A 144,179-nucleotide genomic window follows, 5' to 3' on the forward strand; every position below is an offset into this window, starting at 1 on the left:
TGATTAAATTGTTGAAATTAGTGGAGCTGCTTAAATTTTCTTGGAATTGAGCTGGATGAAATTAAAGTAATGTTGATTTCGGTCTTAAATTAATTTAATTTTTTTTACAATTACTTATATATTAACAGAATGGATCGTAGTTGGATGAGTGCTTTGAGAACATCTAAGGAGTATGAGGATGGGGTAGAAGAATTTATTGAATTTACTAAAAAGAATGCTTATGACAAAAGTGGAAAGTATTTTTGCCCCTGTGTTAATTGTTTAAATGGGAGACGTTTGACTATTGATGGTTTAAGGGATCACTTATTTTGTGAGGGGATAAATCTTCGATATACAAGATGGATATGGCATGGCGAAAGAGGAACAATACCATTGGTTGACGAAGAGGAAGTGGTGGGTGGATTCAATGATAGAATGCATGATATGATTCATGATGTTGGGCTGGGATTCTCCGCACAATCGCATATAAATGATAGCTTGCAAAGTGATGCAGAAATAGCTTTATACCCTGGGTGTTCTACGTATACACGGTTGACAGCTGTATTGAAGTTATTCAATTTGAAGGCAACTAATGGATGGACAGATAAAAGTTTTACGAATTACTTCAATTGTTGGGTGATATGCTTCCGGCTGATAATGTTCTTCCAAATAGTGTTTATGAGGCAAAGAAAATCTTGTCTCAGATGGGAATGGGCTATGAAAAGATACACGCTTGTCCTAATGATTGCATATTATACAGGGAAGAGTATGCTGATCTTAATGAGTGTCCAAAATGCGGATCTTCACGATATAAAGTGAAAAAGCATAAAGATAGTAGTGATGATGGCGATGCTAATGAGACAACTAAAGGGCAACCTTTGAAGGTACTATGGTATCTTCGATAATACCACGATTCAAAGGGTTGTTTGCTAATGCAACAGAGCAAAAAGATGACATGGCACGTTGATGAGAAAATATCAGATGGAAAATATCTTCGGCACCTGCTGATTCTCCCCAATGGAAGAAAATAGATGAAATGTATCCAGAATTTGGTAGTGAGCCAAGAAATCTTCGTCTTGGGCTTTGTACGGATGGAATTAATCCTTACGGTACTCTCAACAGCACACATAGTGCATGGCCAGTTTTGCTTGTGATTTACAACTTACCTCCCTGGTTATGCATGAAGCGCAAGTATATGATGTTGTCTATGATGATATCGGGACCAAAACAGCCGGGGAACAATATCGACGTCTACTTGGCACCTTTGATTAAAGACTTGAAGAAATTGTGGGAGGAAGGCGTAGATGTGTTCGATGCACATAAACAAGAGTCCTTTAAGCTGCATGCAATTATCTTCACGACGATAAATGATTTTCTTGCCTATGGAAACTTGTCAGGATACAGTGTAAAGGGACATAAAGCATGTCCTATATGTGAAGCGGACACACACTACCACCAACTTAAGCATGGAAGGAAAACAGTTTATCTGGGTCATAGGAGGTTTCTTGATCGATTCCACCCATACCGTAGATTGAAAAAGTTTTTAATGGTACACCAGAACATGGATTGGCTCCGAAGCCATTAACTGGAGAGGAAGTTTATCGTAAAGTGGAAAGAATTGATGTCGTGTTTGGTAAGAATAAAAAGATTGTAGGTGAGAAAACATTTGGAAAAAAAATCCATATTCTTTGATCTCCCATATTGGTGTAATCTTGATGTTAGACATAGCTTGATATGATGCATGTGGAGAAAAACGTTTGTGATAGCCTTATTGGTACTCTTTTGCACATACCAGGAAAAACTAAGGATGGAATCAATGTGAGACTAGACTTGGCTGAAATGGGAATAAGAGAACGGTTACATCCGCAACTAAAAGAGGGTGGCAAGAGGGTTTATTTGGAGCCAGCGGCACACACATTGTCAAAAGCAGAGAAAACTAGCTTGTGCCGATGTTTGCATAACGTTAAGGTGCCACAGGGTTATTCTTCTAATATGAAAAAGCTTGTCTCGATGGACGATTTAAAGTTAGTCGAGATGAAATCTCATGATTATCATGTATTGATGTAGCAACTATTACCAGTGGCTATTCGAGGTATTATGAAAGATGATATGAGAAACATGATAACTAAACTGTGTCTTTTTTTCAATGCTATCTGCAGCAAAGTTATTGACACTGAAAAGTTAGATGAATTGGAAAAAGAGGAGTATGTTATTCTGTGTCAACTAGAAATGTATTTTCCTCCAGTATTTTTTGATATCATGGTACATTTGATAGTGCATTTAGTAAGAGAGGTAAGGCTCTGTGGCCCTGTATATCTAAGATAGATGTATCCATTTGAGAGATTCATGAAAGTCTTAAAGGGTTATTCTAAGAATTCTTATCGACCTAAGGCATCAATTGTTGAAAGATATGTAGCTGAAGAGGCCATAGATTTTTGCAAAGGATATCTATCTAGAGTGGAAGCACAAGCTCGACATGACGATGGGACAGGTAAGGGAACTCGAGGGCTTAAAGTGAAGAGTATTGTCCGTGAAGAACTGTTCCAAGTTCACTTATACATTTTAAATAATATGAAAGAAGTTCAACCATACTTAGAAAACCATAAGCAGATTTTAAAGGACAAGTATCCAAAGAAAAGCGATAAACAGATAGCTAATAAGCATAACAAGACATTTATTGCATGGTTCAAGGAACAGGTTTGGAGGGAGACAAATGTTTCTGACACAATAAAATGGCTAGCTTGGGGGCCTCAATTTGATGTCACCACTTGGAGTGGATATGATATAAATGGGTATTCCTTCTATACAAAAGCTCAAGATGAGAAAAGTACTGTGCAGAATAGTGGGGTAATGGTAGTTGCTGAAGCAATGCATTTCTCTAGCACCAGAGATAAAAACCCTAAATTGGCATCCATGGCCTATTATGGTATTATTAAGGAGATATGAGACGTAAGTTATACAAATTTCAAAGTTCCTATCTTCAAGTGTAAGTGGGTGAACAATAATGGTGTTCAAGTAGATCAAAAATTTGGATTTACGTTAATTGATCTTCATAGGATTGGTTATACAGATGAACCATTCATTTTAGCAAGTCAAGCAAAATAGGTATTTTATGTCACCGATCCTGCAAATACCAAATTGTCATTTATGCTTCAAGGTAAAAAACAAAAGGACAGTGATCCAACCTTTAGTATTGATGAGACATCACCTTTCACTACAAATCCACCTCTATCGAATGAAGTAGAATTGGTAGATGACGATGATGAATATGCTGTTAGGAATTATCACTGTGAAGGAATATGGGAAAATGCATAATGTAAGACTCTAACGGAAAAGTTATGCACTATATTAGAATTTTGTGTTTCTTATTTGTTAATTTTTTATTGATTTCATTACAATTGACTCACTTGGTTCACTCTGGTTTACTAACAGGACATGGAGGATGATGATAGAAATATGGACAATTTTGATGAAGATCAAGGGCACGATGAACCTGATAGAAAAAGGGGTAGAGGCACCACGAGAATGCCAAAGCTAGCAGTACGTCACGGGAAAATTCAAAGAAAGCATGTGGATTTTGATGATAATATGAATCCAGTTGGTCCAGAAGTAGATAGGTTCATAAGCTACGTAGGCCTTCTAGGTTGAAGCAAAGTGAGCATTCTGTATTCTAGCTGGAAAGAAGTACCCCCTAAAACGAAAAATGCATTTGGCAAGATATGTTGGTATGTAACTTCATAAACTTCTTATACTTTTTAATAATATTTCTTACTGTTAAATATTTAATTTCATTCATTACCAATGAACTTCACAGCAAACCTATGATATCCCTCCCACAGAGGAGATGAGAAGACGGTGGCTAGACCAAGTACGCGAGCGATGGAAAGATTTTAAGACAATTCTCACTCGTACTTACATTCGGGGCTTAAACAGGATGAAAATCCATGTGATATTTACTCATTTCTTGACGAAGACACTTGGAGAAAATTTGTGGCTTCACGTCTAGCTCTTGAATTTCAAGTAAACTTATTCTACTTAGTGAATATGACCATATAAACTAGTTTATTTCATTGAACTAACTTCATTTTTGTTTCTTTTCTGTAGAAATTAAGTGCTCAAAATAAAGAAAAACAAGCTAAAAATCTGTACCAGCATTACATGTCTCGTGGCAGTTACAGAAAGGCACAACAGGAGATTATGGAAACTGATTTGCAAAAAATGCAAGAAGCTGCAAAGTTAGACCCCAACATTGTTGTTCAAGCCCCGTCTCCACCTTCTCAACATAGAATGTGGAAGTATGCAAGGATGAAGAAAGGTGAATATATCAATCAGACTGTTGCTGACATTGCTCAAAAAATTGTAAGTACTTGAATTAAAACAATCTAAATTAAATTAGTGTTCACATTCTGTTGACTTATCATTTATTGCTTGTACGTTATAGGATGCACTTGAGGAGTAGAGCAGTCAAGGTTCTTTTACTCCAAGTGGAAAGATGGATATCTGGCAGCTGCAACTGGGAAGTTAGACCATCCTGGTCGAGTGAGAGGATTATCAAAGACAGTTGGTTTAACCCAATATTTTGGTTCCGGTTCACAAAGCTCTACAGGCATAAGTGTCCCAAGTGCTGACCTGATGGACAAAATTCGAGCACAAGTTCGTGAAGAGATTATGACAAGTGATGAGGTTCGTCAATTCTTCAAAAATGAGTTTATGTTCGACATTCGGGAGGAGATGAGGTCTTTAGTTTCAAGCATGCAAATTGGGCAATTTCAACCACAAGAACGTACACCTCAGGTATATAATTAATCACAACATAATTAATTTGTTTTGAATTTTGTCAACATTGTTTCCATTTAATTCCATTCTTTCATTTGTATCATGGTCTTAGAATTCTCCAGCCTATGGCAGCACAAAAGGGAGTTTCAATCCACAAGTGCCGTCAGTTCCGTTTGACCCTAGTCCCCCACTAAATAATGGAGAACCATGTGTTCTCTATTTAGATGACCCAAATATGTGTGTTGTTGCCAATGCCATTAGATACACAAACGGGTCTAAAATTCATAATCAAAAAATCCCAGCAGACTCGGTCAAAGTGACGGTTACGGCTGTTCGAGAGGAGGAAGTTGATGTAGATTTGCCGTTTCCCAATGACGAGGTTGGCAAGCTAGGCGAAGCAAAAGGCCATTTTATTTTATGGCCTAAAAGACTCATTGATGTCATATCTCCAATGGTACAAAATGCAAGCATTTTCTATTTTCTCTTTCATATACTATTTATGTTACTTATTTTTATTCTATTTTTCTATTAGGACGTTGAAGATGCTACTAAATTTTCCTGTTTGGCACAACTGTATGGCATTTATGAATCAGTTAACAAAGTCAATATACAAATGCCTAGTGGGATTGTGGGAGAGCAAATCACATATCATTTTGGTTTGGACCAGAGGGATCTCAAGGACTTTCTATCCCTGGATCAGCTAGACATTGCATGGATTCAACTGGCAATAATGTGATTTTATTTTATGATTTATATTTTCTAATTGCTCATTTTTACTTATATATATGAATTAATTTTTGTTTTGTATCAAATATATGATAGCTACTTTCACAACTTGTGCTCTTCTACGGGAAAGGGACATTTGTATGGATTCATGTGTCCAGCCGCTTTGCAACCTTTGAAGAATAACATTGATAGCCGGATGAGATACGTGGATAATACCATTGCAGACACTCGCTTACCTTGTTATTTTGCTCAAATTATCGAAAAGTAAGTAGCTTATATCTTTATTTGCATATTTATATTTATTTAATTTTCAAAGAACCTTCACTGATTTTCCTTCTTTTTATGTTTCAGTGGACATTGGTCGTTGTGCATTCCTTGTCCCCGAGATAATGTCATTTACTGGTTTGATTCATTGGGTTGTCCCCTAAGCAAGGAAATGAAACATATTTTCGACACGTAAGTTTTGTGGTCAAATATATTGTTTTCTTGCTTCATTAAGTTGTTCTAATCCCTAGTCATTTCTATTTCGTCATAGGGCTTTTAAAACATATTATATACGGGGAGGGAAACGTGAGGGAAAAAATAGTAAGACTGTTTGGCACAAACCAAAAGTAAGAATAATTTCAATTCTTTAATATCATCAACTACATATATACATATTCATATTCACTTTGATTTCACAGTGTCATCGACAACCAGGAAGTGCAGAGTGCAAATATTATATTATCCGTTTCATATATGAAATTATCGAGTCTGAATGTATTCAAAATTTTGAGATGGTAATAATTCATTTAATTATGATTATTTGCTTTTTCTATTGAATTGTTTTTCTTTAATTCTCTTATTTTGATGAATTCAATCTTCTTATTTATATAACTTGCAGATCTTTGATGATGACAACTGTTATGATAATGAAGAGATTGATGCTATCTAAGATTGTTTGGTAGGACAATTTCTTCAAGAGTTTTACACTCAAAATGATACATGAGGTTACCGGCTTGGATGGTATTAAGTTTCTAGGTCCATTTTAAAACATGTTAGAATGTTACTAGGATTGTGCATGTGTTCTTAGAATGGATCTGAATCTATTGAAATATTATGTAATGAAGTGGATTATGGAATTGCATCTGAATTGTTGGATTGTGGATTGTGGAATAGATCTGCATATGAATTATTGAATTATTATGTAATGATGATGACAACTGTTAGAATGTCACAAGGGCTTGTAAGTGAATTATTGGATTGTGGATTATGGAATAGGTCTGAATTTGTTGAATTTGGCTGTATGTTATTTTTTGAAAAATTTTCAGGATTTTCTGTAAAAAAAAGTCGGGAAATTTCACTTTTATGCGAATTTTTTTTTTATATAAACATTTTTTTCTGTTCAACTAGAACACACGAAAATAGAGTATTATATTGTCTGTTCCAGAGAAATAGACGAATATGATGTTATATTTTTGTCTATTTCCCAACAGACGAAAATCACAAGTCATATTCGTCTGTTGTAATAACAGACGAATATGATATAATATATTCGTCTGTTTAACTGAATAGACGAATATATTATATTATATTCGTTTGTTTGGCAGCAAACTAATATTCACTTCCTATCTACATCTCTTCCATCTACGTCCCCCTCAAAACAGACGAAAAAGGACCATCAGAATAGACGTAAATGAACTTTTTTGTGGTAGTGCAAAGCAACAACGAATATCTCACTAAGACAAACACCAAATAGTCTCACCAAGGACCAAACCAACAACAAATGGTTTCACAAGGGACTAAAGCAACAACAAACGTCTTACTAAGGACAAACACCAAATTGTCCAATTCTCCAAACGTCTCACCAAGGACGAACACTAAAGAAGTCATCGAACTAAGGCAGAAGAGACACAAAATTCATTACATTGGAACGAAAGGAAACATACCAAAACCTGCAAAATAACTAAACCAAGATTTGAGACACACCAAAACGGCACAAAGCACCATAAACAAAAAGAGACCAATCACCAAATGTAGGTCCCAGAGCATGAGACTACCAAAGACACACCAGACCCAACTTGAACTGCCAGTAAAGGGCACATACTAATTCTAAAGAAAGGACCTTAGGCAAAACCCTAGGCTCTGATACCAAGTTGAGATTGAAGGAAAAATAATATGAAGTCCTTGTTTTATTCATTCACAGAAATGGCATATATACATGAGGAATGAGCCCTAATAGTTATGGCTCTCAACAATAATATCTAATCTAATTATAGCAGAAATATCTAATCTAACATAATCCCTAATATTTAGTGATATACATATTTAAATAATTAAATATATATTTCTAAACTTGACATTCTCAACATAACTTACCATTTAATTTAATTTAAATTATTTCTAACTATTCAATCAAATTTGTTAAATTTAATCGTTGGATATAATGTGCTATATAGAGAGAGAGAGATCAAACATGTCAAATTTCAAGCAAATAGAATAGCTACAAGTATTAAATTTATTAAGCTAAGTATTTATTACATTGAAACTTTAATGAATTATTGAAATAGTTAAAAGTATTGAATTAACTTGAAATCTGACATACATGACCTAATGTCTAAAACTTCAAATCTCGTGGTTCTCATGGTTTTTGAGTGGGCTTCGTACATCAAATTATTATATACTAACTATGGTCCTAAATATAAGTTACAGTTGGTTTTTTTGGAGAGATTTAAGAAAGTTAAATAAGTTACTTAATCATATAATATATTGTATATTCTTAGATTATATATCAGTTTATAAGTTATGAAAAATAATTTAAAGAAAAAATGACAAATATAACTACTTTAAAATAATTTAGTTAGCTTTCTTAATTTCTCTAAAAAATAATTTTATCTTATATTTAGGACCGAAGGGAGTATGATGAAAAAGAGTTGGTGTGGGCCCTCTTATGTGCTCTTTCAAAGTTCATATTGTCCACGTTGGTTTGGGGTATGATATATGCAATCATGTGTATGTACCAACAAAAAATATGCAATCACGTGTGGTCCCTCTTTCCTTGGTACTAGGAGAAAGAGCTTACTCACTTGGGTCACAAGATTATATTTTCAAGTTAATGGCTAGCTAATCAAATTGAACATTTAAAGGGCAGTGGATCGAGAAGAAACAGTGAAATGCATGAGATAGCATCATAGCATATTTATATTGATGATAAGCAGTAAATAGACCAAATCAGTATTCTGCTAAAAACAGAGTCGACATCTATAACATGCAGAGATTTGTCGGGTCAATAATATCAATTATATAATTGTAAGCTAGTATAATTCAGCAAGCAATGATATGCAGCGGGAACAAAATTAAAGATCAAATTAGCAGCACAGGAAGATAAAATTAATGCTTGTGTTTTTAGACGAAAGAAAAAGATTATTCTTTGTCCCTATTTATGTCATGCACAAATCTTGGGAAAGAAGAGCCATGAGAGTGGAATAATGGATCATTTCCCTTATATGAACCGAACATTGACTTCCACTGAAAAAAGAATGGCACTATGAGCAGGCCTTTGATATATTCCCATTCTTATTCAAATTCAATTCGTGCATATATATATATATATATATATATAAGAGGATACAAAGATTTAGTGAAATTATATCTAGCAAGCTCATCTAAGCACTAGCGTACGTGAGTTGCCTAGGAAAATTTACTTTGGCATAATGTATTCTGTTAAGTTAGTGAGTATGAATTACAAATGCAGAACAAGAGGCAAACGCATCAGGTAAATAGAAAATCAAGAGCAAGAAGAAAGAAAATGCGTAAATTTATCCATTCAGAAAGAAGAGCACTTGCAGAAAAAGAACAATCTTTTTTCCTTATATAATGAATCACCAGACACAGACAAAGCCATGAAAATCTTTGCTTCAGTTGTTACATACAATCAAAGAAGATGTTTCCACAGAGGGATTGACGAAGAGAAAGTGGCGGAGTGAAAACATAGACCAAGAAGAAGATGACAACCAACTCAAGGATGACGAAGTAATGAAGCGCTAATAGAACCTGTGATTCAAATAGGAAAGAATAGAGAAAAGGAGGGAAAGAATGGAGAGAACAGAGGAATTGGAGAAGAAGGAAAGGAAGCAAGAGGCCTAGGGATCAACCTGCTCTTCTTACAGTGATATCAACGAACAAAACGGTGGGTCGTTACATTGAATTTACTAAACCTCTGAGTGAAATAAAACGACTAATCAATGTGACGACGTCGTACCAGGGCCAGTCCGGCTCTGCCTTCTCTTTCTCCTCCCATGTCAACCAACTATATATATACACTCTTCCGATCCTAAATATAAGACCCTTATATAGTATATATAAGGGTTCTATATTTAGGACCGGAGGAGTATATATATATAAGGTCTTGACCCAAGCCTATTCACCACCTCTTTGCATCCTTTAGTGAGTTTCGCTCTCCTTTTGCTTAGATGTGTATTCCTTTTCTAAGTTAAAGTCTTAAACCTGCTCTATCTCGAGACTGTATTAAGGTAGTCCTAAATATATTAGATGTATTAGGATGAGAAATTACATAGAATTAGTGCCTGTTTAGGAGCGCTTATTTTGGGTCACAAGGAGTTTATTTTCTAGAGAAGCCCGATTGAAAATTGTGGTCTTATTTGGCATAGTTTGTGGGCTATTGAGTTTGAGGGCCAAAAGTTGGGTAAAAATGAGATTGAAAATAAGCCGAAAGAGGTAGCTTTTACTTGCTTATGGCTTTTATTCTCTCTCCTCTCTCTCATTTCTATCTCACGCTTGTCCCCTCGTCTCATACTCCTCCCTCTGTCTCCCGCTTGTCTGACAAGATGTTCTTTCTTTCTCTCGGCCAACATGAGCATATTGTTCTTTAATAAGAATACGTAGATTAATATTTCCTAGTGATATTAATATCAATCCAATAAAATCCGGCCATTTAAATATATTTTGATGATATTTTTTATTATGATATTTTAAATTAATAAATTGATTGTTTCTTATTATTTAATAAAATTGATACTTATTTTTAGGAATTTTACAAACTAAACTTACTAATTTAAATTTATTGTATTATATAAATTTATTTTTCTATTATTTTTTATTATTTAATAAAATTCATATTCATTTTAGTACTTTTCCAAACTAAATTTACTTTTATTCAATTATAATCTAACCAATTTTTTACTCAATCTAACTTTTACAAATTAATTTTTATAAAATTCAATCTAAATACAATTCATACAAACCAATTTAATTTTTACTGAATTTAATTTTTTCAAAAATCAAATTACCCATAAACTACTTTTTTTAATCATCAATTCAAAAGGATCCTTTATCTTTGGCTGTACAGACGGTGAGCTAAGGCCCATAATCGCTGAAGACAAACGAACTTTCCAATATGCAAGAAAAGTGGTTGGGTTTCCTTTTTTGTCCACGGATGAACTGTGATTTTAAAAACAAGTTGAACCAGACGATTCGTGCACGGCATAAATGCATGCTGAATTGCTGATAGAATCCTATATGCATGAAATTATTGTTTGAGAAACAGATCTTCTTCTAACATCTGCCTTACCGTCTTTGAAGGTGGGTTTTTCGCAAACAGCTGGTGGGGATTTTACGCCTCACATGGTACTGTTCATACCGGAGAGGTAATGCAGAAACCCGAGTAAACACCTAGTCATCTACATCAGATTCACATAATAGTATGATTTAATACAGTAGACATGATAGATACTTTGCATTTCGCAAACAGTTGGTGGGGATTTAATCCAGGTATCATATTAATGATCTATTCAACTTCTGACTCAAGAATGATGAATCCACCTAGCATCTCAGCTTATCTTTTTTGATTGGGTTTTAGATTTTGATGGGGAGCTTCATGTCGAATGGTTATTACCATAAGAAGCATAAAAGAATTCATGTGGTCCAGATACAGGGATGGCAGCATGGCCTGTCTCACAAGAGAATCCTAATGGTGAAGCCTGTTTGAAACCAACGTCCCAGATACCAGAACAAGGCCCGACGGAATCTGAGGATGTCGCTAACCATAAACAGAACTCAGGTGCTACGCCCAATGAGCATTTGAACGGTTCTCAACACTTGTCCGATCAAATGATATACCTGGCCATCAATATATCCCTGCCTGCCCAGTAGATACTTTAGGTATAGTTCTTCAAAATCAACTCAGCGTCGTGTCACTGGGGTATTTTCTAACATTATCATCATCAGCACCATGTTTTTTTCCTTTGTTCCAGGTGATTTGGAGGCTAACATGATAACAGAATGAAACTAACTGGTACCTTTTGGCATAACAACTGGTACATTATGCAGCGAAGCGCGGCAATTTCTCTTGAGTCATATAACGCAGAGGATGAACATGATGACTCAGAAGGTTCTAAGAAACTCTCACGACTTTGATTTTTACAAGAATTTCTTCTTGGATCTAGAAACAGGTATCATTCATGCATCTGAGATATCATTAGCCTCAGAACGCTGCTAATAGAAAATTCATGAATGAGCGGGCGTAAATGAACCGGACAAGTAATCTTTTGCAGAAACAACCAATCTTAATTAGCAAACTTCCACGAGTAATAGCCGACAGTCTTTTTTGATACAGTAAAGAACTAGAGATCAAACAAAAAGATGAGTCCTCATTGCTCTCTAATTTCTATCAGATATCCTAATACAATGGATACAACAAAATCAAACACATTAATTAACGGGTCCAATAGAAAGACTGAGGTTGCATTTAAATAGTGTTCACTTTAGAATCTGGACCTTCTTTTCTTATTTAAATTTAAAATCCAAATTTGTGCTTTGAGTTTGGTAGTGGGTGACTATGTTAGAGTGAAAACCGCTGACGCGGCACTTGAACAACACAAGAAGTATAATAATCAAAAAAACAAGTCACATAAAATAAAATATGAGCTTGGCTTTCAGCTAATATACATGAATCTCGCAGTTCAAAATTAGAATTGTGGTGAGCCATATATACAATGGCCGAGGGGAGCAATTCATTAGGCAATTTCCCAGATGCCATTCTTCACCATATTTTGTCTTTCCTGCGAGTTAAAGACATTGCACGACTCAGAGCATTTTCTAGAAGGTTCCAAACCTTGTACATATCCGCCCCTCCTTCTGCTTCTCTGATGCTAAAGACTCTCCCCCCAGCTGCTCATGCCAACGTGTCTTCAATTTTATGAATACCCTTCCTCGACAGCGTCTTCATCATCTGAAAATTGACCGATTTTCTTTCTTATCTTCCTGCACGAAACCCAAGAGCCGTAAGCTTCACAAGCGGTGGTTAGATAAATTATCCCAAGCTTTTCGAGTAGACGAACTCTCTCTTGATTATGATCTACGCTCTATCTTCACAAGCCTCTCCAGATTTGAGTCCTTGAAAGTTCTAAAACTGATCATGACCGCACTCGTCTCACCGGCGAAGCTTCCTAAGATGAAGCTTGCTTCCATGATGCCGGCAGTCACAGCAAGATCCCAAATAAAATGTCTGTTTATATGAGACACAAAAACAGGTTGTCCTTCACTGTGAACTCATTGCTCTCTTAGATGGAAAGGATGATGGAAATCCAAGATTTAGTTGGCGAGTGGCTTTCTGGAGTTTCCCATCCTCGAAGAGTTTATGATAAGAAACAGAGACTTAGCAAACATATCTGAATACTACATGAATTTTATTTCAGAGAGGAAAAAATATTACCACTATTCTGTTTCGCTTGTGATACACTTATAGACCTAACTTAATGGGCCCTGACTAAACAATATTGGCCCAACAAATCAAAGCTAATACATTCAACACCCCCCCTCAAGTTTGGGGCTGGAATACATCAGAAGCTCCTAACTTGCTGAGTAACTTCAACTGAACCTCCTTACTAACAGCTTTAGTTAATATATCCGCTTCTTGCTCTGCTGACCGGACATGCTGTAGTTTGATAAGTCCTTCTGTCACTTTCTCACGCACAAAGTGACAATCAATCTCAATATGCTTTGTCCTTTCATGAAAGACTGGATTTGTAGCGATGTGAATTGCAGATTTGCTATCACAATACACCTCTACTGGCTGCTGGACAGAAATTCCCAGATCACACAAAAGCCCTTTCACCCAGACCACCTTAGACACGGCTGAACCTAGTGCCCTATACTCTGCTTCAGCTGAAGACCTTGAAACCGTAGCTTGCTTCTTTGTTTTCCAGACTATCAGCGTATCTCCTAGCTTGAGAAGATAACCAGTCACGGACCTGCGCGTGGTCTCACATGACCCCCAATCTGAATCACAGAAGCAGCTAAGCTTCAGATCCCCTTTAGAGCTCAATCGAATCCCAAGTCCAGGTGACTGCTTTAGGTATCGCAGAACTCCCATAGCAGCTGACCAATGAGACTTCAACGGCTGTTGCATGAATTGACTTAGGACCTGTACAGGAAAAGAGATATCAGGCCTTGTTAGAGTTAAATAAATCAATTTTCCTATTAGCCTCCTATACTTCCCTGGTTCCTTGTATAGATCCTCCCTTTTGTGCCTTCCTTCTTCATAAGCAATTAACTTCAAGTGTTGTGGCATTGGCAAAGTGAGAGGCTTACAACCACTCATCCCTGTTTCAGCAAGAAGATCTAAAGTATACTTTCTTTGTGTTAACATAATACCCTTCTTAGACCTTGCTACTTCAATTCCTAAGAAGTATTTCATAATACCTAAGTCTTTAATCTTGAATTGGCCATGCAGAAAATCTTTAACCTGATTAATTCTTTGTTCTGAACTACCAGTGATTAACAAATCATCTACATAAACTAAAATAATCACCAAGGCATCATCATAATGTTTAGTGTACAAAGAATAATCATACTTCCTCTGTAGAAATCCCCCACTGACCAAGGACAGTGACAATTTTTGATTCCACTGCCTTGAGGCTTGTTTAAGCCCATATAGGGATTTCTTCAGCTTACATACCATATTATCCCCATGTTTTTTAAAGCCTTGAGGTATGGTCATGTAAACTTCTTCATCAAGATCTCCCTGCAAAAATGCATTATTCACATCCATTTGGTACAAAGGCCAATTACTTACAGCAGCTAACTTTAAAACAGTCCTAACAGTAACCATCTTCACTACAGGAGAAAAGGTTTCATTATAATCTACTCCTTCAGTTTGACTGTAACCTTTAGCCACCAATCTTGCTTTATATTTATCAATGGTCCCATCTGGTTTATACTTCACTTTATAAACCCATTTACAACCTATTGGTTGCTTTCCTTTGGGTAAGGGAACTAATTCCCAAGTACTATTTTGTTCTAATGCATCTATTTCATTTTTCATAGCAACAACCCAATTCTGATCAAGAACAGCATCATTATAATGTATAGGCTCAGTAATAGCATCAATAGAGCAAAGATAACACATATAAGAAGGAGAAATATTGTCATATGAAATATAATTCTCTATAGGATATTTACAAGCAGACCTGCGCATTGAAGTTTTATTAGAATCTGAATGAGCCAAATTACAAATATAATCTCTAGACCATATAGGTGGTCTTCTTTCCCGGATAGGACGCCCATTAACAGGAATAGGGACTGCATTTTCACTAATAGAGACCTGATTACTAGTATTTGTTATGGCGCCATTCTGAATTTGAGCCTCTTCCTGATGAGGTTCGGTTAAAATCTGTATCTGTGGGCTATCATCATGACCATCAAAATAAAAAATCTGTTTAATCTCATTGGACACTCCCCCTCGATTAAAACCATCTTTAATTTGAAAAGGGAAAACATCCTCCAAAAATTTTACATGTCTGTTAACAAACACCCTGTGATCTTTTAGATCCAACAATATATAACCCTTTTGATTGTTAGGATACCCTAAGAAGACACATGGTAGGGACCTAGGCTGGAATTTATCCGAATTTACTAAATCTGTTGCATAAGCCAAGCAACCAAAAACTCTCAAATGATCATAATTAGGAGGCTGACCATGAATGAGCTCATAGGAGGTTTTAAAGCCTAAAACTCGACTGGGAATCCTATTGGCTAAATAAGTTGCCATTTTGACACACTCACCCCAAAACTTAATAGGTATACCAGACTGAATTATTAAGCCTCTTGCAATCTGCATTAAGGTCCTGTGTTTCCTTTCCACAATCCCATTTTGTTCTAGGGTATAGGGACAAGTGGTTTGGTGAATCACTCCCTTTTCTTGAAAATAGGATGCTAATTGATGGTTAACAAATTCAGTTCCATTATCACTCCTTACCATCTTAACAGACACCCCGAATTGATTCATTACATAGGCAAAAAAATTCTTAATATGGTAAGCAGTCTCAGATTTATGTTTCATGAGATAAGTCCAAGTTGCCCTAGAAAAGTCATCTACAATTGTTAGAAAGAACTGAAAACCAGAATGTGTGGGCACTTTATAAGGTCCCCAAACATCCATGTGGAGCAAATCAAAAGGATTCTTACTTTTAATGCAACTGGAAGAAAAAGGGAGCTTAGTTTGCTTAGACTGAAAGCAAATATCACAATTTTTATTCATAGTCATTGTTTTGTTTCGTACAATATCCAAATGTCTCATTACATTCATAGGAGTATGTCCAAGTCTCTTATGCCAAAGCCACAAATCAGTATGAGTAACAGAACAACAAGTATCATTGTTATTTTCTATACTAGCCGAATTCTTTTCTAAATCCAACAGGTATAATCCATGAACTACTCTACCAATCCCCTTCATTCTGCCATCCTGTAGGCCCTGCAATGTACATCTATCAGGATAAAAGGAGACAACACATAATAGTTCTTTAGTGATTCTAGAAATAGAAATTAGATTAAATTGAAGTTCTGCAGCATAGAGAAGGCCTTTTAGTTCAATTCCATTAGGGAATTTAATATCTCCTATATGAGTTACAGAAAATCTGTCTCCATTTGGAATTTTTATGGTTTTGATCGGTCCATTATAAGGTTTGTAGTTGTCCAGTAACCTTAAATCACTAACCATGTGTGTAGTGGCTCCTGAGTCTAAAACCCACTTACTACGATTTAATCTAGATGAGATTAGAATTGGCAAACCTGTACCACTGAGTGCGTGTGCGTTGACATCTGAATCCTTCTTCAACAATTCCAGCAGGCACTCATATTGCTCCAGTGTGAAACTCGGTGAGACGCTTGAGACATTGGTAAGTGCCTCTCCTTCCCGGTTTCCAGTATTCTGCCTGGCTTTGACTTCTTGGCTCTGCTTGGATTTATTTCCCTTATACTCAGCTGGGAATCCGATTATTTCCCAACAATTTTCTTTCACGTGACCCCGTTTATGACAGTGGTCACATTCTGGGGGAGGGGTTCCTCTTCCCCTCCCTCTTCCTCTTCCTCTGCCCCTGGCGATCATTGCCGCTCCCTCTGTGGGGTTCATCTTGTCCATATTTGTGATACCTCTTTGTGCTTCTACTTCCAAAATCATAGCATAAGATTGGTTGACTGTCGGCAGAGGATGCATTAGGAGTATTTGACTCCTTGCATTGTCGTACAGATCACTTAGGCCCATCAGAAATTGGAGTAATCTCTGGCGTTGCATTGCTTCATTATATTCTTTGGATGCAGCGCACTTACACAGCGGAGCCGCTATCAGATTGGCCTGTTCCTCCCAAAGCTCCTTAAGACGCGAGTAGTAGGCAGAGACCGAGAGCTCTCCTTGACGTAGAGAGTGTATCTCTCGGTGTAAAGAAAAAATTCTGGATCCAGATACCTTGTCAAAGCGTTCCTTGAGGTCTTCCCAAATGACGCACGCCTCTTGCAGATAAACCAAGCTGTTTGCCAAATCCTTAGAGACGGAATTCAGTAGCCAGGACATTACCACAGCGTTGCAGCGTTCCCAATGACTCTGAAGTTCAGGTTCTTGGTCGGATTTCTTGCAAGATCCATCTATGAATCCGATTTTATTCTTCCCTCTTAACGCAATGAGCATCGCCTTGCTCCATATAGTATAGTTGTCGCTCCCGGTTAAGATTTGATTGGTGATTGAGACTCCCTGCGTGTCGGAGGGATGAAGGTAGAGCGGATGAGCAAAGTTGATCAGTGCGTCGGCGGATACTCTCTCGTCACCCATCGTTCTTGCCGTCGTGGAGTTAGGGTTCAAGAATTTGGGGATGACGGTGTGTTTCTTGATTTCGCGGTGTGACCTCTGATCTGTTCGGAATTCTCAGGGAGGCGAAAGAACTTTAGTTTCTGTGGGCCTCTGAAGCGTGTTGGACCTCCAACCTGGGCTCGGATGCCAAGATAAGAAACAGAGACTTAGCAAACATATCTGAATACTACATGAATTTTATTTCAGAGAGGAAAAAATATTACCACTATTCTGTTTCGCTTGTGATACACTTATAGACCTAACTTAATGGGCCCTGACTAAACAATATTGGCCCAACAAATCAAAGCTAATACATTCAACAGTTTATCCCACAAGCAAGCCAATATGTCGCCCTTCTCAACAAAACAGTTAGACCTCACAATACAAAGCCCATGCTTGGAGGATTTAACCATTTATGATTGCTGCAGCTTCAAATCAGTGAGGATCATCACCCACAACCTTTTAGCCTTGAGTTACACCAACTACTATTTGAGAACAGCGTTCACCATCAGTTGAATGAGGATGAGATTGTGATTGAGGTCTGTGCGCCCAATCTAAAAAGCCTGATGTGGGAAGTCGCTCCTAGAAGGCTTTGTTATGATAAAGAGACATTCCAGAATTTGCATGCCGCCACCATCACCGACTTTTATGATGACTTGGATTTGATCCGACAGCGGTTACGCTTAAGGTTCGTTCCCTAGTTTATTTGGGCTCCCTATCATATAGTTTACCCGTACTCAAATTTAGATTCTGATAATTAAGTAATAGTCCAAATATAGCGCAATCAAGAGTTATTTAATTTGTCTAAATTAAATAAGTTAGATGAGCTGATTATAATAAACATGGCTTAATCTCTTTTAATTATATTTCCATAATATTAAATTATGTATCAGATTATGAGTTAAGTGAAAAATGATAAACAAAGTAGATTTATATTTTTCATTTAGGATTAAAGTCAATTCCTTAACTAGCAGTGAAAGTAGTGTATGACTATCATTTATTTACAATTTTTTTTCATGAACACAGTTTTAAAGCCAAGTCGTAATTGACATCTCAAAAACTAAATTGACATCTCCTCCTATCCTCACCTGTCCTAATTGGAATTTTCCTTTTGAAATTTGTTGTGATGCTTCTAATCACGCGGTAGGTGCTGTCTTGGGACAAAAAGATGGTAGAACATCAAAAGTAATAGCCTCTGCATCTAAAACATTAGACAAAGCTCAGTCAAATTATACCACAACTGAGAAAGAACTCTTCTCCATTGTCATTGCCTTGGATAAGTTTAGACCATACCTTTTAAACTCTGCTTGCATCATTTACACTAATCATTTTGCTGTTAAATACCTATTCAGCAAGCCACAAACTAAACCATGCTTGTTGAGATAGATGCTATTAATTCAAGAGTTTGATGTGGAAATTAAAGACAAGGCTGGAGCTGAGAATATGGTTGCTGATCATTTGAATAGACTACCTGAAAACACTGGGGGAGGTGACTGAACCTGATTTGATTTGTGGTGACTTTAGAGATTGTAGCATTTCTGCTATAACCATAACTGAACCTTAGTACTGTCACTTGGTTAATCACATTACTATTGGTCTAATTACACTTCCTTATCTCGGTTTCAGGCTTAGAAAATCAAAAGTGAAGCCAAACACTACTTATGGGATGAACCACTGTTGTGCAGACTTTGTAGTGACCAAATTGTGAGGAGGTGTATTTGGATGAAGAAATTGAAAGCATACTCATGGATTGCCACTCTGCAACATGCGGAGATCATTTTAGTGGAAAGAAAACAGCTAGGAAAATTCTAGATGCTGGATTTTATTGGCCAAGCATTTTCAAAGATGCTTGTGAATATTGCAAGAATTGTGATAGGTGTCAACGGTTTGGTGGCTTGAGTAAGAAACACGAAATGCCATAGCAACCCATTTTATTCTGTGAAGTTTTCAAAGTATGGGGAATTGACTTCATGGGCTCGTTTCCTCTATCTGTTGGACATAATTATATCCTTTTGGCTATAGATTATCTTTCAAGATGGGTGGAAGCCATAGCCACAACAAAAGATGATGCAGCAATGGTATTAAAATTCCTCAAAAATAACATTCTTTCGAGATTTGGAGTGCCATGAGCTTTGGTTAGTGATAAGGGATCACATTTTTGTAATAAACTGATTGATAGCCTGCTTTCAAAATATGGTGTCATTCACAAGACATCCACACCATATCATCCTCAAACTAATGGCCAAGCCGAGGTGTCAAACAAGGAAATTAAAAGAATTCTAGAAAGGATTGTCAAACATTCAAGAAAGAACTGGAGTACTAGACTTGAGGATGCTCTTTAGGCTTACAAAACAGCAGTTAAAACTCCAATAGGCATGTCCCCATACAAAATGATTTATGAAAAATCCTGCCATTTACCTGTAGAGATTGAACATAAATTCTTTTGAGCAATTAAAATTTGTAACTTGGATTTCAAAGCTACTAGATTAGAAAGGTTATTGCAGTTGCAGGAACTTGAAGAAATCAGACTAAAGGCCTACGAGAACTCTAGGATTTACAAGGAAAGAACTAAACAACTTCATGACAAACACATCCTGAGAAAAAGTTTCCAAGTGGGAGACAAAGTTCTCCTGTTCAAGGCAAGATTTTCGTTCAAACCTGGGAAATTGAATACTAAATGGGAAGGACCATATCTGGTTACCAAAGTCCATAACTTTGGGATGATTGAAGTTCTGGAAGAAGATAGTGGCAGAACACTCAAGGTTAATGGACACCTTTTGAAGAAATATAATGGGACCTTCCAACCCCCATAAACTAAGGTTGTCACTTGAAACAACCTTCCTAAATAAACAGATAAACCTATTTTTTTATAGTAACTTTAAAAAATAACTTTTTATAACCAAATCATGCTAAATACAAACTCAAATTATATCACAATCATCTACACTAACTAATTATATAATATTGTTATCCGTGATAGAAAAGAGCAGTACCCAATCATACATCCTATCACGGATAAAAGAACTTTTCTTAACTCATTTAAATACAAACTATATAAGAAATAATCAATCTTATCTAATATGGCTATAAAACAACATATAATATAGCTCATAAATCAAAATATTAAAAATTAAATCTTAATTCATACTTTATAATAAATTCATAAATAAATCACATGCGAATATGCGATCCTAGGCCTCTGGCCACCTATCAGCACACATACCACAATAGTACACTCAAAGGACATAAGAAATAATAATGCACGAATCAATTAAAACCAATTTATCCTAAGGTGGCAATATATAGAATACAACATAGCTCATAAACCGAGGAGACGCTACAAGTTGCTAATGTAGCTTTACTCCTCCTAAGTCTTCCCTGACGTCCCTCCTTTAAAGCTTTCACCTGAAAAATGTTAAACAATAGGGATGAGACAATGTCTTAGTAACTAAATCCCTACTTATCACACACACTAGCATGGGCTAGCGAGGTGTCAGGTGGGATACACAGAGTTAATAATAGTCAATAGACACTTATCTAACAGTTGAACTCACAATCTGCCAATCTCAAGCAACTGATGATTTCAAAAGAGATAACATACCTTTCATTTATTCAAAAGATATAAACACCAATGAAGATACCATGTCATATGAAACCCATGAATCCAAATTCATCCTTATATCCTTCTTATTTCTGCTGACTGGACCCATGGGCTAAGTTCTTTCCATTTGACTGGCAACTCTGACAAGCTCACCACACGAATGATGTGGACCGGCCAAAGACCACAGAGCACTCGGTGGACCATGGGTCCCTCCTCAAAGAACTAGTGGGGTGTCGCAGTCCCTCGAAGAACTAGTGGGACAATAATAGCAGCCAACCATAGAGCTCCATATGGAGGCTAATACCACGTGGCAAATATATGAATCTCAATAACTTCAATTACCTCCTTTCCCCACCCAAAATAGATGCACAGGGTTCAAAATGACACATTTATATGCATAGTCAACAGAATTTCATAATAACACATCATAATCATGATCACCAATTTCTTGCAATACAAACTATGTCAATCCTTTTTAAAATAGCATCCCACAAGACAGTTCATACAAAACGTAATATACTTTTATAGAATTAGTTATAAAGCCGCTCACCAACTTCATACTAGAGCATGCAACAGATAAAAATTTAGTTACCTGGTCTCCTAGCTAACAATCAAGTACAAACGAGGCTCGTACTCGAAAATGCCACAATAGGGTTTATATCTACAATTGAAATTAAAATATTATTTCTACAGTATTAGAGTAAACTACTCATAAATTTCTAACCTTTAACGCTCCCTCTAATACATTCAGCTGTTACTCGAAATTCTAGCTCGAAAGGCTTTTTCTAAGGTTTGGGGTAAGAACATATATATGATGATTTAAACTCAATTCCAAAATTCTCATTACTTAAATATCCTTTAATTATTAGACTATATTATTAGAATCATCAAATTCATAATGTAAATAGACAAACTATAAATTTATAACTTATATTCCATCTTCGAAGGACTTAGACAAATAGACTTAGTATGAACCAGGTTATTCTCACTACAGAAGTTAAACCCTTAATCTAACCGTTGAATTTAATTTCCTATCTATCATAATACTATCCTCCAAATTATAGCCCAATCTAACGATGAATGAACTTTAAAATGCTAATTTACTATTCAGGACTCTATTTGCTAAATCCAAAAGATATAAGTTAAAAACGTACCTAATAACTTGTAACTTGGAGATCAAAATGATGATCCAACCGTTGAAATTAACTATTTGAATGTCCCAAATGGGCTGACCAAATTTTAGTCCGATCCAACGGTTAATATACTCAAAACTAGCACTTTTCTGAGACTACCTCAGATATGTGTGAATATTATTTACTCACTTCAAGCTCCACTCACTATCTCCTATATATAGGCTCCTCAAACTCCTTCACTTTAAAGATTAGTCGATGTGGGACTTCTATACCATGGTATAATTTTCTAGAATACCACCCACACACACACACACAATCACACACAAAAACATTATTAAAATAATAATAATAATAATTTGCCTATATCTAACCTTTTTTTATTTATTAACTTAATACTAAAATATACTACCTCCGGTCCTTAATATAAGACCCTGTTTGACTTTTATTTTGGTCCTAAATATAAGACCCCAATCCACTTTGTCTCTCATATTTATACATTTTTTTCCAAAGTAGCCCTTCTAATAATAAGAGTTCTAGTCAATACATTTGATTAGTAAGGATATTTTAGAAAAGACAACACATATTTAGGATAAATAACTAACTCAACTTACTTCCTTAATCTCCTCAAATTAGTCAACTGGCTCTTATAATTAGGACCGGAGGTAGTATTTATTTATAAATTTAATTAAATACTAGATAAAAATAAGGATGTTACATCACTTTCCCTCTTGCACACCTTGTTTTAGCAGTTGGTATTATTTTTTCCCCTTTTCCTTTCGCTTCTTCTTTATTGCCAATTTTAATTTTCATTCAAGTGTGGGGGGATAAGACTGACCAGTAGGATAGTTATTGTTGTAGTCATTCTTGCTCTGTCACAAATCCTCATTCCATAGTAGTCATCTCAGTTTCTTTTAGATTTTTTATCACATTAAGGGCAATGCTTCTCTTAAGTGTGGGGGAAGTGACTCTAAATTTAAATAGGATCTTTCTAAACTAATGGACTGTATGCAATGATTTGGAATGGATTCTGTTGGTTTGTGGGTTATTTGAATTTCTATTAATTTTCCTGAAAGATGCATCAAATGAAATCTATGAAGGCTTTAAGTTTAGATTTTATGTAGTTTAATCCTAATAAATGGAGTAGGAAGAGTAAGCCAGTTGGAAGGAAACTTGAGCCGTAATTCCATATTAAGTGTGGGCACCTTGTTTAAGCTCTCTTCGGAACTTGTCTAGATCCTTAATTGAGACTACATTGGTAACTGGAGTTGTGAAAATGATAAGGGCATTTCTGTTGAAAAAACCTTCATCCCAAACAAAACCCTGACATCAATCTATCCCTTGTGAACCCTTTGAGACCTTCACTTTTCTTTTAGCTCCATCCATGATTATTGTGATACTGCATTAACTAATTGTAATACTATGCTACATAGCCGAACCTGGCTGAAGTGAAGTACCAGTTGGAACTTGAAACAACAATTGTTAGATAGAAATCAGAGAGTTAGAAGTCTTGCTATTCAGCATCAGAAAAGGGCCAGCATGAAAAAAAGAAAATAAAATAAAAAGAGAAGAAAATAAAAGGAAAAAAAATGAAAAATGAGAAGAAAGAAGAGAATTTGGTAAAGACTGCATAGGAAAAAAAAGGGGTAAGAAGCTGATGGCAAGGCTTAAAGATTGCAAAAGGTTAGAATGCATCACAACACTGTTATGGCACGGTTCTGATTAAATAAAGCCCATCAAGATATTTTGTATAGAAGCATGTGCAGTATCTCAATAGTCATTAGCAGTTCATTCCATTTCACTTAGCCTTTTTCCAATATTACAACCTTGTGAAGTCCCTCTAATTTACAACTCTACTTGTTGACAAGTGAAGGAGATATAGGGTCCTTATAAGCTTATGGTAGGGACCTTTTTAGGTAGCCAAGGAGGAAAAGAACCCCTTGAGTGAAGAGTGAAACACCCTAACTATGAGGAAACCTTACCCAAACTCCATTTCCCTTGTTTAAATTGCATTTGAATATGTGCTTTTAGTTTTCATTCTTTCAGTTTGATGCTCTCTAAGAGATAAGGTTAGAAATTAAGTGATTTACAACTAATTTTATTGCATTACTGATTGTTGTAAACAGTCCTCTAATTTAGATATTTCTATTGTTTTGCACAGAGTGCAAAATTCTAGTGTGGGGAATTTGATAAACTGTTATTTTAACATGATTCAATCTGTGTTAAAGGGTCCTTTTTAGAGTCTTAATTGAGTAATTTGATTTTCATTTGTAATCATTCAGAGTCTAATTCTTTTGAATTAGAATCATCAGACTTTATTGAGTTTTTAGAGATTTTTCCCACTCTAGACATTGGTCTTTTATGTGCTAGTTTCATTTCTGGGGATTTATGCAATTCTAGAAGGAATTCCATATTCAAGCTGAAAATGAATTCCAGGGAAAAGGATTCCTTCGCCAATGGAAAACCAATTCCATTAGCAAAGGAGAGAAGTTTCTGTCAAAGCTTCAATGAAAATTTAAAATAAAGGAGGAGCAGGAGAGCAGAACAGAGTCCTGAATTTGTTCTCTCTTCAACAAGATGCAACCGCCAAAAGCCAAAAAGCTCCACGTCAGCTTGGAGGGGGAAGAACTGATTCTGATTTCTATATAAGACTTATGGGAAATATCGATGAGGACACAATCTCCAAATCTACATTTTCTCTCCTGAACAGGCTTTCTGATATCCAATCTTCAATGGCGCATTCATTCCATTCATCCTTGCCGATGCATATCTTTAGCATGAGTAGCTAAATCTCTTTGTTCATCTAGCAATTTCCGCTGAAGTCAGAGTTCCAAAGCGTTTATGGAGTGATTCTATAGAGTTGAAGATCTACATTTTCCTTCATCCAATTGTAACGATGTGATGATTGATTGAATAGTTTAAATATTGGATTATAGTGCTAATACGATAAGAACTTCAATTTTGTTTGAGTGTAATTGTTTAGTGAATTGTTAGCATTTGATCTCAGTTGAACAAGTGCATTTCCTACATTCAAGTAGAGTTAATCTAAGTAATTTTATTGCAGTAGCTTAATCTTTTCAAATTGATTCGATTAATTCTAAGGTGATTAGCAATTGTGATCACTGAAAGGAAATTCAATTCTCCTCTCTGACACTCTTTCTACCAATTGATTTCCCTTACCTTGACCTTTGGTTGATTGCAATATATTAGTGGAATTGTTGTTTTGAACATTTGTTGAGGAGGATTTAACAGTAGTTAATTCCTATCTCAAAATTGATATGAGAAACTCAAATTTTTACAAGCGAACAATGAAGACAGAGGTGGATTGCTAGGTGAACTTCTTACATTCATTGACTCCCTTTCCTTACAACTCTATCCTTAACCGAACTGTCTTGCTATTCAAATCTTCTTCTATAAGCATTTTAATTCTGAACTCTTGATCTTCATACAGAAAACTAAATTGGTAATTTAGTCAATTAACCAGGATTTTGACAAATTTTAGGCTCCCTATGAGAAGACCTAGGTTAGATTGTCATTCTACATAATCTAATACTAGTTTTTATTCTTATTATTTTGGAATTGTAGGAATTACTCATATGCTAATAAAATTATTAAATAAATTACATATTTGGCCTTTGTGCTCATTAAGGAGAGCATTACTAATATATTTTCTCCCACTCATTTCCTCTCTCGACTTTTACTATAATTAATAGGGGCAAAATTAGAAATGAAACAATAAAAAAGATACAAGTAACGAATAAGAAGAAAACAAAAAAAAGAACAAAAATTCTTTCTAAAAGTTTATTCTATCTACTCTAAAGATTCAAGTATGTTCTATACTTGTCTCTTATGAGGATCCTGTGTATCAGAAAGAATCTGACTATGATCTTGTAAGATGATCTCTTTTAGTTGAAGAGTCTTTTGTTTGGAGTTTTATAAGTTGAGATCCCGATGTGGTCTATGTGAGGCCAGGAGTGCCATTTGTTAAGACATTGACATGGTAAGAACTGTAGCTCTTTACATTGAGTCTCGGAGATTAAGAAAACTCATCCATATGGTATCAGAGCCAGTAAGACAAAAATTTGAGATAATATGATCATTTAATTTGTAAGTGCATAAGATTTATATTGTGAGCTACAAAAAAAATATAAAAATTAGTATGACAAAACAAATTAATAGAATGCACACCTATGCTAAAAGCCCTAAATTATAGCAACCCACTTGAGATCAACATTCATTGGAATTCAAAGCCGTTGGTTCATGAAGACCACGTGGACCAAATGAGACTCTTTGAGATATATACTAGTTTCAAAAAGGAGGGCCCATATGAGAAGTGGAGGCCCAAAACGTCACGTGATACTTTTATGTAACATCCTAATTTTTTTAACCTAGAATTAGTTGCACTGCAGGGTATATAAAAAAATAAATTATGATTTATGATAAACATTATGTGCTTTAAAATTTATTTGTGTACATCAGGAAAAAAAATTAACGAGTATCAAATTAAAAAAAATATCCCTTAAAATAATTGTTTTGAATGTATATGTGTATGTCAATACAAATATATTATTATTAGGATTATTATTTAGGGCAAATTAAGTAGTATCATGTGAAGTAAATAATAACTAAAAAACTTTAAGATTTTAAAAGATTGAACCATAAAAATTATCTATATTAAATCAAGTTCTAAAATCCAAATAATTCTTAAATAAATATATCTAAAGTTTATTTTAAAACAAAATGATAAAATTAGAAATTTTTAATCAAATTTTAAGGATACTTCAAATTATTTTAAAGACTATCTTGAAATCAATTTCACATTTAATATGATATTTAAATAACAACAACAACAATAATAAGTCAAAGTGAGATATGGGAATTTAATTTAGCTTTATAAATTTTAAAGATATAGTAACCAAAATCTAAATGTTAAAGTATACTTTTAGTTCCTTAACTTTACACAAGGTTTTATTTTGATCTTGTAACTTTAAAAAGTAAACTTTTAATTTTCTAACCCTAAAAGTGTTAAAAAAAAAGATATTAAGCTTTGAATGCAGATAAAACATCACTAAATATTAATATATTAAGTTTAATATTCAAAACAATCATGATTGTTACAAAAAATCATAATTTAAGAATAAAAGTTTTAAGATTAAAGGACTAAAAGTATACTTTTTAAAGTTAAAAGATCAAACTAAAATCTTATATAAAATTAAAAAAACAAATATATATTTTGGCCAAACCTAAATGTCATCTCCATTTTCAACTTTTTTATGAGCCGTCACTTTAAGTCACCATCTCTCTTATCTTAGCTTCTTCTTCTTCTTTCTCTTCTTTTTGTTTTCTCTCATACGCATCCGTGACCTCCTCCATCCAACTTCCTTTTTGTTTTTTTCTTCCCCAATTTGACTTCTCTTTCCTTCTCTTGATGTTTTGTCTTTTTCCCCATTGTTGAATAATGGTCACGGGGCTTCTCTTCCCACGTACAACTGCTTTTGGCTTTCAATTTAACCATATATTTGTATAGTATTTTATATGAGTATATAGTACTCTATATGAGTTGTTCCTCAATTAAAACTCATAGCATGTGTATATATTTTCAACTCCATAAACATTGAGCCTGATCTTTGGAGTTAAAAAAAAACTATGATCTTGATGCCTTTCTCACCTGCATAATTAATAATTCTGTACATATAGATACACCTATATATATATATATCGATTCATATTTGTTAAATGAAAGAGGATATAACCACAGCCACATAGCTCACATCTAGAAACTCAATATATATATATATATATATATATAGACACTAACAAGTAATTGTGTGTTAACTAAGGCATCTATAACATAACTATATTATTGTTTATTTTCTATTAATTGATCATGGGTGTTAGATATTCAAATATATTATTATTCATTTAACATATATTATTCGAGTTCAACTTATAACTTAAAAATAATAATAGATGAATAAAATATAACATTCTTGTTAACTAAAGTTACACAAACCATAAAGGGATATGAATTTAAAAGAGGAGTCAGGGTAACTTTGGCGTAGGATAATTTTATAAAATAGTGCTGAGCTTGGTTTAGGAGAATTCTTTTGCAAATTTGAGTTATATATTGATATATTTGTATCTATGTAATTCTCGTAGACTCCTACTAAGAGCTTTAATTGGTTGGATATGTCATTGACTACTTGTAAACTAAAGGAGAATAGGTAACTTGAGGGTTTTTCATGTGTTTTTTTCATGTGTATGCAAGCCTGTTTGTCATGATTATATATGTAGATTTCTTTTTAATATATAAAAGTTTATCTGCCTAAGTGATGATGTAAGTAAAGGGTTGACACTATCAAAGGTGACTTGATATAATGTATTGCTTTATTTTCTAATATAAGATCTATTTAACTAATTTGATTAGATTTAGAAAGTTAGATAAGTTAGTTAATTATAAAAAATATGAAATATTTTTTCCTAAAACACCATAATTATATTTCTTAATATCCCCTCTCCCTCTTCTACTTGATTATGGTTGAATGAGCATTCATAGAGTAATCTAAGAAAAATTGATAAATATGAGAAATAATTCTTATATTTAGAACTAAAATCAACTTAACAATTAGGTCATATATTAAGAACCCGAGGAGTACTATTTTCTATTTTTAAGTATGTCTATGTCATGATTATTGCTCTGGAAACTCTGTGGTGATTTATTTCTTTCAAGCATGATTATATGTACTAAAGTTGTCGCATATGCATGACATGCACTGGTGGTTAAGATGGGAAGTTTATGATATTGATATATGAGATATACTATGACCACATGGTTTGCCCCCACTTAGCTCAAAGTGGTTGACCTTTTTAGGGCCTCATTCCTTAGTACTTACTTGGCCAAATTTGTAGAAAGGGAACGTGGGATAGTGACACCTCCTGATTTTATTGTTTAAGGAAGAGAGTCATTATTTAGGCTTGGGCTTTGTATCTTTGGCCGGGTACATCCTAAGTACTGGAGTAGCTTTGGTCGGTTCAGTATGCGGGTCAGACCATGAATAAGCCTATGGTTCTAGTCAACAGAATAAGGTTGGACAAATCAATAAGGAAGGAAGCATCCATTACATATGAACAGGATATACTTATGGTTTTTATAAAATTAGTTATATTATTTGCAAATGATTATTTAAGCTGTTTCGTTAGTTGCTTATATAACCGATATTAATCACTTGTGTATAAAAGTTTGTGTGTGCATGGCTAAACTCTGAGTTACTAAGATGTTAGTGCTCACCTTTTTAATTAAACATTTCTAGGAAAAGATACAAAGCAAGGGAAGGTACTAGATGAGTAAGTTTAAAGGCTCTGTTGTACTCCTCGTGTGTGGTACATGCTTCTCCACTTATATTTAATTTTGCCATGGCTTTAGGATATTTCTTTTGTGTTTATTTTTTGTTAAAAAAAATACCACACTCAGTTTACATGATGACTCTTCCAATTTATAATTTAAAATTCTTTTATTTACGTCTTGGCCTCAGTCTTAAAGAAGTTTATTTTTGCCTATTAAGTATATATTTTTTTTCTTTTAATTATGGTAGACTTTTATGATTTTAGTTTTATCTTTTATATCATAGTTAATTTTATCAATCAGGTTTTCAAACTTCTCTACCATAGTAGGTGTCTTTTGAAGTTGTCTGTCTTGAAATTACACATCTTTATGTCATTATGATCGTTACGGAGGAAAGGTGTTACATTTATGCTGTACTTTGCTTCTAATGGAACTAACGAAGATTTTTAAGAAAGTATGTGTCACTTGGGGGAAAGAAGAACAAGGAGAAGAATTACCCCGTCTCATCAACAGCAACTCAAGTGAAATAACCAATAACTAACATTGGACCCATGGTGGAACAATTCACATTCTTGTTTTTCAGAATTTCCCTCACGGCTTCACCCCTGCTTCTTGGCATTCTCGTATTTTCCCTCTGGTTCTTTTTGCTCACTTTTATTTCTCTTTCAATTTTCCCAACCTCCATTCTTTTCTCTGGCATGGCTCCCCGCTGATCAATAGCTAACTTCTCTCAAGATTCCCGCGCTAATGAGAACTCGAAAATGCTGGCTCGCTTTGTAATGAGATGAAGATAAGGGGACCATGCCATGTTCTAGTCAACCCTAAGTTTCTCTACAAATGCCATCGTGGCCATTTTCACATCAAGAGCCTTTGCCGCGCAGAGGCTTCGAGAATATTCGTCTCTTGAGTTCGAGTAAGCCTGTTCATTTTTAGATAGTTATTTCAATTCAAGAATATATTGTTTTTTAGCTGGTTATGGCCTGTAGACTTACATTGCGGTCACTTACCATGGATATTCTTGGGTGTTTGGATAAGAACAAAACTATAGTTTCATAAGTGTTTTTTTACAGTATACGAAGCAAATATGCAGAAGAATTTGTCTCGATTTGTAGAAAAATACTTCTGTCTATTTGATTGATTTTCAGTAAAGAGCTTTCTGACTGGTTCCTACCTGTTAAAGCACTTGCTGCAGCCTTAATCTAAGATGTTTTGAATGTAATTGTTCCATATTTAGTTAAATGTGGTGTGCTCAAGCCACTCTTGAACTCTTGCGCCGTTGCATGAATTATGTAGTTGCGATGGATGTTCTTGAATGCTTTAATCTTGTAATCGACCCTCATCATTTAGTCATTCCCTGCTCTTTTCATGCCTTCGGTGTTCCGGTGATGGAAATTTTAATCCCTGTCCATCTATGTTTTCCTCTTGTTATCCAAATTATGGCATCAATTAGGGATGTGTGGGTTTGCATTTTGGGTTTTCCTTTAATTTAAACCCTTAACATGGGGTACTATCTCCATTGATTGATTTTTAGTGGATAGCCTGCTTATTGGTTCCTACTTAACAAAAGAAATATATACATACATAATAAAAAAGAAGAAAAAAACAGACATAGGAAACAAATCAGAAATATCCTTGACTTTTCATATAAACTTGCTGCTGAAATCTCAGGCCTGTACAAATTTGCGGCATAAGTTCGAAATTTGTTTGCTAGCTGGTGCATGTTAACCCTGTGAGGTCTTGCATACTGGTTGCTGGTGCTATTAGGTCGTCCATAATCTGACCATTAATTCAAGGGTTATTACGGACACATTTCTTTTTAATTTTTGTACTCGATTGAGGACCTGTTTGGAACAGCTTATAAGTAGTTTTTCAATAGTAATTTATAAAATACGAGGAAAGTATATGAGAAAAGTTTTGTCTCGGTTTAAGTGAAATGCATTTATAAGGGATTTCTTAAGTCCTCCCAAACAGCCCTGAGTGGTGAATGCTCGTTGAGCCTTGCGCTCTTTTGCTGTCAAGATCCATGTGGAAAATTTTAATTTGTCTAAGCACTCACTGTGCTTATGGCTAAAACCATAAACCTTAACAAATGAGTTTAGTTTAGTACGATAACTCTGTTGGTGCATCTCTCACTGACTTTGACCTGTCCTTTCCATCTTAAAACTGAAAAGTTATTTCTCCAATTGTCCATAAATTATAGGTGTGGGGGTTTTCCTCTAATTGTCCCAATTATGTCATTTCCATTTCGGAACTGCAAAGTTATCAGCTCTGTGGGTTTCCTTCAGGTGTGCTCTCAGGAATTTTAAGCGAATGTGTTATGACTCACCTGAGGAAGCTTTGAATACGCTAAAGACCATCACATATACTCCTCCTCCCATGAATGTGGGAAAACCTCCTTTGGGTGTTTCAAGGCCATTGTTGTTGAGGAGCAAGCATTTGTTGTGCCGCACTGTCGAGAATCAACAAATGGAAAAACTTTAAGAAGGTAATTCCAGGGCTTTGGTTTTAATCCTTTCCCTTGTCATTTAACTTTTTCTTGTGTTTTTGTAGGAACGAAGCTTTTAGGTCCCCGCCATCGTGTGGGATGGTGATGAAATATTTTGAAAGCACCAAATGAGGGAAGAGAGAAAAGTACCAAAACTGAAGCTACTTCAAAGAAAGTGAAAACCAACCAGCACAATATTGAAGAAAATCCGAAGAAAAAAGTTCGTCTACCCGTTTAATTCCAACTCTAAGATCATCCAGTATCTTGAGCTGTGAACCTCCTTCGTCCAAGTCATTTGAGATGTGAGACAAGGGGGGCGCAAAGTGAAGGTGAATGTTTCTCACTATGTCTTTAAAAGGGGTAGCGCATGCTCGTTTTAAAAGGGTAACTTCGATGCTTTGGCATTCTCACTGTGTCCCGCTTTTTACCTGTATATGGTTTCCAATGAAAGCACGTTTAGGCCTCTCGCCAGAGTATTTTGTTTCTGTAATTGATACATGGGCAAATTTTAGACTCTGTCGGATTTGCTAGCTAGTGCACGTTGCTTTATGTTCTAGATTACATCAGCATATTAAAGAATTTATCCACTGTCTAGTTTGGTGACGTGTTCTGCAACTTCTCAATAAACAAGGATTTTTAGAAAAGACAAGTTCCAATCTTATGAGCCCTTCTTGCAGTGATCATTATGTGCTTCAATTAACCTCATATTCAAATAATCCAACCAATAAACTACTGTAAAGGTTACTTGAAACAAAATAGATAAATATTAGAGATAAAATGAAATTAGGATATTGTATTTAGGACTAAATTCAATATCAAACTAGTTTTTATATTGAGAACTGGAGCTAACATGTCATCATTATACTACCTTTGATTCTAATTATAAAATCTCATTTGTCCTAATTATAAGACGTTATCTATAATCTACAGACAAAATTTTATAATTAGGATTGGAGTTAATATTAATTATCACACATGAGCCCAAGTTTCATCTTCTCTCTCTCAACTCTTTCTCCTATTTGTCTCTATTACCGTATTACTTATTATCTCCCTGTAGTATTCTAAACAAAGTGTATTTTTTGACATATTCACTACTTTTAATTCATTTTAATCAAACTTTTATCTACACCATTCAATTTTTTAGATCTTATATTTAATATGAGAATTAATTGACTAATTTGATTATATTAAAAAAATTTGTTTAGTTAGTTATTTGTAATAAATAGGTGTTTTTTTTAGAATATCCTTACAAATTATGCGTGTTAACTATAAAACTATTCAATTAAATTTTTATCATATATAACTATTAAAAGGATTACTTGAAAAAAATAGTTAAATATGAGATATAAAATGAATTGTGATCTTATATTTAAGATCAAATTAAAAATCAAATTAGATTTTATATTAAGATATAATCAAAATTAAATGATCCATCATACATATACGGGGAAAAAATCTCCTTGGTTCAAGTTGGCAAACGACCAGGCAACCATGTGTCGTTTGCGAAGCCTAAACGTTACAGTTTCCGACTTGAAGCGACAACACATTGGCACCGTTCCCCACACTTGGCTCGCCCACCAAAACAAAACCGTCATTCCCACGCCCACGCACACACAAAGAGGCTCCCATTCACGTTCTCGTGTTTTCCATTTCACTCTCTGTATCGCTCAGAATCTGAGAGAACAGTTAGTCTCAGAAATTTTCTTACCAAAAGCGCAATAATAATGACTAAGCGTTGCTCAATCTTGCAATCCAAACTCCAGGAACTTGAATCCAAACTCCACGAAGCCTTGCTTCTTCATGATCACGACGATCAACATCAATACCTCGCTGAAGACATCAAGCAGAAATTCGTGTTCATTAAGAGTCTCTTATCGGCTGAGATTTCTTCTTCTCCTCCAGCATCGACGACGCCTCATCATCTGCAGCACGTGGCTCGGAGGATCCATCAATTGGAGGACGCCTTCCTGAAATGGCACAGTTCCAGAGGCTTCTCCGGCGGCGAAGAATTCGAAGTGGCTTCGTCTTGTTCTTGCACCGAATCGTGCTTCAACGACGATGGAGGAGAGGCCGGCGGTGAATTGAACGTTGCTGAATTTGCAGAACCAGAGGAGTTTCCTGAGGGCTGTAAGGCTATGGTGGAGTGGAAAGGTGAAGCGACTGGAATTAGACTTGCTTTATTCCTATCCTCAGATTCTACATGCATGAGTAACAATTTTCTATTTTCACTTGTGTTGATAGCATTCAATTTGTCGTGGAAATGTGCTTTTGGTTTTAAAAATTATTCCTGAGCGTTATTTCACTTTAGTTCCAGTCTATGTTACAAAGAGATAAGAAAATTAATTACAGAGATAAGAGATCTTATGTATGCCACTATATTCTAACTCATTTATGCTGTGGAAAGATCTTTCATTGAAGCAAAAAAGAAGCAACAGATTTGAACCGTTTGGATTTAAACATTCCTCTGTTTATGCGTAATACGCACACATTGTAACATGGCACCACACAAAATGGCAAGTTCTTTATCTTTGAAAGACTAAGTTGTTAAACCTTCTGTCTCTTCTAAATTTTGTTCGGCCATGAGGTTTTTTTTGGGGATCATTTGATCAGTGAAAAATGTTTAAAATTTGATGTCATTTTCTTTTTCACTTCTTAATATATATTTCATGATTCTGAATAAGTTTAAATTTGAAGTTTTATTTATTTCCAAACAAATTTGATAACTTAATTACCTCTTCTTAATTGGTTGGACGTGCCTTATAATAGAGACTGGTGTGTTATATGGATGAATAAATTCAAGGATGGCATGCATGCATGCTTTTTTTGGGGGGCAAAATTATCATTTGAAGCAGGTTATGTACTATCTGGTAAAATTTTATTCAATATGCAGAAACAGAGGAATGTCCAGAAGGTTTTGATGATGAGAAGGAGAAGGCAATGGCGAAATGGGAAGGTGACGAGGAGAAAGAGACACAGAAATTGGGATCTCTGGTTGACTATGAAGATGCAAGAGATCACTTTCTTGAAGTTGAAGGCCTTGATCATGGAGGATTGGTGATTAAAAAAGAATTAGGGAATAATGATGTAATATTAGAAAGTATTGAAATGACAAGAGAGAATAGCAAGACAGGTAGCGAATTAGGGCATGTTTGTGGTGCAATGGCCTGTGGGGTTGTGCTTGGGATGGTCTTTTCTGGGTTCATGATGCTCAGAATTTTAGGCTGCTTTCAGATTGTAGATCAATCATATTTTCCAATTCCAACTTAGGAATGTAGCTCAGTGGTTAATATTAAAATGTATATAATTATATTTCTATTTTTATAGCTTCATGTAATCTCATTTTGGTGTTTAAAATTTGAAATCAAGGCTTGTAAATTTATATATGCATTTGTTATTTTATATTATTAGTTGTTAAAACGTGTATTTGCACTTGTAAATTTACCGATATATACTTATAAAGTTTTCTTTGAGACACTTTTATGTCACATAGGACAAGTAAATTTTCACATGAATACTGTTATTTTATTATTAGTAGTAGTTAAAATGCATGTGCACCTGTAAATTTTCTATCTATATGATTAAATGAGTTTAATGGCACGTGATCATCAACTTTTTTATGAACCTTTTGTGAAAAACATGGGAAGGATTTTTAGTCATCTAACATAAAGCATAATTTCACTTTTGTTCTTAAATATTTTATTAAAATTTCTGAACTTTTTAAAAACCTTTAAAATCGATAAAGAATTTTATTTGAATTTAACTGTTCAAATTTGTATCACCTTAATGACTGACCTTGGTGAACGGGTCCAATTCAATTCTAGACAGAGAATTATGTTAGATTCTATTGGAATTCTCTCTTTCTTTTGTCAAATAATAGTAGGGAGAATTTCAGTTAAGCTGATTGTTGAGGCTTGATTTCTAATAAGTTCTAAAATTACACTTCATACGAAAGGACAAAAGTAAACGGAGTATTTAGGTTAATGTTTGAGGGTATAATATAAGTTCATCTTACCTAATATTGAAATAACTTAGGAACAGTAGTTTGCACTAGGGCTGCACATGGATAGGGCTAGTCGAGGCAAGACCCTTGCCCAATGCCCAGCCCGAAAAATAAACAGGTTGGAAAATGTAGCCCATTGCCCGACTCTGCTTATGAAAAGCCCTAATAAGTTTGGACTAGGCAGGGCGGGCTTCCATGCCCAGCAAATTAATATACTATATTAATTAACTAGTTATTTACATTTCTCTAAATAATATAAGGTAACTTTATATTAAAATGGCAAGTTGGCCTTAATTTAGTTATTACTAATTAATATACTATGAAACTACATTTTATAATAGCTAAGAGGAGTGAACTATGACAAACAAAAATGTTATTAGCATATTTTATTAAACTTAATTGCTTTTTTAGTTTCTAAAATTTCTTAACCAAATGTAAATATTTTTTTTTCCATAACTCCCAAATACTTATAAGAGGATGGTTTATGCCCGATGGGATGCCAATTAGCAAAAGATCAAATGCACCTTATTCGGGATTGCTCAAACGCCAGTGATTGATGGAAATCTGTCGTGTCCTCTATGTATTGGGATACTTTTTTCTCCATTTTGGATGCAAAGTGGGTTAAATGGAAGCTCAACCATGAGACTGGTCACTCCTACATTAGGAAAGTACTGTGGAAGATTCTCTTTGGGTATATATTTTGAGACATTTGGACATCATGCTGTAACAGAGTGTTCAACGAATAGGAGACAACAGTGAGAAGGGATGCAAGGGACAGCTTCTTCGAGGCAGCCTTAGATCAAGAGCTTTCCAACACCTCCTACGTTTATAGGGGTACTACTGAACGGAGGGAAGAGGCATGTCGTGTTGGGGAGATGTACACTAGATTAGAAGTTGATGGTTTCATGCAAAGGGAAGGTAACATCGAATGCGGAGGAGTTATTTGAGATCATCAGGACCGGTGGATCAACAGTTTTAGTGCAAAATTGACGAATGTTCCCCCACCTATTGTATAGCTTATGGGCTTCCTACGTGGATTAAACTTATGCTGGGCTAAAGATTTCAGAAGTATTTGTGTTGTTTTCAGACTGTATTGAGGCAATTAATCTAGCGACTAGGGGATGCGATGATAATTACCCTTTCAAGGACTTGGTAACTGATGTAAGAGTAGCTATACACAGGGATTGACATGTTATTTTTTTGTCATATAGATAGGGAGAGGATTCCCTTAGTTGATTTTTCAGCAAAGACATCTCATGGGATGAGTAGTAATTTTGTGTCTTTGATTACCCTCCCCCTTTATGTTTGGAGGTGGAAAGTGATGATAGACAGTAGGCTTAGCTAGCTGGACTAGTTTTCTTGTGTTTTTATTTGTATCTCAATTATCATTCAAAAAAAAAAAACAGAGAGAATGGTTATACAAATCGCAGTAAATGATAACATGCATAACTCTCAAAATCATTTGAAAATAAATAAATATAATGAATACTGAATATTAATGCAACAGTGTGTTTGATTTAGGAGATAAATATGAGGCAAATAAAATATATATAAATAGGATTATATATATTTTTGTGGGCAGGGTCAAATGGGCAAGGTAGCATACCGTGCCCGATGCCCAGCCTTGTCCGACAATTTGCCTTGCCTGAACATACCCCATATTTTGCTCGAGCCATTTTTTTTTAGGGCGGGATGGATTTTTTTTTTATGAGCTTGGACGAGTATAGAGAGCAACTAGCTCCATGAACACCCCTAATTTACACGCACTACCCTTGATTTAGGTTAACATTTGAGCGTATAACATAAGCTCACCTTACCTAACATGACATAAATTAGGAGAAACAATTCACACGCCCAAGCCTTGGTTTGGGTTAATATTTGAGATTATAATATATGTTCATCTTATCTAACATTGACATAACTTAGGAGGAATAGTTCACACGCCTTACCTTTGGTTTGAGTTGAGCTTGAACTCATGCCTAAAATTTTTTATGAGAAAAAAAGACCCAAGTAAAATTATGTTTTGATAATAAATAATTAAAATGCCCTTTTTTGATATAAATATTTTTCATTTCGCTACTATTAGTTATTAAAATACATATATATTTGTAAATTCATTAATGAACATTTATAAGTTTTTGGATAAGTTGTTATAATGTAAATTATGACTTATAAATCTTTATATGAGTACTTGTTATTTTGTTATTACTAATTGTTAGCACGGCTGAAGAAAAGAAGAAAGAGCATTTTGGTTATTTTCCATTAACACATAATTGTATTTTGTTATTTTAATACTATACTTTTTTTTTAAACACATAGATATCTTTTTATTGGAGGTAATCCCATTTAAGACACTGTGAGGCGTTAAATATAAGCATCTTTTCAGCAGAAATTTGAATTTTAGTTGTTCATCTTGTGAGGGACTAGTTCTTCTACTAGACCAAACATCTCTTGGTAATATTGGACTTTAATTTCAAAATCTTTTGGATTTTTTCTGGTAAAAACTGTCTTTTGGAGGTTATTTAAAACTTGAAAGCAGGCTTTACAATTCTCGCATAATAATGCCGTTTCACTTAAAAGTTACTGGATCGGAAGCAGCCCAAGTATCGGCCCAGTCTTTCGGTGCCCGATTCATTTCAACCTAGGTTTTAATAAGACGTCCCCTCGATTAGGGTTGAGACTCCCATCTTACTAATTCATACACCGAGGCGGGAGGCGAGCCGCACCCAGGCTCTTTCAGCTTTGGCATCTGAGAGAAGCACGCCACAACAATGGTTAGTACCCATACTTCTCAAACTTGTTTGCTTCAGCACAGCACAACATGTTTCTGGAATTATGTTTTTTTTTGCACTCTGCACTGGGTTCGTTTTTCCATTCCTTGTAATTTTTTTTTACTGACTACATTTTGAGTGTTTCTCGTGCCGAAGTATTTTTAATTGGGTTTGAAATCCTATTTGTTAGTGTATATTGGTGTTTATTTGATTGGAATTGGCTGTGGATTGGATAATGACGAAGCCTGGGTTTTAGTGTTCCGCTAATTATTGTGTTTTTTTGGCTCCCAGCAATAAGAGGGGTTTGTACGCCGTTTATGTTATCTGCACGCGATTTCTCTCATGGAATTTTATTATGATTAGAATATTTGTGCCTATTTTTTTAGGCTGATCATTTTGCTTCTGGAGCATATGTTTGTGTTTACGCTTTCTTCTCCTTACTTTATTGGCTGAATACAAACTATGAACATTCAATACAAAATTTTGATAAGATATTCGTTCGATATGTGACAATGAGGGTTGTGGATGATTGTTAATCTCAAACCGAGGTTACTAGCGTTTAGACCTGCAAACAAGGATATTTTTCTTTGTTTTATGCGTAGAATTTATTTTTTGCCCCTCAAATTTAATTTTGAAACATGGGTTCAAGCTCTGTCATGGAAAGCCGCCTTGAGTCCGTGCCCTTGATGTTGGTGATGTTTTCATTGATACTCCTTTTTTGGGGCTATGCTCAATTTGTAAATTTAAATTTATGAATTCAAAGATTCATTGATATGTTTGCCTGTTCTATTCGTTATGATCAATTGCGTTGAGTCCATATAGTTGCTGACAGATGCGAAGAATGTCTTTCCCTGTGTTTCTCATGTTTTAATTTGTATTTGTATTGTCTATTTCAGGCCAGAGGTTTGAAGAAGCACTTGAAGAGGCTCAATGCCCCGAAGCACTGGATGCTTGACAAACTAGGCGGTGCCTTTGTATGTACATGATTAGCAGTTCTTTGTTTGATCAATCTTATTTGACTTGTTTTCATTTTTGACATGCTGTCAAATTCATTTATGTGCAGGCACCAAAGCCATCTTCTGGGCCCCACAAGTCAAGGGAGTGCTTGCCACTTATCCTTATCCTGCGTAACAGGTTGAAGTATGCTCTCACCTATAGAGAAGTTATTGCCATCTTGATGCAGCGCCATGTTGAGGTTGATGGCAAGGTTAGGACAGACAAGACATATCCAGCTGGTTTCATGGGTATGTGCCTTCAAACTTGATGGCTGCACAACATTTCTTTATTTTGATGTTGAAATTATTTTTGCTTTGAGTGGGTGACAATATTGTCCTTTTTAACAATTCCTTCAGGTTGTTGTAGACATTTTTCTAGAAGCAAATTATGCTTTTACATTCCATATGGAGCAAATTGTATTTGTCTCTGTAGCCTCTGTACTATTGTTACAACATGTTCTTATCACTGCTTCTGTGTGCTGCACTTATTTTAATGAATTGGCGGCTTTGAAAATGTAGCATTTTAACACCGTTTCATTTGTATCTTTAACTGTTACCAGATGTTGTCTCCATTCCGAAGACCAATGAAAACTTCCGTCTTCTTTATGATACAAAAGGACGTTTCCGACTGCAATCTATCAGGGATGAAGAAGCAAAGGTTTGTTTAGATTATTCCTACCTGGGTTTATGGAATTGTTTTGGATATTTATTTACAAGTCTAAATCAATGGGTATTGCTGGCAGGAAGTGTTTGCTTTTACCCTTAAATCTACTGTGGCGTCTCCTTACCCTTTAATTGTGAAACTTAAATTTTTTTCCCTCACTCATCTTTCCACTTCAGTTCCATAGATTTTTTCCCTTGGAAGCACTATGATAACGAGATTTTGCTGAATGCAGTTCAAGCTTTGCAAGGTTAGATCTGTGCAATTTGGACAGAAGGGCATCCCTTGTCTCAACACCTATGATGGGCGCACCATCCGTTATCCTGATCCATTAATCAGGGCAAATGACACCATCAAACTAGACTTGGAAACTAACAAGATCACTGACTTCATCAAGTTTGATGTGGGTAACGTGGTCATGGTGACTGGAGGAAGGAACAGAGGCCGTGTTGGCGTTATCAAGAACAGGGAGAAGCATAAGGGAAGTTTTGAGACCATCCACGTTCAGGATGCAACTGGTCATGAATTTGCCACTCGTATGGGAAATGTGTTCACGATTGGCAAAGGTACAAAACCATGGGTTTCTCTTCCCAAAGGCCGTGGTATCAAGTTATCTATTATTGAGGAGGCTAGAAAGAGGCTGGCTGCTCAACATGAGGCAACTGCATAAACTTGATTACATCATGTTGTTGGACAACGTAGCTATAGATTGTCTTAAGGACAGCTCTGATGCTGTGTTTAAGAATACTTTAATTTACAAGGCACCAAAACAATTTTGATTTTTGAATTAGCGTTTATGTGATCTTCTGAGTGACATGTTCTTTGTTTAAGCGCTCTCTCATATTGCGTTACAAGGCTTTGGCTGTTTGGATGGTTTTTGTGAACTTTTTATGTCATGACAGAACTAGGGGTTTTTATCAGAATGGTTTGTTTATGGCTTTGCTGATTGTAGATTAACATGCGCCATTGTAGATTAACTTTCGTTGTGTATTAGATTAGAAGCGGGAGTGCTCTTGGAAGATATGTTAACATGGTAAATTACAGTGAGAGTGATATTTATTATTTTGAGCATAACCCCGAGATCCTTTGATTTTCATGATTACTTGCATTTTGTGTAGTAGCCTGAGAACAGCCGTTTAAACTTCTGGCTTTTGGATGTCAAAATCCTTTGACTGTTTAAAATGAAACCATATAATCTGTTAAGAAATGTTTATTGCAATTAGTACATTATTAACTCTGATTATGTGTATGATGATTTTTTTTTTTTTGGAGGCCAACTCTTGTGTGTATGTTTATACCTTCGCGAACTTAACAAGAGGCGACTCGATTTCAGCCGTATTGGATCAATGGATTTGTAGAATTGCTTTGACCCAAGCCATTTTGCCATTACGGAGCATGATTGGAAATCCCACTTTCCTTTTTTTGTTTTTTGTTTAAGACCAGAAATCCTACTCTCTGTCATAAATTTTTCATCAATTATCTGATCACGGAGGTTTATTATAAAATTTTAACCTAATAATAATACCACCTGTTTGGGTATAAGAATAAACTGTTTTGACCAACAAGCTCTTGGTTAAAATAATAAGCGGTTTCATTATTAAAAAACGTACTTATTGGAAGATTTTAATTTTAATATTCTTAACAATATAGAGTTTAGTCGTTTGTTTGAAGTGACTTAGAGATTCTGAATTTATACAAAGAAAAAGAATAAACTTTTTGCAAAAAAGGCTTTTGATTTAAAAGATTTTAATTTAAAAGTTTCAAACTTTCTTTAGTTTGATATAATTTTTTATTGTAGGGAAAATCATTTAAAAAAATTATAAAGAAACGAAGAGAAAGATAGAAGCGAGACGGCAGGGATTTCGTAAGATTTATGCGTGTAAACAAGTATTTTTAGTTTATAATGTTTTAATTTAATTAAAAGTATGTTTTCATTTTTTTAAATATTTTAAATTTCAATTTCAATTTAAATAAAGATAACGATCATTATTTTTCTTATTTTATTTTCGGATATTCTCGTAATGCAAATCTACGTGTTGGATTCTTATCAGATTCAGGCACCAAAAAAAAATTCCTTATTGGATTGAAATTTTTGAGTTAGAAAATTTTCAAGATAGATAATTCATGCATATACATATGGGTTGAATTGTGACTTTTGAGTAAAAGTGAGAAGACTATTTTGAGTTTTCATATTCAAATTAGAATTGAGGTTTACGTTTTGCGGAGGAGGCTTCTATCTAAAAAAAGATTCGATTCTAAAAGACTAGTTTATTAAGAGAGAGAGCCCTTAAACTTATAAGTCCTATGATGCTAGTGAGATTTTCTAATAGAAGACTCATAAGAGTGCAATTTTGAAGATTCAAACAATTTCATGTTTTTATTTGAAGTTCAAGATGAGTGGACTCCTCGGTATCATGACTTGAAATTCTATTCTACAAAAGAGGGAATATGGAAAGGGATTGAAATGGGTTTCTTCTTCACTGGGTACAGACCACTGAGATTTGACATGCACGTTTTCATAAAAAAGAGCCTCGCTTCAGATTGTTTTCCCTTTTATCAGCAAGAAGAGCCCTTATTTCAGCATATATAATGGCTTACAACATTGAAGATGGAAGCTCAAGAATGCTTAAGAGTCCCAAAAGAAGCTACATGGGTATAGACAAATGTGGGAAATTAACAAGTTCAAATGAGTCAATTTGCTTGGTGAGATTAAGAAAAAAAAATGTTTTTAATTTCTGGGTTTTAACTGATTATGAAGCTTACACATGAAGAAACACTTTAAAAGTAAGGGTGAAAGCAATGGGTATGAAGGGAGAAGATTTTATCTTCATTCTTTCTCTCTCCACGTTAGAAACGGCAAAAGCTAATGGAGAAGTTCTTTCAGCCAGCGTTCAGAAATAAGCAACTTTTACTTATAAGTCAGTTGCAAAAGCAGTACATCCAAACATGTATTTTCACTCAAATAAGCTGGTAACCTCAGTTACACCCTTCCCAAGGCACTTTTGACTTCTGTAATGACCATCCAAACGTAGCCATTGTCGTGACAGGATTCACATTTATGAATGGAGAAAAATTGATTTTTGCCACAGAGAACAAGGTTTATGGATATGGATTGAGAACAGGAAAATTACATGTAACTTGAAGAAATCTTGAACATGGGTTTGGGTATGATGCAGCTTGTTTCACCACCTATTCTGATACTCTTCATCCCCGCGGTGACCTTTCTGCAACATTACCATTATTGCTGCAACAACGTTGTTGATCTTTTTTGTTTTATCGTCACATTCTCTTTTCGTTTATATGAGTGTAGTTGAAACTCATTCTTTGTTGGACTGAGTTAATTAATTTGACTAAGTAATATCATCTTAAGTATAAAGTCCTCTAAAAAAAAGATGAAAGCCAAAGAAAACACTTAATAATCCACTTAGTGGGATAAGACTTTGTTATTGTAAGTAATACTACCTCCGGTTCTAATTATAAGAGCCAGTTGACTAATTTGAGGAGATTAAGGAAATAAGTTGAGTTAATTATTTGTCCTAAATAAGTATTGTCTTTTCTAAAATATCCTTGCTAATCAAGTGTATGGATTGAAACTATCATTGTTAGAAGGGCTACTTTGACAAAATGTATAAATATGAGAGACAAAGTGAATTGGGATCTTATATTTAGGACCAAAATAAAAGTCAACAGGTTTTATATTAAAGACCAGAGGTAGTATCATCTTATTTCTTTGGCTCTGGTTTTTTTTTTTTTTTTAATTTTCTTCCTCTTAGAGAAGACACTTTTATAGGAAGGAGGAGCCACAAACCCCAAATCAAATTGATTGGATGATAATATTAAAAAAAAAAGTTTTTTGAATTTTTTTTCCTTTTTTTAAATGCTTGAAGATATCTCCGTCATACATGTTAGTGCCCGTGCCCCTCCCTGAAAAACGTTAAACAGAGTCATAACACCGTTAAGAGGAAGCGGTTTACGGATACAGCTTCTCTCTTTCCCTCCATCTGTTCACCGCTTCAGTTGTGGATTTTCAGTTTGAAAATATTTAAAATTATATTCAGATGAGGAAACATGGATTCTTAGTGGTAAACAGGTATTCTCAGTTTATAGTATTTTATCTTAATTAAAACTTTATTTTCACTTTTTAAAATTTTAAATTAAAATTTAAGTAAAGATAACGATCACTGTGTTTCTTATTTATTAGTTTAAAATTGGTAATGCAAATCTAAGTGTTTAATCCTCATCAGATTCTGCCGGCCAAAAAAAAAAAAATCCTTCTCAGATTGTAGTTTTTGATTTGGAAAATAATCAAAATAAACAATTCAGGCTTATGAATATATGATGATGAATTGAAATAAAGAAACTAAAATCAAGAGGAGGTCCCAATTATTTTTATAATTGAAATCATCAAAACTGAGAAATCATGCCCGTGCCTACCTCACTATTTTCAATTTTTCTTTTTAACTATAAAAAGATATTTTGATTCTTTTAATGATATTCATAAATTCCTACCTTTTGCCACAAATTTGCATAGGACTAGGCAATTCACATGTGAAAGGTCAAGATTTAAAGACAAACCTCATGTTTTTTTTTTGGTTGTGAAGAAATGCAAACTTTTAAATGGGTAAACCTTCAATCCTTGTATTTAGGGAGTATTTGGGTGAAAAACAAACTATTATTTTAAAAGTAATTTTACGGTATACAAAATAAATATATGAAAAAGTTTGTCTTAATTTACAAAAAAATATTTTTTAAAGTATTTTTATTATTTCCCAAACATCCTCTTAGTCTGTATTACTTTCCCCTGCTTAAGATTGATGCTGCATTGGATTACTTGAGTTTGAGTGGCTTGGGACTTGCATTCTTTCCTCATTTGTTTTTCTTATATTATTCTCCTCGTCCAATCTCCACTATTAAATCAATAAATGAACGGCTTTTCTAGTTAAAGGAAATTTTATTTTATTTTATTTTACTTTTTGGGCCCCAAAGAAAAACCAACGGGTAAGATTCAATATTTTGTGAAGTCGTTATATTTTCACACTTCCAAGTAGTTTGTGTTTGTGAATTATCTAGATCAAATTTTAATGTTTTAAACTTATTTTTTTTAGTTTTCTTTAGTATGATAATTAATATTGTATAAGATACTTAAAAATCAGTTAATAATTACATACTAATATAAATAAATATAAAAATAATTTATGAAGCCGTAATTTAGTAATTTAAAATAAAATGTCCTTTGAGTTGTCACTTTTTATGAAACTTGTTTATGGATATATAAAATAAATAAAAATAATAGATCTTGTCCAGCCTTGACTTAAATAGTATTATTTTTAATAAGAGGATACTTGGGAGCAATTAAAAAAAAAAAAACTTTTCATCAAATAATATCAGTGTTTGTGTGTAGTGAATTAAATATTTTGGACTAAAATTTGCTGGGATTTTAAGTTAAAAGGTTTTTGTTTAAACCGTGAAAATTAAAAGGTTTAAACTTAATAACTTTGCAGTTGATATTTAACAATTAAAAACTATAACTCACCAAATAGAAGCAGATGAAAAATTTAAATTATTTGCATTAACATCATTGTAAGTTATCAAGTTGTTGTGAATCTAAAATTAAAGCAACAGAACCCCCAGCATTCAACGTAATTCAAAGTGGATACAAGTTTTGAAAATCGGGACAAGCCTTTACATATAATTTGCGCCGTAAGCATTGAGGAAGAAAAAATTGATCTAATTGTTAAATGTAAAATAATCAATCTTCTTTATTTAAAATAATGTATCAAAATAGCACCCCAAAAAAAAATTATTTTTCTGGTCTTTAATATAGGACCCAATTGTTGAGTTGATTTTAATTCTAAATATAAGACTCATTTCTCATATTTATTTTTTTTTTCATAAATTACTTCTATGGATACTCCCTCAATTATAATTAAGTAAAAGAAAAAAAAGTATTAAAAAATATGATTATGGTATTTTAGGAACAACATATCATATTTATTATAATTAACTAATTTACCTAACTTCTATAATCTAATTAAATTAGTTAAATGGATCTTATATTAAGAACCGGAGGAGTATCAAATAAAAAGGACTTAGATGCGAGACCACTATTTGGTAAACTAGCTCTTAATTACTTTTCTTTAACTTGAATGTCCACATTTGTCAAGAAAGCATAGTACTCCTCTAGTCCTAAATGCTTATATTACAAAATGAATCTTATATTAAAAAAAAAGAAACAAATAGAATTAAGTTCACTGACCACATCCTAATGTTTAAATATTCGTTTTGCTACAGCTTTCCTTGTCGAACGGTAAAATTGTGCGCGCGTGTTCTAATATAACGATGTTACGGATAACGTAATACCACTCATTTTTTCCCCCACCAAAGCACCATTTAGAGATAATATCACTTTATTTGAACCAACTAGTCCCTCGTAATATAATATGATGAACACACAACTAAGATCCAAATTCCCACTAAGAGATACCTACATTAGTACATTTAATACCTCAACCCACTATTTGAATTGCCCCCAATAGAAAATATATATATATATATATATATATATATATATAAACACTACCCTTTAGGTCAAAAAAACAAAAACCCCATTCGTTAATAGTCTGCTTGACCCGACTAAAACTGGTTTTGGGCCAAACCATGCCATAAATTAAAACAAATACGTGCAAGTGATTTCGGGTGGGGCAAAGCAAGTGATTTCTCTCAGGCTGTCCCGATTCAAAACTGATTTTGGGCCAAATCATGCCATAAGTGTTAAAAAAACAAAAAGGTGATTTAAATTAGCTTATTTTAAGCAATGTGCCGTGCAAATATTGTGAAAGTTTTGTTTACGATTGCCTGAAAGCACTTGTCTTAAGTGATATGGGGGTTTGGTGTTTCCCAAACAAAACCCAAACTCACTTCGCTGACTTCGCATCCAATGCCCACTATGATTTCCAATGTTCCTTTCCCCTCTTTGGTTAGAGATGCCCAAATGCAGCTCATTTTAAAGACAAATGGCACGAATATGATAACTGAGGTAGAAATCAATCCACGCCATACAAATAAATTATGGCAATTTCCAACATTATCATACTAAGGGTCTATGAATGCAATTAACATAACAAATCGTGTCACGATCTTGTATACTCGAAATTTGCAAACATTAAATGCTAATCAAACATCATCAAAAATCAATACTTAACGGGAGCTAGGATCTCCAGTTGGGAACCAAGCTTGTCCTCAGCAATTTTCTCAGCCTTCAACCTTAATTTATTAATCTGCTTCTTCTTCTCATAAACCAATTGTGCTCTCTCTTTTCTCTTCTTCTCCAATTCCTGAATGAAGAAAAAACAGAAGAACATAGAATTAAGGTCTTAAACATGTAATTAGCACTTTTACGCATAGATGCTTCTATCACAGCCATGTGTATTTGTACAGCAGTAGCCTAGCCTGGTTTCTTCCTCTCCTTGTCAGTAATATTTAAGTAAATGAACCATGGCCAGGCTATTCAACGAGCCTTGGATTTATCCCCCTCATTATCCTCTCCGTTTTCAATCTAATACCATCCAAGAACAAGGTTAGAAAGTGGAAGCTTACCCTGATGGTATCATAATAGTTCCATCCAACTTCGGAAGACAATTTACCCACCAGGCAGTACTTGTGTCCTTTCTGAAGCCTCAACACCCTGATTTAATCAAATTTGTTGAAATTTTATTAGACAAACTCACAAAGACATTTTAAGGGACAAAAAATAAAATTCGGCACAACTGAAACATTAAAAACAAAACTCAGGAACAAAGACCTTACTTTAGGGCATCAGGGACAACCATCCTCTTCATTTTGTCATATGGGGGAGGTATGCCTTCATAGACCTTCAATCTTGCAAGAGCATCTGCCCCACGCTTTGTTTTATGTGGTATCATTCTAAAATTGAGAAAACATAACATTTCATAACAATGAAACCAAAACATAAAGAAATATACAATATGCAACAAATAACAAGAATGACTATCTCCTTCTATGCAAGGACATGGGTTGTAAAAAAGCAAAGGCAATGGGGGAAAAAAATAGGATCATAATATTGTTTCTTTTAAAGGCCAGGAGTTCAGCCCTAATAGAAGATGCAAGGTGCAAATAGATTCTTTACGAGCATCAGTAACAGACATGCATGGGAAAAATATAACAATGTTATGTTATAAAATTATTGTTATGCGAACAGTTATGCACCAGTTTTCTCATTGTAAACAAAAAGTTGGGGGAATCGCATATTTCATTTCTGTCAATAACATGATGAGCTGCATTACTACTTACTGGCACGAAACTATCAAGCTTGGTAATAAACAATTAATTCAATCTACATGGAAATTGAAAATTCATTTAACAATCTTAGTTAAATAGCTGCAAATAATGTAGCGTTCTAATGACAAGAGAATGATCCACTATAAGGGAAAGCATGAGTCAAGAAACTGAAGGTAGTTTGATTGGACTGTAATTGTCATTTTATCAGAAGCATGAGTATATTAGCTAGTTATGATCTATTTAAGAGAACTGTGTACCAAAATGCTAAATGAAACTAACCCACGAACGGTGCGCCAGAAAATCTTGGAAGGGGCACGAAAGTGGATAGGACCATGAGACGGCTTAGTATTCATCCGCTTACGGAGGAATCGCATGTACTTCATCTTCTGACGGACCAAGCCACCGGAGATGCAGATCTCCTCGCACCGCACCACCACCACCTTCTGGCCGTTGAGCAGCTCCTTGGCGACGATAGAAGCGAGCCGACCTAGCATGTGGTGGCGCGCGTCTACAACCACGCGCTTCGCGCATACGCCGGAGCCTGACACCATTTTCTCTCTCCCACACACTACAGTCTCCTTTGGTTGTCACAAAAAAATGGGGACTGAAGGAGGAGGCGAAGGAGATGCTCAAAGTGACCAGCTAGGGTTTATGTGGCTCGGCCTTTTTTTATTTTTTTATCTCGGGCTAAATTTTGGGTTAAGTTGGGCCAAGCTGATATTGGACCAAACCGTCTTATGCTGGCCCAACAAAAGTATAAGCCCAATTATTGGATTAGGGTGATCTGGAATAATTTTCTTTTAGAATTCTAAGACATCATTTTTTTTTCGAGGTACAGATATCCCGGTGGTGAAGGTAATTTTGTTCGAGATATTATGGAGCACTAAATATGAGCATATCTCAATATATACATTATACCGCTTATGGTCCTTAATATAAGAGCTAATTGACTAATTTGAGTAGATTAAGAAAGTTTAAGTTGGTTATTTGTAATATTTAGATGTTATATTCCCTAGAGTGTTTTTGCTAATCATATGTACTACATCCCGTTCTTAATATAAGAGCTCATTTGACTTTTATTTTGGTCATAAATATAAGATCCCAATTCACTTTATCTCTTATATTTATCTTTTTTTTTTCCAAGATAGTCTTTATAATAATAATAATAGTTCTAGCCAATACGCTTGATTAGTAATAATTTTTTAGGAAAGATAACATTTATTTATTACAAATAAGTAATTCAATTAGTTTTCTCAATCTACTAAAATTAGTCAACTAGTTCTTATATTAAAGATCGGAGGTAATATTAGTTAGAACTACCATTTAATAGAACATTTAATATGTGCAACTACTATAAGAACTACTTTAAAAAAAGAGGATATATATGAGAGACAAAGTGAAGTGGAATCTTATATTTAAGATTAAATTAAGTATCAAATGAGTACTTATATTAAGGGGCAGAAGTAGTATGACCAACATTATTTATGTCCAATATTACCCTATTAAATATAAAAACATTTTAAAAAAACCTTTTTGAAATGAGAAAACAGGTAGATTATATTATCAGGTGAGGAGAAAATTGGTCCAAGTTGCTCATTTGCTTTATGGAATCAACTCTTTAGCGCTAAGGCAATAAGCAAGGATTTACTTTCTAACTCTAGGTCATAAGGTTATGCATGTAAATTAAACATTTATTAAATTGTTTAGATTATATTACCTCGACTTAATTATAAGATCCCGTTTATAGTCTATAAATGGACAGAAAGTAGTGTAATAGAATTGATGATATTTGATAAAATATATATTAATGAGTTATTTTTTTAGTTGATACTTCCAACTTCATCTATCATTAACCAATGTTCAGTTGGTCAAGCATGATGAGGCGTTTGGTTTCTTGAACAACGTCCAAAGTTCAAATCATGGGGTTAGGTTTCTTAAACAACATCCAAAGTTCAAATCATAGCATCATGAATGGATCTGCTGGTTTGGTAGGGTCACCTTCTATATGAGCCTCCGCAGTATTCAAACCAGATTAGTCAGCTGTCTGGGCGGGATACCAAGGAGCTCTCACAGAGAAGAAAAAAACTCCATCTACCATTATTTTTATAATGTACAAATAAAATGAAACACTAATTAATACTTCATTGGAAATTCAAAAGCTATAATTATTTTGAAAGAGATAATTTCATAGACAATCTCATTGTTTCAACAAGTTAATGAAAAGGCTGGCCAAGAAAAAAAAATAAAGAAAAAGGAAAATAAAATAAAAATGAAGCGATAAATAAACTAATCACATAAGTTTTACTTTTCACCTTTTCTCTTTCCAATAAACTATCTAACTACCCCTCCGGTCCTTAATATAAAACCCATTTAACTAATTTGATCAGATTAAGAAAGTTAGATAAGTTAGTTAATTATAAGAAATATGACATGTTTTTCCTAAAAGACCATAATTATCTTTCTTAATACCTCCTCTCCCTCTTCTACTTGATTATAGTTGAGGGAGTATTCAGAGGGTAGTTTAGAGAAAATTGATAAATATAAGAAGTGGGTGTTATATTTAAAACCAAAACAAACTCAATAATTGAGTCATATATTAAGAATCGGAGGAGTATTAAAAATGATCTCTATATGCTGTATGGCATGTGAGCTTGCTTAATATAGTAAAAATATTGCCTTCCTAGCCAAATCATCACAATATATAAAGCAAGTAATCCAAAAATCAATACATATATTACATATAAGAAAAATTTAACGAGCAGCATTATCTATTACCAAATAAATATAAAAATTAGTTAATGACAAATCATCTTAACGGCAGCGTTACCTACTACATTTAGTTGAGATTCTAGACTCGAGTTTAATATTGACATATTTATGTTCATGCATTATGTTTAATAAATTGTACTAAACCCAAAAAAAAAAAACTAATTATACGTTAATTGCTTGGCATCTTTTATGATGAGTGGCTCAATATATAAATGTGAAAGGCAACTTTATAGGGTACCTCAATCTACTACTTTAATTTTAAATTTAAGTGACGTAAAGTTCAACGCGACCTCGAGTGCCGTGGGTCCACAAACACAACGGTAGCATTTTGGTACTTTAACAGAACGTTCTCCCATGGCCAATTTCTACTTCAGAGAGCACTAGTAAAATGCATTCAGCTTACACATGATTACATCACTAGGTTTGGGCTGCTGCCTTTTTACTAAAGGAAGAAAACAAAGATCAGTCTTCTTCCATCTAAACATCTAAAATAACAGTAACTACATACATTACTGCAAATTGATGTCAGTGAGAATCCTTTGTTCCTAAGTCCAGGGCTACTAGCTGAGCAGTCTTTTGTGTGAGAAAGACCATACCTGGTGTATGAATCTCACCATCCACTCTATCTCTCTCCAGTTGAACTGTCTAACTGTTGAAGGGACTCGCAAACTGAGAATATCAAAGTAAATTCAGGGGCTTAATTTCTCTCCAAAATGACTTAAAGAGTACACGTGAAAAGAAAAGGAAAGAGGGGTATCGTCCAAAACCCCTTGTCTCTTCCTCTTTTCCCTGCGAATGGTCTTGAACCTGAAGAGAATCCTCTCCCTAAATTCAGTTCCTATCATGCCCTCTTGAAAAATCTACTCCCCCTCTTACCCATACCTGTCCCCACAAGATTTGAGGGAAGAAGAGACTTGGTATCTGGCCTCCATCTCAGCTCTACGAGGTTGGTAAATAGGGTTGCAAGCGCAGGAGAGATTTCACTTTCCTTCATATTCTTGCATGAGACTACTCTCAGGCTCTGAAGCTCCGACCAGGATTGAATTACAGACTCTAGACCTTCAGTTGTTAGCAATGAGCATCCTTCCAGGTGCAAGAACTTTACCCGCCTGCATAAGCGCAACAACAATTACAGCACCTGTACAGCTTTCCAGTTAACAACAAAATACTCTCACTTCGCAAGTCCATAATTTTGAAGTCTGTTACTTGACATACAATGAAGTTGTATAGCCAATACTTCACAAGCTCACGGAATCACCCCAGCACCTGGACCACATTGGTTCTAATTCCACTTCATATAATACAAGATTTCTTGGGCTAGGAGTATCAATGATGATATTATAATGCAAAAATACGCATGTGAATGCAAAAATTTCATATTCACAGGTTGTCAAACAGGGCACATAGAACAGTAAAATTCTAAGGATTTCTGAGGTCTAAATGCAAAACATGCAAGACAACAGAACATTACCTGCAAATGTTTGCAAAACTGAGCATGTTATTATCCAATCCCCAGCAGTCCTGGAGAATAATCTCCCTTGTAGCCCTGCATACGGAAAATATTGCTCTCATACTCTTTTTGTCTCGTAATTGGCACTTCTGCAAATGCAACCGTTCAAGAGCTAGACAAGAACCCAAATACTCTTCTAGTCCTGGATTAGAATCAATTTTCTTACACGACAGGAACCTCAAAGTCTTCAAATTCTCACAATATGAGAGTGCTGCCAACCACCCATCATCCATCCTATGGTCACAAAGAGTCAATTCCTCTAACATTTGGCAGCACTTGCCAATGGCTTTAATCCCATCAAAGCTGCCTTCACACCCACTAAGCTCAAGCTTCACCAGCCTCTTACAACCTTGAGCTAAGATTGTCAATCCAATATCTGAAACCACAGAGCCGTAGAATCCATCAACATTTCCAACCAATTTAAAGATTTGCAGGTTCTCAAACGCCGCAATCCCACGCAACACATTGTCGTTGCATCTTTGCAGCTCCAACTCTTGCAATGTGGGACACTCCTCAGCCACATACAATAAACCCATTTCACTGGCACCAATAATTCTTAGCCGCCTCAGATTGGGGCACCCAGAAGCAAGAGCTTTCATTCCAGCATCAATAACTTCAACAGGGAGCATATTTTCCTCACCGATACACCAATTAGCAGGAAACCCAGAATCAATATGCACAGAAACAATTCGGTGACTCAGAAAGATGCCCGAATTTCGAGGCGAAATCAGAGACCCATTAACCAAATCTACGTGGTTTAAATTGGGAAATCTATGTATCAGCCTACCAGACAAGACGAAGTTCCAGTCTAAAACTTTGAGTGACCGTACAAGCCTTCCCTGGAGATTCAACCAGCGCTTGCAAACAAGAGAGTTGGACTTCCTCTGTGAATCGGGAAGCTTGGAGAGGATTTTGAGAAGAAGCTCATCAGATAAGAGAAGGGTCCGGTCTATTTTAGCAAAACTAGGGATAAATTTTTGGATTTGGGGTCTTTGGGGGAAGAAAGGGAGTGAAGCTGCATGGCGAGAACCATATCCTTGAGAGGATTTGCCTTGCCGTTGAGCCAGAAATCGGACCAGGTGGGTACCTTGTCGGGCTCCGGCGAGTTAGGGTTCATATTCTCCGAAGGAAACGACATGGTTGGGAAGGAGTAATCGCCCTGCTCTGCTTAGCATTTCAAACGGGCAGCTTCTTCTACTTCTTACTTCAGCATGTATGAACGGAGGCTTCACTTTCAGGGCTAACGGGATTGTTTGGAAGAGGAGGGACACGCAGATGCAAAGTGGGCCTCAGAATTTGAAAACATTGCCATCATCTATTAACGAGTGGTGCTTTTTGTTTTTTCTGTTTATCTTAATAATCCATAACAGGAGGGAGGAAAAAAATTATAAGAAGAAAATTCCACATAAAATCTCTTTAGGAAGCAAAATTGACAATGAAAAATATTTTTATAATTCCACTTTGGCAAATTTATAATATTTTTATTGATAATTAGATTATTTAAAAAAATAGATTATTAGATTATTTTTTAAAAATTAGATTATTTTTTAAAAAAAACCATACAACATTTCTTCTCCCAAGTGCTCTAAATATGCTTTTAGTTGTTTAGTTTTGAAAGAATTCTAATGTAGCTTAATTTGCACTAGATATTCTTAGCTTCTTATTACCATTCAAGTTCCAACTTTATTCCTTGTCTTCAATTTATTCCAACGTTTTTTTTAATCAAAATTTATTCCAACGTTGTACATATAATTAGGGAAAATTGATTCGCATTTTATCTAATTTTCTAATTGGGTTCTCACAGATTTTTTTCTTTTTATTGGATTCTTTTAGTTTTCTTAATTATAGATATTGATTCGTATACTTATAATTTTTCAACAGAGGAGAAAAGGTATTAGTAGCTAATATTGTTACTTTCACTTAACATACACCTGCATTTTTTTATATAAAAGTTAACATACACTTAGATTAACTTTTCTAAGATCTAAATAAAATCAAAACCAACCAGATTATGTATTATATATAGATGCATGGAGGTAATTATAAGTATAATAATTGTTATTATGTTAATAAAAAATTAATTTTATTCAATTATTTTATTTAAAAAAATTCTTTTTTAGTTTATATTTTGTGTCAACTTGCCTGTTGCCTAACAACAACCACATCAATCATAATTACAAATTATGAGTAAATATTAAAATCTTCTTAAGACCTCAATATAGATTATGTTTATTCATAGTATATAAGAATATTGATTATTTTAAAAAATATTAATAATGACAAATAACAAATTTTAGAATGGGCAACTACAAGTATTGGCCACCAAGAAAATTCAAGACTTTAACTCTCAAGGAAAAAAAGCTGCGTTTTTAAAAAATAAATATAAAACTAGAGCTGAGCCCGTCCTTGTTATTAACATTATTTAACAATTAAAATTTCCAACAAGTAATTTTGTTAGGTTATTTTGTGCATCAAACTTAGTATGCACACTGTCAATTTGTTATAAATAGTCCTAAATGTACAAGTTCTTCTTCAGTTCTAATATAAGATGTCAGTCACTTTATTTTTAAAATTTATAATTTTCAACTATTCTTATTTGATCGCGCATACTAAAAGTGAATTCCACAGTAGCGCAGTTCCATGCAAATACTTAAAAGAGGACCTAAAAGAAAATAGGGCATACTTTTTTTTTAATATAAATAAGCACTTTAATTAACTATTTTTTTAATATTTATAAATTATTTATCAATTTCCTGCCTTTAGGATCAGATAGCCCGCGGGCGTACATGTTGGACAATGATAACGGTTACTATAGTTGAGAGGCGCATATTGAGTTATGTTTTTCTAAATCAATATATGTATCTATTTATGATATGCCATAATTTGATGTACCAGATTGATGTGTGTGTGTGTGTGTGTGTCCATATATTTATATAGAGTCACGTTTAGATGAACATACTTAAAATTAGGCAAGATTTTTTTTGTATTATATAAAAATTTTAAAAATACGTAGTATTTTATTTATGACTTTTATGAATATTTCGGCTTAATTAGCTATTGCTTGCTTGATACATGTACAAGTTTAATTTAATTATGTGGCACATGCACATTAAGTCATGTCTTTCCAGATTAGCATATACAATGAACCTTAGTAAATATGATATAATATATATATATAATTCATGTGCCTTAATTGGATTGATTATATATAACTCAATGTTTGAGTCATGTCTTTTCGAGATTTCTCAGGTTGACATGTACCTAAAAAAACTAGACAATTCATGCACCTCTCTTGAAGTGATTAGTGTATAAATTCGATGTATGTTATCATTGTTTTACCATTCCCCACACACACACACACATATCATACCCCTGGTCTTTAATATAGAAGTTACATAATTAAGTTTTTGAAATTAAGTAAATTAGTTGAGTTAGTTATTTTATAATAAATAGATGTTATCTTTTTTAAAATGTCCATATTAATCATGTGAATTATTTGAAAACAAAATAGATAAATATTAGAGATAGAGTGGATTGAGATATACTCCTCTGATCTTATTTTAGAGCAAGATAGAATGTTTTTTTTTGTCCTATTTATAAGTCACTTCATTAATTTTCATTTGAATGTACTATTTTATCTTTATTTATTATAATGTAGGTAGTTATCTTTGAAAGTTGTATATATTAAATATGAGTAAAGTTAAAAAATCATTATATTTTAATGAACAGTTAATGTATTTAAAGTTTTTTCTTTGTCTATATAAAATATGTTAAAAATGCCTTATAAATAGGACCAAATCATGAGTAATATATTAAGACTAAACTGAATCTCAAACAGCTTTTATATTAAAATAAAAAAGTACTCCTCCGGTTCTAATATAAGACCCATTTAACTAATTTGATTAGATTAAGAAAGTTAGGTAAGTTAGTTATTATAAGAAAGTGACACATTTTTCCTAAAATACCATATCATCTTTTCAATACTCCCTCTCCCTCTTCTATTTGATTATGGCTAGGGAGTTCTATAGGGATAATTTAGAGAAAATTGATAAATATGAGAAATGGGTCTTATATTTAGGACCAAAATCAACTCAAGAATTGGGTCTTATATTAAGGACCGGAAGTTCATATATATATGTATAATAATGTGTGTGTATATCCAGGTAATTAATTAACTTTTTTTTTGTTGGTTGAGCCTCAATCAATTGAATTTATACTCTTTTACCCAAATCAGGCATCTCATGATTCCTATTAGTAGGTCATAGCCTGTGACAAGATATATATTTATTTTTTGGGAATTATCTGGATTCATTGTACCTAGAATATTAATTATAATTCACATGCTGTTGACTCCTAAAAGAACAAAAACAAAAAAGACTTTTTAGAGTGATATTCATTCTTGACAAATATATATTGAGTCACGTCCTTCTAGCTTAATTTCTAGGTCTACATATTAAAGCAATTTTTAGGCCAAAATATATTAAATCAATTAACGTGTTCATTAATAACTGTGTGTACATATAGAGCTAGTCGCGTCTTTTAGAGTCTTTTTTTTTTTTTAAACCTTTATATCAATATCTACCTAAAATGTTATAATTCATTTCCTGTAAGAAATAAATGTTATAATCCATCATCCTTCCATAGAGCTTTTTCCCTTATAATTCCCTTTTCACAATTAAACTGAACTGCCAACACGTATTCTCTCTCAGCCTATAAATACCAATGATTATTTGAAGCAAAGCCAAGCAAGCGAAAACTACAGAAGTGAGTTTCGAGTCTCCGATCATCTCTTCTTCCATATACAAGTTCTTCTACCTTCTTCTTCTTCTTCTTCGCCGACATCATCAACATGGTCTTAACCGTTAGAAACCCTAGCGTTGCTTTGCTCTGTAGCCCAGGAATGGGCCACCTCATCCCGATGCTTGAGCTTGGAAAATGTCTGATTTCGAATCATGGCTTCGACGTCACCGTCTTCATTGTGACCACTGATTCTTCAACCACACATTCGCAGATAATCCAACAAACTTCATCAAACCCTAAAACCACAGCCGCCCTAAACGTCGTCGTACTCCCACCTGTAGATGTTTCCAGCAAACTCAAGCCACTGAACTCATCACAGTTCGGAGCTCGAATCAGGTTAACAATGGAGGAATCGCTCCCACTTCTTCACTCTGCTATTCTCTCAATGAAGCTTCGTCCAACGGCTCTCATCGTTGATTTGTTCAGCACCGACGCTTTTGCCATGGCACGCGACCTCAACATGCTTACCTACGTGTTTTTCACTTCCAGTGCATGGGTTCTTGCTCTTGCTGTGCATGTTCCGGTTATGGAGAAGGAACTGTTAGACAGGCATGTGAAACTCCATGAACCGCTTCCCATTCCGGGTTGTATACCGGTTCGGTTCGAAGACACCTTGGAACCGCTGTTGCTTAAAGATGAAGTGCCAATGGAGCACGAGATGTTCTTACAAATGGGATCAAACATAAGAAACGCTGATGGAATTTTGGTTAATACTTGGGAAGACCTTGAGACTAGCGTGGTTCAAACTTTAAGAAGCGGGATTATCAAGGGAAAGATGTATCCGGTTGGACCGCTAGTGAGAGGCGCGGATCCGAACCGGACTAAGATGGATCATGATCAAGTTTTGAGTTGGCTAGACCGGCAACCAACCGAGTCGGTTATTTTTGTGTCATTTGGAAGCGGCGGGACCATGTCAGCGGCACAAATGGAAGAAATAGCTTACGGTTTGGAGTTAAGCCAACAGAGATTCATTTGGGTGGTTCGACCGCCCCATGGAGAAAAAACCGCTACGAATCACGGTTCATTCTTCAAGCTGGAGAATGGTAAAAACACAGACAGCTTGCTAGAGAAATTCTTGAATAGGACCCATGAGCTTGGACTTGTGGTCCCCATTTGGGCCCCACAGTCGGAGATTCTAGAACATTCTTCGGTCGGGGCATTCATGACACATTGTGGCTGGAACTCCACGCTTGAAGCAATCACCAACGGTGTGCCGATGATAGCGTGGCCGTTGTACGCAGAGCAGAAGATGAACGCGACAATGCTGACGGAGGAGCTGGGGGTGGCAGTGAGGGTGAAGAACGGTGGGAACAAAGCAGAGGTGGTGGAGAGGAACGAAATACAAAGGCTGATAAGGAGAGTGATGGTGGAAGAAGAAGGTGTGAGCATGAAAGAAAGGGTTAAAGAACTTAAACATAGTGCAGAATGGCTTTGTCCGAGGGTGGATCATCTTTAACTCTTTTCATCAATTGGCCAAAATCTCCAGTGGATATGAATTTCAATCATATATGATGATGTGTCAATATAAATCCTTAATATATAATAAGTTTGCCGATCGAAGTCATTTTAATTTCAAAGTTAATCCTTATATATTATGTAATACATGAGAAATATTCATGTGTAGTTATTTTCGTTTTGCATTATATACTTCTTGTTAGAATAAAATAAATGGTAAATGTGCAAAATTTACCTTGACCATATTTCTTACCGAACACTTTGATGTTATTTTTTTAGTTACATTCAGTAGTTATTTTCGTTTTGCATTATATACTTCTTGTCAGTGAGGGTGAGAAATATTCATGTGTAGTTATTGTTTTTTCTCCAAATTAATTTTCTTGGCTTGTAAACTAATATATAATTTAATGATGCATATAAATATTTTAGAGAGATCATGTACTATATGCTATTGCATCAAATAAATAAATAATATAATATTTAAAGTAATTTATTTATTTATTTTAATCTCCTCAAATTAGTCCATTGGATCGTATATTAAGGACTGGAGATAGTACTCGAGTGCAACGAATGAACCTCATATCCTAGAAGGGAAAGATGTGTTTTGCTTAAATACATATAAAAGGCTTGGAGGCTCAGAAAACAATATGACAGAGAGAGTGTGCGTGTTGACTATGATGAGAGAAAGATGGATCGGCTTGGAAGTGAAAATTTACAGAGAGAAAATATAGCATTTGGTGAGATCAAAAAGAATAAAATTAATGGATGTTTATGGAGGTTGAAGAATTTTGTTATTTTTTTCCTTTTACAAAGTTCATGTATATTTTTACACCCAAATAAATTTCATGGTGCCTAATGCCCCTTGATGTAAACTTTGTTGTTAAAAATGCACTTTAAAACTGACTTTGTGGGCCCCTCTAATGGCAAACTGACGGACATTAACGGCATGGTGCCAGATGCTCCCTTTTGACAACTTCATGTATATTTTTGCAGCCAAATAAACTTTATAGTGCCCAGTGCTCTTTCGGGAAAACTTTGTTGTTAAAATTGCACCTTAACCCTACTTAAAAATTGATGTAGTGAATCTCTATGCTCTTAATTAAGGAGAGGTAGAGTTAGAAAAAAATTATTTTTAAACAAAGTTAATGAGTCAACTACATTTCATTGGTTATGGTGAGACGCTTAAATATGACTTATGCTCCCTTCAAATCAAATTCTCAATATAAGCTTTGAATAATTAATTTGTAAATAATAAAAAATCAGTTAAAACCAATAAACAAATAAGAAATATACTTTAGTACTCAAATATCTTCTTACAATAAATGAGAAAAGATGAAAAAGAATGTATGGAAAATGTCATAATAGGAAGTATGGCAAATGAGAGAAAATAATAATCAAGGATAATAATGAAAAAATATATTAAATTTTGAGAGAATAACAACCAAGGACAAGATTTAAAAAGATATATTAAATGTTGAGATTAACTTTTAAAACTTATAAATAAATTAAAATGGGAGGGAGGGAGTAGGAAAGATAGGAGAGGGTGAGAGCTAAAAAGGATAGGTGATTTTAGCTATCCAGTTTTGTAGAGTAGTGGACCTTGGAGTGATAAAGACGTCAGGTTTGGCTCACATTGAACAGAATTAAAATGAAAAAGGAATACAAGCAGCACATGATTCTAAACTTACCTTTAATTAGGTGATCCTTACCATGTCCATTTCAACCATGTGGAATATGCAATCCTATTTAAGCCATACTTACTACCATAAAACATAGAAATTAAACGAAACATTTTAACCTTAGCAACATAGAAATTCATAGTATATGCATCATCACGTAGAATGTGTAATACTACTATAAAATTGAAAGCATGGTTAAAATTAAATACTGCTCTAGTTCTATTTATAAAGTAAAGAGAGAAGGTTTTTCTTACTTATATTTATAAGTCACTCTATTAAATTTTTAGTATAAATATATTATTTTGTCTTCCATTTATCACAGTGTAGATGATTATTTTTTAAAATGTGTATATATTAAATAAGGACAAAGTTAAAATTAAAGTTGTTATATTTTAGTGGAAAGTTAATATAGTTTAAGGTTTTTTTTAGTTTGTGTGAAATATGCTGAAAGTGCTTTATAATTAGGACTAGAAGAGTAAGGCTTAATCAATATTCCTTTGATCTTGTTTATAAATTACTTCTAATATATTTGATCAAAACCAATAAAAACATTAAACCCTGTTCACTCTGCCTTAAAATTTAATGACTTTTCACTTTTGTACTTACTTAATATATACACTTGTAAAAAAAAAGAATCTACACAATAATAAATGAAAATAAAATAATACATTCATGTTAAAATTAAATTTAGTAAAGAAACTTATAAATAAGACAAAAAGAAAATTTTTTCAGGATTAGAGGAGTATTTTAGAAATCTTAGGTAGGTTCTAGTGACAACCGGGCTTTCAAAATTATCGCTGCTAAGATTTGTGGTTAGTCACGTGTTGTTATAACTAATATGGTTAGGCCACAACTTAACTGATTATAGACACCCATAAGCTGAGTATAAAAATGTCTGGACCACTTCATATAGCAACAAGTCTCATCTTTATTAAGCTTTAGGCTAGTTTAGGCAGTAAACGTGATTAATTGGCAATCCATAAAACTCTCTGAGTCTAGCCCCATTCCATATATAGTTTATTTGTCTTTTGGCTAAAGTATATTTTAGTCCTTTAACTTGACATAAGATTTCATTTTTGTTTCTTAACTTTAAAAAGTAAATTTTTAGTCCTCTAATCCTAAAACTGTTAACAAAAAATAATGATATTGAACTCTTAAATACTGATAAAATATTACTAAATGCTAACATGTTAAGTTTAATATTAAAAATAACCATGATTGTTACAAAAAAATCATCATTTAAGACTAACAATTTTGAAACTAAAGGACTAAAAATATATTTTTTAAAGTTAACTGAGCAAAGTGAAATCTTATATAAAGTTAAAGGACTAAATATACATTTTAACCTTATTTTTTTCAACTCAAGAATGTATTAAAAAAATACTACTATCTTTGATCCTAATTATAAGATTTCGTTTGCAGATACAAACGAGGTCTTATAATTAGGACTGTAAGTAATAATATATCAATATAAATACATATATGATAAAACTTATCGGGTGCTGCATTATTCAAGTGAGTTTCGAGTCTCTCGTCTCTTCTTCCATATAAAACTTCTACCTTCTTCTTCTTCTCCTCCAACATCATCAACATGGTCTTAACTGCTTGAAACCCTTAGCATTGCTTTGCTCGATCTGTAGCCCAGGAATGGGCCACCTCATTCCAATGCTTGAGCTTGGCAAATTTCTGATTTCTAATCATGGCTTCAATGTCACCTTTTTCAGTGTGACCACTGATTCTTCAACCACACATTCACAGATAATCGAACAAACTTCATCAAACCCTAAAACCACAGCCGCCCTAAACGTCGTCGTACTCCCACCTGTAGATGTTTCCAGCAAACTCAAGCCGCTGAACTCATCACAATTCAGAGCTCGAATTAGGTTAACAATGGAGGAATCGCTCCCACTTCTTCGCTCTGCTATTCTCTCAATGAAGCTTCGTCCCACAGCTCTCATCGTTGATTCGTTCGGCACCGACGCTTTCGCCATGGCACGTGACCTCGACATGCTTACCTACGTGTTTTTCACTTCCAGTGCATGGGTTCTTGCTCTTGCTGTGCATGTTCCATTTATGGAGAAGGAACTGTTAGACAGGCATGTGAAACTCCATGAACCGCTTCCCATTCCGGGTTGTAAACCTGTTCGGTTCGAAGACACCTTGGAGCCGCTGTTGCTTAAAGATGAAGTGCCAATGGAGCACGAGATGTTCTTACAAATGGGATCAAACATAAGAAACGCTGATGGAATTTTGGTTAATACTTGGGAAGACCTTGAGACTAGCGTGGTTCAAACTTTAAGAAGCGGGATTATCAAGGGAAAGATTTATCCGGTTGGACCGCTAGTGAGAGGCGCGGATCCGAACCGGACTAAGATGGATCATGATCAAGTTTTGAGTTGGCTAGATCGGCAACCAGCCGAGTCGGTTATTTTTGTGTCATTTGGAAGTGGCGGGACCATGTCGGAGGCACAAATGGAAGAAATAGCTTACGGTTTGGAGTTAAGTCAACAGAGATTCATTTGGGTGGTTCGACCGCCCCATGGAGAAAAAACCGCTACGAATCACGGTTCATTCTTCAAGCTGCAGAACGGTAAAGACACATACAGCTTGCTAGAGAAATTCTTGAATAGGATCGATGAGCTTGGACTTGTGGTCCCTATTTGGGCCCCACAGTCAGAGATTCTAGCACATTCTTCGGTCGGGGCATTCATTACACATTGTGGCTGGAACTCCACGCTTGAAGCGATCACCAACGGTGTGCCGATGATAGCGTGGCCATTGTACGCGGAGCAGAAGATGAACGCGGCGGCGCTGACGGAGGAGCTGGGGGTGGCAGTGAGGGTGAAGAATGGTGGGAACAAAGCAGAGGTGGTGGAGAGGAACGAAATACAGAGGCTGATGAGGAGAGTGATGGTGGAAGAAGAAGGTGTGTGCATGAAAGAAAGGATTAAAGACCTTAAAAATAGTGCAGAAATGGCTTTGTCCGAGGGTGGATCATCTTTTAACTCTTTTCATCAATTGGCCAAAAATCTCCAGTGGATATGAATTTCAATCATATGTGATGATGTGTCAATATAAATCCATTAATATATAATAAAGTTTACCGATCGAAGTCATTTTAATTTCAAAGTTAATCCTTATGTATTATGTAATACATGAGAAATATTCATGTGTAGTTATTTTCGTTTTGCATTATATACTTCTTGGTAGAATAAAATAAATGGTAAATGTGTAAAATTTACCTTGATCATATTTCTTACCGAACACTTTGATGTTATTTTTTTAGTTACATTCAGTACCTTAAAGATTAGGAATACTATGCTTGGTGCACAAAAAAGAAAAATAAGATCATAGATAAAATTATATCACTAAAAAAATCAGGGTGTTGGATGCACATGAAAAAAATAATATTGGAGATAAATTTGCACAGTTACGCTAGAATAAAGGGAAAATTAGGGATAAATCCCTCATTAAAAATTTAATTGGCAAATAGAACCTAGGATGATTGATTGCACAAGAGAAGATTAGTTGCATGCAAAAGATGATAAGTTGTACAAAGAGAAGATCGGTTGCACAAAATATATTTGGTTATATAGTTTGCATACAAAGAAGATGACTTGCACATAACAGAATTTCATTTGCACAAAGGAAAATCGAGTTGCACATCACACAAAGAAAGATTATTACACACAAAAGAAGATACATTATACACAAGGAAAGATAAGTTGCACACTAAAGAAGTTAAGTTGTACAAAATCCTTAGGTTCCATTTTCTAATTAAATTTTTAATGAGGGATTTATCCCCAATCTTCCTTAGAATAAACGCCAAAATTCAGGGGGGAAAACAAAATTTTTCGGTAGATAAAAAAAAATTTTTGGCAAAAAGATTTGATATGTCTAAATTTATACTCCTCCAGTCCTTAATATAAAGTCCATTTAACTAATTTGATTAAATTAAGAAAGTTAGGTAAGCTAGTTGATTATAAGAAATATGACATGTTTTTCTTAAAACACCATAATTATTTCCTTAATATCTTCCCTCCCTCTTCTACTTGATTATGGTTGAAGGAGTATCCATAGGGGTAATTTAGAAAAAATTAATAAATATAAGAAATAGGTCTTATATGTAGGATCAAAATCAATTCAACAATTAGGTCCTATATTAAGAACTAGGCGAATATATAAATTTAGACACTTCATGCTGAGGACCAAAAAAAATGGATATTAAATCTGATGAGCACCGAATCAAATGAGTCTAGCTTTTTATCAATTCTTATTGTGGTTTCATTTTATCAAATCATCAAACGGTCTGGCCAATATAATTGTGATCTCTTTATCATTTGCGGATGATAACTGCAGTGACAGAGCCAAAATCTGAGACTGGGGAGCGTAATTTAATTTTTTAAATTCATTATTCATAAAATAATAATTTCAATTGTTAAACATTAAAAAATTAATTACATACTTTGTAATTTCCATTTATATATTTGAATTCACAGATTTTGAAATCGTCGGAAAAACAAGCTCATTATCATTTGCAGGGACGGATCTGTTTTGATGTCCTTGAGTTCTTCCCCCACAGTTTCATCGTTTTCCCTAAAACGTGTCAATTTTTGTTTGCAAAAAGGGAAAGAAGTTACTAACTTCGGTCCTTAATATAAGATTTCATTTAACTTTTATTTTAGTCTTAAATATAAAATCTCAATCCATTTTATCTTTTATATTTATTCATTTTTTTCAAAACAGTTCTTCTAATAATAGTAGTTCTAGCCAATATACTTGATCAGAAAACCTAATTTCATTTGTTTGAAAAATGGAGCTAGATATCGCATGGCCACTGAAATTAATAGAACAACTATGATGATCTTAAGACAATGCAAACAAGTTCCGTATGACGAGGAGCTCTGCCCTCATTATCTCAAAATCGAACAAAAAATTAAAAGAAAATCACAAGTAATATTCTAGCTAGATTTATCTTTAGTTGACTTTAAAACAAGAAAAGAACTAGGTAATTAGCCTTACATTAAATATAATTACAATGAAAGAAGATTAAGTAAGCCTTACATTAAATATAATTAGAATGAAAGAAGATTAAGTAAACAATGAAAGATCTATTAACTTAATTAATACTTTAAGGTTTTGAGTCAATAATGTATAGTAACAAATGCGCTCATATATTTTCTCTAAACATTCAGTGGACTCTAAGTATATAGCATATATTTCTTTACATAATCATATATGAGCGATAAACGAACTCCCTTTGGTATTTTATATAAAACGCTTTCTAAAAGAAATTGATGGTTCTATATATTGGTCACTAAGTGTGTCATTAATTAACTTTTTTTAAAATGTTATCCTTATTACTCCTTCGGTTATTAATAGGAGACCTAACTGTACTACGAAATGGATCTTATATTTCAAATTAAAAGAGTACAATTTATTAGGATAGTACTTAAAAATTGATGTAGTGAATCTCTATGTTCTTAATTAAGGAGAGGTAGAGTTAGAAAAAAAATTATTTTTAAACAAAGTTAATGAGTGAACTACATTTCATTGGTTATGGTGAGACGCTTAAATATGACTTATGCTCCCTTCAAATCAAATTCTCATTATAAGCTTTGAATAATTAATTTGTAAATAATAAAAAATCAGTTAAAACCAATAAACAAATGAGAAATATACTTTTATATTCAAATATGTTCTTACAATAAATGAGAAAAAGAATGTATGGAAAAATGTCATAATAGGAAGTATAGCAAATGAGAGATATAATAATTAAGGATAACAATGAAAAATATATATTAAATTTTGAGAGAATAACAAACAAGGACAACATTTAAAAAAATACATTAAATGTGGAGATTAACTCAAATTGAAGTTTATAAAATGAACTATATACCTTTTTTCCAAATTTAAAGCTTATAAATAAATTAAAATGAGAGGGAGGGAGTAGGAAAGATAGGAGAGGGTAAGAACTAAAAAGGATAGGTGATTTTAGCTATCCCGTTTTGTAGAGTAGTGGACCTTGGAGTGATAAAGACGTGAGGTTTGGCTTACATTGAACAGAATTAAAATGAAAAAGGAATACAAGCAGCACATGATTCTAAACTTACATTTAATTAGGTGATCATCACCATGTGCATTTCAACCATGTGGAATATGCAATCCTATTTAAACCATACTTACTGCCATAAAACATAGAAATTAAACGAAACATTTTAACCTTAACAACATAGAAATTCATAGTATATGCATCGTCACGTGGAATATGTAATACTACTATAAAATTGAAAGCATGGTTAAAAGTAAATATTGCTCTAGTTTTATTTATAAGGTAGAGAAAGAAGGTTTGTCTTAGTTATATTTATAAGTGACTCCATTAAATTTTTAGTATAAATATATTATTTTGTCCTCCATTTATCATATTGTAGAAAATTATTTTTTAAAATGTGTATATATTAAATAAGGGTAAAGTTAAAAATTTGTTATATTTTAGTAAAAATTTAATACAGTTTGAGGTTTTCTTTAATCTGTATGAAATATGTTGAAAGTGCTTTATAAATAGGATTAGATGAGCAAGACTTAATCAATATTCCTTTGATCTTGTTTATAAATTACTTCTAATATATTTGATCAAAACCAATAAAAACATTAAACCCCGTTCACTCTGCCTTAAAATTTAATGACTTTTCAATTTTTTACTTACTTAATATATACACTTGTAAAAAAAAAAAGAATCTACACAATAATAAATGAAAATAAAATAATACATTCATGTTAAAATTAAATTTAGTAAAGTAACTTATAAATAGGACAAAAAGAACATTTTTTCTACATTTTATAAGTAGGATTAGAGAAGTATTTTAGAAATCTTTATAAATAGGACAAAAAGAACATTTTTTCTACATTTTATAAGTAGGATTAGAGAAGTATTTTAGAAATCTTAGGTATGTTCTAGTGACAACCAGGCTTTCAAAATTATCGCTGCTAAGATTTGTGGTTAGTCACGTGTTGTTATAACTAATATGGTTAGGCCACAACTTAACTGATTATAGACACCCATAAGCTGAGTACAAAAATGTCTGGACCAATTCATATAGGAATAAGGCTCATCTTTATCAAGCTTTAGGCTAGTTTAGGCAGTAAACGTGATTAATTGGCAATCCATAAAACTCTCTGAGTCTAGCACCATTCCATATATAGTTCATTTGTCTTCTGGCTGAAGTGTATTTTAGTCCTTTAGCTTGACATATGGTTTCACTTTGGTCCCTTAATTTTAAAAAGTAAATTTTTAGTTTCCTCCTGTTAACAAAAAATAATGACATTAAACTTTTAAATATTGATAAAACGTTATTAAATGCTAACATGTTAAGTTTAATATTAAAAATAACCATGATTGTTACAAAAAATCATCATTTAAGACTAACAATTTTGAGACTAAAGAACTAAAAATATATTTTTAAAGTTAAGGGACCAAAGTGAAATCTTACATAAAGTTAAAAGACTAAATGCATATTTTAGCCTTATTTTTTTCAACTCAAGAATATATTAAAAAACTAGTACTATCTTTGGTCCTAATGATAACATCTCATTTGTAGACTACAAATGAGGTCTTATAATTAGGACCGAAGGTGATGATATATCAATATAAATGCATATATAATACTCTTCTAATCCTAAATATAAGACCCTTATACACACTAGTATAAGAGTCTCAGTATAAGGGTCTTATATTTAGAACCGGAGGAGTAAAACTTATTGAGTGCCACATTATAGGGGTGTTCAATTTGTCCCGTCCCGGTACTAATAAGTTCGGGATGAGACAAGAACAAGGTGGGACAGGACGGGATGCGGGATGGGATCGTATGTCCCGGGTTTTTTTTCCTTCTAAAAATTATTTATTAATAATTATTATTAGATTATTCAATTTACTTATTAATAATAATTATTGCTTTTATAGTGATTTTTAGCTCTTAAGTTGTAATATTTTCTCAACAAAATTTTCTTTCTCAATAAAATAATTCACAAAGTCATCATATAGTGTTTCTTTTATGGTATTTTTTTTTACAGTATTATTTTTACACCTTTTTTTATATTATATAATTGAGCTTTCTACATAATATTTGCTTACAATGTTTTTATTTTTACAAGTCCAATAAAAAATAAGCATTATAACATAAAAAAAATCATATAAAAAATTATAGTATTTTTTTAAAAAAAATGGGAAGCAGGAAGTTCCAGTCCCGTTCCAATTCCGTAGAGACCAAGACAGAACCGGGACGAGACACGAGACAAAAATCCTATTCTATCTCTGTTCACTAAGACCGGACCAGGACGGGCCTGTTACAGGTCCTGTCCCGTGAACACCCGTACTGCATTATTCAAGTGAGTTTCAAGTCGCTCGTCTCTTCTTCCATATACAAGTTCTCCTACCTTCTTCTTCTTCTCCTCCTCCTCCGCCAACGTAACCGCTTCAAACCCTAGCGTTGCTTTGCTCTGTAGCCCAGGAATGGGCCATCTCATTCCAATGCTTGAGTTTGGCAAATTTCTGATTTCTAATCATGGCTTCGATGTCACCTTTTTCATTATGACCACTGATTCTTCAACCACAAATTCACAGATAATCCAACAAACTTCATCAAACCCTAAAACCGCTGCCGCCCTAAACGTCATCGTACTCCCACCTGTAGATGTTTCCAGCAAGCTCAAGCCATTGAACTCATCACAGTTCGGAGCTCGAATCAGGTTAACAATGGAGGAAGCGCTCCCACTTCTTCGCTCTGCTTTTCTCTCAATGAAGCTTCGTCCAATAGCTCTCATCGTTGATTTGTTCGGCACTGATGCTTTCGCCATGGCACGTGACCTCGAGATGCTTACCTACGTGTTTTTCACTTCTCGTGCGTGGGTTCTTGCTCTTATTGTGCATGTTTCAGTTATGGAGAAGTAACTGGTAGACAGGCACGTGAAACTCCATGAACCGCTTCCCATTCCGGGTTGTAAACCGCTTCGGTTTGAAGACACCTTGGAACCGTTATTGCTTAAAGATGAATTACCAATGGATCATGAGATGTTCTTACAAATGGGATCAAACATAAGAAACACTGATGGAGTTTTGGTTAATACATGGGAAGACCTTGAGACTAGCATGGTTCAAACTTTAAGAAGCGGGATTATTAAGGGAAAGATTTATCCGGTTGGACCGCTAGTGAAAGGCGCGGATCCGAACCGGACTAAGATGGACCATGATCAAGTTTTGAGTTGGCTAGACCGGCAACCAACCGAGTAGGTTATTTTTGTGCGTTGGAAGTGGTGGGACCATGCCAGAGGCACAAATGGAAGAAATAGCTTAAGGTTTGGAGTTTAGTCAACAGAGATTCATTTGGGTGGTTCGACCGCCCCATGGAGACAAAGCCGTCACGAATCACGGTTCATTCTTCAAGCTGGAGAATGGTAAAAACACAGACAGCTTGCCACAGACATTCTTGAATAGGACCCACGAGCTTGGACTTGTGGTCCCCATTTGGCCCCCACAGTCGGAGATTCTAGAACATTCTTCGGTCGGGGCATTCATTACACATTGTGGCTGGAACTCCACGCTTGAAGCGATCACCAATGGTGTGCTGATGATAGCGTAGCCGATATACGCGGAGCAGAAGATGAACGCGGCGGCGCTAACGGAGGAGCTGGGGGTGGCGGTGAGGGTGAAGAACGGTGGGAATAAAGCAGGGGTGGTGGAGAGGAATGAAATCCAGAGGGTGATAAGAAAAGTGATGGTTGAAGAAGAAGGTGTGTGCACAAAGGGAAGGGTTAAAAAGCTTCAACGGAGTGCAAAAATGGCTTGGTCAGAGGGTGGATCATCTTTTCACTCTTTTCATCAATTGGCCAAAAATCTCAAGTCGATATGAATTTCCAATTATATATGATGATGTGTCAATATGAATCCATTAATATATATAATAAAGTTTACTGAAGTCATTTTAATTTCAAACTTAATCCTCTATGTATTATGTAGTACATGAGAAATATTCATACCTAGTTATCTTCGTTTTGCATTATAGTTTTTGTTGGAATAAAATAAATGGTAAATGTGTAAAATTTACCCTGATCATATTTCACCTAACACTCTGATGCTATTTTTTTTAGTTGTATTCAACATCCTAAAGATTATGGATACTAGGCTGGGTACACAAAAAAGAAAAATAAGATCATAAGTAAAATTACATCACTAAAAATATCATGCTGTTAGATGCACTAAAGAAATAATATGAGAGATAAATTTGCACATTTATCCTAGAATAAATGCAAAAATTCAGCAAAATAAAACACAATTTTTTGGCAAAAAAAAAAAAAACAATCTGATGTGCCTAAACTTACATATAAATTTAGACAATTCATGCCGAGGACCGAAAAAAAAAATGGAAATTGAATCTGATGAGCACTGAATCAAATGGGTCTAGCCTTTTATCAATTCTTATTGTGGTTTCAATTTATCAAATCACCAAACGTTCTGGCCAATATAATTGTGATCTCTTGATCATTTGCACGTGATAATTGCGGTGAAAGAGCCAAAATCTTAGATTGGGGTAATTTATTTTGTTTAGAAAAATTCATTATTCATAAAATAATAATTTAAATGTTAAACATTAAATAATTATATACTTTATAATTGCCTTTTATACGTTTGAATTCACAGATTTTGAAATCGTCGTATAATAAGCTCATGATCGTTTGCAGGGAGCCAGGGACGGATCTGTTTTGGGGTCCTTGAATTCTTCCCCCACAGTTTCATCGTTTTCTCTAAAATGTGTCAATTTTTGTTCGGAAAAAGGGAAAGAAGTTATTTATTTTACAGGCTGGCCTAACATGTTTTTTGAGAGCATCCTGTGCACCAAAAATTGAGGTCCAAACTCCAAACCCAAAACTAATTCCATGAAATAAAATTTTTCTCACATACTTATCTTATATGGTACAAAATCACTTAAAATAGAGTGATGTAATGTCAAAAGGTAGGTCAAGGTCAATACCTTTATGTTCTTTCTTTCTTTTTTTAAAAGAAAATTTGGAGGGACACATATTAATAGCCTGAAATTGTAGGCAGGATTGAACCCAACGACCTCCTATTTACAGAGAAACTTCCATACCACCAAACTAAAAGGTGATTAGCCTCCACATTCTAGAAGCTTAAATACCTCCTCTTTAATCTATGTGCCCCCTCTCCCAAACAGACACATCACATCACATCACATTATGGAACTCTCCCTGGCGACATACATTTGGATGCTGGCTTCCTCCTCATATAAATGATCCAGTGTATTACTAATCAGTTACTATCTCCGATCCTAGATATAAAATTTAATTTATAGTGTAATTACTTTATAGAGTAGATTTTATATTTAGAACAGAGGATAGTTGTCAAACAAGATTTTGAGTTTCAATTTTGTAAATGAGACAAAAAAAACTTGTTAAGAAATATTTCTCTTAATTAGAACCTAATTTCATTCGAACTCAAATTAGTTGATAATAGCATATGCTAGATAACTTTTGTTTGAAAAATGGAGCTACGTACCGCATGGCTACTGAAATTAATAGAACAATTTAGATGAAAAATGGAGCTAGGCACTGCCACTACAAAAAAACAGACTTTAGGCGACGACTTTCGGCAGCGACAAAAAAAGTCGCCGCTGAAAGTTCGCTGCTGAAACTAAGACTTTTAGCTGTGATGCCGAAAGTGGACCTTCAGCGACGACTTTTTTTGTCGTCGTTGAAAGTGTAATATAATAATATATATTTTATTTTACAATATTAATAAACAAATTCAATCTGGCTCAGCGGCAAGAAGATTGGACACGAAAGGAGGCAGTCACGAGTTTGAACCTTGAAGAATACACATTTAAGGTGAAAATATTTGAATGATGATGTGGCGAGAATGAGTGATGTGGTAATGACGTGGTGGTTGGTGGTGATGACGTGGCCGTCGATGATGATGACGTGGCAACCGACAGTAATGATGTGGCGGCTGGTGACAATGACATGGCACCGGCGGTGATGAAGTGGCAGCCAGTGACGATGATGTGGTGGCCGGCGACGATGACGTGGCGTTGGTGAAGCCAATTCTTCTTAGGCATTACTTTCAGCGGCGACAAAAAAGTCACCGCGGAAAACACTTTCGGCGACGACATTTGTTGCCGCTGAAAAGTCTTTCAGCGACGACATTCCAAAAGTGTCTTTCAGCGGCGACATTATTGTCGCCGCCGAAAGACTTTTCCGCGGCGACATCCGAAACTTCTAAAAGTCGCCACTGCAAGTATCTTTCAGCGGCCACTTTTTTAGTCACCACTGAAAGTTTTCAGCCATAGCTGCTACAGCAACGACTTTTCAGCGACGACTTGTCGTCGTTGAAGACTTTCAGTGGCGACTTTTATCGCCGCTGAAAGTCAATTTTTGTGTAGTGTGCATGGCTATTGAAATTAATAGAACAATGTAGATGATCTTAAAACAATGCAAACAAGTTCGGTATAACGAGGAGCTCTACCCTCATTATCTCAAAATCCAACAAAAAATTAAAAGAAAATCACAAGTAATATTCTAGATTTATCTTTAGTTGACTTTAAAACAAGAAAAGTAGTAGCTAATTAGTCTTGCATTAAATATAATTAGAATGAAAGAAGATTAAATAAACAAAGAAAAGATCTATTAAATTAATTAATACTTTAAGGTTTTGAGTCAATAATGTATAGTAACAAATGCGCTCATACATTTTCTCTAAAAATTCAATAGACTCTAACTATATAGAATATTTCCTTAAATAATCATATATAAGCGATAAACGAACTCCCTTTGGTATTTTATATAAGACGCTTTTTAAAAGAAATTAATGGTTCTCTATATTGGTCACTAAGTGTGTCATTAATTAACTTTTTTAAAATGTTATTCTTATTACTCCTTCAGTTATTATATAAGACCTAACTGCACTACAAAATGGGTCTTATATTTTAAATTAGAGGAGTACAATTTATTATGATAATACTTAAAAATTGATATAGTGAATCTCTATGTTCTTAAGGAGAGGTAGAGTTAGAAAAAAAATTATTTTTAAACAAAGTTAATGAGTCAACTGCATCTCCTTGGCTATGGTGAGACGCTTAAATATGACTTATGCTCCCTTCAAATCAAATTCTTGTTGTAAGCTTTAAATAATTAATTTGTAAATAATAAAAAATCAGTTAAAAACAATAAATAAGTAAGAAATATATTTTTATATTTAAATATGTTCTTATAATAGATTAAAATGGGAGGGAGGGAGTAGTAAAGATAGGAGAGGTTAAGAGCTAAAAAGGATAGGTGATTTTAGCGATCTAGTTTTGTAGAGCAGTGGACCTTGGAGAGATAAAGACGTAAGGTTTGGCTCACATTGAACAGAATTAAAATGAAAGAGGAATATAAGCAGCACATGATTCTAAACTTACATTTAATTAGGTGATCATCACCATGTGCATTTCAACCATGTGGACTATGCAATCCTATTTAAGCCATACTTGCTACCATAAAACATAGAAATTAAATGAAACATTTTAACCTTAACAACATAGAAATTCAGAGTATATGCATCATCATGTAGAATATGTAATACTACTATAAAATTGAAAGCATGGTTAAAATTAAATACTCCTCTAATTCTATTTATAAGGTAGAGAGAAAAAGTTTTTCTTGGTCATATTTATAAGTTACTCCATTAAATTTTTAGTATAAACACACTATTTTGTCTTCCATTTATCATAATGTGGATAATTATTTTTTAAAATGTGTATATATTAAATAAGAATAAAGTTAAAAATTTATTATATTTTAGTTGAGAGTTAATGTAGTTTCAAATTTTTTTTATTCTATACGAAACATACTGAAAATGCTTTATAAATAGGACAGAAGAGTAAGACTTAATCAATATTCCTTCGATCCTATTTATAAATTACGTCCAATATATTTGATCGAAACCAATAAAAACATTAAACCTCATTCACTCTGCCTTAAAATTTAAAGACTTTTTAATTTTAGACTTACTTAATGCATACACTTGTCAAAAAAAAAAATCTACAAAATAATAAATAAAAATAAAATAATATATTAATGTTAAAATTAAATTTAGTAAAGCAACTTATAAATAAGACCAAAAAAAAACATTCTTTCTACATTTTATAAGTAGGATCACAGGAGTATTTAGAAATCTTAGGTAAGTTCTAGTGACAACCAGGCTTTCAAAATTATCGCAGTTAAGATTTGTGGTTAGTCACGGGTTGTTATAACTAACATGGTTAGGCCACAACTTAACTGATCATAGAAACCCATAGTTGAGATAAAGATGTCTGGACCACTTCATACAGCAACAAGTCTCATCTTTATTAACCTCTAGGCTAGTTTAGGCAGTAAACGTGGCTAATTTGCAATCCATAAAACCCATTGGTTACTTTTGGTACCAAACATTAAAAATAAGAAGTAAGGACTGAGATTAGGGTTGAAAACATATATTAAAATGATGTTTAGCATATCATATGAGATTAGACAATCCCACACAGATAGGATTAAAGAATACCACCTTCCCTCATGATATTCCCCAATCCCATATATATGGGTTTGTTTGACTTTAATATAAGATTTTGTTTAACTTTTATTTTGGTCCTAAATACAAGACTTTAACCCACTTTGTCTCTCATATTTATTTGTTTTTTTTTCAAAGATAATCCTTCTAATAATGGTAGTTCTAGCAAATAAACTCAATTAGTAAAAATATTTTAGAAAAAATAATACTTATTTATTACATATAACTAACTTAACTTATTTTTTTAATTTACTCAAATTAATCAACTAGTTCTTATATTTAGGACAAGAGGTACTATATATCACATAATCACTCATGCTAAACACCTTTCTAATATAGTTTTGCGCTCTCAATCTCAATTTTTATTCCTTATTTTTAATGCTTTGTGCTAAACGGACCTATGAGTCTAACACCATTCCATATATAGTTTATTTGTTTTTTTTTCAACCCAAGAATATATTAAAAAATAGTAATATATCAATATAAATACATATATAATAAAACTTATCGACTGCCGCATTATTCATTTGGATGAGTTGATTTGTAAAACAACTTTCTTTTAAAGTTGTTAATTGTAAGTGTATGTTGAGAGAAACATTAACAAAAGATTACTTCGAAGAAGTTCTCGGTAATTAAAATTACCTAAACCCTGTGATATATAGAAGTAAATGTCAAACTGAAATTGAATAATAAAATTTTGATAATTGATTTCACAACTTAGATAAAAGATGATATGAGCCATTAATTTTCTTTCTTTGTTTTTTTCTTTTTTCTTTTTTTTTTTTGGCTGCATGAGCATGAAATTTCTTGTCACTGCCTACGGGTATGTTTAGATTAGCATTAGGCAAAACTGATTTCTAGCTCAAGTGATTTTTGTAACTGAAATTAGAGTAAAAGTCAATTAGTGTATGTTTAGATAGGTGTTTTTAAAAAGTCAATTGAAAAAGTTGAAAGTTATTTGGATGATTAATAGAAAAGTTAGTTTAGTTGTAAAATGACTGAAAAGGACATGAACTTTATTGAATAGTAATATTTCAAATTTTATATTTTTAATGTGACAATAGTTTAAAAAATACGTAAAATTATTATGATAAAATATAAATAGTTTATTCGTGAAATTATAAAATAAAAATATTTATTAAGAAGAAAAATTTGAAAGCACATTGTAGATAATTAATTAAATATACATAATGGAAAAACATGAGTATAAATTAAAATTCATTTAGTCTAAATAAAAGCTCATTATGCTAATGAAGAAGATGAGACAGGGGGAAAATATGAGGGTAAATCTGTAATGCTCATTTTTAATAATTACTGTTTGAAACCGCAGTTTGAAAAGTCAAATTTTTTTCTATTGAGTCCAACTGAGATTGAAGACCAGAAGTTGGTCGAAAAAGTTAGCCCAGCCGAATAACAATCTTTGTCCAACTCAGTTTGCAACCTTAATTTTATCATTTCCAATGAGCTTTTGGCGCTTGTAATTGTGATTCAAACATGCTCTACATATGCTAAAACGAGGCTATAAATACTAGTGATTTGAAGCAAGCCAAGCAATCAGAATTACAAGCAAGTTTTAAGTCAAGTGTCTCCTTTCATATTCTTCTTCTTCTCTCTTCTTCCCAAGGTCATGATAACTAGACTTAATCCTAATTTTGCATTGTTTTGTGGCCCAGGAATATGGGCCACCTCATTCCAATGCTTGAGCTTGGTAAACGTCTGATTTCTCATCATGGCTTTGAAGTTACCATCTTTGTTGTGACTATGTATTCGTCAACCACACATTCACAGATAATCCAACAAGCTTCAAACCCTAAAAACACTGGCCTAAACGTTGTCGTACTCCCACCCGTAGATGTCTCTAGCAACCTCGGTGCACTAAACTCACAACTAGGAAATCAAATCAGGTTCACAATGGGCGAGTCGCTCCCGCTTCTTCGTTCTGCCATTCTCTCAATGAAATTTCTTCCAATAGCCCTCATTGTTGACATGTTTGGCACTAATGCTTTTACTATGGCACGCGACCTCAAGATGCTCGGTTTGTGTCTTTTACTTCCAGTGCATGGGTTCTTGCTCTTCATGTAAACATTCCCATCATCCACAAGGAGCAGCTAGACCGGCATGTAAAACACCATGAACCGCTGCAGATTCCGGGCTGTAAACCGATTCAGTTCGAGGTCACCATGGAACCATTGTTGCTTAAAGATGAACCAATGGTGTTTGAGGGCTTCATGAAAATATGTATGAACATAGTTGACGCTGATGGGATTCTAGTGAACACATGGCAAGAACTTGAGCCAACGACACTTAAAGCTTTATTAAGTGGTGAAGCTATAAGGGGAAAGATTTATCCGGTCGGACTGTTAGTGAGAGGCATCAATTCAAACCGAACCGAGAAGGATCATGATCTGGTTTTAAGTTGGCTAGATCGGCAACCGGCTGAGTCAGTTATTTTCGTGTCGTTTGGGAGTGGTGGGACCATGTCGGAGGCACTAATGGAAGTTAAGCCATTAATGGCTAGATCGGCAATGGCTTATGTTTTGGAGTTAAGCCAGCAGAGATTCATTTGGGTGGTTCGGCCGCCACATAAAGAAAAAACCAGTGCAAATCATGGTTCATACTTCAAGCTTGAGTATGGAGAAAACAACACAGATAGCTTGCTAGAGAAATTCCTGAGTAGGACCCACGAGTTAGGGCTTATGGTCCCCATGTGGGCCCCACAGTTGGAGATTCTAGAACATTCTTCAGTCGGGGCATTCATGAGTCACTGTGGCTGGAACTCGATGTTTGAAGCGATAACCAATGGTGTGCCGATGATAGCGTGGCAGTTGTACGCGGAGCAGAAGATGAACGCGGCGGCGCTGACAGAGGAGATGGGGGTGGCGGTGAGGGTGAAGAGGGGTGGGAATAAAGCAGAGGTGGTGAAGAGAGAGGAAATACAGAGGCTGACAAGAAGAGTGATGGTGGAAGAACAAGGTGTGTACATGAGGGAAAGGGTTAAAAAGCTTCAACGTGGCGCAAAAATGACTTTGTCTGAGGCTGGATCATCTTTTGACTCTATTTATCAACTGGCCAACTATTGTAAGGTTCATCTGCGTGAGCAAAAATCACAATGTGTCAGGAAAGATAATCAAAATTTCTCTTCTTTGCGGGTGTGTGAATTAGATGATGGAATATTAGTATGTAACATATTGATATATGTATTGGTATTATTAAATAAAATATAAATGTATTTTAGAGTCATGCCTTTTCCAGTTTTTCAGGTTGACATACCTAAAAAACTAGGCAATTCATGCACCTCTCTTGAAGTGATTAGTGTATAAGTTTGATGTATGTAATCATTGTTTTACCATTCCATATATATATGTGTGTGTGTGTGTATCTCCTACTTCTAATAATCCTATAAAAGCTACAAATTAATTTCTAAAAATTGAACAAATTAGTTGAGTTAGTTATTTTGTAATAAATAGATGTTGTCTCTCTTAAAATATTCATATTAATCATGTGTATTACTTCGAGGCAAAATAAATAAATATTAGAGACCAAGTGAATTGAGATATTATATTTAGGATCAAATTGAATTTCCAAATAACTTTTATATTAAAGACATGAGGTATTACGTGTATATATGTGTGTGTGCTTTTTTTTTTTTATACATGCGTGTGTGTATATGTGTGTGTGTTCAGATAATTAATTAACTTTTTTCTTTTGGTTGAGCCTCAATCAAATTGGATTTATTGTCTTTCTACCCAAATCAACTTTCTCATGAATTCCTTATTAGTAAGCCATTGCCTGTGACAAGAATATATTTTTTTTGTTGGAATTTTCTAGATTCATTGCACCTAGAATATTACAGTCATATGCCATTTTAAGGTTGATTCCTAAAAGAGACAAAAACAAAAAAGACTTCTTAGAATGATTCATTCTTGACAAACATATATTGAGTCACGTCCTTCTGGCTTAATTTTTAGATCTATATATTAAAGCAATTTTTTGGCCAAAATATATTAAAGCAATTAACGTATTAATTAATAACTGTGCATACATGTAGAGCTAGTCGCGTCTTTTAGAGTTTTTTTTTTCAACTTTTTATATCAATATCTACCTAAAATATTATAATTCACTTTCCTATAAGAAATGAATGTTATAATTCATCATCCTTCCATAGAGTTTTTTCCCCCTTATAATTCCCTTTTCACAATTAAACTAAACTGCCAACACGTATTCTCTCTCAGCCCATAAATACCAGTGACTATTTGAAGCAAAGCCAAGCAAGCGAAAACTATACAAGCGAGATTCGATTCTCTCTTCCTCAACCTCCTCCTCCTCCTCATCAATGAATCGGGGTGAACTAGTGAAACCCTCTAAAAAATAGTATGAACTGGGGATGAACTGATTGGATGGTTTTGTTGCTATCAGTCCCATTTTTCTTTATTTAGCTTCTAATATCTCAGTCACTATAGATTTGAGTGAATTTTAATAATGATTTTGGTATCAATGATTATTAATTTTAGTTATTGATAAATTGTAAAGGTCAAAATTTTCAATGTTGTTGTACTTTGTTATTATTACAATCAAACTATTGCTTTGTTTTCTTGTATTTTGTTGTTAATGATTATTAATATTATCGTATTTTATTATTTTTAATTAAATTATATTATTTTAATAAGATCAGTTTGACTCTGAGTTGACCTCGATCTAACTAACTAACCTTTAAACCACTACCTCAACCGATTTTAGTGTTCTGTCTGATTTTTTGTTTCTTGGAGTATAGCAAAGGAGAGAGAATAATAATTAAGGATAACACCGAAAAAAATATACTAAATGTTAAGATTAACTCAAATTGAAGCTTATAAAATGAATTATATACCTTTTTTTAAATTCAAAGCTTATAAATAAATCAAAATGGGAGGGAGGGAGTAGTAAAGATAGGATAGAGTAAGAGTAAAAAGGAAAGGTGATTTTCGCTATCTAGTTTTGTAGATTAGCTGACCTTGGAGTGAAAAAGACGTTAGGTTTGGCTCAAACTGAACAGAATTAAAATGAAAGAGGAGTACAAGCAGCACATGATTCTAAACTCTCATTTAATTAGGTGATCATCGCCATGTGCATTTCGACCATGTGGAATATGCAATCCTATTTAAACCATACTTACTACTATTAAAAAAAAAGAAATTAAACGAAACATTGTAACCTTAAGAACAAAGAAATTCATAGTATATGCATCATCATGTGGAATATCTAATACTACTATAACATTGAAAACGTGGTTAAAATTAAATAGTCCTCTGGTTCTTAAGGTGGAGGGAGAAGGTTTTTCTTGATTATATTCACAAGTTATTTCTTTAAATTTTTAGTATAAATATATTATTTTGTCATTTATTTATCATAACATAGATAATTTTTTTTAAAATATGTATATATTAAATAAGGGTACAGTTAAAAAGTTGTTATCTTTTAATGGATAATTAATGCAATTTAAGGTTTTCTTTAATCTATGTGTGACATGCTAAAAGTGCCTTATAAATAGGACTAGAAGAGTAAGACTTAATCAATATTCCTTCGAATCAATATTCCTTCAATCTTGTTTATAAATTACTTCTAATATACTTGCTCAAAACCAATAAAAACATTAAACCTCATTCACTCTACCTTAAAATTTAATGATTTTTCAACTTGATCCTTACTTAATATATATACTTGTTGAAAAAGTAATAATCTACACAATGATAAATGAAGATGAAATGATACATTCATGTTAAAATTAAATTTAGTAAAGTAATTTATAAATAAGATAAAAAGAACATTCTTTCTAGGTAATTTAGAAATCCTAGGTAAGTTCTAGTGACAACCAGGCTTTCAAAATTATCGCAGCTAAGATTTGTGGTTAGTTACGTGTTGTAATAACTAACATGGTTAGGCCACAACTTAACTGATTATATAAACCCATAGTTGAGCATAAAAATATCTGGACCACTTCATATAGCAATAAGTCTCATCTTTATTAAGCTTTAGGTCAGTTTAGACAGTAAACGTGGCTAATTGGCAATCCATAAAACTCTATTGAGTCTAGCACCATTCCTATAAATACCAGTGATTATTTGAAGAATATGCAAGTGAGCTTCGAGTCTCTCGTCTCTTCTTCCATAGACAAGTTCTTCTACCTTCATCTTCTCCAACACCATCAACATGGTCTTAACTGTCGGAAACCCTAGCGTTGCTTTGCTCTGCAGCCCAGGAATCGGCCATCTCATTCCAATGCTTGAGCTGGGCAAGTGTCTGATGTCTAATGATGGCTTCGACGTTACCATCTTCATTGTGACCACTGATTCTTCAACCACACATTCGCAGATAGTCCACCAAACTTCATCAAACCCTAAAACCGCTGCCGCCCTAAACGTCATCGTACTCCCACCTGTAGATGTTTCCAGCAAGCTCAAGCCATTGAACTCATCACAGTTCGGAGCTCGAATCAGGTTAACAATGGAGGAAGCGCTCCCACTTCTTCGCTCTGCTTTTCTCTCAATGAAGCTTCGTCCAATAGCTCTCATCGTTGATTTGTTCGGCACTGATGCTTTCGCCATGGCACGTGACCTCGAGATGCTTACCTACGTGTTTTTCACTTCCAGTGCATGGGTTCTTGCTCTTGCTGTGCATGTTCCAGTTATGGAGAAGGAACTGTTAGACAGGCATGTGAAACTCCATGAACCGCTTCCCATTCCGGGTTGTAAACCGCTTCGGTTCGAAGACACCATGGAACCGTTATTGCTTAAAGATTAAGTACCAATGGAGCACGAGATGTTCTTACAAATAGGATCAGATATAATAAACGCTGATGGAGTTTTGGTTAATACATGGGAAGCCCTTGAGACTAGCGTGGTTCGAACTTTAAGAAGTGGGATTATTAAGGAAAAGATTTATCCGGTTGGACCGTTAGTGAGAGGCGTGAATCCGAACCGGACTAAGATGGATCATGATCAAGTTTTGAGTTGGCTAGATCGGCAACCAGCCGAGTCGGTTATTTTTGTGTCATTTGGAAGTGGTGGGACCATGTCAGAGGCACAAATGGAAGAAATAGCTTACGGTTTGGAGTTAAGTCAACAGAGATTCATTTGGGTGGTTCGACCGCCACATGGAGAGAAAACCGCTACGAATCACGGTTCATTGTTCAAGCTGGGGGACGGTAAAAACACAGACAGCTTGCTAGCGAACTTCTTGAACAGGAGCCACCGGCTTGGACTTGTGGTTCCCACGTGAGCCCCACAGTCAGAGATTCTAGAACATTCTTCGGTTGGGGCATTCATGACACATTGTCGCTGGAACTCTACGCTTGAAGCGATCATCAATGGTGTGCCGATGATGGCGTGGCCGATGTATGCGAAGCAGAAGATGAACGCAGCAGCGCTAACGGAGGAGCTGGGGGTGGCGGTGAGGGTGAAGAACGGTGGGAATAAAGCAGAGGTGGTGGAGAGGAATGAAATACAGAGGCTGATAAGGAGAGTAATGGTGGAAGAAGGTGCGTGCATGAGAGAGAGGGTTAAAGAACTTAAACAGAGTGCAAAACTAGCTTTGTCGGAGGGTGGATCGTCTTTTAACTCTTTTCATCAATTGGCCAAAAATCTCAAGTGGATATGAATTTCAAATGTATATAATGATGTGTCAACATAAATCCATTAATATATAATAAAGTTTACCGAAGTCATTTTAATTTCAAAGTTAATCCTTGTATACTGCCTCATGTCCTAATTATAAGAGCTAGTTAACTAATTTAAAGAGATTAAAAAAATAAGTTAGGTTAGTTATTTGTAATGAATAGGTGTTGTCTTTCATAAAATATCATTGCTAATCAATTGTATTGACTAGCACTATCACTATTAGAAAGATTAAATTAGAAAAAAAAAATATAAATACGAGAGATAAATTGGATTGAGGTATTATATTTATGGCCAAAATAAAAATCAAACAAGGTCTTATATTGAGCACTGGAGGTAGTACTATGTAATACGTGAGAAATATTCACATCTAGTTATTTTCGTTTTGCATTATATAATTCTTTTCACAATAAAATAAATTGTAAATGTTTAAAATTTACCCTCATTATATTTCTCACCTAACATCCTGATGTTATTTTTTTTTAGTTACATTCAACATCCTAAAGATTAGGTGTCTTGTGCTGGGTACACAAAAAAGAAAATAAGATCATAGGTAAAATTACATCACTAAGAATATCAGGATATTAAATGCACATAAAAAATAATGTGAGAGATAAATTTGCACATTAATCCTAGAATAAATGCCACAATTCAGAAAAATAAAACAATTTTTTGGCAAAAAAACACAATTTGATGTGCCTCAATTTTTATATAAATTTAGACAATTCATGCCGAGGACCCAAAAAAAATGGATATTAAATCTGATAAGCACTGAATCAAATGGGTCTAGCCTTTTATCAATTCTTATCGTGGTTTCATTTTATCAAATCATCAAACGTTCTGGCCAATATAATTGTGATCTTTTGATCATTTGCGGATGATAATTGCGGTGACAGAGCCAAAATCTTAGACTGGGGAGCGTAATTTAATTTATTTTAAAAAAATATTATTCATAAAATAATTTTACACATATTAAATTTTACACATTAAAAAAATTAATTATATACTTTATAATTTCCGTTTATATATTTGAATTCACATATTTTGAAATCTTAGTATAATAAGCTCATGATCATTTGCAGGGACGGATCTGCTTTGGGATCCTTGAGTTCTTCCCCCACAGTTTCATCGTTTTCTCTAAAATGTGTCAATTTTTGTCCGCAAAAAGGGAAAGAAGTTATTTATTTTATAGGCTACCCAAACATGTTTTTGAGAGCATCCTGTTGCACCAAAAATTGAGGTCCAAACTCCAAACCCAAAACTAATTAAGCCCTCGTAATCACTTAAAAAAAAAAAAAAGCTCTCTTGTGTATAAAACAAAATTTCTCTCACATATTGCAAAAATCACTTAAAATTGATGCAAAGTCAAAAGCCAGGTCAGGGTCAATGCCTTTATGTTCTTTGAAAAAAACAAAAAAGAAAAATTGGAGGGACATGTATCAATAGCCTGAAATTGCAGGCAGTATTGAACCCCACGACCTCTCATTTACAGAGAAACTTTCATACCACCAGACTGGAAGCTAAGGTGATTAGCCTCCATATTCTTGAAGCCTCAAATACCTCCTCTTTAATGGAACTCCCCGTGGCGACATATATTTGGATGCTGGCTTCCTCCCAGATAAGTGATCCAATGTATTGCTATCTTTCATCCTAAATATAACATTAATTTGTAGTGTAATTACTTTATAAACTGTCTCTTATAATTTTTGTTTGACAAATGGAGCTAGGCACGGCATGGCTACTGAAATTAATAGAACAACTTAGATGATCTTAAAACAATGCAAACAAGTTCGGCATAACGCGGAGCTCTACCCTCATTATCTCAAAATCCAACAAAATATTAAAAGAAAATCACAAGTAATATTCTAGATTTATCTTTAGTTGACTTTAAAACAAGAAAAGTACTAGCTACTTGGTCTTACATTAAAATATAATTAGAATGAAAGAAGATTAAGTAAACAAAAAAAGATCCATTAACTTAATTAACACTTTAAGGTTTTGAGTCAATAATGTATAGTAACAAATGCGCTCATATACTTTCTCTAAACATTCAATAGACTCTAACTATATAGAATATTTCTTTACACAATCATATATAAGCGATAAACGAACTCCCTTTCGTATTTTATATAAGACGCTTTCCGAAAGAAATTAATGGTTCTATATATTGGTCACTAAGTGTGTCATTAATTAACTGTTTTTAAAATGTTATACTTATTACTCCTTTGATTATTAATATAAGACCTAACTGCATTACAAAATGTGTCTTATATTTCAAATCAGAGGAGTACAATTTATTAGGATAATAGTTAAAAATTGATGTAGTGAATCTCTATGTTCTTAAGGAGAGGTAGAGTTAGAAAAAAAATTATTTTTAAACAAAGTTAATGAGTCAGCTACATTTCTTTGGTTACGTTGAGACGCTTAAATATGACTTATGCTCCCTTCAAATCAAATTCTTGTTATAAACTTTAAATAAGTAATTTGTAAATAATAAAAAATCGGTTAAAAGCAATAAAAAATAAGAAATATATTTTTATATTCAAATATGTTTTTATAATAAATGAGAAAAAGAATGAAAGAAAATGTATGGAGAAATATCATAAGAGGGAGTATAGCAAATGAGAGATAATAATAATTAAGGACAATATTGAAAAAATATATTAAACGTTGAAAGAATAATAACTAAGGACAACATTTAAAAAAATACATTGAATGTGAATTAACTCAAATTGAAGTTTGTGAAATACACTATATACCTTTTCTAAATTTAAAGCTCATAAATAAGTTAAAATGGGAGGGAGGGAGTAGTAAAGATAGGAGAGGGTAAGAGCTAAAAAGGATAGGTGATTTTAGCTATCTAGTTTTGTAGAGTAGCGGACCTTGGAGAGATAAAGACGTTAGGTTTGGCTCACATTGAACAGAATTAAAATGAAAGAGGAATGCAAGTAGCGCATGACTCTAAACTCACATTTAATTAGGTGATCATCACCATGTGCATTTCAACCCTGTGGAATATGCAATCCTATTTAAGCCATACTTACTACCATAAAACATAGAAACTAAACGAAACATTTTTAACCTTAACAAGATAGAAATTCATAGTATATGCATCATCATGTAGAATATGTAATTCTACTATAAAATTGAAAGCATGGTTAAAATTAAATACTCCTCTGGTTCTATTTATAAGATAGGGGGAGAAGGTTTTTCTTGGTCATATTTATAAGTCACTCTATTAAATTTTTAGTATAAACGTATACTATTTTGTCTTCCATTTATCATAGTGTAGATAATTGTTTTTTTATTATTAAACAAGAATAAAGTTAAAAAATTATTATATTTTAGTGGAGAGTTAATATAGTTTAAGATTTTCTTTATTCTATGTGAAACATATTGAAAACACTTTATAAATAGGACCAGAAGAGTAAGACTTAATCAATATTCCTTTGATCCTATTTATAAATTACTTCTAATATATTTGATCAAAACCAATAAAAACATTAAACCTCCATTTACTCTGTCTTAAAATTTAATGACTTTTTAGTTTTATACTGACTTAATACATACACTTGTCACAAAAAAAAATCTACACAATAATAAATGAAAATAAAATAATACATTCATGTTAAAATTAAATTTAGTAAAGTAATTTATAAATAAGACAAAAAGAACATTCTTTCTACATTTTATAAGTAGGATCAGAGGGATATTTTAGAAATGACAACCAGGCTTTCAAAATTATCACAGCTAAGATTTGTGGTTAGTCACGGGTTGTTATAACTAACATAGTTAGGCCCCAACTTAACTGATCATAGAAACCCATAGTTGAGCATAAAAATGTCTGGACCACTTCATATAGCAATAAGTCTCATCTTTATTAACCCTTAGGCTAGTTTAGGTAGTAAACATGGCTAATTGGCAATCCATAAAACCCATTGGTCATGTTTGGTACCAAACATTGAAAATGAGGAGTAAGGACTGAGATTAGGGTTGAAAACATATATTAAAATGATGTTTAGCATAAATAATTTCTCATCACATGAGATTAGGCAATCTCATGTAAATAAGATTAAAGAATACCTCCTCCCCTCATAATATTTCTCAATCCCATATATATGGGTTTGTCTAATCCCAAGTAGTACCTCCGATCTTTAATATAAGATATCGTTTGATTTTTATTTTAATCCTAAATATAACACCCCAATCTATTTTATCTCTCATATTTATTTATTTTTTTCCCAAGGTGGTCATTCTAATAATGGTAGTTTTAACAAATAAGCTTGATTAGTAAGGATATTTTAGGAAAAATAATACTTATTTATTACATATAACTAGCTTAACTTATTTTTTAATTTATTCAAATTAGTTAACTAGCTCTTATATTTAGAACCAGAGACAGTATCACAAAATTACTCAAGCTAGACGCCTTTTTAATATAGTTTCGCACTCTCAATCTCAACTTTATTCCCTATTTTTAATGTTTCGTACCAAAAGGGACCTATGAGTCTAACACAATTCCATGTATAGTTTATTTGTTTTTGTTTAACCCAAGAATATATTAAAAAATAGTAATATATCCATATAAATACATATATAATAAAACTTAATCGAGTGCCGCATTATTCATTTGGATGAGTTGATTTGAAAAACAACTTTCTTTAAAGATGTTAATTGTAAGTGTATGTTGAGAGAAACGTTAACAAAAGATTACTTCAAAGAAGTTCTCTGTAATTAAAATTACCTAAACCCTATGATGTATAGAAGTAAATGTCAAACTGAAATTGAATAATAGAATTTTGATATTTGATTTCACGACTCAGATAAAAGATTATATGAGCCATTAATTTTCTTTCTTTCTTTTGCCGTATGAGCCATGAAATTTCTTGTCACCGCCTACGTATGCTAAAACGAGGCTATAAATACTAGTGATTTGAAGCAAGCCAAGCAATCGGAGTCACAAACAAGTTTTAAGTCAAGTGTCTCCTTTCATATTCTTCTTCTTCTTCTTCTCTCTTCTTCCCAAGATCATGATAACTAGACTTAATCCTAATGTTGCATTGTTTCGTGGCCCAGGAATGGGCCACCTCATTCCAATGCTTGAGCTTGGTAAACGTCTGATTTCTCATCATGGCTTTGAAGTTACCATCTTTGTTGTGACTGTGGATTCCCCAACCACACATTCACAGATAGTCCAACAAGCTTCAAACCCTAAAAGCACTGGGCTAAACGTTGTCGTACTCCCACCTGTAGATGTCTCTAGCAGACTCGGTGCACTAAACTCACAATTAGGAACTCGAATCAGGTTCACAATGGACGAGTCACTCCCACTGCTTCGTTCTGCTATTCTCTCAATGAAAGTTCTTCCAATAGCCCTCATTGTTGACATGTTTGGCACTAATGCTTTTACTATGGCACGCGACCTCAAGATGCTTAGGTTTGTGTTTTTCACTTCCAGTGCATGGGTTCTTGCTCTTCATGTAAACATTCCTATCATCCACAAGGAGCAGCTAGACCGGCATGTTAAACACCATGAACCGCTACAGATTCCGGGTTGTAAGCCGGTTAAGTTCGAGGACACCATGGAACCATTGTTGCTTAAAGATGAACCAATGGTGTTCGAAGGCTTCATGAAAATGTGTACGAACACAGCTGACGCTGATGGGATTCTGGTGAACACATGGCAAGAACTTGAGCCAACGACACTTAAAGCTTTATTAAGTGGTGAAGCTATAAGAGGAAAGATTTATCCGGTCGGACCGTTAGTGAGAGGCATCAATTCAAACCGAACCGAGAAGGATCATGATCTGGTTTTAAGTTGGCTAGATCGGCAACCGGCTGAGTCAGTTATTTTCGTGTCGTTCGGGAGTGGCGGGACCATGTCGGAGGCACAAATGGAAGAAATAGCTTATGGTTTGGAGTTAGGCCAACAGAGATTCATTTGGGTGGTTCGACCACCACATAAAGAAAAAAATCATGGTTCATACTTCAGGCTTGAGTATGGAGAAAATAACAGAGATAGCGTGCTGGAGAAATTCTTGAGTAGGACCCACGAGTTAGGACTTGTGGTCCCCATGTGGGCCCCACAGTCAGAGATTCTAGAACATTCTTCAGTCGGGGCATTCTTGACTCACTGTGGCTGGAACTCGACGTTTGAAGCGATAACCAATGGTGTGCCGATGATAGCGTGGCCGTTGTACGCGGAGCAGAAGATGAACGCGGCGGCGCTGACAGAGGAGATGGGGGTGGCGGTGAGGGTGAAGACGGGTGGGAATAAAGCAGAGGTGGTGAAGAGAGAGGAAATACAGAGGCTGATAAGAAGAGTGATGGTGGAAGAAGAAGGTGTGTGCATGAGGGAAAGGGTTAAAAAGCTTCAACGTAGTGCAAAAATGGCTTTGTCTGAGGCTGGATCATCTTTTGACTCTATTTATCAACTGGCCAACTATTGTAAGGTTCATCTATATGAGCGAAAATATCAATGTGCGGTGAAAGAAAATCAAAATTTGTCTTCTTTGCGGATGTGATTAATTAGATGCTGGAATATTAGTATATACCAACATATTAATAATTGTATTGGTATCATTAAATAAAACATAAATGTATTTTGATCAACCAATAAAGGACTTAACACCTATAAAACAAATTTTGGTGTTCGAAATTTATATTTGCACACATGCATGCGCTCCCTCTTATTCTAATTATATAAGCAAAAATTGTAAAGTCTCGTTATTTTATTTTAAAGTGTTAATGTGTAAATTTATTCTAAAAATTTTCACACAAGAGCATATGGTACCTGAATTTTTTTTAATGTAAATTTATCTTAAAAATTTAAAATCATAGCAATATGTTGCTCTCTACTATTAAGAAACTAACATTAGCCATTAAAATAATGCTATTGATTGTTAGTATGTTTTATGGTAGAAGACAATATTACTACAATTTAAATTTTTGGGGCAAATTTTATATCTTAGAAAAACTTTTAAGTACCCAAAGCTCTTATAATAAATTTACACCTTAACCCTTATTTTAAATACGGGGCAAATATATGATAGTTATTTTTAAAAAAAACATATATTGCCCTTCTTAATTGCACCGACTTGTGCGCAAGCTTTTAATTTTAGACGCAAGTGATCACTAATTTCAGTGAATTGTAAAATCAGAAAGTCACACAATTTTTTTTTCCCGCCAAGTTCAAAGATATTAGCTACTAATCCTTAAAAATCACAAAATGTGATTGCAATGATTAGCGTTGGTAGGTGTGGATGTACGTTGCAAGTACTATATCTTGATGTGATGGGTGGGTTATAGATCTTCCATGTACTAGTTTCACATCGCCGTCACTGGTCCTCTTCACGCTGGTTATCTTGACGCCAAGAAGGAGAAGAGGAAGATGATGGATGTTCCATTGAGCTCCCCTGCTCGTCTCGTGTTCTCCCTCTGGTTCGCTCTGTCATCTTACTCTCCGCCGTCAAGCTCGTGCCTCTCCCTTCGGTCTGCTGCTTCTCACCGAATATGAAGATGATCAACAGTTGAATTAGTTGCGTTTTGCTCCCCTTTTTATTATTATTTTTTCTTTTTTTAATTTATTATTTTTTATTAGATTTTTTTCTTTTTTTCTCTTTTTTATTTTTATTTTTATTTTTAAATCTTCCAAAAACCTGAAAACAAAATTCAAGAATAAGGTAGCATTAATTATCCTTAAAAATCTATTAATCACAATTAAATCAAAATATAACAATTTTACCCCTCTAAAGTGATAATTCAAAATAAAACATATTAAATTAATTAATAATCAAATAATGCAAAAAGGACTAATTAAGTTGACAAAAACCCACTAAAAAGATATGAAAACATATAAAAATAATTGAGTTTGTCAACTCCCCCACACTTAGCCTTTTACACTCCTGGACAAAACAACAATAAAGAAGAATCCAATAGAGTGACTTAATGCAAGCAAACATAAAATCGACTAAGCATAAATGTGCAATTAACTCAAATAACCTTTATTCCTAATCAATTAACAATCATAGAATACTTCAGTGCAAAGAAACTAACGCCAAGAACATAGTAGGAAAAAGAAAGAGAAACATAATAGAGCTCACATAGGTTACGAGTGTCTCACTCAACTCTCAAGTGAAAAAAATTTCACTTAATCCGCCTAGATTAGCACCTACCATAAGCTTGTAGAGATTATAATGTCTCCACCACTAACATACCTTAGACCCATGATGAAGAGGACTTGAAGGGTTATAGTGTTGGAAAGCAAGGCTAAATGAATGAAATGAACTACCAAGTGAAATGCATGAATAGTGAAGTATCAACTTAAAATGAGCTAAAGTACAATCATGAAACGATACCAATATGCAGATTTTAAGCTTTTGAAACAGAAATCATTGCTCTTTGAATCATCATGAAATGTCTTATTTCAAAATTTATTCTTTCGTTGCAACTTATTTTCTTCTTCTTTTTTCTATAACTTTCTTTGTTTGGCTTTTTCTATATATTTTCTTCTCTTTATTACCTTTTTTATTTTTTTTCTTCTTTTGTATTCTTTTTTTCTCTTTGTTTTTTTTTGGCATCCAAATCCAAGAAGGCAAATATATAGACTTTAATGATGTATGTAACATCCCAAATTTTCTGACTTAAGATGAGCAGAAAAGAAAAAATTTATTAAAATTATTTAATGGCCAACTAAAATTGGGGAAAAGCATGGAATAGTGATTCTCAGGGTTTAGAAATATTTTGGAAAAGTTATTTCTCTAAAAATGGTTTAAATAATTTTAATAGATAATTCTAAGAAAAAATGGTTCATTTTCTCAGAAAATTATAGAAAAATACCTAGAGATTTGTATCTAATCTTAAAATTTTAGGATAACCAGTTGTGATAGTAAAGAAGGAATTGAGGCATAAAATCCTTAAAATGATTTAAGAATTAATTTTTGAAATAAATGGCTATTTTCTTGGACAATTGAAGAAAAATAGTTAGAATAGGATTTTGATTCCAAGATTTTTATGGGAATTAATTTAAGGGTCAAATAAGCTATTGGATAAGAGAATTTCAAATTACTCTTTATGGATTAAATTGTGGAAGTATTCATCACTTCAAAAAATAGGAGATGGATGAGATTGGAAATGAGGAGTTATTTTCACCCCACACACATACCTCACATGGGTACCTTGCCCTTTTAATCATCAGATCACTCATGCACCTCTTTCATTTCATTTCTGCGTCTTGTGGTGAATAGAGAGAGAGCACGAGGAGAGTTAAGAAAACAGAGACGGCGACGGACGAGGCCGAAGGCAAAGGTAGTGATTGGAGGTGCTTTGGTCACATGCAAACCTATTAACCTTGCAAGGTGAGCCTCCTGATCAATCTTCCACTATTTTCCTTTCCGTTATCTGCGTGTTCTGGGCTGTGATGGAAGAGAGAGATACTGTTAGAATGTATATGGGCCTAGTCATGATTGGGCCACCGTCCGGTCCACTTCTTATATGTACTTGGACAACTCTATATATATATGGGCTTGCCAGTCAATATCTCTTTGACTGGGTTATCATATTTTCAGGTAGTTAATATCTGGTTTTCATGGTACCAGAGCGTCGGGTTATGAATCCTGAAGGCCCAAGTCCGTAGCTCATGGTGTGAAGGCATAGAGATGTTTTTTTTGCCAGCTTCAATGTTAGATGAAGCAAAACGACGGCGTTGATAGCAAGATTTTGGGTTCTTGCAATATCGGGAGATTTCTTGTGACAATTACAGCGAGCACGCCTTGTCCATCTCCGTTCAATGCCGCACGATGATCTTCTTGGCCGATAAGCTGCACGTTCGCTAGATTCTTAGATCGACGTCGTGCAAGAGTGGCTGTTTGATGCTGGAAGTTTGATTGCGTTTTGTACTTGCCAGTGTTCAATTTTCTTCTTAGATCACGTTCAATCCCTGCAAAATCGTGGGTATTCCTCTCTTGGTTCTTCCACTGCAATCTTGGGGAGAAGAGTCCTCAAGTCACAAATTCACAGGTTCTTGGTTACAAAATTTTAGTTCTCTCTCTTTTTATTCCTCATTCTTTCTCCCCTTCGATCTCGAATCTCTAATGGCGTCCAAAAAGATGGTAATTGACGTGAATCACCCCTTGTATCTTCATCCTTCGGACACTTAAGCAACAACCCTCGTCTCTCAAATTTTGACCGGCTCCAATAATTACGTCATATGGAGCCGAGCTATGCGTTTAGCTCTCAGAGGGAAGAATAAAATGGGGTTTATTGATGGATGTTACGGGCGTGATAAAAATCCTGAATTGACCGATCAATGGGACCGATGTGATGCAGTAGTGTTATCTTGGATAATTAATTCGGTCGATAAAGAGATAGCTACCGGGATTGTGTTTGCTGATACAGCGCATTTAGTTTGGAAAGATTTGGAGGAGCGTTTTCAAAAAATGGATGGGACAAAGATATACACTCTACACAGAAGCATATCTACGATTCAACAAGGCACTCTCACTGTTGCAGCCTACTTTACAAAGCTTAAGGAATTATGGGATGAATATTCCCTTATTGTCCCATTGCCGTCTTGCAAGTGTGACACAGCCCAGGCATATGTCAAGATTATTCAACAACAGAGGTTATTCCAATTCCTTATGGGACTGAATGAGTCTTATCAGCAAGTTCGTTCCCAAATCCTTCTCATGTCACCTTTACCCACTGTTAATCAAGCCTACTTTATGATTACACAAGATGAGGATCACCGTATGATTTCCTCTCAAATCCCCAACCATCCATTAGAAGGGGCAACTATGGCAATTAGAGGAGGACGACAAACTCGAGGGAGAGGTAGAGGTCGTTCTCAAGGTGAAGAATGTACCTATTGTCATAAAAGAGGGCATAAACGGGACAATTGCTACCAACTTATTGGGTATCCTCCCAATTTCAAGGGCAAGAAAGAGTCAGAGAGTCAAATTAATCAAGTTACAGGAGATCAGCCTTCAGCAAACTCTCAACCAGTAATCACTCAACAACAATACAATCGAATCCTACAGCTTCTCCAGAAGGATTCAGAGGAGGTGGCAGTTGGTATAGCAGCACCCATTGAGGAACATATCTCAGGTTTGATCAATGCCCTTCCAGTCTCCTTAAGTAGAACTCATTGGATACTAGACTCCGGTGCCTCTTGTTATGTTGTTTCTAGTTTAACTATGCTTGATAGTGTTAGTGTTTATATTGGACCTGTTAGGAGGATAAAAATGCCTAATGGAGACAAAATCACTGTCACACATACAGGCACTGTCAAACTATTTGATAACATTGTTTTAACTGATGTGTACTATGCCCCGGAATGCTGTTATAATGTGATCTCAATTTCTAGATTAACTAGAGCAGTAAACTGCATTATTTCTTTTTACCCTGACTTCTGCACTTTGCAGGAAATCTTGACTGGAAATTCTCATGTGATTGGTAAACTTTGTGATGGGCTATACTTAATTGGCAAGGCGATTAAGTTGGATGCTATCATAAATACAACAGATAATGAATACAGTACTCATCTTTCTGCTCTATGGCACAACAGATTTGGTCATGCTCCTTTAGATGTCCTTAAACACTTAGATGCTATCAAGAGTGACATTGTACTTGATTCTAAAACCACCTGTGTTGTGTGTTCTCAAGCCAAACAGACTCGTTTACCTTTTCCTTCTAGTGTTTCTAGTACTACATGTTGTTTTGAATTGCTTCATGTTGACACTTGGGGACCTTATAAGGATCCCACCTATAAAGGTCATCAATATTTTCTTACCATAGTAGATGATTTCTCCAAATGTACTTGGGTATTTCTGATGATCAATAAAAATGACAGTGTTCGTTGTTTGCAAGATTTTATTGCCTATGTTCATACTCAATTTTCTGCCACTGTTAAGAGAATTAGGAGCGATAATGGGTTAGAATTTATTAATAATCAACTTAGGACATACTTCAGTCATCAAGGAATCTTTCATGAAACCACTTGTCCCTACACACCACAACAAAATGGTGTTGTGGAGAGGAAGCATAGGCATTTACTGAATGTTGCTAGAAGCCTTATTATTCATTCTGGTGTTCCTATTAAATTTTGGGGGGAGAGCATTAAAACTGCAGCTTTTCTAATCAATAGGACCCCCTCTAAACTTTTAGGCTACCATACTCCTTATGAGAAATTGTATAACAAACAACCAGACTTGTAGCACCTTAGAGTTTTTGGCTGTCTAGCCTTTGTCACTATACAAAATAGCCATAATAAACTCCAGCCCAGATCTGAACCATGTGTCTTTATGGGTTATCCCCCAAATCAAAAGGGCTTTCTCCTTTATAACCTAACCACCAAGGCTATGATGGTTAGTAGGCATGTCACCTTTCATGAAAATCGATTTCCTTTTAAAGATTCCATGCCCTCTAACCACCAAGAGATAGCCATCCCTAGATTAGACCCTTTTCTCTATGATAATCAACACTTGCCACATGAGTCGGGAACTAAATTTTCTCCACCTGCGAATCAAAACTTGAATGGTGAAAATCCTGGAAATGAGACACACATTGATATAGAACAAAATATGTCTCGATCAGCTAGACCAACACGTGATAAAAGGGCTCCTACATGGTTAAATGACTATATTTGCATTTTAGAAACAGCCCTGGATGAGACCCCAAAGGTAAAGTGCAGGTATCCAATTCATGAGTATATGACTTATGCACATGTTTCTAGTGATTACAAACATTATTTACTGTCCACTGATGCTATCACTGAGCCTTGTAGCTTTCAGGAAGCAGCAAATGATCCCAAGTAGATGGATGCTATGAAAGAAGAAATGAAAGCACTAGAGCAGAATCAAACATGGGACATTGTTGACTTACCCAAAGGTAAACATGCCATAGGCTACAAGTGGGTATTTAAAGTTAAATATCATTCAAATGGTAAGGTGGATAGGTACAAAGTTAGGCTGGTTGCAAAGGGTTATAGTCAACAAGAGGGAGTGGACTACTTTGAAACTTTCTCTCCTGTGGTGAAAATGGTGACTGTTAGAACCATCCTCACACTTGCAGCAATGCATAATTGGCACCTCTTTCAGATGGACGTCAATAATGCATTCTTGCAAGGGGATTTAAATGAGGATGTTTATATGAAGATCCCACAAGGATTTAACAGCTTTGTAGGCAATAAGGTTTGCAAGCTGAATAAATCTTTGTATGGACTTAAACAAGCATCTAGGCAATGGAATGCCAAACTAACTGAGGCCTTAATTGAAGGGGGGTTTAGGCAAAGCAAGTATGACTACTCCCTGTTTATCAAACAACATTCAAATGACATAACCCTTGTCTTAACCTACGTTGATGACTTAGTCATTGCTGGAAACAATGTTCAAAAGATTAATGACCTTAAGGCCCACTTGCATCATAGGTTTAAAATTAAAGACTTGGGTGAGTTGAAATATTTCCTAGGACTAGAACTAGCTAGGTCTAAGAAAGGAATTGTCCTTAATCAAAGAAAGTACACTTTAGACCTTATTTCTGATATGGGGTTGACTGGTTCAAAACCATTAATGGTTCCTATGGAAAGAAATGTTCGGCTGAGTTTTGCAGGAACTGGTAACGCTAAGGAAGGAAAGACAAAGAAGCACAAGCAAAGGAAGAAATTTTCCCAGCAAGATCCTCTTTTGCAAGAGCCAGCTACATATCGACGACTTGTAGGTAGGTTATGTTATCTCACTACCACAAGACCTGATATTAGCTTTGTTGTGCAGGTTTTGTGTCAGTTTATGAGTGCACCCAGAAAATCTCACATGGCTGCAGCAGTAAGAGTTGTAAGATATCTTAAAGGGAATCCAGGTTTAGGCATTCTCTTGGCTGCTTCAAAGACAAGTAAGCTGGAGTGTTATGTGGATTCTGACTGGGCTGCTTGCCAAGATACAAGGCGCTCAGTGACAGGCTATGCAATTAGATATGGAGGATCATTGGTTTGCTGGAAGTCAAAGAAGCAACAAACAATCTCTAAGTCTTCAGCTGAGGCAGAGTATAGAGCACTAAGTGTTGCAACCTCAGAGCTCGTTTGGTTGACCAGAATGCTCAAGGACCTAAACATGGGAGATCTAGGACCTGTCAAAGTTTTCTGTGATAGCAAGGTTGCTATACATATTGCAAGTAATCCGGTGTTTCATGAGAGAACGAAACACATAGAGATAGATTGTCATTTTGTTAGGGAAATGTTGCAGCGAGGGATTATTGATTTGTATCATGTTTCTTCTAAAGAACAATTAGCTGATGTATTTACAAAACCATTAAGTAGAGAGGACCATGAGCGATTGTTGTGCAAGTTGGGTACCATAAATTTGTTTGGCTCCCAACTTGAAGGGGGTGTTAGAATGTATATGGGCCTAGTCATGATTGGGCCACCGTCCGGTCCACTTCTTGTATGTACTTGGACAACTCTATATATATATGGGCTTGCCAGTCAATATCTCTTTGACTGGGTTATCATATTTTCAGGGAGTTAATATCTGGTTTTCAGATACATTTTAGTAAGAGAAAGTGAAGAAACGAAGAGGAGGACCGATGGGTTCGTGTCCTATAGCTAGATTGAGGTATTTGATACTGGTTTTTGATCTTGCATGTTGGGTTGAAGACTGCATGTCAGTCTGAAAATTTCATGCGTCTCTTTCGGTCTGAAGGTTTCCCTCTTCGTCTCTGTTTATGTGGACCGAAACAGAGGTTAAAGGGAGGAGATGGACGTTTCTTATATATATATATATATATATATATATAGATATATGCATGCGCCGCGGGATCCTGAAGGTTCTTGTTTATGCTGTGTTTCTAAGCTTTGGGTGTGTGTCGGCTTCAGTAGATGAAGGCAAGAAATGAGAAGTATAAGCGCGAAGTGGGTTGCTTGTGTGACTGGTTGCATGTGTTGTTTTCCTCTGTTTATTGCTGTCTGAGCAGGGGAGTGGGTCGCTGGTTTAAGATGAAAATGGATTGTGTTGATGGAGTGTGTTGAACGGTTTGCATTTGGGATTTTTACTCTGTTTTGATTTGACTGAAACAAAGATTGTATAGCTCATGAAGAAGAATCAGAGTTGTGCTTGTAATGAGAAAGATTTCGGTTTGGTTTTGCTGAGTGTTAGTCGAAAGCAAAAACAAGCTTGAGAACATAGTTTAATGGGTAGAAGAATACCATATGAATAAGAGATGAGTGGCTCGATTTATAGGACTAGAAAGAGCCAAACACGTTTTAGATAAATGTGTTATATATATATATATATATATATATATATTGTTTATGTGCGTCTCGGTCATGTTTGTAGGAACAGAAATTGCATAGTTAAATGGTTTCGGGTTCACTGGTTATTGAGAGGAGGATATATGTACATAAATGTATATAAGCTTGGATGGTGTTTATTTTGCTTTTGTGATTATTGACGCTGGTTCTAGGAATGTATTTTGAATATGGAAAATTACAGATTTTAAATGGGGATGTGTAACGTATAACAAAAGCAAATAGATAATTAAAGGATTCTAAACAAGTTTGAAGCAAGTGTGTGAATAAACTATGGGTAATAGGAAAGGATTAATTAAGAAATGGTGATTGTGGAAGTAATTGTGAGCATTTGGGTGTTAACTGAGAGGTTTGTTGTATATTTTTACCATCAAAACGTTAAATAGGAAATATATATTTTTTTTAGAGGGGGAGTTTTAAGATGAAGTTGAAGCAGTAATTATGTTAGTAAACATTTGGTGGTAGACCTGAATGGTTGTGTTGAAATTAAAAAGGAATCAATTCTACTAAAGGTGATTTTCATGAATTTAGATAATGGGAAAATAAGGGAATATAGTCGGTGAATAATAAAATAATGGATTGTTAAGTTGGAATTTGGTACTATGGGTTATGAATTGAAGGCTTGAGCATGGGGTTTGTTTGAGATTTGCACATAGAATAAATAGTGATTTTGTTATATAAATTATAGCTGAAGATTGATTATATTAAGTTTTAAAGGATAGTCTTGAAGTTAGGAATAACTCCCAGATTATGAAAGGTAGAGGAGTTGATTTAAAATTTATCGTTGAGATTGCTTGAGGATACTAACGGATGAATAGAAATTTCAAATGATTAGAGTATGTGTTGGCATAGATTAAAGTCTGTAAAAGAGGATTATGAGGCTATGGGAGAATATATGCATGTGGGAGTATGCTTTTAAATCTGGAAAATGCTTCCAAATCAAGTGCAAGGTTATGTGAATCATTAGAGATATAAATGTACATGTGTATAGGCATGTGTTGTTACACTACAAAAAAACAGCGGATTCGCTAATTTCCGACGGATTTGCGACGGAAATTCCGTCGCTAATTTTTCCGACAGAATTGCGACGGACTTGCCATGGAATTTAGCGACGGAATAATTCCGTTGCAAATTCCGTCGCTAAATGACCAATACTGACGGAATTTGCGACGGAATTATTCCGTCACTAAATTCCGTGGCAAGTCCGTCGCAATTCCGTCGGAAAAATTAGCGACAGAATTTCCGTCGCAAATCCGTCGCAATTTTGTCGCAAATCTGTGGGTAATTTGCAGAAGAGGTGGGGTTAGCCTATTCCAACTTTGCGACGGAATTTCTGACAGAAAAAATTTCTGTGGCTAAATTCTGTCAGAATTCCGTCGCAAATTCCGTTAGAAAAATTAGCGACGGAATTTCCGTCGCAAATCTGTCGCAAATCCGTGGGTAATTTGCAGAAGAGGTGGGGTTAGCCTATTCCAACTTTGCGACGGAATTTCTGACAGAAAAAATATCTGTGGCTAAATTTCGTCAGAAATCCGTTGCTAATTGTGTCGCTAATGCAAAATTTATGAATTTTTTTTTGCTAGCAAAATTTATGTAATTTTTAATTTTCTTATAATATTTGAATAATTTATGTAACATATAAAAATATGATGATTGATACATATTTTTCATAAGAAAATAAAGGTTAATCAATCTCATTGTTGGAGCAAGTTTTTGACGTGAAATATTTTTTGAACTTATGAAGTTAAATTAAAAGATATGAATATAGTTCCTAAGAATTTGATATGATTATATTGTCTTGTTAAGATATGAATATCTTTTTTGTTGGGTTGCTTCTCTTTCTCTTCCTACATCATCATGGAGTAAGTTTTAGTTAGTTAGATACAATGAGAGATATGTGGAAAATGTAAAGATATGTTGAACTTTTATCTAATTGATAACTTATTTAACAACATATTTAATTATTAGCTTGTTTTCATTGATTCAATAATGGTGCCATGTACTTTAGGACTAAACAATAAACACAATAACTAAGTCAACCTAGTCCAATTTGCCTACATGCTTGATGTATATATCCAGTAGGTTGGGTTAGCTTGTTTAACAGAAGTACTCAAACTGACCTAGAGTATTATATATAATCACTAACATATCTATATATATATATATATATATCCCTATTCTCATTTGTGTCTTGGAGTAATAGTATATTATAAATATGTATATTTAAAACAAGTAATATAAAAGGACGGTAAAGTATAAAAAGAGAATCATTATTTTGAATTTATGACATAATAAATAGAAATATTTTGAAATTCTTTATAGTTATCTTGAAATTAGAAACTAGTTGGAAAATTGATTACGGACAACGAAGTATATAATAATTAGAAAAATCTGATTAAATGTAAAAATTATGCGTATATTTGTGTATATGTCTTGAATTTTTAATACAATAATTAGAAATATTTTATGTATGTTTAAGATAAATAAAAGGATGGTAAAGTATAAAAAAGAAAATTAATATCTTAAATTTCTAAGACAATAATTAGAAATATTTTGAAATTCTTTATAGTTATCTTGAAATTAGAAACTACGACAAAAATTGATTAGGGATGACAAAGTATACAATAATTAGAAAAATCTGATTAAATGTGAAAATTATGCATATTTGTGTATAAATCTTGAATTTCTAAGACAATAATTAGGAATATTTTATACATATTTAAGATAAATAAAGGGATGGTAAAGTATAAAAAGGAGAATCAATATCTTAAATTTCCAAGACAATAATTAGAAATACTTTGAATTTGTCATCCTGAAATTAGAAAATATTTAGAAAATTAATTAGAGATGATAAAATATATCTAAGATAATAATTAGAAAAATCTGATTAGATATTAAAATATATTGAATTTCTGTTAAGTTCTCGTAAAAGCTAGGTTTAAATTAAATAACTAATATATGTTTATATTATTTATAACATTTTCCTTTTCTCATGGTATTATTATTATTTGATATAGTATTATTACTATTTAGATACTTGGTTATGTATTTTTTTCTAACTATTATATACTCAGAGGAAGAAATTGGTGATTGAAAAAAAAAGAGGGAAGCTTTCTGTCAAAAAAAGGAGCGAAATAAAACTTTTCATTTTTCCCTCATTCTCCACGGCGCTTTCAACTGGAAGCCCTAGCCCCAAAATCAACTCACTCTCACTTTCTTCGCATCGCACCCTCTGCCTCTCTTGTTTACCGTCAACTGCACTCAGCCGTAGCCCCAAAATCAACTCACTCTCACTTTCTCTGCATCGCACCCTCTGCCTCTCTTGTTCACCGTCAACTGCACTCAGTTTGCTCTGGTTCTCGGTCTTGCATCATCGGTGGTGGCTCTCGGCACTATTCCCATCATAGACCCACCTCAATGATCCACGCTATCTGCCCTCAATTTCGGTTAGTTGATTATGCTCTTGGCCTCTCCTCTCTTTTTCGTCTCGATCCTTTTCTTTCTCAGACTCTCTTTTCTTCCTTATCCTAATCCCTCTCTTTCTCTTGAAGTGAATAGGTTTAGATTGCAAAATTATTCATTTGGGTTTTGCTGACAGGCTTTGGATTCGTTAATTTGTCCCACAGGTACAAAATACACATTTTACTAGTAGAATTCGCATCTGTTTAGTAGCAGCATCAATTTTTTTTCCTACTCTTTCGCTTCTGTACTTGTACATGGATTGAGAAGAAAGTTTGCCTTGTCATTTTGCCTTATGCCGGTCTGTGCAATTTTTTTCGGATTTTCAGACTGCTATATAGTTCATGGACAGTGCGTTGCTTTTATGTTTTCTCTCATGGGATTTGCATTTTTGGTTACTTTTCTGTGCAGATCAGTCTTGTTTTTATTACATCTTGATCCTCATTCATTTGCATAGCAAGTTTCTATCGCCTTAATGTAGGATTTTTGGTATGTTTAGCAATTAATGAGCTTAAGGATTGTTCTTGGCTCCGTTGGATATTTTTTCTCATAATGGCTGCTCAAAAGCTTAAGTCAAAGTTTTTTGATTAGTACGTTGGTATGTAAAGGCATTTGTCAAAGGAATTATGAATGTAGTTGGTGCTTGAACGTTGTGATGATTATTGAACTCAAAATAGTATTGGACTGTTATGGTAATTATTGCTGCTTGATTCCTTTTTTCTTTCCTCCAATGTCCTGATCGAACAACCAACCTGAATGATAGAAAGTTGACTCTCATATAATCTGCTGCAATTATTTCACCAATGTTTGCCCTGTAGTGAATGTTTATGCTGCTTATAATCCATCCCACTTTTAAAACTAGATCAGGGAACGAATATTTATGAAATAACCTGAGAAATTAGATAATTCTTAATTGACATAAAAAATTCAACTCGTTTAATTGAGATTCCTTAAGAAAATTGCAAACTAACATCCCTGAATTGTTATTCAAGTTTTATGCTCTTGTTTAAATCAAAGTTCAATGACATCTCACTTAAACTCCAAATTAAACTTAAGCTACAATTAATCCTGGAATTTTAACAAACAGAGAAAATCAATCAATTTCCTCCTTTAATTTTCCTCTCAAACTTCCAATCAATCGAATAAAGGCTTATGACCTCTCAATATTTCAAGAAAAGTAGCAAAGTAAACATATTCCAAATCTGAAAAATATAAACTTGCACAAATTAAATCTTAACAGAGAGGAATTGTTGAAACTATCAAATCTGAAATTTCAAAAGTCTACTAGTTCAAGTTATAAATCTATAGTCTCCATCATCAATCTTCAATTTATGCCCCAAAACATGCACAAGATAAGATAATAATCAATAGCCACGTGTAAAAATATTAAATTTTTCTTCAAAGTTGTCCATTAATGATTGTTTGGAAGTCTTGTTTTTGCTAAAGTTGTCCTTAAATTCGTTGGTTTGCTTATATTTGTATGTTGATGTTAAAACTTTGCTTAATTCATTTATATATATTTGTTTGCAATATATATTGATTGTCTTTTCTCAACTTTTACATAATATTTACATAGGATTCCTCTAGAATGGAAGTCCCTGAAAGTAGAAGATGGATGTACAATAGAATAGATCCTAGTACTAAATGGGTTACAGTAGATTTTGAGCGAGGTGTCGAGGAGTTTCTCGCTTATGCATTTCGATCACCTTATACTCAACAATCAGGAAAGCTTAGGTGTCCGTGTGTGAAATGTAGATGTAGGCCATATCTAATTCTTGATGAGGTGAAGACACACATTTATAAATATGGATACATGCCGAAATATTATATATGGACAAATCATGGTGAGAGAAACATAGAATATCATTCACCCATGTCTTCAACAGAAGGTACCTTACATGCCTCACATGGAGTACTTGGTAACCAACCAAGTCAATATGAGACATTGGTGATGGATGTAGCTGGGCCAAGTTTTAGAGATGACTATAATGAAGGTGTTGAAGAGATGCCAAATCCTAATGCATCAGCATTTTACGACATGCTACGTGCTGCCCAACAACCTTTGTGAGAAGGATGTGAAGAGGAATCTCAACTTTCAGCAGCTTTGCAGTTATTATGTATTAAGGCAGCAACTAATATGTCACAACAAGGGTACAACTTAATTTCACAACTCATGAAGAGGACACAGCCTAAAGACAATCATATGCTTACAGATTTATACCAAACAAAGAAGTTGGTATCCAAGCTAGGTCTTTCCTATAAGAAGATTGATTGTTGTGTGAATGGGTGTATGTTATATTATAAACATAATGATAGTGCAACTCAATGTAAGTTTTGTTGTGAGGAAAGATATTCTTCTAAAAAGTTTCATGGAAGAAAAAAGAAAGTTGCAAGGAAGCAATTATGGTTCTTACCTCTCATTCCAAGATTACAAAGATTATTTGCTTCTCAAAAAAGGGCAAAGGAAATGAGATGGCACTATGAGCATAATCAAGGTTCCAATGTCCTTTCTCATCCCTCTGATAGCCAGGCATGGAAGGTTTTAGATATTGCATACCCAGACTTTGCGTATGATCCAAGAAACGTGAGGCTTGGGTTATGTGCTGATGGGTTTACGCCATTTGGGCAATCTGGGAGACAATATTCTTGTTGGCCTGTGATTATTACTCCATATAATCTACCACCCGAACTGTGCATGACACGAGAATATATGTTCTTAACATTGATCGTCCCTGGTCCTAATAATCCCAAAGGAAAAATAGATGTGTATTTACAGCCATTAGTAGATGAATTAAAATTATTATGGGATGAGGGGGTATCAACGTATGATGCCTCATTGAAACAAAACTTTTGTATGCGTGCTGCACTATTGTGGACAATCAATGACTTTCCTGCTTATAGTATGTTGTCTGGTTGGACAATGGGGAAATTATCATGTCCTATATGTATGGAGAATTCAAAAGCATTCCAACTGAAGCATGGGAGAAAAACATCTTTCTTTGATTGTCACCGTCAATTCCTTCCTAGTGATCACCAATTTAGGAGAAATAAAACCTCATTTTACAAAAACAGAGTTGAGAAATCAATGCCTCCACGTCGGTTAAGTGGAGAGGAAGTTTGGGAAAGAGTACGAAATTTGCCAAAGGTCATTGATTATGGAAAAACTATACCAATTGAAGGCTACAACGAGGCACATCATTGGACAAAACAAAGTATATTTTGGGAATTGCCGTACTGGAAAAGTAATCTCATTCGGCATAATCTTGATGTCATGCACATTGAGAAAAATGTTTTTGACAATTTGTTTCATACTGTCATGGACACAAAAGGGAAAACAAAAGATAATACACAAGCTCGAATGGACTTGAGAGAATATTGTCGACGGATTGATGATGAACTTGTTGAAAGAAGAGGGAAAATGGTGAAACCAAGTGCAAAATATTCTTTGAATTTAGAACAAAAACGAGCAATTTGTCAGTGGGTAAAGAAGTTGAAGCTCCCAGATGGATATGCATCTAATCTAGCCCGATGTGTTGACATGAAAGAAGCAAAGTTGTACGGAATGAAGAGCCATGATTGTCATGTTTTTATGGAACGCCTGCTTCCCATTGCTTTTGCTACTTTACCTGAGGTTGTCTTGAATCCTATAGTGGAGCTTAGTCAATTCTTTAAACAACTTTGTTCCACCACGGTGATGATAGATCAACTAGATTTGCTAGAAAAAATATATTGTAATCACATTGTGCAAGTTAGAAAAGGTTTTTCCCCCAGGGTTTTTTGACTCAATGGAGCATTTGCCTGTTCACCTTTCTTATGAAGCTAAGGTTGGAGGACCTGTCCATTATCGATGGATGTATCCATTTGAAAGGTAATGAAACCTATTCATGTGAATTGAAAGTAAATATATGATTAGTGCAATAATTAATCTTAAGTTTCATTTCTCTCTGTGTAGGTTTCTCTATACATTGAAACAAAAGGTGAAAAACAAAGCTCGGGTTGAAGCATCTATATGTGAAGCTTATATAATTGAGGAGACTGCAATATTTTGCTCACATTACTTTGAGCCAGGTGTTCCCCCAAGAATAGCAAGACCTATAAGAAATGATGATGGTGGAGAATCAGATTTGCCAACAATTTCCATATTTAACTATCCTGGAAGACCGTTTGGGGAATGTAAAAGCCGTTGGTTGGATGATGAAGAAGCAAATGTTGCGACAAGATATGTTCTAATGAATTGTGATGAGGTGCAACCTTATTTAAAGTAAGTGTTACTACAATATGATTGATTAGAGCTCACACCAAATATACCTATGATTAATGTATTATTTTCTATGCAGTCTCTTTGTACAAATATTAAAGGAAGAGAAGCCCCAAGCTACAGACAATGAGATAGAAACTCAAATCAATGAACAATTTCCATTTTGGTTTAAAGACCATGTAAGTAACAATTTTTTTACATAATACCTAAAATAAACCTTTTGACAAATACTAATTGATGATGTCATGCAGGTTCAAAATCTTGCCAATAACATTATGGATCCATTTTTACATGACATTTCTTGGGGCCCAAAGAGGAAAGTAAAGACATGGTCTATGTACTTTGTCAATGGGTATAAGTTTCATACTAGTTCATGGGCTCTTCGAAAATCAACCAATAATAGTGGTGTATGTATTAAGGGAGCTGACTATGTACAATCAGAACATGACTTTTATGGCATTCTACAAGAAATTGTGGAAATTGAATATATGGGTCTTCCTACGAAGAGATTAGTGTTGTTTAAATGTGAGTGGTTTGATCCAACACCTAATCGTGGTATGAGGGTTCATGAACAATATGGGATTGTTGAAGTTCACGAACGACGGAGGTACAACAAGTATGATCCATTCATTTTTGCTTAACAAGCAATGCAAGTGTACTGCACATATTATCCTTGTTGTCTAAAAAAGTCAAATTGGTTAGCTGTTATTAACATTAAGGCTCGTAGCATAATTGACACTCCTGCATCTGAAATAAACATGGGGGCATTTCAATCAGATAGATTAGAAGTCATATTGCCAGTAATTGTTAATGATGATGAATTGAACAATGAAAGAGAGTTTGAAATTCATTATGGAGAAGTAGATATGCCAATGGATAATATGATTTATGAAGATCAGGAAGGTGGAGATGAAGAAGATGATGAAGAAGATGATAATGCAGTTGAAGAACATGAAGCAGAACTTGAACATGATGAAGATACAGAAAATAGTGAGGAAGATTCTTATATAGATGAGGATGAGGATGAGGATGAGGATGCGTAAACCACGGTTATGATATTTCATTTTTATTTAGTATTGAGTTTGATTCATTCATTGCTTGCATTTGGCTTTTATAGATTTAGTTTTATTTACATTCAATTTTGTGATGATTTGTCCATTGGTTGTAGTTTTTATTTACTTTGTAATGATTTAGTTTTTATTCATTTATTAACTGTTAATTTATTTTGTTGAGTGTACAGATGGCTAGTCGTCACCCAAAGCGTGGTAGAGAGCAATTGAGTAGTCCATTATCTGCACAATTGCCTCGAGACTATCAAAATCTTTCTCTTCCTCATATGGCAGCAACATCTCCTATTATGGCAGAAACATCCACTAGACTTCCAGATGTCCCTTTACCACCTAGACCCTCATTATCGCCTACATCTCCTCAAATGCCATCACCTGGAACAGAATACTCTCAACCTCATAATCCACAGGATGCTCCTAGTAGGTTGACACCATGGGGTCGTGATGCCTCGGATGGTAAGACATAGATATATCCTGAAAAAAAAACGTAAGTCTTGAAATTTACATTATTTGATATCTTCATTTAATGGCTTAAAGTTATTTTTCATTTATAATAATTTTTTTAAAATGGTTATTAGGTTTAATCCTTCTGTTGCTACTGTGCGAAATATTCTTCCTGTAATTCAAGCGAAATTTGACCATCCATGTTATTGTTGGAAAGCGACACCTCTTTCATATAAGCAATTGTGGTTTGCTAAATGGGCGGTATATCTTATCTCTATTGTGTCTTTATTTTTTTCTCATTATGATATGGTATGATTTCTTCTTTTTGCTTCTCCTTTATGTAGAAAAATTACAAGTGGCTGCCACAACATGAAGAAGATATTAAAAGAAATGGAATGCAAAGTGTGCTGAAATCTTAAGAAATACAATGCATAATGTCAGGAATGACTTGTTTAAAAAAAATGCGAGGCTTGGTTGGATTCTAGAAAGTGTGATGGATGATTTAGAGAAGATATGGACATCAGAGGATTATAAGGCCAAGTCTGAGATAGCTAAAGCCAATCGAGCTTCTTCCACAGGAGGAACTCAACACAAAGCAGGCAGTTATTCCTATTAGTGAGCATAAGAGGAGGATGGTAATGATTTATCTTCAAATGCAATCATTATTTATAATGCATTACATGATACATCATCATTATAATGAGAAACCCTTCAATTTTTTAGCCAAACTGCAGGCTTTGGAGTTGGGAAGAAACCCTACAATGTTTGAATTGTTTAAGAAGACACATTACAATGAGAAAACTAAACAATTTGTGGATCAGAGGTCGGCTTCAGTTTATGTAAGTGACAATTTTCTAGTATGTTTTTCATATTGGATCACTATGATTATGCTGGCGACTGAAGGCTTAATTGATTGGAGTGTGAGTCTTCATTTAATATAATTTTCATATTTGATTACTAGAATTGTGCTGACGGCCGGAGGCCTGCTAGTTGTAGTGTGAATCTTTGTTTAATATGCTTGTCATATTGGGTTACTGAAATGGAATTGTGCTGACGGCCGGAGGCCTGACTAGTTGTAGTGTGAGTCTTTGTTTAATATGCTTGTCATATTGAGTTACTGAAATGGAATTGTGCTGATGGCCGGGGACCTAACTAGTTATAGTGTGAGTCTTTTTAAATATGTTTTTTTTTTGTGACAAATCTTGTTGTGAAGTTGAAACACCAAAATAATTTGGATAATTAGGTGATTGAACATGACATTGTTGATTGATGTTTTTCATTAACTAATTTGATTGAAAATAAGTCATTACTGATTGAAAAGTTATCATTGAAAAATGTTCAAAATCTTAAAACTATTCTTATCACATTTCAAAAGAGTTGGTCATTTGTTACTTTTAATATCCAATTCTTGTTGAAGTTGGTTGGAAGCTAACGTGGAAGCATAGAGTTTATTTGTCATAGGACTGAGCAATTAGATCAAAATATATTGGGGGATGATTTGAATGGTTTCATAATTCTGAAATTTAATTTTGAACCGTGGTTGAGTTAATTGTATACATGAGAATAAACATCTTAGTAATCTCATGTCACTAATGGTATGAAAACTTTCTTATAATTGGAAGCACTGCAAAAGATTGAAGCCTAGTAAGTGGGAGGTTGTAATTTCGATTGTGCTTATGATATCGTATAATTTGTGTTGGTCCTTCTAATTAAATAAAATTAGTAGAATAGAAGGCAGGCTCCTACAAGTGATGCTGTTGAATTGAATCTGCGCTAATTTTTAGACACAGCTCCGAGTTATGGGAAAACAAAAATGGACGAATAAGCCACTCAATTCAGACCAGTCCCGTTTGGCTGTTCTGCAGTATAAGCATTTTAAGTGTCCATTGTAGTATCACTCATCATGCAATTTATTCTTCTGGTTCTCTTTATAAAATAAAGAAGAAGAAAAATGCTTTTTTATCCCATTTATAAATTACATCATTAAATATTTGTTGTAAATACTTGTTATAAATACTTGTTATAAATGTACTATTTCACTCTTTGTTGGTATGATGTGTATTATTATTTTTCTTGGAAAAAATAGATATTAAAAAGGGATAAAATTAAAATTTTGTTAATTAAGACACAATTAAAAGAATTTAAGATTTTTTTTAATTCTGATAAAACATACAAAACATACAGAAATTAACTTTCAAATAACATCAAAGAAATAGCTAAGCTAAGCTGATCTTTTTAAACCGGTTTTATGTTATGAGATTTAAGAAATATAACTGGTTGGTAATTTTGTTTGTTTCTCTTTCATCCCTATAAATTTTCCAACGAGTCATTAAGTTAAGCTAAGTATGTTGTGTGGTTGAGATAGAATCAGTGGATGGACTTTTATCCTTTGACATATATGTATGTATTTTCTGCTTTGACTAAATGTGTTGGATTCAATTGTGTGTTGAATTTTCAAAAACCAATTTTGAAGTTCATGTTCCTTCATATATAATGTTTTGATTTATTTTAATGTTTTGGGTGAATTATTTTTCTCAGCATGAGATGATAGATTTCCTTAAAATTTCGATAATTGGTTTTGCTATCTAATTATTCTATAATTATTTGGTTTATATACTTTTATGCATTATTCAAACTTTGTCAAATAACACTGCTTTATTATAGGATGATTATATGAGGCGGAAGGCATCCATGAATTCTGATGCAACTTCTCAAAGTGTGCAATCAAATGATCTTGAAGACATTAATATATGGTTTGAGGTTACTGGTGGTAAAAATAAGAAGGGCTGCTTCTATGGGTTAGGATCTGAGGGTAAAGACATTGGCTCTTCCTCTCATGTGTCTTCTTCTTCTATCAACAACACAGGACTCCATCCAGAATTTGAGTCCGAATTGCAAAATAGGGTGCAAGAGCTTAGGCAACAAAATCAAGAGATTATGCAACAGAATCGGGAGATTCGCCAAGAGAATCAAGAGATTCGCCAGGAGAATCAAAATCTTAAAGATACAATCTTGTCCAGGCTCAAGGAACTTGAGAACAAAATATCCGGGCCATCTGACCAAGATAGTGCAGGAAATGACTGTTGAGACATTAGTTGTGTCTATTTATATTTATAGAACAGACTTCTGATATTTCTTTTTTATTCAGTTGTTATGTTTTTAAATTTTAGACAATTTATTTTACTTCATATTATCTTTAATTCATGTTGGTTTTTATAAAAAAATTTGATTTGATTAAAATTTTAAAAATTTATTCCTGTCCCTATAAATTATTTTTAGAAAAAGCTACCAAAAACAAATTTTTGACGAAAAGAAAACGTTGGCAAAAAAAAAATTTCTAACGGATTTGCGACGGAAATTCCGTCGCAAATCTGTAGTACTTGATAGATTTGCGACGGAATTTCCGTCGCAAATCCGTGGTACATGACAGATTTGCGACGGAAAATTCCGTTGCAAATCTATAAAATTTCTGACGCAAAGTAGCGACGCAATATTCCGTCGCAAAGTTTACGACGAAAATTCAGTTGCAAAGTTTGCGACGAAAATTCAGTCGCAAAGTTTGCGACGGAATTTCCGTCACAAATCCGTCGGAAAGTTTGCGATGGAAATTCCGTCGCAAATCCGTCACAGAGTTGGAATGCACTATCCCGATATTTGCGACAAAATATCATATTTTTACAACGGAATTTTCCGTCGCTAATCAGCGACGGAATTTTCCGTCGCAAATTCCGTGGCTAAATTTGCGACGGAATCTCATAATCCGTCACAAATTAATTAGCGACAGAAGTTTTAGCGACGAAATTATTTCCGTCGCAAATTCCGTCGCTAATTGGTTTGCAACGGAATTTCGTTGCTGATTTCCGTCACAAAACGTTTTAGCGACGGAATTTCCGTCGCTAATTGTCTGTTTTTTTGTAGTATTATAAAAACTCTATATAGTTACTGTTTAGTATCTTTGGATGTTGAACAAGTATTTTAGGTTATTAAATTGAGTTTAGAAACTTTAAACGAAGTGGAGCTAGTGTCGATACGACATAGTCCTTAAATATAGTAACTAGCATAATATTTTTGATCAAGATGACCGATTACTAAGCAAAGTAACTGTATGGGTTGAGATAAGGAAGGAAACTCTCCAAAGAGAATAGTTTAAATAAGAAAAATTATCCAGGATGACCAACTATTACGTAAGGATAGAGATTAAAGAAGATTTGGGATTTAAAGAGAGTTATTTAATTTGTGAATTATATTTGGATCAAATATTGATCTACCCTTACCAATATGATATGTTTTTATATCTACTCAAGCCCACCAAGAAACAAAAAGAAAAGAGGACAGTAAGGTTTGATTTGGAGGGAGGCGGACTAGTTAGTAGTTTCTTCCTACCTGTATGATTGCTGCATGTCTATTTATGCCATATTGCTATTCAAAAGCATGAGAACATGTAATCCTTAATTCATTGCATGAGTTAATAGATGTGATCACCTGCAGCTGAAAGATAGGAGGCCTCATGAGCCATTACAAGCGCGACCTTATGTGCCATTACAAGCGCAGCCTTGTGAGCCATTATTTATACAACCTTAAGAGCTATTGTATGTCCGACCTTATGCGCCATTGATTGTGCATTCAGCTAATCAATCTGACTACGTGTCATTGTACTTAAATGCTTTTTATGCATAGCTTACAAGGTTATGTTCCATATGGCTTGTTTTGCATGCTCTATGTAATCTACATATGTGATTGATAATTTACTACTATGGGAATTCTCCAGAATCTTACCCTCTTTCCATGATATACAGCAAAGGCGCATGGCATTAAGGGAAAGGAAGTTGTATAAGAAGAAAGTGGGCTGGTTGAAGAGCAGAGATGGCTGTTATATTCTGTAAATATGTAGCAAAATATCTTGATAAGTTAATATTTATTTTATTATATATATGTTATATGGGCAAGTAACTTTACTTGCTTTATGAAAATATTATTTTGTATCCTTTATAAGGAGGAGAGCACTACGAGGTGCAAGTATGTGCTGTCAACCAAGAATGTTGCTATATTTTTAATATAATATTATGAGATTGTACAGTATGAAATCATTTTAGGTGATAATAGATTAAGTCGAAAGTAGGGTTGATTGTGGATCACTCTTCAATTATTCTAAAGGTTTCAAATGTTTGATCGACGGATTCCAATGTTGAAGGAAAAAAATTCTTGTCATTTTCCAGGTAGGAAACCTGACATTAATGATTCACAGACGTTAAAATAATCCTATTAGTATATATAAAAGTAAGATGTTACAATGTACTTTTCAAAATAAAAAATCTAATGTAACTCATGCAAAACACTTGCTAAAAAGCAATGAATGGAATGAAAGTGAAGGTTCAAAGGGCTGAACAAAGGTTAAATGAAATAGATTGTGTTTAGGTAAAGGGTTTAGAAATGAATGCCCCTATCATCTTCACAAATCTAGGTATTAATGTAGCTTTGAAAAAGAATCTAGACAAGTTTTAGAAGTTAACCAAAACTAGGTGAAAATCACACAAGATGAGAAAGAATACATGGCTAAAAAATCCTTCCATCAATGCTTTCTCCAAAATGTTTCCTCCTTAAAGGTCAAGCTATGAAACAAGGTTAATAACACTGCACCAAAAGCATTCTACTATGCCGACCAACTAAGAACAAAGATCACTCAAATCAAATGCAATCAAACTCAGCTGTGCAATATTCACAAGCATTGTGCAAAAGGATTTTAAAGGAAATTCCTAAGGATTACAAAAGTCAAAAGTCAGCAACAGAGAAAACAGCAACTCGCCTATTCAACAGTGCAGAACACTGAGGTGAATAAAAATAGGAGGACATAGAAATCAGCAGCAAAATTCCCAAGCAAGAATCACTCTTAAATCATACGATGCAATTCAAAAATCAACCAATAAGACAAAGAAGAGGGTAATTATAGCAGCAATACCTAGGAAACAGGAGCAAATCAAAAGGCAAAGTTTTTTTTGAAGGAAAAAAAATCAGCTCAACAACTCAACAACAATCCCTCCCCCACACTTGATCAATACATTGTCCTCAATGTAAGAAAAACAATATTATCTTAACATAAACTCTCAGGCGAAGTGGAAGTTGTGAAGTCCGATTTGAAATCAAAGCACAACACATCACTATCACAAAGAAGAGAGAAAGGAGAGATAGGATAAGATAATGTGAAATGAAAACGAACAAGTATAAATCAAGTGATCAAAAGAGATGGCAGAATCAAGAGGAAACAAAACAAACAACTACTAAATAGAAATAAACAGTTATAACTACTGGAGAAGTTCTCTCCCCCACACTTACTCCTAACTATCTTAGCAAACAGATATCACTAGCAATACAACAAAAAGTAAAAGAGTAGGGTGGAAGGGAACAACCGTGTAATCAGGGGGGTTGTTGGTTCTCGCGATAGTGCTTTAGTAGACGGCCGTTGACTTGTGACGTTATACCGGTTTCCTCATCTACAAGCTCTACCGTGCCAAAGGGATATACTTTAGTAACTCTAAACGGACCTTCCCACTTGGTAACAAACTTCCCAGGCATCAGCTTTAATCGGGCTTTAAACTTTAGAACCTTATCACCTTCATGAAACTACTTCCTCAGAATCTGTTTGTCATGAATTATTTTTAGCTTGTCTTTGTAGATTCTGGCATTGTCATAGGACTCAAGTCTCATCTCTTCATGTTCTTGGAGTTGCATCTTCTGATTGATAAGTGAAGATTCGATATATGCATCACATGCCTTGATTGCTTGATAAGATTTGTGCTCAATCTCCATAGGTAGATGGCTAGTCTTGCCATAGAGCAACCAGAAGGGAGACATGCCTATAGGGGTCTTAGAGGCAGTCCTGTAGGCCCAAAGAGCTTCTTCAAGCCTTTCACTCCAGTCCTTACGAGATGATTTTACGATCTTCTGAAGTATTTGCTTCACTTCCCAGTTAGAGACTTCAACTAACCCATTCGTTTGAGGGTGATAACGGGTGGCAAGCTTGTGATTGACTCCATGTTTAGCCAATAGAGACTTGATGGTCCTGTTGCAGAAGTGTGTTCCTTGGTCACTGATTATTGCTCTTAGAATGCCATACCTACAAAAGATATGAGAACGTGAAAACTTGGCAATAGTAAAAGGATCATCTTTCCTAGTTGGCATTACCTCTACCCATTGAGACACATAATCTACGACAAGTAATATATATGAAAACCCAAAAGACGAAGGGAAGGGACCCATAAAGTCCATGCCCCACACAACAAAGATTTCACAAAAATGCATAGGTCTTAGAGGCATCTCATGCTTCCTACCCAAACTCCTAAACTCCTAAACCTCTGATACTTATCACAAGACTTGCAAAAAGAATAAGCATCTTTAAATAGAGAAGGCCAATAAAAACCACACTCTAAAACCCTCCTAGTAGTCCTATTAGCATTAAAGTGCCCCCATAAGATAAAGAATGTGCAAAGGTAAGAATAGAGTGGATCTCATTGTTAGGAACATAGAGTCTGATGATCTGGTCATTGCATTGCTTCTATAGGATTGGAGCATCCCAGATATAGTATCTTGCCTCCTTCTTTAGCTTATCAATATGAAATTTAGACATAGAAGGAGGTACAAGGTCAGTGACAAGATAATTAACTATATTAGAGTACTAAGGCTCATGAATAGCCAAGGCCAAAAGTGTAGAACCAGGAAATGAGTCAATAACAAGATCAGAAGAATTAACTCCCTATGTGCCTTTAGGTAACCGGTTAAGGTGGTCAGCTACATGATTCTCTGCTTCAGCTCTATCTCTAATCTCGATATCAAACTCCTGTAGCAGCAAAGCCCATCTCAGCAGTCTAGGTTTAGACTGAGGCTTCTTAAATAGGTACCAAGCTGCTGCATGATCTATAAAAACTACCACTTAAGAGTTTATCAAATACTGTCTAAACTTATCCAAAGCAAAAATAATATCAAACAGTTCCTTCTCTGTAGTGGTCTAATTGACTTGAGTAGAATCAAGCATCTTGGAGACATATGCTGTGACTCTAGACTGTTTCTCCTCCTTCTGTCCAAGCATGGCACCTACTGTAAAGTTAGAAGCATCACAAGATAATTCAAGTTGTAAATTCTAGTTAGGTGTAGTGAGAATAGGAGGTGAAACAAGCATAGATTTCAAAGTGTCAAAAGTATGTCTACACTTGTCATCAAATTTAAATTCAGCATCCTTTTTTAACAAGGTAGAAAGAGGCAATGCAACTTTACTAAAATTCTGAAATTCACCCGATATTGCTTTTGGTGTAATTTTAGTGGTTTTATGTTTGATCTCTTTCTTTTTGTAGTTAATAGAGATTGCCCAATCATGGAGCTTGTTATGAAGGATGATTGATAAATTTTGCTGATAAATGTGTGTTTTAAAGGAAGTAATGCAATTACTAGGCGATTTCTAACCTTTTCTCTGTTAAAGGCATCATGAGGGTTGATGGAAAACCTCTCAAATAGATTTTTGATGTTTTTGAAGCATTCTTAAGTTGCTACAGTGGTCGGTTGTTAATGAGAATTGGTTTTTGAGCTAAATTTTGGCATAGTTTTATCACTTGTACTGATGCAAGTTGATTCCATAATTAATAATAGTGTTTTATCTGGTTTAAATGTGTTTGTGATGGTGTTGGATTAAATGTTGTATGATTGTTGTTGTTTCAGAGTTAATTTGAAGTAACTTTGGCTTAAATATAAGGCTTTTGGTTTGTTTAAAGTGTGAGCATACATGGACACTCATCTCTGTGTGATTCAGTTTGGTTGGTGTCATCTGATGCAAACCAGAGAGAATTTTCATTGTAGCCAGAGAAATTCCATAGGCAAATTCATTGCAGCTAATGAAAATTTGGCTGTAGCCAGATTAGGAGGCCAAAAGGAATTGGCTGCAGCCAACCCTTTAAAAAAATTTTAATAAAAAAATATATTTAATAGTTATAAAATATTTTGTGTTTTTCCTTTGTCCTCCATATTTTTCCTTTGACTTTGTTGTAATTTCGGTTACTTCCAAATGAATCTAGTGTTTTTTTTTTCTTATCAGTAATTTTTTAATTTCAAATTTGTCTCCCTCTTTTGTAATATCCTTATCACGTTTGAACCCTAAGGTTGCGTTTAGTAGGAAGCATTGAAAATGAGGGATTGGGATTGGGATTGCAATTGAGAAAATCTATTAAAAGAGTGTTTAGTATAAGAGATTGCTTATCATATAGGATTAGCCAAACCCATGTATGTGGGATTAGAGAATCCCATGGGAGGAAGTGGTATTCCCCAATCCCACCTCTATGAGTTTGCTTAATCCCATATAATAAACAATCTCTTATACTAAATACTATTTTAATGATTTTTTTCAATTGCAATCCCAATCCCAATCCCTCATTTTCAATGCTTCGTGCCAAACAGACCTAAGTTCCTACTTCATAATGTCAACTCCTCCGGTTTCAGCCGTCCCTGCCCCTCTCCTCTCTCAGTGACCATCTCTTTGTTCCCAACCATCATCAGTGTTGTCCTTCTCCTCCACCTTCATGCTCGGCGCCTTCTCGCTCGCCTCACATCTCCTCTTTTCTTCCTCTTCATTCGGATTCTCACACTCCTCTTCTTTCCTCTAATCTGTTTTATTTACGTTGCTATGGCTCCTTCATCGCACCATCTACATCAACGCTGACTACAACAAGGAGTGACTTGTGAAGCTGATTGCGTCAAGTAATAAACTTTGTCTCATCTCACCTCTATTTTTGTTCGTGCGTTGTGTGTTCATGATTCCAATGTGATTTCAACATTCCTCTGTTATTTCTTTTCTGTTCTTTTTCGAGTAGAGCTACTGTAAGGTATGTAAGCTTCTATTCATTTTTACTTTTGCTGCTCTTTTTGTTGTTGTTAGAACTAAATCTTTTGGGTTTTATCCTGTTCTGCTCTGTTTAGATATATATATATATATATGCTTGCTCAGGAGTGTGTTGTTAAAATAGGACTAAATAGGGAATTGTATTTTAGTTATGTAGCTTAGTAACATTTTGATTTGGATGTTGTGGAGCAGACTTGTACTCGTGGTTGAGTTTTAAAAAAAAATATTTCGCAGGTTTGGAATAAGATTAGGAAATCTCAATACAAGATTGTTCCAAGTGTGAGTTTTTAACAAGGATGGAATTTTGGGATTACAGTCACTATTTGTATTGTGAAAATCAATGTTGCTGTTTGAAGATAATGATTTTGCTACTAAATTGTTCTTTCAATAAGTCATTTTGTTTGTCATAGTGAATCATTATGTTACCCAAAGAAATTGACTTTTCTACTAGTGCTCTTTGAGAAGAAATGTTAAATTTTGATTGATTGATTTACTATGATCTCTAATTTGAATGATTGTTGTGAAGAAACTGGAACTCAAAATCAAAGATTAGGCTTGAACAAAGGAATTACTAAGTTGATTATTGAAGTTTTAGTAGAGACTAAGTTTTGGGGGATCTCTTTCCTTTCAATTAATTAGGATGCTCATAGTTTAGGTTTCGCCTCTTCGTTAAGCTATGTGTGTATTAGGCACTTCCCTTGTGATTAATTGTTCTGCTTGATTGTAGTGGGTTGTTGTAATCTTTTTTCTTTGCAGAGATAATGACTATCAAACAAAATGCAACAAAGTCTGCAAAGCAACCTACTAAACAAGACATCTCTAAGGCTTGAGAGAAAATTGCTAAAAGACCTCTTTTACAAGAAAAAGAATTCCCTGATGCTATGCATTATGTCTTCCCTAGCATCGTGACGGATACTTATCACTTGTATTGCCTGATTAGTCCAAAAAGTGCTGAGAATCTCCAAGTTGTGCACAAGTTCTATCTTCAAGCATATTTGAAGGACTCATGGAAGTTGACTATCTGTAAGGTGGGAGTTGATTTTACTCGCCGTGCCTTTAGAAATTACTTGTAGCTGCCCTATGTTAAAAGTTGTCACTATCAATAATATCAACAGCATGAGGCAGAAATTCTTGAAGATGAGATTGCTCAATACTTAGATATGGAAGGACAAGTTTCTTGGAAAATCCCATATAGGAACCAAAAATACTTGGATAAAGCGCGCCTCACTATTGAAGCACGCATTTGTCTACACTTTCTAAAGGACTACATCTAGCCATCTTCCAATCGGAGCTAAGTAACTAGAGATCAAGCTTTGCTTATGTATCTGTTCTTGAAGGAAGAGTCATTGGACATAGGGCTATTAATGTATGAATCTTTAAGAACCCACTCCGTTGATCATAGTTATGATCTCATGCTTCTACTTATAATAGTTGCTTACTACAAAGAACAAGGAGTGCCTGATTTGGACAATGATGTTTCATTCCAACCTTTGCCACCTTTCAACTACAGAAATATTAAGTGAAAAAGGGATGAAACAAACCAACAACCGCTTCCACTACAAAGTCATAACCCACAAGTAACACTTGAAATTGTTGAGCTAGGATCTCATCCTTAACCCACCATGCAGGACGTCTTTACATTGTTATTATCAATGAACGAGAGGATATTAAGGATTGAGACCATTTGTGCTAAGCATTTTTAGAGTGAGGGGCAAGCCCCAAATGAAGACGGAGCCAATACTGATGTTGGCATTGATACAGCAGATGAACATGCAGCTGTTAATCACAGGGACTAGGTTGTCTCTATTTCTTTTGTTGCTTTTGCTATCTTTTTAATAATCTTGCTACCTCGTATTTTTTGCCTTTTCTGCTTTAAATCTTTTTGGACATATTCTGCAATGTTTTACTTGCTAACTGTCGTAATTAATGGACGCTCTGCTTATCTTTTGCTGACTATTGCTAATGGATTTGGATAGCTTTGATTATAGTTGAATCTTTTGTGAACATTTAGCATCTTTTTGTGGATGGTACAGCTAGTGTTCATTTTGTGACTTGTGCATATGACTATTGTATATAGGTGTCATTGTTTTTTTTTTTTGTGTGCTTCTCACGCACTTGTTGTGTCCATTGCATGAGAGAAGATCTTCAGTTTCCCTCATGACAGTGAGGACACTGTCCATTTTAAGTTTGGGGGTGAAGGTACATTGAAAATTTTTGATCAAATTGATACTCTTTTGCTAATGTGACATGGATTCCAATGAAACTTTGAACTTTTTCTCGCTGTCATATTTTGAAAGTTAGTAGATTGACTAAGTATCCTCTGAATTGAATGTATGATCCAGTGATAGAAAGGTTGCTCAGATTATATGGTTGACAAGAAATTTTGGCTAACATTTCGGAATCGTAGATCTACCCTTTAAAGCTTGTTTTCTATCAATCTTCAAAATAAAACTTGTTGCACATTGGCGTTGGGAATGATTTGAATACTTTTGTTGAGAAATTTTGTGGCAATTTGGTGTGTATGATCTATCTCAATTGAAGGACTTTAGAACTTAGCTGGGAATCTCTTGAAGTAATTTAATGATTTTGCACAACTTTAGAAAATGATTTGGGCATTTGTTTAAAATACATTTGAGCCTTTCAAGCCTACCTGTGATATTATTGCCCCTTGATCCCCTATTTGAGCCTTTAATTGAAAAATCATGTTAATTCTTTTTGGAACCTACAACTGATCCTAGCCTTTACAACATGAAAAACCATGAACCACCTTGATCTTGAGATAATTGACATGTTATTGGTTGGTAGTGAGGCACGATTGTTAGAGGTGGTATGTGATTGTAAAATTGGGTGTGGGAATGTATATGATGCATGGTGTTTGTACTCTTAAGTCAAGTCAAGTTTATTTTTTCTTATAAAAAAGAAACAAAAAAAAAGAGAAAAAATGTTTAAAAAAAGTTATATTCCAATAAGATTTGGAGTACAAAGAATTCAGTTTGATGAGTTTGGGGAATGGTTGGCATTTTGAAAGAAAATTTTGTGTGGTAAAGGAAAAGTGAAAGGTACATGAAGTCATTTATCTCAAGATATTTGAATTGTCTCCTTTGCCATTTTTTCATTTAGCTTAACCCGTGGCCATATTACAAGCTTACAAAGTCCTATTAATTTTAGAATTGTGTGAAGTTATTCTTTTGTGTAGAGAGAGGAAAATGCTAGGCATATAAAGTCTTGATCTTGAGGTTGTGTTATACATATCGAAGTGTTGTAGCTGATCTCGACAGTTGTAGGAAAGTTGTATTCTGACTCTTCACACACATACACATTTTGAAAATTGATAGAAGGCCTGTTTTTACATTGTGGGTCTTGTATTTTTCTGTATTTCACTATGTTCTTGTTGAGTATATCTTGTTGAGCAACTATGAGGTAATCTTCATGCATGCTAAGTAAGTAGATAATTGATCAATCTAGTTATTTTACCGTATGGTTTACTCGAGGACGAGTAAAAGTTAAAGTTTGGGGGTGTGTTAACCTTGTGAAAATCCATGCTATTTCAGGACATTTTCTCTTAGTTGTCTTACTTTTTGGTGAATTAATGAATATTTGAAAGCATTTATGAATGGAAAATGTGCATAGTTAATACTTGGGCTAAATTATTGATTTATAGTTAATTGTTAATATATTGCCCCTAGTTCATCAACTTGGCTTTCATAGTTGTTTTGTTTTGTTAGGTAGTTGAAGCTTGCTAATGGAGCTAATTGAAGCAAATTAATTAAACAAAGAAAAGATCCAAAATAGTGAGCTTCTCGCCTCAACCAACAGGAACTTTTGGCTGTAGCCAACAGAAGAAACAGAGAGGAATTGGCCACAGCCAAGAAAAGCTTTGGCTGCAGCTAACAGGAAATTACTGGTGCTATGCATTTTAAGGACAGCACACATCCTAGGTCGAGGGACGCAATAAAAAAGAAAGAAAGGACTGAAAAGGGAGATCCGGACCTTAAGGGAATTGGAGTGCTAGGGTTTTGGGAGATTGAAGAACTTGGAGCAAGGAATTAAGCTTTAGAAGAGATTTGGAGCTCCTTCTTCTTGGTTTTCTTGCAATTCTTCCCTTTCCTTTCTTGTCATCTGTTATGGCTGTAATTTTTCTTTATAGTTGTGACTTGTGGTTGATTATGAGTAGTTGAACACTTCATTCTAGGATTATTTTGAACCCTTGTATGGATTAACTCATGATTACTACTCATATTTTGTGATGAATGATAAATATATGTGTTTATTTTACTCGTTTCTTAATGCTTCTAAATGCTTGATCACCATTTGGTTGTTTTGTTCATTTGATTGACACTTGAGAATGTTAGGTTAAGTGTAGAACTTGGTTTGCAAGAATTTAAAATTTACTTGTTGAATGGATAGTTTTCTTGGTAAGATAGAGATATACTTACCAACCTTGCATAGTCACTTTGGGATTGCAGCTTAAAAAATTGGGTTTTATTAATTGTAACAAGAGATTGAGCAATTAATGGGATTAAACACTTGTGCTTGACTTGAGAAAGCTTTTACAAGTACTCTTTGAATCCTAGACTAACACATATTTTTATTAAGAGCAATTATAAGAGAAGATAACTCAAAGGTTATGAAATACAAGGGGAATGAATAATCCTAGGCGCTTTTATCCCTTGAAGTTTAAGAATCAATTACTTTCATTGCTTTCGAGTTTTAAAATTTTTTTTCAAAATTCACTTTTCCCTGAAATTGGTTAGCTCAACTTAATTAAATTCACTTAGCCTTTTGTTTGGTTTTGATTTTTGCACAAATCTCTATGGGAACGATTTTTTCTCATCACTCTATTATTTGTCACGACCTGTGCACTTACAGTGCGAACAATCTTGAAGAAGGTCACCACAGTGAGCTTAACTTTTTTTCCCCCGCTTTTGTGTATGTTACTTCAGGTTTAGGACGTCCTTCATACGCTGGAGCTTCATGTTTTCATTGATTCTTTGGGAGCTTTTGTAAAGGCAAAATCTCTATCAATTACTTGAGCAAATTAAAGAGCCTTTCCCAAGGAATTGCTTCGATATACTTTGATGATCTGCTCATATATTTAAGCTTCACAGAATCTAATTCTCCATAGGCAAAAAAGAAAAAGGATATTGAGTTTAGATTGTTTGACCCATAAGCTGCAATAGGTTTCTGCTAGGACGATATGCACTTTAGCTCTGTTTCTTTTTTATTAGACCTTTAGTTTAATTTGCTGCTTAATAATACTTTTTTATTCTTCTTATCTTTTAACCTTTGCTTTCTTGTGTTTCTGCCTTGAGTCTACTTTAGGCAATCAAACTATATTTTCCCCCTCACAAGTTAATTACAACCTTTTTAAAAAGTTTGTACCTCTCTTTTCTGTTTTTTTAATAATTTTTTCATAAACACTTGATACTCGTATTACATGTAATTGCTAAACTAAACGTAGTATGAATGCACTTTCTTTTAATCAGATTTGAATCCTAGGGCTTATTTAAGAGAATTTGTTAGAAAATTATTTAATGTGGTTTGGACATGTGCAAAAAAGAGGTCACTGATAGAGCTGGTTAAGAGGATGGATAAGACAATATCAAGTCTTTTGCTTAACAACTTAGCTACTAATTTCGTTGCTAATAGAGCATAATATCGTGGTGCAATCTATAATAACCAAGTCTACTTATAAAATAAGACTTCTTCTTGTTGTTAGATCCTCTCACTATATAGTAAACAAAAGTGTAGTAGGAAAAAGAGTTAGAAATAATTGGTGAAATTAGTGTATAAGACTGTTTTTATTTATTCTAAATGTTTTTATCTTTTGTACAATATTATAAGTAATAAATTATTTAATTCAGAGATAATAAAATTAGAATTTGATAGGGCCATTGTTTAAGAAATCACAATTCTTGTCATGTATAAAACGAAAACAATAAACACTTTATAAGTTAAAACTAATGTTTTATCAGTTCCGTTTTTTGCATTTGTAAAGATAAACAAAGAGAAGTACAAAATTAAATTAAGATATTACAACAGATCTCTCACGAAATCAACTTCAATTATAATTTACCTGATTGTTTCACTCATACAAGAAATTTATACACTAAACCAAAATACCCTCAAAGTTCAGCTTGTTGTGCTATCGATTTTTACTTTTCAAAATACCCTCATAAATCTTTCTCAAGAGAATTACTTTTCCTTGCATCGTACGTAATTATAGATCAAGAGTCATCAAGAGGAGGAAGCAATGAATAGAAATCACCATTTTACCACATATTCCACAATTTGTTGAAGAAAACATTATTACAAGCAATATAAAATACTACAATTAATCCCTTTTTTAAAAAAAAAAATACAACTTCTATCTTATCCCTATTTATGGAAAAAAAAAACATTTGTCAGATATCTCAAATTTTTTGTTAGTTTCCTATTTTATTCTTATTTATTACTTATTTTAATACTCAATATATGTTTATTATCTCATTTCTCATAACACCATTCTTTTTATTTTAGTAATTTCCTTATTCTTTTCCTTAAGCTTATAATTTTTATATCTGTATAGTCTTTAACCAATTTCGACTAATTTTTTATCCATGTAATTTGGTTAAATATTTCCTAGAAAAAGGATTGTATAAAAGATTAAAAAAAATACAATATAATATAATGACATAAAAAATTGTAAAATATGAAATTAAAAAACAACAAAAAAAACCAGTCGAAATAAACGACATCAACAAATTATTCATGAACATAAACTGAAAATGGCTTTCCAGAGTAACCACAAAAGTATTTCAAATATCTTTGTTCAAAAAATTCATTCTTTGCAACGTAATAAAAATATTTACTTTCCAAAAAAAAAGAAAGAAAGAGTACTTGTAGCTTATAGAGGGACATATCAAAGGTAAAGACTATACATAGTAAGTGGAACCTCAACAATTGAACATCAGAAAAACAGTCGTTGCATAACCTCTCATCAAAAGTCAAAACTCCTATTCGCTTGGAAGATCACAAGGTATTCTCATTCAGCAGTGAATTATTTTCCTTATTTTGTTCACTTTCCTTTAACTTTGCTTATAGCTTGTCAGATTTCAAATGCAAGATTAATTAATTCGTCAATTATTAGCCTTTCAACCATTTTTAAATTCAACTTATAGAACTTTTATGAAATTAAAAATCAGTCCTTAAAACGAAATTTATTACGGCTTAACTTTTAAATTTTATGTAAGCATATCCTTCATTACTAATTTGTTTAATTACCTTTCTGTGGTACAAAAAAAAGAAACTGTTTATTCTCTAGCCCTTTGCTTCTAACTACTATTATCAAACTTATGAGTTGACTCCCAAAATTCATCATTTTTATATTTATAACTTACAAAATCGTGTTAATTGACACTCTAACTCATATTAGCCATAAATTCAGTTAAGAGAATTAAACATGTATTGAATAGAACCCAATTTACAAACTATGTAGAAAGCCCAATCCAAAGAAAAATAAGAAATCATAAATATTTATGTTGAGTATAATAAATGATGAATATTGATGGATCACATGCCTTTGACGAATTCCAATGTTCATTAAGCAATTAGAAAATTTTAAATTTTATCCATGCCTTGAACATCAAATAATGTAAGCCACAGCACGCACCTTCTTTACTATTAAATCATTCATTATTTTTGGTGACATAAGCAGTAAAATATTGCAGGGTAGGTATATTTATGTTGGATTTAAATGTATGACCCCCATAGAATTATGCGAAGGTGCCACTAGTTTTATCGCTCGTCCTGGCACACAGTGTTCCCCAACATTCTAATTATTTATGGATTCCTTTATACCCTTGACTACTAATACATACAAGACCTAAGCCTTCTTCAACGAGTGTGGCGTGGAGTGCTGAGCAGAGCAAATAAACTTTTTTCCCCCTTCTTTAGAGTTTAGATGGCAGAAGCAATTCATACTGAGATCAACTGGGAGCCGATGCCTAATGGCATGAATCAACAAGACTTGGCCTCTGAGACTGCTCAACAAATGGTAGAGCTGAAGCGACTACATCTTTCATCTCAGCCTTCAGATTTATCTTTCAATTACTTGCAAGAACAAGAACACGTACGCATGCTTTTTTCAATTTCTTTCATTTCCTTATGCTTACAATTGTTAAGGTTGGTTGTCACACCCCAAAAATTTAGGAGTGACCAGCATAGAATATGAGAAAACTCATTCCTAAAGCCTTAAAACATATGAATAAACACTTGCCATAATAATTAGAATACCATTCATATAGAATAAATCTCTTGTAATCAAAATATAAGGCCATTAGTAGAACTTCGCAAATAACTCGCAGGCACAACACAAAATAAGGAGCTCCTCTCAACATCAATACGAACATATATTCATATACTTAGATTATGTGAAGGATCTAAAACCCATAAATAAACAATAACATAAATGTAACTTAGTTTTACATCAATTAGCAGTTGTTTTAAGCTTTGATCAGTAATGAGAACTTTTTCCCCCCTATTCAGTTGAAGATGCAAGGTTAGCAGTGCTATCCAAGGACAAAATAAATTTTACTCATGAATAGCCCTCTGTTAATAAGAAAAAGATAAAACAAATCTTAAAATAATAACTTGTACAAATACAACAAGATAACTGACGGATTCATGATTTCTTTTTTTAAAAAATATTAAAACATGAAATATATATAATTATAAAACATTTTTAATATGGAAAATTTACAAGGCACTTTAACAACATTTGTGATATTTTTCAATGGAAGACTTCAATGGAACGAACAAGCGTGGATACACAATTCACGAGAGTAAGTAAACAACAAGCGTGGCTAAAACCATGAGTACAAGCATAGCTAAAGCTATGAAACAAGTGTGGGAACAATGCCCACAAGTATCAAGCAAGCTCGATATTAACCATGGCGCACCAATACAAGCGCAGCTGAAGCCACGAATACAAGTGCTGCCGAAGCCACGAATAACAAGCGCAGGAACAATGCCCACGAATGACAAGTGTAGCCAAAACCACGAATAACAAGCAAGCTCGATATTACCATAGCACACCAAGAGCTAACGGTACTACTATTAACAACCAGCATTCTATATTCAGTCCTCACAAAAATCATTTTCAAGCATGCATGGGCCCAATTTATCATCAGTAAATAAGAATCTTTTCTATCATTTAACACATGTAAAAAGAATATTTCATAACAAAAGACGCCAGCATGAAAGTTCATAAAATCTCAAATATTTTCCTCAAATTTGATCAATGAACAAAAATCACCTTTTCGAGTAATAATAACCCAAGCAAGAGCATTTCAAGATGGAAAAAAAAAAGAAATTTACAACATGGAACAAATGAAAACGAATAATGGCACAAATGAAATGAGGTTGTTATGATGAAACAATACTCGAAAAATAGGGGGTAACTAAATACAATAAAACAAATAAGAAAATATCATTCATAACAACCTATTTATGGGATGCTATTCACACTTTCATTATACTTCAAGATAATCCTTATTCTTTACTCTTACAATCGTGAACAATAATATGCCGCACAACCCATTTAGTACAATGATTTGGGCAGCCAAGATACACCATCTTAATCCTCAATTTGCAACAATTTCATATAGTAAGATAACTTGAATCTTAACCCCCTTTTTTTGTTTTTTTACAAATACTGAAGTTACAAATTCGAATAACGATTGCGTTTTATCACCCTTAAATATTAGCTAAGTAACCGAATGCCATGAGTTCGAAATATAACATCTACTTTTCCTTTCGGCAAAGCATTTTGTCAGCCATGAGTGTCCCACCATCCCCTTCATGAGCTTAAACTTTAATTAAGTTCCTTTCGCCCTTCTATAGCATAAGCCTAAGCTTTCTAGCAAATTTTAGTAGCCTCCCAATCCAATTCTTCTCTTGAACATTTAACAAACACTTCAAGTGCATTCTACAATTCAACTCCTAACCCTCGGACAATCTTAAATTTAAACCAATTCAATTCATACATTCCTTTATCAACCAAAACGCTCTATTATTATAGAGAATACTTGCCTCTGGTTCAATTTGGTGCACACTCTTCACCGTTATACCTCACAATAAATCATTTCTATCCATCATACAATTCGTCAAACACCTTGGGTGCACGCATTCAATACAAAATTAAATGAAAATCAGGCACCATAAATCATCAATCACGCAAATCTCAACTAACCCATCAACATCACAAAATTTTCTGCCTCAATTCGTTAACCAGACCTAACTTGCAACGATGAGAAATCATAATTTGAAAAGAAACCAAAACATGCAAAGGATATTTACCTACTTCAATCGGACACCCCCACCACCATCTTCCATTAAACCGTATTTCCAATTCCTCGTGGTCCCAATTTCTTGCTTAAACTACGCGGATAGCATGCACCACCATGAGATACAAAACAGAAAATGAAGGAGACGAGTTGATGATGCAGAAAGGAGGAAGAGGCAGCAATCAAGGGAGATGAAAGATGAGTGAAAGAAAGGCGAGGAGGACAGAGCAACAGATGGCAACCTTGTTGGTAGATCGCCAGTGAATTTTTGCATCGTGCAGCCCCCTGGTTCCAGAAAATTTTCTGCCCCTTCCCTCTTCCCGTTTCTCATCCCCTGCAAGCTAAAACCAAAGCCAGTAAAATAACAATAACAACATCCTCCAAGCAGGGCGCAAAGTGACGCCACTTTCCTTCAAATTGGGCCCGAAATGGGCTCTTATCACTCTTTTATCTCGGACTATATTTTGGGATCCTCCTTTACCAAATTGGAAATAAATTCCAAAATTAATTGTTTGGGAAATTCCTAATCAAGAAAATTGTCATATTTCTTCTTCTTTTTTTTTTTAAAGCCTCCCTTCATATAATATTTCTTCTTACATTTATTGGATTCAATATGGCCCCATATAATTTCACTTTGTTTTGGATAATAATAATAATAATAATCTTTTCTAAGCCCAAAAATTAATTTGAACTTAGAACTTCCATTTCTTGGAAGTAACTACTCCCGTTAATTCACTCAATCCTCAAAATAATTATTTCCCACATTTTATAATTATTAAGGCCTTTAAATAATTTAAATTATGTAATTTTGGTTAACAAAAAAAACTCAAATATAGGCTCCTCTTATTGTTGGACTACAATAATTAAAAAAAAATTACTAACCAACATTTCATACATCTACATCAGGGCTATGACATTCTTGAAAGAAAATTTTTTATGACAAAAAATAGAGAGTACACATGGTTAGTTATCTCAAGATATTTGAATTCCTTCTTTCCATTCTTTTGATGAGCCTAATGAGTACCATAAGCCACGTTACAAGCTTACAAAGTCCTATTGATTTTGGAATTATGTGGAATGATATTTTAGTAAGTGAGAGAGGAAAAGGGGGGCATATGAAGCTTGATATTGAGGTGGTTTCATTATATATTGGAATGTTATTAATTAATTAAGATATTAACGAATTAATTGAGCTAAGTACCTATTTGGAGACTTGAGCGAGCACTTATAAGTAATTTAGTATCTTTGGTGGCATAATCTATAATTAAGAAACAAATACAATGGGGATTTAATTGAGTACTTTTGAAATATAGGGGGATAAATAATTCTATGTCCCTTTGAATCATTGGAATTGAAGAATCACTTTTTCTTTTTATTAATTTTTAATTTTATAAATAGTTTGCTTTCACTTTTGATATTTGTATTATTCAAATTAAGTGAAAGTGTGATAATCAATACTTGAGGGTTTTGAAACCAAATCCTTATGGGAACGATACCTTACTCATCACTTTATTACTTGTCACGACCTGTGCACTAACCAATGAATAGAAATTTCAAATGATTAGAATATATTCTGGCAAAGATTAAAGTTTGTAAAAGAGGATTATGAGGGGCTATGGGAGAATATATGCATGTGGGAGTATGCTTTAAATCTGGAAAAGGCTTCCAGATCAAGTGCAAGGTTATGTGAATTATCGGAGATATAAATATACATGTGTATAGGCATGTGTTGTTATAAAAACTCAATACATAGTTACTGTTTAGTATCTCTGGATGTTGAACAAGTATTTTAGGTTATTGAATTAAGTTTAGAAACTTCAAATGAAGTGGAGCCGGTGTCGACATGACATAGTCCTTAAATATAGTAACTAACATAATATTTTTGATCAAGATGACTGGTTACTAAGAAAAGTAACTGTATGGATTGAGATAAGGAAGAAAACCCTCCAAAGAGAATAGTTTAAATAAGAAAAATTATCCAGGATGACCAATTATTACGTAAGAGTAGAGGTTAAAGAAGATTTGAGATTTAAAGAGAGTTATTTAATTTGTGAATTATAGTTGGATCAAATATTGATATACCCTTACCAATATGATAGGTTTTTACATCTGCTCAAGCCCACCAAGAAGCAGAAAGAAAGGAGGATGGTAAGGTTTGATTTGGAGGGAGGCGGACCAAGTAGTAGTTCTTTCCTACCTTACACTTGTGTATGATTGCTGTATGTCTGTTTGTGCCATATTGTTATTCCAAAGCATGAGAACATGTAATCCTTAATTCCTTGCATGCTTTATTAGCCGTGATCACATGTAGCTAAAAGATATAGGGCCTTATGAGCCATTATTTGTGCAGCATTATGTGCCATTACAAGTAAGGCCTTTAAGCCATTATTTATGTGGCCCATAACCTTGCAAGCTATGCATAAAAAGCATTTAAGTGCAATGACACATAGTTAGATTGATTAGCTGAATACGCAATCAATGGCACATAAGGCCGGACATACAATGGCTGGTATTTCCATATGGCTTGTTTTGCATGCTTTATGTAATATGCATATGTGTTTGATGGAAATTACTACTACGAGGATTCTCCAGAATCTCACCCCTTCCATGATATATAGCAAAGGCGCACAACGTTAAGGGAAAGGAAGTTGTATAAGAAGAAGGAGGGCTGGTTGAAAAGCAGACGTGGTTGTTATATTTTGTAAATATGTAGCAAAATATCTTGATAAGTTAATATTTATTTTATTTTATATGTTATATGGGCAAGTAATTCTACTTGCTTTATGGAAATATTATTTTGTATCCTCTATAAGGAGGAGAGTATTACCGGGTGCACGTATGTGTTGTCAACCAAGAATGTTGCTATATTTTTAATATAATATTATGATATTGTATAGTATGAAATCATTTTAGGTAATAATAGATTAAGTTGAAAGCTAGATTGATTGTGGATCACTCTTCAATTATTCTAAAGGTTTGAAATGTTTGATCAACGGATTCCAATGTCAAAGAAAAAAATTTTTCCCTATCTTTTCCTAGGTCAGAAACATGGTGTTAGTGATTCACAAGCATTAAAATGATCCTATTAGTATATATAAAAGTAAGGCGTTATAATAACAATTTCCCTTTTCTCTCACTATATGATACTTTAATTAAGAGTACTGCTTACATAAGGCGTTAAATTAAGAATAAAAAAAGTAATGTTTATAACAATTTCCCTTTTCTCTCACTATATGATACTTTAATTAAGAGTACTGCTTACATAAGGCATATTAATCTTTATATATTCCTTTAAAACCTTTAATATGCTTCGCGCTAGATTTTGCTTTGTTTTTCGTTTGCTTTTTTATTATCCCTTTTTTAAACTTTATTTGCTTACGTTTCTACTTTCAGTTTACGCCTAACGATTGAAGTGCTTGAGACCCATTTCATTCATTCATACACATTCTATTTTTTTCCTATACCACTAATAATAAACTACTTATGCAAGCATTTAGGCCTGAGTTTAATGCGCGTTAATATTTAACGACAATAACTAAGTTAAAAATGACTAAATTTCGCTGAAATATCACCTTATTAATTTCACTTTTCACGTTGGAAGAAGTAATATTCTTGGGAAAGAATATTTTGAAGGTATTTTGAACATTCTTTTTTCAAGAATATAATATCACTTCCTTAAGTAGTGCTTGTAAAGTCATATTTTTTTTAAAAAAAAAAAAACAGAAACTCAAAACAAAACAAAGGAAATGCTAGCTTGTATGGGGATGAACTTCTCATGATATATAGCTTGTTTGACGCTAACATTGGTGGTTCCGGTGTGTGAATCTCGTTTCTTGACTAAGTGTAGATGGCAGAAGCAATACATACTGAGATGAATCAAACGGACTTGGACTCTGATGAAAGTGCTCAACAAATGCTGGAGCTTACAGATTTATCCTCCACTTGCTTGCAACAACAATACGTATGCATCCTTTACCACTATTTGTCCATTTGTGAAGCCTTTTCTTATTTTCTTGAGCTTCTTTTTGCTTCCAGAGTATCTAAGGTCGCTTCTGTTTAATTCCTCAATTATTAGACTTTTTTAACCTTATTTTATTTCGCCTTTCAAAGATACACACTTGTCAGATTGCCAGTCTGCATCCTGTGCTTTTTATTCGTGATAGCTTTTCTTAACTTCTTTACATCTCCCTTAATTTGCTCGTGTTTAATACCCTGTTGAATTTTGTGCACCCTCTTCTTCAGCCTTATCTGGTTTTAGTCATAAACAAGTTATTGGAATACAAATCAGTTATTATATATCAAGAACACAATTTAGATAGCAGAAGCTCTTTGTCACCTTTTTTTAAATTATTATTTTACTCATACAAATTAAAGTGGAACTAAATTGACGACTGTTTAAGACAATCATCAAATGACCAGTGCCAGTTTTGGTTGTTTACACTCTTCTTCGATCATCCTTTATTCACCTTTACATTTTTAATTCCTTGAGTGATGCATGGTCAAGATATCTTAAGTTCTTTCATTTGATCCTCACTTCTCCTTTTCTTTGGACAACTTTCAATGATATGCCCTATGAATTCCATGTAAACCAAGTGTCAATATGCATGACAGTAATGAATATGAATGTTATTATGCCATGCATATGGAAATTCTTATAATATTTTAATAACCGACTCTATTTAGTGGGATAAAACTTGTAATTGTTATCATATGTCTTTTGAACATATAACTGAGATATATATATATATATATATAAAGAGTTTAAAGAGCAATACTTTAATAGGAAAAAATGATTTGATAAAATATAAAGTAAGTTTTATGCAATCAATCAATTTTTCCAATATATATAATATAGAACAAGATGTGTAAAAGCCCTTTAAAGCACTTGTTTCATGGTTGTACTTAGCTGCAAATATATATATATATATATATATATGAAAACAGCAGAACTTAGTTATAATTAACTTCGCTAACACTAGTATAAACCAAAACTTATATTAAATAAAATGCTATAGACTATTATGTCCAACAAATAGAACAGAGGATTTGCGATATTGAGGCAAAGGTTAGAATTGAAAATGAATTTTGAAACCAGATTTCAAAATGAAATAATGATCAGTTCATTATAAAAAAAGCCGTGAAATGATTAAGGCTTGACAGTTATTAATTAAAAAAAAACTGTCAAATTTTGTCTTCAATTATAACTGTCAATTAATAAAAAATTTCAAAATTAAAAAAAAACCTATTTGATGGTTATTTATTTAACCATAATCTATATTTTGTCAACAAATGTGACAATCAAATTAGTACCTGTCAATTAAATACTCCTTCACCATCTGCCTCAACTTACACCACCCTTTTCTATTCAATCGATGAGTTTTAAGCGTCAAGAAAGCTCATTTCTGTAGTAAATTGTTTTCTTTTTTTCTTTCTTCTCCGGAATAGGGGACTCGTGTGTGTGTTTGTGTGTGTAAAATGCTTATCTAGCTTTCTTAGTTGCTTCCTAAATCAAATTTGATAGGTGGAAGATGAGGTGACTATAGATGTGAAGGAAATGATTCAAGATTATGGAGATGGTCTCTTGTTACCAGAGTGTTGTATCTATAGGGTACCCATTTTGATACGTAATCTAAAAGAAGAGGCTTACACTCCAAAAGTTGTTTCAATTGGCCCCTTTCATTATAACAATGAGAGGCTGCAAGAAATGGAAAGGCATAAACAAATATTGTTCAAAAGATTTACTCAAAGAGCTATGTCATGCTTAGACGATTTGGTTCGCTGTGTAAAACACTTAGAGCCAAAAGTCCGTGCTTCTTATTCACAGGCCATTAACCTTACTGAGCAAGAACTTGTGAAACTGACTTTAACAGATGCCGGCTTCATCATTCAACTCTTCATGATGTTCCATGAGGTGGAGGCCTTCCGCAAAGATGCTAAATTGTCACAGCCATGGTTGGCAGATTCTATACTTTATGATTTGATGCTACTTGAGAATCAACTTCCATTCTTTGTTATTGAAGAGTTGTTCAACAAAGCTTTTCCTCATGACCGTCGTGATGGCCTCCCTTCATTTCTTAAGCTGGCATATGGGTATTTTGGGTATTATAACATTCAAAAATTAGAGCCCAATCCTGATATTAAGATAAGACATTTTACAGATCTTCTTAGATTGTTTTACTTACAAGGAAAAATATCTCCACGGGAGCCATTCACTTCAGAGGCTAGAAGCCGCATTCTTTTATACAGTGCGAATGCATTGCAAAAAGCTGGCATAAAGTTGAAGGCTAATATGAGCAAATGCTTGTTAGACTTGAAATTTTCAGGACATATTCTTGAAATTCCGCAAATTTTGGTGGATGATGAAACTGAGGTTTTGTTTCGTAATATGATAGCACTGGAACAGTGTCATTATCCTTATGATTCTTACATTACTGACTACGCTCATGTATTGGATCGTCTAATAGACACATATAAAGATGCGGATCTCCTCGTTCACAAGAAAATAGTCAACAACCATTTAGGTGATGCCAATAATGTTGCTTTACTATTTAATGGTCTTTGGGAAAATATCACTCAACTGAATTTCAATTCCGAATACCTTGATATCTGCCAAAGGTTGAATGGATATTGTGAAGATCATTGGCACAAAATGAAGGCAACTCTAAGACGTGATTATTGCAACACTCCTTGGCGTACTGTGGCCTCCATTGCTGGAATCATCCTCCTTGTTCTCACCATTGTTCAAACCATATTCTCAGTCCTCCAAGCTGTATTGAAGAAGTAGATTTAAAGCTTATTGTATGTTTAATTTGAGTGTTCTATCATCCAAACAATGTTCATTGCGTAATTTTTTATTAAGTCCATCGATGGCCTCCACGGTATCTAAATAATATGAGAAATCTCAAGCGTGTGTGTGTGGGGTATGTGTAGCCTTATAATTATAAACGTTGTTCAAGCAATATTTTCTATCTTCCTAGCGTCATTGTCGAAGTAGATTTAAAGCTTGTACAATAGAAATTAAAATATACTCTCTAGTCATGTTAATAATGAAAGATGGATATATAATTTTTAAATGAGTGACAAGTAGGACTTTAACTATTGTGTGCGCACTCGCGTTTGCTACTGAAAAGGTATAATACGATACTACATCGCGTGGAGTTTGATATCAGTGGTATTATTTATGATCTATGAATAGTGAGTTTGCTATGAATTTTATATTATAATTTTTGATATACTACCTCTAATCCTTAATATAAAAACTAATTTAATATTTAATTCGGTCCTAAATATAATACCCCAATCTACTTTGTCTCTCATATTCATCTTTTTTTTTTATATGATAGTCTTCGTAGTAGTTACACATGTTAGAGATTTCATCAAATAGTAGTTCTAACATACATGATTAGTAAGGATATTCTAGGAAAAACAATATCTATTTAAATAACTACTTTAACTAATTTTTTAATATACTGAAATTAATCAATTAGCTCTTATATTAAGGACTAGAAATAATATTGAATATTAGTCCTACTTCGCACATTGGATTTCATGATGAAACGCATAACATATTCTCAACGGCCATAAGTGTTCAACAAATCATCTCCTCTTCCAATATTATCATTTTTTTCATTTTGTCCTCTTTGACCAGCTTTTGAATGTGAAGTTGGATTACATTTGGAGGTAAATGCAATCAACAATCCCAAGTAAATTAATATATTAATTCTAAAACACTTTTGGTAGGTAACCCATAACGCCTCCCAAAAAAAAGAAAAATGGACTGGCATTAAATCATCATTTGTCAGTGAAGGCTTAGGGATCCCATCATTGAACACCATGCAAGGGTTTAGGATATTACTTCCCAAACCACATGGATCTTGCTTCCACTAATTGGCTTCTTCATTAATGTGGCTTCAGGGATTGTGAGATTGGCTGCCATGAACCAGATCTTAAAGGACGAAGAGCATTCATAGAGCAATTGGGTCAACTCGCGCGTGTTCCCGTTGAGCACTATGCAATGGGAGGATTATTCTAAAGGTTCATCCTCGATTTCAGTGCGTCAATCTCTGATCTGAATTACCATTCTGGCGTGAAACCTATGGTAAACGGTATATAGGATTTTCGACGCACGCAAATCCCAGCTTTCCTTCGGAAATTGCTGATGCAGCCTCCATTAGTGATGTGGAAAAGTAGGCACAAGTAAGGGGAATCCATGTAATGCAATGATGATAATTGAGGCAGGAAAATGCGGCTGGAGAGGGAGCAATGATGGTAACGGAAGGAGGGAGACGGGGGAAGAGGTTTGGGGGGGGGGGAGAAGGTACCTTCTTTTCACATGGGTTGTTGTGGACTAAATGGACATTTTATAAGGAATTGCAGCTTTGCAATGATCATTCATAGGGTCCCCCTTAGAAATAGGTATTATCCTAAAATGTGCAATCTTTATTACCAATTTCATCTTTTTTATCGTCATTAAATGCAACCAAACATGTCGTCTATGATAGTGTGATAAGGATTATTATTACACATATGGGATTGAACCAAACGGGTCCAAAGTTCTTCATTCTTTACATGACACGGTAATGAACTAATGATATCTTCAATTCCTTCATTTGATGCTCTCTTTTCCTCTACTTTGGACAACTTTCAGTCATTTGTCCTATGAAGTCTACGTAAATCAAGACGTTAGTTTAAGTGTCAATCTCCATGAGAGTAATGATGAATCGGAATAACGAATGCGATGCTACTATGTCATGGATATGAGAAGTCTTATAATTTATGTAATGACATATCTTTTGAACATATATAGCTTGGATACATATAAATACCCTAAAAAGCAAGACTTCAAGGAGAAAAGTGATTTGATAAAATATAGAAGTAAGTTGTATGCAATTAATTAATTTTTTCCATATATAAATAATATGGAATAAGATGAGTAAAAACACTTTAAACAATTCTTCCATGTATAGTTGTGGTTAACTACTACTATTTTCAATTCTTAAGAACTAGTTGTATATTTAATTTGGTCTTATATATAACACCCAAATCCATTGTCTCACACACATATATATTAAAACGATAAATCTTTATTATAGTTAACTTCTTTAACATTTAAAATCAAAACTTATATTAAATATAATGCCATAGGCTATTATGTCCAACAAATAGAACAAAGTGATTTGAGGCAAAGTTTAGAATTTTTTTTTTTTATCATCCTTGTTTCTTTTGATCATCAGGCAAAGTTTAGAAATGAAAATGGGTCTTGAAACTAGATTTTCAAATGGAATATTTGTCAGTTAACTATAAAAAAAATTAAATAGTTAACATTTGATGGTTATTTACAAAAAAGGATAATTAATATGCAAGTCTTTATAGTTTCAATCAGTTTTTAATCATGTCACTATAATTTTTTTCTTTTTATCAAGCCCTTATAATTTCATATGTTTTTAATCAAGTCCTTATTGTTTTACCTTATTTTTAATTACGTCCTTGTAGTTTTATTCTTTATTTTATAAATAATAATTCTATAAATAATAAATTAGTATAATAATCTTATGTTAATATTCTTTTAAATTTTAGTTAAATATATATTATTTTTTCAATTCTAAGTTTATATATTACAAAATTGAAATTATAATAATAAAATTTTCTAAAATTAGAATATAATTATAAATAATTTATAGTTAAGGATAATTGATTGCTCTGATTAATTATTAATTATTTTGTCCAATTATATAATTATTAATTTAAAAATGAAATTAATTTTAAATAATAAAGTTAATAAATAATTTTTTTAAACTACAAAGGACCTAAATAAAAAATAAATGAAACTATAAGGGTATGATAAAAAGAAAAAAAAAGGGACCTACTTAAAAACACATGAAATTGAAAGGATCTAATAAAAAGAAAAAAATTTATCTGGACCTGGTTAATAATCAGATAAAATTATAAGGATTTGGAGATTAATTATTTCTTATAAAAAAGACTATCAAATTTGTCTCCAATAACTATTTGATGGTTGTTTATGAACAATGATCAATTAATAAAAAATTTAAAGAAATAAAAAAAATTAAACTTATCTGACAGTTATTTATTTAATTACCAAATATTTTGTCAATAAATTTGTTGGTCGAATTAATAATCATCAATTAAGTACTCCTCGACCTCTACCTCAACTTATTCTGTGTTTTTCTATTTAACAATCAAGTTTGAAGCGTTAAAAAGCTCATTTTTGTGGTGGCGTGTTCCTTTTTTTAATCTTAAATTTTGGAACAGGAGACTCTTTCTATGTTTGCATGTGTGTATATTATGTAATTTCTAGTTTCATTCTAAACCAATCGTCTTGAGCGGAAGATGAGGTGACCATAGACATCAACATTTTCTATTATTAGAATGTTTATCTACAGGGTGCCCATGGAAGAAGAGGCTTGCACTCCAGAATTGTCTCAAATGGCCCTTCTCATTATTATTATGGTAATGAGCGGCTATAAGAGATGGAAAGGGATAAACAAATATTGTCAAAAGATTTACTCAAAGAGCTTTGTCAAACTTGAAAGATTTGGTTCATTTTGTAAAACAATTAGAGCCAAAATTCTGTACTTTGTCAAAGACCATTAACCTTACTGAACAAGAACTCGTGAAACTAACATTAATGGATTCTGACTTCATTATTGAACTCTTTGTCATGTCTTATGAGATGGATGTGGTGTACAGCGATGCTAAATTGTCACAGCCATGGTTAACGGATTCTATACTTCAAGATTTGCTTTTACTTGAGAATTAACTTTCATTCTTTCTTACTGAAGAGCTGTTCAACAAAGTTTTTCCCCATGATTATTGTCACCTCCCTTCACTTCTTGGGCTCACATATGAGTATTTTAAGCATCACAACAGGCAAAAATTAAAGTCTAATATAGTCCTTATTATAAAATAAATAATGATTGAATAAGTAAGCTTAGTTTGTAGAATGACCAAATTGGGTATGACTTATATTAAATAATAAAAAATGATTAAAAATATGAATTTATAAAATATAATAATTTTAAACTACTATAATAGGAAGAAGTTATATTTAATGAATAAAATATATTTAAATTAGAAATCATTGTAATGTGAAAATTTTTTAACCAAATAATTACATAAATAATTGAATGATATACTCTACATAATTTATGTAAATATAAAATAAAAATAATAGTAAAAATTAAAAATATTATAAAATTAAAATAATTTTTTTAAAAAACTGTTGAAAATTATTTTTATTTAAGAGAATATTAAAAAACATAACTAAAAACTAATTAGAAAGCACAGAAATATATATAGAGAGAGAAGCATAAATAAGACATAAATATAAGGGCAAAAATATCTTTTAATTTAAAAAGCGACTTTTGCATGAGTCATAAATAAGTTTTAGGTGCTTTTATAATCGTGTTTAAGAAAATAACTTTTGACCCTAAGTTAGATTAATCAAAAGCTATGAGAAATAACTCTCTAATTTGTAAACTGTCTTATTACACCTATAAGTTACTTTTTCCTCCCTCAAATGCCTTATCACACAGGCACATTGTCAGTGACTATTTTACTGGGAAGCATTTTAATAAAGGACCATTGTAACATCTGTTTTAAAAAGAAGGACCAAAAAGGTTCTGAAATCTCAATTCAAACCTTGAGGTCTGAAATGAAAAAAAAAAATGAAAACAGAATGTCCAAAATACCATTGACTTGAATAAAGAGCCAGGGAAAAAAAAACTAAAAAACTTGAGCAAGAAAAATCAAAAGACCAGCTAGAACTAGATGAAATCTTTACAATAATGGCTTAATGGAGTGTCGCACTGTTAAGTCGTATTATTAAGTTTGTGTTATATATTTTACATTTCATATAATTTATATTTTTGTAATTTATTTTATTCTTACAAAATTCTCTAAAACTCCTCTAAAATTGAAAGGATTTGTGATGTTTAAATAATTATAATATGTCAATTTGAAAAAAAAATATTAATACTTTTCTTTAATCTTACTTAATTTTATTCATTTTCTCATTCTAAAAAGTATAGCTTATTGTATTCGTTAATGAATTTATAACTGTTAATAAATATTTTAACAAGTCATCATATGCAGAATAGCAAGTGTTATGATATGAAAAATCTTATAAATATTTATTTTCATAGACGTACTTTCGAGTTATCTTTTTGCCATCTAATCTATTTAATCATATATGATGCAAAAAAAAAAGATAAAATAGACTATAATTTTTAGAATGAGAAAATTAATAAAACTAAGTAGAATTAAATAAAATTATTAATTTATTTTTTCAAATTAATATATTATAATTATTGAAACACTACTAATCCTTTCAATTTTAGAGGAGTTTAAGACAATTTAACAGAATAAATGACAAAAATGTAAATTAAATGAAATGTAAAATATATAACGTACTTAATAATACAACAACGCGACCCCCATTCGGCCATTATTGTAGATTTGATGTACCCATCTTTTCTTCCCCCCCCCCTCAAATTTTTCATTTTTTTTTCTGGCTCTTTATTCCAAGTTAAGAGTATTTTGAATATTTTGTTTTCAAACTTATTTTCATTTCAAACTTTAAAGTCTGAACTGAGATTTCAAAAAATTTTTGTGTCCTTTTTAAAAATAAGATGCTACAATGGTCCTCTACTAAAATTCTCCCATTTTACTATGGTTGTTATAATATGTTTCCCACCTATATACTCTTAGTACTATTTAGAATTTAGAAGACACCATCGATATTTTTCATATAGACCAAAGCTAAAAAAAATTTAAATTGTATTAATTCTCTATTAAAAAATAACTTTTTAAATTTTACCCTTATTTAATCTATGGATTTCTCAAAAATGTTAACTATCTGCACTATAATGTTGTGTTCTACTTTGGCCTGTATTGCTATTCGCCGAATAGCTTAATCGCAAGCGGTCGAGTCACAAGTAATATAAAAAGTATCATTCCCTCAGAGACTAAGGTCAGACGAGTTAAAAATCATAATTGTGTTCTTGATTAGGTCAAGTGAAGCAAAAGTTGTAAAAGAGGTTGTGTAATGAGATCAGAAAAAACAAAGATTTGAATTGAAGTGAAATAAACTTGATTTTGAGACAAATAAGGGTCTAGGGTTATTTCATTAATATACTTCATAACACTTGATTAGACACTTCTCAAATAGTGGTTAACAATAAGTTCAGTTAGCCTGAGATTCACAAAATTGATTAAACTTTCTCAAGTCAAAACCAAATTTTTGCAATCTCAATAAAATATAGCGATCTCTTGCATTTGTTTGAAAATGTTGCACTTTGAAAACCAAAACCCCTTTTTAGACTATGCTAGATCAATAGATATATCTCTATTCTATCAACAAACCTTCCATTTAATATGATAAATTTCTAGTCTAGCACATTTTTACCTAAGTTCAAGGATTAATTTAACTTTCTCAAGCTTCAACCAATCAACTAATCATTCGAATGGTGGCCAATCACAAGGAAGCATTAAGCTCAAGCTAAAAACAACAACATTATCATTAGCACTAAAAAGAGAGTTAAAACAAGTCTTAATCCACACAATAGGTCAAAATAACCCTAGGATGACTTTTAGCTGCACATGTTTAGCAAAGAGCCACAACTATAAAGATAGTCCTAACCATTACAGAAACAGGAGAGGAGAGGAGAAGAAGAAAACCAAGAAAAAATGAGAGAAGAAGCTTTCAATCTCTTGTAACTTCAAGCCCAATGTTCCCAAGCTTTAAAACCTCCAAAACCCTAGTAGAGCAAGCCTCAAATAAGCCCCAAAATCAAAGTATATCTGAATCCCCGAGTCTCCCCCCATTATGCCCTACTTTTTAAGTTACATTGCAAAATGCATAGCTATGAGGAGGCAGACGCCGCCACAGATATGGTCATCCATTGCGGCGGATTATGCCAATAGGGTTCTTGAGGAAAGGTTGCATGCTGATGAGAGCCTTTGTCGTCGTTCTTGGGGTTCCCCAATCAAAAAAAATCCAAGTAATGTAATATAGTGCAAAACTCATGTCGTTTCACTTTGAGGAGCCTTTATTTGAAATTCTAAGCAAACTACGTATCAAAAATAAAAAAATTGACTTGAAAGGAGTTGATTTCTTTTTAAGTAACTAATTGGCGAAATTTAAAAGGATGTAAAATGAGTAAATAATTTTTGGATTTTTGGTTTATAAAATGGATATGAATGAAATAAACAAAGAGAATTAACAAGTGACAGCAAATGGAAAAGCAATCCTCTAGTACAATGATTAAGGTTATCATACTTCAACTAATTTGAAGTTAGTAAGTAAATTCAAAGACTCTAAGGGCCACCCCTTAGACTCGATTTAATTAGAATAATCAATACCAAGCCACCTTGCTTATTAATTACTCATAATTAACTGTTTCAGCACAATTAGCCAAAGAGAATCAAAGAAAAGCAATTAACATTTTTAGTTCAATAACCAAGCCACCTTGAATTACCATTGAATGTTCACAATAATTTTAAAACATAGTCCCACCCAATAAATGTAAAGAAATTAAAGCTAATCACAGCATAATGTTAAATGCTAATCAAAGATCCCATCAACTATAACCAATCCAATATAAATATAAATCATCACAGTACATTCAAACATTATAAAATTTATTTTAAGACCTAGAAATCACAATTACAATGAAAGAAGTAAAGATCGGAAGAGCTGAAACTCCCCTTTGAAGCTTTAACTTCAAGCCATAACCATTGCTCTAGAGAATTGGAAGGATTTAGCTACTCCTAACCATCACTACAGCTCCACTAATATTCCAATTTGGTTTAGCCATGAAGAACCAACAGAGATGGAATCTGGAGGAGCGATTTCACCACGGAAGCTCACTATTTTCTAGTCTGGTGGTGCTATCACGCCGTCACTGATCTCTCCTTTTTCTTGTCATTGTTGTCTGTCCCTGCCACCAGGAAGAAGTCGTAGAGAAGAAAGAAGAGAGAGAAAGAAGAAGAGATGCTGTCGATGGAAGATGAAGACTCAAAGGAATGGAAGTGTGATCGCCGTGAATCTATGGTCCTTTGTTCTCTCTTGCTCACCGTTGGTCCTCTCCCTGTTTTTTTTCCTCGCCGTCCAGCTCATGAGCACGTCCTTTGGCCCCATCTCTTGAATATGAAGGTGTTGATGATAATAGTAGATTAGGTTGGGGGGCAAAACACTACGTTTTGCTCCCCCTTTATTATTATTATATATATAATTTATTTTTATTATATTTTTTATTTTTATTTTTATTTTTAATTCTTCCAAAAACCTGCAAACAAAATTTAAAGATAATGTAACATTAATTGTCTTCAAAAATCAGTTAGTCACAATTAAACTAAAATATGACATTTTTGCCCCTATAAAATAATAATTCAAAATAAAATATATTAAATCAATTGAGGCCAAAAGAATTAATTAAGTTGACAAAACCCATATAAAAGATATCAAAATATATAAAAATAATTGAGTTTGTCAGGCACTGCAGCGAATATGGTCAGGTGCTGTGATGACCTACACCGAATGGTAGCTCCTTGAAGCAGTCTTGGCATCGCGGCGGATGTGAGCAGAGGCCGTGATGGATTACACTGAATAGCTGGTTCTTGAGGCAGATTGGGCACCGTGGTGGGTAAGAACAGGCACCACGACGCCTCACACCAAATGCTATCCTTCCTCTTTGTTAGAGTTGCTGTGGCTATAACATCCTGAGTTTTATCGGGTTTTAATAGCCTCTTTTTGGTTGATTTTGAGGATAGATTAGTGATTTAATGTTGATCTTGATGTTTGGGTTGGAATTGAGGTATGTTGGAGGAATAGGTGAACAAACCCCTCTCAGGGTATGTTCGCTGTGGCGAACCGGGAGTTCCAGGGGGGAGTGTCTTTTCGGGAAGGTTTGACCATGGTGAAGTTGTTCAAGTGAGCGAGGTTTCCCTGTCGAGAAGGTCTTGCCGCGGCGAAGTTAGGGCACGCTGCGGCGAAGATTTTCTGGGCGAGCGAGAGTTTCCTCTTGAGAAGCTTTCATTGTGGCAAAGATTGGAGTTTGCCTCGGCGAGTAATCCCTCTCGGGATTAGTTCGCCGTG

General features: G+C 33.9%; 7 protein-coding genes, 2 long non-coding RNA genes and 1 pseudogene across 11 annotated transcripts; 6 read left to right on the forward strand and 4 right to left on the reverse strand.

Moving 5' to 3' along the window:
- Nucleotides 1-14,423: 14,423 nt before the first annotated feature.
- On the reverse strand, nt 14,424-16,596 carry LOC114757704 (uncharacterized). The gene is made up of 2 exons (XR_003741596.1): nt 16,549-16,596; nt 14,424-14,503 (listed from the first exon to the last, which is right to left on the reverse strand). It is a non-coding gene; the product is annotated as an uncharacterized LOC114757704 (long non-coding RNA).
- A 22,263-nt stretch (nt 16,597-38,859) lies between these two features.
- LOC114757703 (40S ribosomal protein S4-3-like) lies at nt 38,860-41,302 on the forward strand. The gene is made up of 5 exons (XM_028946779.1): nt 38,860-38,931; nt 39,825-39,902; nt 39,992-40,172; nt 40,484-40,581; nt 40,820-41,302. Exons 1-5 carry the CDS (start codon nt 38,929-38,931, stop codon nt 41,252-41,254), a joined length of 795 nt encoding a protein of 264 aa, XP_028802612.1. The 5' UTR covers nt 38,860-38,928; the 3' UTR covers nt 41,255-41,302.
- Nucleotides 41,303-47,585: 6,283 nt separating this feature from the next.
- LOC114757705 (60S ribosomal protein L13a-4) lies at nt 47,586-49,511 on the reverse strand. Its single transcript, XM_028946780.1, has 4 exons — nt 49,162-49,511; nt 48,391-48,507; nt 48,181-48,268; nt 47,586-47,918 (listed from the first exon to the last, which is right to left on the reverse strand). The coding sequence occupies exons 1-4, from the start codon at nt 49,431-49,433 to the stop codon at nt 47,775-47,777; spliced, it is 621 nt and encodes a 206-aa protein (XP_028802613.1). The 5' UTR covers nt 49,434-49,511; the 3' UTR covers nt 47,586-47,774.
- Nucleotides 49,512-52,273: 2,762 nt separating this feature from the next.
- LOC114757706 (F-box protein At5g07670-like) lies at nt 52,274-54,306 on the reverse strand (annotated as a pseudogene).
- Nucleotides 54,307-58,010: 3,704 nt separating this feature from the next.
- On the forward strand, nt 58,011-59,417 carry LOC114757708 (UDP-glycosyltransferase 72E1-like). The gene has a single exon (XM_028946781.1). The coding sequence runs from the start codon at nt 58,011-58,013 to the stop codon at nt 59,415-59,417; it is 1,407 nt and encodes a 468-aa protein (XP_028802614.1).
- A 3,325-nt stretch (nt 59,418-62,742) lies between these two features.
- LOC114757709 (anthocyanidin 3-O-glucosyltransferase 5-like) lies at nt 62,743-64,140 on the forward strand. Its single transcript, XM_028946782.1, has one exon. It carries the CDS (start codon nt 62,743-62,745, stop codon nt 64,138-64,140), a length of 1,398 nt encoding a protein of 465 aa, XP_028802615.1.
- A 13,728-nt stretch (nt 64,141-77,868) lies between these two features.
- LOC114757710 (UDP-glycosyltransferase 72E2-like) lies at nt 77,869-82,465 on the forward strand. Its single transcript, XM_028946783.1, has 2 exons — nt 77,869-78,771; nt 81,836-82,465. Exons 1-2 carry the CDS (start codon nt 77,869-77,871, stop codon nt 82,463-82,465), a joined length of 1,533 nt encoding a protein of 510 aa, XP_028802616.1.
- Nucleotides 82,466-83,044: 579 nt separating this feature from the next.
- Nucleotides 83,045-90,853, forward strand: LOC114757711 (anthocyanidin 3-O-glucosyltransferase 5-like). Its single transcript, XM_028946784.1, has 3 exons — nt 83,045-83,201; nt 88,414-89,789; nt 90,662-90,853. The coding sequence occupies exons 1-3, from the start codon at nt 83,045-83,047 to the stop codon at nt 90,851-90,853; spliced, it is 1,725 nt and encodes a 574-aa protein (XP_028802617.1).
- Nucleotides 90,854-125,297: 34,444 nt separating this feature from the next.
- Nucleotides 125,298-128,392, reverse strand: LOC114757714 (uncharacterized). Of its 3 annotated transcripts, none has more exons than XR_003741600.1 (2): nt 128,080-128,392; nt 125,298-126,827 (listed from the first exon to the last, which is right to left on the reverse strand). It is a non-coding gene; the product is annotated as an uncharacterized LOC114757714 (long non-coding RNA). The 3 variants fall into 3 exon arrangements; XR_003741599.1 differs by having other exon boundaries at nt 128,076-128,392; XR_003741598.1 differs by having other exon boundaries at nt 125,298-126,830; nt 128,076-128,392.
- A 3,517-nt stretch (nt 128,393-131,909) lies between these two features.
- LOC114757712 (UPF0481 protein At3g47200-like) lies at nt 131,910-134,846 on the forward strand. The gene is made up of 2 exons (XM_028946785.1): nt 131,910-132,023; nt 133,584-134,846. The coding sequence occupies exons 1-2, from the start codon at nt 131,910-131,912 to the stop codon at nt 134,844-134,846; spliced, it is 1,377 nt and encodes a 458-aa protein (XP_028802618.1).
- The last annotated feature ends 9,333 nt before the right edge of the window (nt 134,847-144,179 follow it).

Source organism: Neltuma alba, unplaced genomic scaffold (assembly GCF_004799145.2).
Source record: "Neltuma alba isolate B1F8T4 unplaced genomic scaffold, ASM479914v2 tig00010620_pilon, whole genome shotgun sequence".
Taxonomy (NCBI): domain Eukaryota; kingdom Viridiplantae; phylum Streptophyta; class Magnoliopsida; order Fabales; family Fabaceae; genus Neltuma; species Neltuma alba.

Bases quoted from the DNA above. Each gene is read 5' to 3' on its own strand.
- LOC114757703 (XM_028946779.1), top strand. The intron at 39,903-39,991 runs GTATGTACATGA...ATTTATGTGCAG, and splicing joins ACAAACTAGGCGGTGCCTTT to GCACCAAAGCCATCTTCTGG. The intron at 40,582-40,819 runs GTTTGTTTAGAT...TGCTGAATGCAG, and splicing joins TCAGGGATGAAGAAGCAAAG to TTCAAGCTTTGCAAGGTTAG.
- LOC114757705 (XM_028946780.1), bottom strand. From the start codon at position 49,433: ATGGTGTCAGGCTCCGGCGTATGCGCGAAGCGCGTGGTTGTAGACGCG. The intron at 48,508-49,161 runs GTTAGTTTCATT...TCTCAATTTTAG, and splicing joins TTCTGGCGCACCGTTCGTGG to AATGATACCACATAAAACAA. The intron at 48,269-48,390 runs GTAAGGTCTTTG...TGATTAAATCAG, and splicing joins GTTGTCCCTGATGCCCTAAA to GGTGTTGAGGCTTCAGAAAG.
- LOC114757708 (XM_028946781.1), top strand. From the start codon at position 58,011: ATGGTCTTAACCGTTAGAAACCCTAGCGTTGCTTTGCTCTGTAGCCCA.
- LOC114757709 (XM_028946782.1), top strand. From the start codon at position 62,743: ATGGGCCACCTCATTCCAATGCTTGAGCTTGGCAAATTTCTGATTTCT.
- LOC114757710 (XM_028946783.1), top strand. From the start codon at position 77,869: ATGGAACCATTGTTGCTTAAAGATGAACCAATGGTGTTTGAGGGCTTC. The intron at 78,772-81,835 runs GTTCATCTGCGT...CTTCTTCCATAG, and splicing joins AACTGGCCAACTATTGTAAG to ACAAGTTCTTCTACCTTCAT.
- LOC114757711 (XM_028946784.1), top strand. From the start codon at position 83,045: ATGGCGTGGCCGATGTATGCGAAGCAGAAGATGAACGCAGCAGCGCTA. The intron at 83,202-88,413 runs GTGCGTGCATGA...TTCGTGGCCCAG, and splicing joins GAGAGTAATGGTGGAAGAAG to GAATGGGCCACCTCATTCCA. The intron at 89,790-90,661 runs GTTCATCTATAT...TCCATGTACTAG, and splicing joins AACTGGCCAACTATTGTAAG to TTTCACATCGCCGTCACTGG.
- LOC114757712 (XM_028946785.1), top strand. From the start codon at position 131,910: ATGGCAGAAGCAATACATACTGAGATGAATCAAACGGACTTGGACTCT. The intron at 132,024-133,583 runs GTATGCATCCTT...CAAATTTGATAG, and splicing joins CTTGCTTGCAACAACAATAC to GTGGAAGATGAGGTGACTAT.